We start from the raw sequence: 144,179 nt of genomic DNA, 5'->3' as shown, positions 1-144,179 counted from the left end.
TGGGCTGTATCCAAAGAAGCCTGGCCAGCAGGTCGAGGGAGGTGATTCTGTCCCTCTACTCAGCTCTCGTGAGACTCCACCTGGAATACTGTGTTCAGCTCTGGAGTCCCCAACACAAGAAGGACATGGAGCTACCGAAACGAGTCCAGAGGAGGGCCGCGAAGATGATCCAAGAGCTGGAGAACCTCTGCTATGAAGACAGGCTGAGAGAGTTGGGGCTGTTCAGCCTGGAGAAGAGAAGTCTCTGGGGTGATCTTATAGCAGCTTTCCAGTACCTAAAGGCGGCCTACAGGAAAGCTGGAGAGGGACTTTTTACAAGGGTGTGTAGTGATAGGACAAGGGGCGATGCCTTTAAACTGAAAGAGGGCAGATTTAGATTAGATATAAGGAAGAAATTTTTTACATTGAGGGTGGTGAGGCACTGGAACAGGTTGCCCAGAGAAGTTGTGGATGCCCCATCCCTGGCAGTGTTCAAGGCCAGGTTGGATGAGGCTTTGGGCAACCTGGTGTAGTGGAGGATTTCCCTGCCCATGGCAGGGGGGTTGGAACTAGATGATCTTTGAGGTCCCTTCCAACTCAAACCATTCTATGATTCTATGAATACACACATAACTAAACACCTATACAGCAGTTCATACGGCACCTTATTATTTGCTAAAACCAAGAAATCTTGAAGAATAGGTAGGATATCTATTCAATGTTCCATGGGTTAGGAAAAATATTTAAACTGATCCACATACAAAGCAGATATACAATATTCTAGTTAAGGTACTAATGCACTTTGGCAAATAATTTTAACCTCTCTTTGAAATTTTTCAGAGGTTTGGGTTTGTTCACGTGCAACACATTTAATGAGTCAGCAATCAGTAAAATACACTGTAAGCAGCTTGACATTTTTTTATGGTTAAAGGGGCACTTAGAGATTACTGGGGTTGATTCTTAAATTTTACTACTCTTTAGAAGCTATTCTGATGGTAAATTATTTGAGATAGGAAATCCACAACAGCTGCTTCAGCTGAGACCCTTGCTTTACATAAGTAAAGCCAGTACAAGTAAAAACAAAACTCTCTCAGACATTCACTCTATTTTTTTTATTTATATTTATACAGAAACAGCTTGGAATCTCTAACTACATATAACTGCAGTTATTCTCAATGTGAAATAAAGGTTTCACTTTATATTACAAGATTAGCTTTTTTAATAAGATTACCTGTAATTAATCAGTATGCAAGAACACTTGTGACATGCAGCATCCTAACACTTGATTCTCTTCTGAAAATTTAACTTATTGTAAATTTTTCTGAAGTTTCTGCACTGATTAAAAAAATATAAGGAAAGCAACCATGCGCAGTCTTAAAACACTAAGTGAAGAGATTTCATAATAGTGACTGAGACTTTCTGGACTCAGAACCCAGACTTAGCAAACTTACATGAAAGCAAAATATGAAATTTTGGCTCTATGAAATGCAATGGCAAAATCCTTTAACATGAGTAAGGTCAGAATTTTACCCGCACGGGAGACATGATACCAATATTTACAAAACAAGTAAGCATCTGCCACGTTTTAAATGAAATTTTAAAAGAAATTTAAGTATTTTAGTACGTTTCTTGGAGATCTGCAAACTGCTTGAACTACTGAGTGCTAGTCAGAAGACCTCCTGTTTTAAAGGGAAAGCAAGAGATTGCTAAGTGCTGTTAACCTGCCTTAAAGCAGATCACACAAGTAAGGATTCTCACTCAGTGAGTATGGCTGCGGAAGGGAAAGGAGCTATCACAGAGTTTATACAGCACACGTGAAGTGAGGACCATTTTTCATCATGGATATCACTTGACCTCTACAGTTGATGCGTTTCATAGATTTCATAGATTTTCATCTTAGTACCTAGTCATTATAACAAGACTTTTCTGCAAATCTTTGCTTTCATTTTGTTTTGAACAGCCTAATATTAACAACAATCTAGTCTCAATACTGTTAAATAGAAATGACTTATTGCTGTATCACAAAGCTCTGTGACATTTAACTACCAAGAATACAGTATATCTGGAGATGGACAGATGCATATAATTTTCTGAGATCAGATTAAATACAATTTTGTGGTTTTACTTATACATAAAGAGGTTGCCTCACTTAAAAAATCACAGCCAAAATCTCTGAACATTTGTAATCTGAAGCTTTTCTGTAACAACAGAAGATTCTTAATGAAAGTCACGAATCCAAACTCTTTCGTTTCACACCCAGACCATAGCTGTTTGCTGTTCCCTCTCTCATCTGCTCTAAGGACTTTTGCCATGGGGATTCTCAAGTTTTCCACCTTAAAATAATAGAGTCATTGGAGAAGGGACCTGGAAATAATTATCATGCACCTGTACTCTGACCAAAAGTGGACTACGTATTGTCTCATGAGCACCGAGACAGTTTTTGTTCCAGTAAAGAATAAGTCATATTTACAGTATTTACCAGCTATCCCCAGTGAGTTCCATTGTTTTGGCTAGATTAGATATACATGGTGCAGATGTTGCTGAAAGTGGCACTAGTGCCAGTTTTGGTCTATTTCTCCAGTGCTCAGCTGGGAAATTCAACTATTGGTAGCCTCTGTATCAGGAGAAGTTCAGGATACTTGAAGCCTTTGACATATTCTTCTTCTAAGGACAGATTGATCATGGAGGGACAGTGTAAGACTGAGAAATGGTCTGAAAGCACAGGTGAAAATGAATGAGAAGAACTCCTCCGGCTTTACCAGCTTGGCAATAGAAAAGACATCTTTAAGAACGGTAAGGGAAAAGCTACTGACACTGCACTGTTATAAAGAGGCAGTTTGGGGATACAGCTGCTCTTTGCTTCATGCCCTTGGTTGGAGAAGTGCTAAGTATGTACACTGCAAGCTGTCCTAACAGACCTGCAGCTAAAAGGATTCTGTTACTGGTGGGAGGAGGGAAAGAGGTACAAAAGTATTCTAACTCACAGGTCGGAGAGATAATCTGATAATTTTAATGTGTAGCCTCCAGGGAAAACTGACAATGAAGTGGAAATCATTAATATTTCTAAGTTGTGTGTATAGTGACATGTCCTAAAGGTTTTATGCTGTTTTAGAATAAAGCAAATATAATAGCACTCAAATCAGCATGAATTCACTTAGGAACTCAATAGGTATATAAGTTCTGAAAATTGTATGCTAAGGTTAACCTCAGATAAGAACTCTGAGCTTCTGTCACTGAGGAAGGGGAGACGCAGTCTGTGGTAGTTTCCATAACATTAGAAAAAGACTGTAAAAACCCTCACTCATAAACACATGAACTGCTCTGAAAACTTACACTGAGTGACCTGGACTCTTCTACAGGGCAGAAAAGAAAGCATGCAACTCGTGTGAATCCATCTTACTTCCTCTAACTTACATTATTTTATTAAAAAGCTTTCTACATGAGGATTTCTAGGACCTAGGATGAGTAAACAATAACCTTGCTTCGTATTCAGCTGGGTGAATATAAGCCAACAGTGTGCGCAGGTGGCCAAGAAGGCCAAGAGCATCCTGGCTTGTATCAGAAATAGTGTGGCCAACAGGATTAGGGAAGTGATCGTCCATTGGTACTCAGCACTGGGGTGAGGATGCACCTCAAATACTGTGTTCAGTTTTGGGCCTCTCACGACAAGAAAGACATCGAGGTTCTGGAGTGCATCCAAAGAAGGGCAACAAAGCTGGTGAAGGGTCTAGAGCACAGTCTTATGAAGAGTGACTGTGGGAACTGGAGTTTTTTAGCCTGGAGAAAAGGAGGCTGAGGGGATACCTCATCACTTTCTACAACTACCTGAAAGGAGGTCATAGCAAGGTTGGTGCCTGTCTCTTTTCCCACGCAACAAGCAATAGGGCAAGAGGAAACAGCCTCAAATTGCACCAGTGGAGGTTTAGATTGGCTTGCAGGAAATATTTCTTCACCAAAAGGGTTGTCAAGCATTGGAAAAGGCTGCGCAGGAAAGTGGTTGAGCCACCATTCCTGGAGGTATTTAAAAGACACATAGATGTGGAGCTTAGGGACATGGTTTAGTGATGGACTTGGCAGTGCTAGATTTAAGGTCGGACTCAGAGATCTTAAAGGTCTTTTCCAACCTAAATGATTCTATGATTCTTAAAAATGTAGGTTTTTCACATGGAATTGTGCAAATAACTGAGAAGCATCACCTACGCAAAACTCTTCCTTCAACTTTCAAGCTTATGGAAGTTTTAAGGTAAAGACAGTGAAGAAAATTCATAGAAACATTTTGTGAAATCACCACTGTAGGTGGAATTATGTGAGTGTCTTGGCCTAAAGAGTCATAGTGCTTCATAAAAGGATAGAAAAAGCAACCGCAGGGCAGCTCCTAGGGCTCTACTCAAGAGTTTACTAACCATGACATTTCTTTATTAGCTTGAAAATACTTGCAACTGGAGAGCAAGCTCATTTTAGTTGTCTCACCTGCTAGCCCTTCACACTTTCTGCTTCTTGGCAAATAACCCACATTAAAAAGAAAATATAATCAAGTGAAACCTCTAGTGTGTTCTTCCATAAGTCCAAGAACAGGCAAATGTGTAGAAAACCACTGTGCCTTCCTATTTTATGAAATAAATATACCACACCAGAATAGCCTATTTTCTGTGAAGGCCTGCAAAGCTGCATTCAGGTAACAGGAATGAAAAGATTTCTCTCAGCTGAAGTGTAAGATAAATGGCATCTCTCTACAGGGGGCTGCTTCTTAGCGTGTCTGGGTTAGGTAAGTGCTTTCTGTGGCTGAAGAAAATCTGAAAATCGTTGCAGCTCACTGTACCAACGTGAAAACAACAAATAAAACAAAAATTCTACTGCCTAATTATGCAGTGAGCTGGATAGCATCACAATACCAGGCATGAATGAAGGCTTAGGCTCCTTTCCGCTGTATTCAGAGTGCTGCAAGCTAACCTACCATTTGAAAGAACAACTGAAGTTTTAGCCTCCAGAGAATCTGTCTTCAATAGAGGGTCCTGTGGAAGACAGGCATTCAACCCCAAGCATTCTGCAAGATTAGGCAAGAGCACTGGATTTCTTAGAATCTTGCAGACCTCACATCTTTTGAAGATAGCAAGAAGGAGAGCATTTAATTTGATTCTCCAAAATAGGTCACCGAAGAATCTCAGACTCAAATCAGACATGCTGTTCTGCTTGTTGTCAGGCTAGGTGAACAGGTTGTTTCTTCTGTCCAGTACTGACTGCAGCCATCCTGACAGATGTTGTCACTCAATTTGATCACCTGTGTATAACCCTGTGTAGTGATCCTTGGTGTAGGATTAGGAAGCCTACTATTGCTGTGAATGCAATAGCCAATCTGGATTGTTTTAATAGAACCAGGTGAGGGAGCAAAAGCACACCAGATACTGAAAAGCAACCAAAAACCTACTGTATTCATAATACTCAAAGATCAAACTGCAATGCATTGAAAAGAAAAAATAGATAACGTATCATCTCATTTGAATTATAGCATCTGATCTGCAACTGAAATCCTTTGAATTAATCAAAGAGATGTAAAACAAAACATAAGTTCCGAGCCTTTTAAAATGACAGTAAGGTACTCTTTCTGTTCTGTTAAATGCATTTAATTGCAGCTCAAGATTGCACAGGCTTCTTCATCAATTTATACTTTGTTTTTGAAAGCATTCTGAAGAGAAAGAGCATGAGTCAGAGAAGAGCAAAAGGCATTCTGATTGATCCTCAAATCAGTACTTTTTAAAGTTCACTGAGAAGCAGGGAGCTTGAGAGCAGATACTGCACAGTAAAAGCTTCCTTCCTTGTTTCTTTTTCTAGAGAATTACCTGATCTGACTCAGAGAAACGCCAATAAAAATAAAGAGGTTCCTGCAAACTGAAACAAAAAAGGAGCTATTTAACGTATTTTCTACACTATTTGGAAGCATTTAATTTCAAAAAAGAACAAAATAATCTTTCATCTTCAAGAGGAACAGAAAGACGTGGCAATTCCAGGCTCCAGCCAGAAGGAGACAAATAAAAATAGTAAGAAGGGGTATGAAAAAGTTACCGACAATAATCCCAGTATTATCTTTTCCTTTAATGACATTAATTCAAAGCATAAGCCATTCAAGCTTGTTCTCCCCTTCAAGTATCTCCTTCATTGGAAAATGTGCTGCTTCAACTATTTTATTACAAATGGTTTGTAAAAATATTTACTTATTCTTTCTCACCCTGGTTATGAATCTGGGTCCATGTACATGAGTATGTCTATATTGCAGTTAAAGCAGTGGCTGCCTGTCACGTTAAGACACTATATTGTGCCAATAGAGGACAGAATGGAGGCTACCTTGAGTCCTTCTCAATTTGACCAGTCTGCCCCTTTTCCAAGCAGGGACCCCCACAGGCAGCGGCACCAGCACAAATCCCTTATTAACGGGGGCTACCTCGAGCCTTTATCGATTTGACCGGTCTGCCCCTTTCCCAAGGAAGCACAGGCAGCGGCACAAATGCCTTATATCCTCTATGTCAATTATTGAAGTTTCCGAAAGCTTAATTTATATATGACAAGTTTTATTACATATACTCGTGACAGAATACAGATTCAAAGATGGCCGGTGATAGTGACTGAATACGAAAACAGGTTTGATTAGAATAATATCAAACTATTACTGATCAGTGATAATACTCAATAGCCAGCAAGATGTTAGTAACTAAGTGCACGTAACACAGAGCTCTTACCCAATAGGCATCCCTAGTGGGGCAGGAAGAAGAGAGGTCCAGCCCATCAACTGATCCCAAATGTTTCAATGGGAGGCTTCTCACCAACACCCTCCTTCTCTTTTACAATTTTATACTATTTCTTTACTTTCAGGTGGAGCTTGAGTGACTCTAGTCATACATACCCATGGAAGGATACCTGAGACATGTGAACAATCCAGCCTTTCCTGGGAGCACATGCCTGGATGCAGAAAGGGAATTCGACACCATGATGACGTTGCTTCCGGGATGCAACCAATCATACTCAGGGGTGGGCTATTGTTTGTATTGTAACCAACCATAGATTGCCAAGTCTCGTTTAGAAAGCTATAAAGCACGCTGAGTGTATGCAAATAAAGGTTCACTTGTTTGATCACATTGATCGTGTCAGGTGTCCTCACTCATCTCCCGCAATTGGCGCCCGAACAGGGACCCTCAGAATCCTCACAGCAAAGTTGCGAGACTTGGCGAGGAAGAGGGTGGAAGGCCGACCGAATGATCCGCTGCCCCGGCGGAATGAGAAGTGACCTGCCCAGTCACTAAGTGGAAAAAGGTGCACCTGTTTAGTCGCTGGATCGACGCTGGAATCTCGCCTAGAAGAGGTGAGCGGTCGGGGAGACAGATGGGGTTGGATAAGCAAGAAGAGGCTGTCCTAAATCTGCTCCAACACATGCTCTCTGTGAGAGGACTTAAATATGAATCCTCGGCTCTTAAAGGGCTGTTAATGTGGGCATGGAACAAAGAATTAATCCCCTCAGTAGGAGTCGTTTTTGAACTCGCTACGTGGGAAGCCATAGGCAGAGAGCTATGGGATGATATCAGTTCGGGGGGAGCGAGTGCAAAGGAGGCGAATAAATATGCTACCCTGTGGAAGTCAATTAAAGAAGCGTTACACAGCATGAAAGTCGAACGAACTGTTGCTACTGCTGTAGGTGCTGTGGCTCCTGAAGCTGCTCTCAGCACAATAACTGGCATCGTCTTCATCCTCCTCCTCTTCACTCTCATGATCATCGTCTCTATCTTTTTTACGCGAATTTCTGTGCCTATCAAAGTAGAAACTGCGAATTCAGGGACCACGTGCTTAGAACTGCGCCGAAATGGCAGCAGACAAAATGGCGACAGCATGCGCCAAGATGGCGGCAGCACGTGGGCAGAAAAAGGGGACTCGGAAGAGAAGGCGGAAGAACTACAAAGGGGCCTGGGAACAGGCGGACGGTCCTGCCGGCCTAAGTACCGCCTCTACCCTGACCTCCCACCACCCCGCCGAGAGCTCCACCCAGTGGAGGAACCTTTGTCCGCACCGATTTCTTTGGGAGAACAACAGAAAAAGGAACTATCTGAAGAAGTCTTGCAGCAAGTTATGGACAAATTATCGGAATTAAAAACGACAGATGCCAACGAGAGGAAAAATCTCCGTAATACACCTAATCCTTTTGCTACGTCGTTATCACCGCCAGTGCCGACTGCTCCACCACCCTTTGCGCCACCGGATGAAGAAGAAAGAAGCAGAAGATGGAAGGGAGTTATTCGTGAAGCCTTAATCGAAGGAAATTTTCTACCATCTGCCTTTCTCATTATCACAGACCATGGGGGAATAGAAAATGGGAACCTTTTGACTGGAAAATTTTAGAAAAGGCGCGTTCTGCGGTATCGCAATATGGGCTTCAATCCAGTTATACTCAACAACTGTTGCAATTTATTTTCACAGCAGATGTGCTGATACCACATGATTCTCAACAAGTTGCTAATATCCTTTTGTCCCCTTCTCAGCAGCTTTTGTTTTCCAGGGCCTGGCAACAACTATGTGAACGTGAAGCTGCACGACCTCGGCAGCAGGGAGATCCTCTATATGGCGTTCAAGCACAAATGCTGATGGGTCAAGGTCCTTTTTCAAATACGGCATTACAGCAGGGGTTTCTGGGAGAAGTATTGCAGTTGTCACAACAATTAGCTTATCAAGCAATGATTTCAATTAGAGAACCGGGAAAAGTATATTCTTTTGCAAATACTAAACAAGGCCCCCAGGAAAGTTTTCCTTCCTTTATTGATCGTTTACATCAGGCTGTTCGAAGTCATCCTGATTTGGATGAGACAATGAAGGAACAAGTCTTTAAAATGTTTACCTTTGAGAATGCTAATGATAAAGCAAAAAGGGTCTTGAGCACATTGCCTAGAGATGCCCAAGTGGCAGATATGTTAGAAGTTATGGAACGCACCACCGGTCCTGCATCTTTAGTTGCTGCTGTGGTATATAGTGCTGTTCGTCCTCTATTAGAACAAAAAGGGGGAGGACCTAAGCAAAAGAAATGCTTTAATTGTGGGAAATCAGGCCATTACAGAACTCAATGTAAACAGCCACAAAACCAGCAGCAATATAGTAGCAAGAAATGGTGCAAAAATTGCAAAAGGGATAATCATAATACCAATGAGTGCCGGAAGCAGGGAAACTGGAAACCGAGCACGCCAGCCCCGCGCGCGATGATAGTAAATCAGGGACCAACACCAGTATCAAGTCAGGAATTTGTTCCCTCCGTGCCGCCACCACAGGAAGTGCCGGAGTGGATGTGGAAACCACAGTAGATTCAACGCTCGTATCTGACAAAGTAGTAGTAATAGATACAAACGTAAAAGGACCATTAGGTGAAGGGTTATCAGCCTTATTAATTGGTCGCTCATCTACATCACGTCAAGGTATTTTTGTATTACCAGGAGTTATTGATGCAGACTACACAGGGATTATTAAGGTCATGGTATATACGTTAACTCCACCTGTTTTTATTCCAAAGGGCAGTAAAATTGCTATGTTTCTTGCTGTTTGGTATATTGCAGGTGTGGGGGTTGCTTGTATGCTTAATAATTTGTCTGTTACACTTGCTCACGAAAATGATTGAACGGGTTGTAAAACAAGTCTGGATTGTTCAAAAACAAGAAGGGGGATGTGTGGAAGGATACCTGAGACGTGAACAATCCAGCCTTTCCTGGGAGCACGTGCCTGGATGCAGAAAGGGAATTCGACACCATGATGACGTTGCTTCCGGGATGCAACCAATCATACTCAGGGGTGGGCTATTGTTTGTATTGTAACCAATCATAGATTGCCAAGTCTTGTTTAGAAAGTTATAAAGCACGCTGAGTGTATGCAAATAAAGGTTCACTTGTTTGATCACATTGATCGTGTCAGGTGTCCTCACTCATCTCCCGCACATACCTTTGTTAGGATTGGTGTAAATTTTCCTCACTTTGATTTAAAGGTACAGGCAAGAAGAAATTCAGGGCGCCTGCTCAGTGAGGGGTGGTCGCAGCCCAGAGGCGGGTAGCTTTTGAGGTGGAGGTGTGTTTTGGTACTATAATGACATTATAACGAGCGAAGTTCAACTAAAGGACAAGATTTTACCATTATTGCTGAGGCAACAGTTGTGATCCATCTTCCTTGATGGCAATTAGATGGTTATCTCCACCAGATGTTCTTTGCCCCTGATAATAGGGATAAGCCATGGTACTTCCGTACCACTCTAATCCCCACTTCAAGGACATTGCTCATTCCATCCGACCAGCAGGCCGTGTCCGTCCTGGAAACAGCAACTGTGTCTCACCTCAAAGCTGCTCTAATATTGCAGCCTTTGAACTGAACTTTGCAAAACTGTATTTCTCCATTTTGCCAATTTTGGTTATTTTCCCACACTGTGGAAGAATGGAGAAATTCCTGACCTAACTAAATTGCCTATCCTGGCTACTGGTCTTACCATAAATACATAGAACTTAGAAGGGCTGATTTAGACAAAATTGTCTGCCTCAGATAAGTCCACACTAAACTTCAAGATAATTTCCCATTATCTTAAAGGAAGAAAGAAGTTTTTGCATTTTAAACTTACCATTCAGGAACTGATCCAAACACCTAGTTTGTTTTCCTGTGTATATCAGCAGAAAACAGCTAACGTATCAAAAGACTGTAAGAATCTCAAACTAAGAAAGCAATATAACCTGCATTAATCTCATTCTAATTGCTCAGACTGGTTTAGACTCAAAAATGTGGAGCTTCAGAGATCTGACATTCATCTCCAGTTTTGATTAATCTAGAATCATAGAATGGTTTGGGTTGGAAGGGACCTTAAAGATCATCTAGTTCCAACCCCCCTGCCATGGGCAGGGAAACCCTCCACTACACCAGGTTGCCCAAAGCCTCATCCAACCTAGGTAAATTATTCCTCCTATATATATATTCAAATCTTTGAAGCAAGAGTATACTGGTTAATATATTCATTTATGAATATTAATTTCTTGTGGCAGCATTATATTAACCATTATATTAATTTCTTGTGACAGTAAGATCCATGGTTCTATGGATGTTAACATTCCAAAGTGTTAAAAAAAGAGGTAACAACACATTAATCATAGAGAGAAAAGATAATGACTCAGCAGGGCCTCCTGAAAGTTTGGCAGAGATTCAAAATGTCTGACTGAGAATATTTAGGCAAAATACTTGTTATATAGAATATACAGAATGTCATTTTCATTTAAAGTTGCATTATGTAAAGCATGGTACATCTACACAGAGGTTGCTGAATACTGTGAGCTAGACTTCTAAAGTAACAATAAACGTACTACCTTAAATGTGATCAGTAGTAAACCTCTCACAAAAGAGGCAAAATGAGTATCTGAGTAGAAGATTTATCACAGCTTTGTAAAAGTGCTTGTAAATGTGAAGTGGACATAGAGAGGGTTCTGAAATTCTGAAGCGATGAAATCTTGGTTGATTAAATACATGTATGCTTATTCCCAAAACTGAGACCATGGACTGCATAGGTTTGTCGCGGACTGCCTGTATCTTCTCACAGTGGGTCGCAACCAAACGGCTGTTGCGACCACGATGTATCTCATGATCAGAAGGCTGATCCAAACTCGCTATTATCTCACTCCAGCAGAGAGCTCTGACTCACGCTCTCCAGGGGCTCCTATCACTCCAGTCTCCAGGAGGGAACTGCCCCACTCTCTCGGGAGTGCCCTGCCTTTAACCATCCATGAGTCACGTGGTCTCCGGCTGACCAACGTGACTCACAGCACCTGTCCTGACGAGGCACAGGTGCTTTCTATTGTAGTAGCCCATGTAGCAGCCAGAAAACTTCCGCAACATAGGTTAGTGCATTAAATGTCTATTTTTGTTTCCAACTCTTTACTTCTGGTTACATTTCTACTAACTTCCTCCTATGAAAACAATTAAAGGCAAATTCTTCTCTCTTTACACATGCAGACTGAAAGTAGAGAATAAAATTTTATATAAAATTATGATATTCTCAAGCTTTGTAAAATTGGAATCTCCTTGGCCATCAGCAATGAAACTCAAGATCTTACTGTATTAGGTCTTCTATTGATGTCTTCTTATAATCCATAAATATATAGTTAAAAAAAATAATCTATTTTGTATTTGCTATCTAAACATATTCATCATAGAATATTCATCCTAGAAATACTTTATCTTTGCCTTTTCATCTACTTCTGTCAGTTTTGGGGTTTTTTTTGCTAATCCATTTTGCTAATCCTTTTATTGTTTATCCACTCTTTCGAAACACGACATATCCGCTCAGTGAATTTCACTGAACATTTTTTTATTGTAGTCAAATATTTCCCTCTAGGTTTTCTCTGCTTTTTTTTTTTTTTTTTTTAGTTATAATTTTGAGTTATTTCTGAGGGTGTGCTATGTATACTGAAAGCTAACATTAGCAATTTAGTGTATGTTTCCCAGATATGCCTACAGTCACATGCACACTTAATATTTAAGAATTAAAATAATTTTGACATTAATACTTAGTTTATCAAATAGATCCTGGAAATGAAACTGTCTTTCATTTGCAAGATTTGCATTGAATCAGAAGTTACGTCCAACAGCAGATCTGAGAGCAAAAACTCCTTCTGCTTCTGTTTGTGAAAGACAAATGCGCGAAGACATCAAAGGATTTAGTTCCTGTGTTGTAAATATTTTTTTCAAAAAATACTGAAAAGTAATAAGCACAGCCCTCTCACCACCTCTAATTATAGCAATCTCTATAATTTACTTATATCAATTATGAAGCAATTTACTCATATCAGTGCAACACAGTCCCCATATTTTTCAGTGATTTGTAATTTTGAAAGCGCTAGAAAAAAGCTATTTCATAGAGATAGCCCATTTTGTATGAATTCGCTAAAATGAGCCTGAAATTTTCTAAAGGTATTAGCTAGCTAGCTTGTGCTTTCACCGATAATGAGAGGTGAAGTGTAGGGTGGATGACTTTTAGATTTCAATGCTGAGGGAGAGGTACAAAGAGGGCAGGGTTGTAATCCAGACTGAACATCCATCTGGTGCCAGAACACAAAATAAATACATCCAAAGAGAATGGATTCCTTAGTTTAGAGAGGGAGGGAAAAAAAAACCAAACACAGCTTTCCTATCTGGTGGCAAATGTCACAAGTCCTTTAGTATTTAAAATCTTATTTGTCACAGCTGGGGTTCTGAAGTAATTAATCTCTTGGAGCCACAAATACAGATGAAAAGTATGTCTATGAAGATGTTATTACTTTGATCCCTTTACAACTGCACGAGCTTTTTTTCCCGTAGAAGATAATATTGAATTTTAAAAGTCAAAGTTTCCTAGTAATGCCAGTTAGAGAAGTAGGTTTCTGAGCCAACCCATGAATTATGCTTTCAACATTCTGTTACATTACCAATAAACACAGGCATTGCAATGTTAAAGAAGGTCTTGCCTTTCTTGAAAATATTAGATAACTGAAGAAAAACCTATGAAAATTACACAAGTACCTAAAATGATAAACAGTCACATTGACATATGTACATACCTGTCCAAATAAGACTGTTAAGCACAAAAAGTAAGTGCTTTAGAGATTATATTAGTATATGCAAAAAAAATATTTAAATGAATGGTTTATATCACCATCTACTTCACTTCATAGAATAAAACCCATATTTCTATGTGTAGGAGAATAATTCCATTTGCAGTCACACAAAATACCAAACGAAATACTGTTCCCAGTCTCTATGAAAGAAACACTACCACTGATTTTTCAGTTTTTACAACAATGATTGCACTGGATTACACTGGTAGACACTACAGCTTTCTTTGGTTGAGGAAGCACTTTCCTATGAACTTATTGACAGGTACAGAGATAATTCTAAGCTTATGTAATCCCACAAGGCATCTTATTAGCTCATACAGCAAAGGTCCTAGACCAGTATTTGATCCCCATCACATATTTTAGAGATAGTGCTATGCTAAAGCTAAATGATATGAAGGAACTAGTGAGCTAATAAATTTTATTTGCCAACTCATCTGACAGGACCCCACCCAATCCTGAGAAAGCAACACCACCTACCCAGCCTGCTCCAAACCCAGAATATATTTACTTTTGTCAGAAAGCCGCACACTTGAGCCAAACTACTCCCACCATAGTTGTCAGCTAACTTCTGTTGCCTATTCTCACACGCTTGCGTTGGATGTAAGCTAGAGCTTCATGGGAAGCCCTCTGGCTTTTCGATACCCATACGATCTGACAGGTACTCGAGCAGAGAGCGAGTAGAAGTTGCACTGCTCTTCCCCCTTAAGCCTTCTGTGCTGTAGACCTTCATGGTTGGTTTAAGCCCACGTAAGTGATGTGGCAGAAACACTCAGCTAGGATGGCAGATGCGTATCCTGACACACAGCTCACACTGGGAGAAGACAGAAGTAGAAGGAAACATTGGGTCTGGATGATTTGAGAAGTTTCTGAGATGTATTTCAAAACTTTATAGTGAAAATGTTTTATTGGCCTTCTCCTCTTCCTTCATGTCAGGTAAATGCAGAGCAGCCTTGAGAGCTATCTTGAAAGCAGAATTATGGCTTTAAGCATTGCAGTTAATAAAAGATCTATGACGTGCTCATTTGAAAGTACCTCCACTGAGGGGGTCCATGCTCTTCTGCATTACTACAACAAATTACAAGGGCTCTATAAATTCAGGCTCTGACTGTCCCTTAGTTCACTGAATGGGATTTTGCTGTTCTCCAGTTCATTATCGTCTCCGAGACCAGTGTCACCAAACCAGATGTGGTGCTCCAGAAGTGGCCCCCCAGATGTGGCACAGGAGGGACATGTCAATTCCCTCAGCCTGCAGGCTCCTGTCTTGCACTGCAGCACAGTATACAGGTAGCCTTCTTCACTGCAGAGTCACACTGCTGACAAAGACGAGCCTATACAATCTTTTTTTTTCCAAATTATATCAACTTATTTTAGTTTTGTGTGCAATAAACAGCTCCAGTCTCCACTGCCATAAAGAAAAGAGCAATACCACCAGAGTGTTGCATGCACCTCACTGCTGAGGAGATCAAATGGTGCAGCTGAATCTTTCAATTTTCTTATTACTTGTTGGTACAAAGAGCCGAGATCCACCTCCCTCCCTTTCCATTCCTCTCTCTCTCTTTAAGTACCATCTGAAGGTAAACAGAGCAGAGGGTCAGAAGGAGACAGAACAGATGAAAAACAGATGACTCCTCTGCTTTCCAGCTGCATTGCTTTGATATTCAACAAAGGCAGCTAATACTTCACCTTTCTAAAGGTGCCTGTGCTCTGTCAAACCCTGGAGGGCTCTGTGGCAGCAGCGCTGCCTCACCCGAGGAGAGCCATGTCACCTGTTGTCGCTGCCAAGAGCTGCCTCACAGGCTTCATATGAAAACTCCTGACAAAACACTTGCAGCAGCCAGCTGAGACCTTCGCCACCAAAACACACCACTTTCTGTCTTTGGAGTGTGGCCTCTTCCCTCCACAGCAGAGTCTGCAGCTCAAGAAGCCATAGGTATAGCAAAGCACAGAAAGTGGGCTGTGGTTTTTTCCTTTTTTGAGTGGGGCAGTTACAGGTTTTGTTGTGGGTTTGGGTTTTTTTTAATTATTGTTTTGGGGTTTTGTTTAACTTTAGGTTCAGACAGTAAAGACTGTCTCAACACAATGCTATTTCCTTTGAACCAGTAAACAGGAATCACTGAGCTGCCCACCCGAGTCCCTCTCCTCTCAACAGCCAGCTGCAGCTCCTGTTCCAGGCTGTCTTTCATGGTGTCTCCGGTGCAAGAAGAAGATTTGAGGTCCTCTTCCAGTGAAATGTGCTTTCTTCTCTCATTTACATAGTATAGCATTTCCCCTTTTGGCTAAGGTAGTGGCATAGATGAGGATATGAAATTAAGTTCTGAAGTTTAATTAGTGTGGATAGAAAGGTAATTTAGGATGCTGCTGCCAAGGGAAAAAATCCTTGCTGACAGTAGAAAATTGAACTCATAATGTACTTTTCACTTAACATTAATCTTCCTATCTGTGAACTGACAAAGATGGTTTTTCGGTAATTTGAACACCAGCTGGCATCAGGATTTTGCATATGAACACTTGTAATACAATTCTTACGATGTCTGTTTATATCTCCTTTGCAGCTAAGAACAGTTTCATTATGAGTTGATATCTACCTTCTCTACAGGGAGAGAGATCAATTTGTCATTCATACTTTTACTTGACATACTGTCTCCAGCTCTCCAATGAGTTACACAAATTTCAACTGAAAATTTAAAACTCAATCAATTGTGGATTCAATTCATTGTTTATCTTGCTCAGCTACAGACTTTCTATGCTACCATGAGCAAACTTAGACTGTGCTCAAGTGTCACAGCTGGGACTTTGTAAGAGGTGCAAAACAGACTATCCACTGTCAAGCCTTACCTGATTGTCAAAGTTACCTGAAATTCATCATGTCTAAGTTCTGTCGCAATTTCAGAAATACGTTGCCTACATCTCGTCTTACATGCCATCAGATCATACCTTGTTCAAATTGAAAGCACTTTAAAATGAAAGAAGAGTTTGATGGGACCTCTCCAAAGCAGCTTAGTGGTAAAAGACTTGGAAAGGAAACAGGAGGCTAAGGATCAAGGTCCCTTCAGCTTGGCAGGACAGTGCCTGAGAGTGTGTTTTGTCATCAGACCGAAGGCAGGGCAGCACCGACACACAGACAGAAATGCAAGAACCTTGTGACTGACTTACTCTTTTGTCTGGAAAGGTGAATAAGGAAAGAACATGGTTTCTGATCTCTGGAGAACCAGGTGTGTGTTTTCCGCTTGAGAGATGATGAATAAATGAGCTTTGGGAGCAAGGAACAGAACTCAAGACAGTCTTCCTACTGAGTGGCAAAATCAGAACTTCTCTTGATTTTTCTCTCTTTGGTGCGGTGAAGTTTACATTCCTTTTTGCACTGGCTCTGCCTTGCAGAGTTGCCCTACCTCAGGCTACTTTGTTGCTATAAAGCCCTAGCAGTAGGGTAAAGTCCTTGGAGACTGTTGAGGATCAGCAAACTGCTTTCTCATTTTGGGACACGTGTCATAACTACAAAACTATTGAACCAAAGAAATTGTTCTCTTCTTTGTAATGCTCTCCAATATATAGAAAAGAGATCTCAAATTCTGAGTCCTAAACTCTTGTTCTTCAGTCCCATTTGGCCCTTTCCATTGGAAAATATTTCCATGCCTTCTCAGTGCTGCTGAGTATCACTGCTTTAAGGATCTTTCAAGTGCTGTTTGTGCAACATACGCTGGTAAGGCACTTGAAATACCTTATTTCATGCACGTCCAGATTTTTCATTTGTTTGCAAGACCCACTGTGAAGACTACAGTTTGTTAGAGAAATCCATCTCATTCTGCCAGACTAGCATGGCTAGGTTTTTACTTTTAGCTAGTTTTCAGGCATAGTTTATTTGACAACAATTTTGTCAGTCTTAACTACTGAATTCAGTGAATAGTACTTGTCAAAGGAAAAAAACAAGGAAGAAATGTCCAGGATGGCAAAACAATTAATTTTCAGTTTCCATAACAGTATTTCAAATGTTTGGGCTGTTAGTAAAGAAAAGTAGACAAAGAAGAGGCAGTTGCATCAATCTGAAATGTTATAACTAGAAGGTATTGCAGAGTCATGATCTCACCTAGCTTAAAGCTAAACTACGTGTTTTCCATTTAATCCTTTCCTTTTTCATTCTATTGGCAATGAAGACCTCCAGAAATAGATTGAGGTGATTATTCGGTGAATTTATATTGTTCAGATTATTAAGTTTGTTTGGTGTATTTGTGCTTCAGGAAACCTGTGTGTGAACAGACTTTACAGCATTGTGTGCAGTTAAGTAGCCTATTTACAATGTTGGTATTAAATTACAGGTCATTGTTGTTGCAGTGTTCCTACGTAATGTGCTGAATTTACTGCAGGTGTGATTTAGTTAAGACTTAGGTCTGAAACACTGGATATTCTTGAATGACTAGATACCGCAGTCATCCATCACAGCTCCTTAGTTATTGAGGGACACGGGCTTGTTAGTGACATGTGAAATATATAGATGAATATTTAATGACGCATGTGAAATAACTAACAGCAATTCTTGGTGCATTGATTTTTAATATTCAGATAATGAGTTTCTTTACAGACCCAAAGACATAAAACAAAGAGGGTGCTCTTGAGAGGGCAGAAAGCCACCAGGACTCTTGCATGAATTTTCTCTCTGTTAACAACGCTGCAGGGCACCTCCACACCTAAAAGCTAACAAAATAACAGAATAACAACATCCGAACAAACAAACAAACAGACATCCTGCTGGAGGTAGGATATTACTTTAGTTCTTCCTCCTCCATGAGAAAAATTTACTAACTTATCTTCCCTCTGCTGTCTTCCAGTTCATCTTATTTATATCATCTAAACTGTATTATAACAATCAGACTAACACACTGCCTAACATATCTGCCTGCACAAGAAGAAAAAAAGGAAAAGCCTCTTTCTCTTTGTTTGTTTGGAACTATGCAGTAAGTTTTACTCAAAGTTAATTCTAGGCCCTAATAATACTCATTGGTCTGGTGGAAAGGGTGCAACTTTTGCTTAAACCACCAGTAATCGAAACTAAACAGCAAGCATTCATAAAGTAGTTAAACTTATTTTTATGGTAAATTCTGACACTAGCCACATAAGAGCAGCTGTACTTAGATAAAAAAAAATGCAAAATATTCCCATCATAGCTGCACTCTGCTGTTTTTACACTTAGTAGTAAGCACACCTATTTCAAACTGTTTAAGTTTCTTTTTCAATTCCAGCTAAATGAAATAAAATAGTTGGTATAAGCACTGCAGAACCGGTATGGAATTACCTCTTATCGTGCTGTTAATGATCCCTCTGAAGTACTGGGGCTGTTTTTTGCAGTACACTGTGAAATGCAAACAAAGTTTTCCCTTCTCCGGTGTGTAATGTTCAGCTTATTAGTATGCCCTTCGCAACGTGGCTCTGTGTCACGACAGTGGCAGCTGTTTGGTTTGGTGCTTTCTGCTCTTTTCCCAGGGACAAGCACATCCACTGTCATTTCTTCAGCAGACAGAGGACTAATTAGGCAGCAGTGTTATTCTCCCTCATTGTCATAAAGAGAAATATTGAGGATTTTGTGCAGGATTCTGTTAGAAAGATAGAAGTTCAAGCCTGTGGATGTCTGGCTGTTGATCCTCACTTTGAGATGTGCTGTCTGCTGTCACAGATTGCCCCAATATTTCCATACTCCGTTTTTCATACATAGTTTTGAAGATACATATTCTTTGCATCAAAACGCCTGCAGACAGTGGAGAAATCGTTCCCACATATCTAAAATCCATTTTCCAGGATTTTCTGCACCCTTTTCCTGTGTGGTTAGTTTAGGGGGAAAATGACCAAAACCAAAAACTCTTATTCAGTCTTTTTCTGGATTTAACAAAACAAATGGAAAAAAAATTGAAAGGACAAATTTATGTGTGCTTGCTTATAAGAAGGAATTTGTAACTTTCTTTACTGAGTAGTTTTCATGGGAAGTATCATAGCTACTTTTAACAGTACAAAGTACTTTTCTTGCATTCAAGAAAGAGCTAAAGTTGCATATTTTTATACAAAAACGGCGCATTTGGTACAATCGTTAAAAATAGATCACAGATTTTTCTGGAAATGAAAATTTACTTCCTGACTTCTTACTTGTGGAGCAAACAGAGAGTAAGAGACTGTAGTCTGATATTTTTATGAGAGTTGATTTTGAGCTAAGAGGGAAGAATCTGCTAGGACATGCATTGAAATATCTCTGATTTTGTTTGCCTTTTAAATTCTAAGAATTCAGTGGGTCTGAGAGCAGCACCACAGAAAAACATGTCTAGACCATCCAGTTTCTCCCCCAGCTTCCAGTTCATGTTTCCACTTTAGGTTTCAGCTTCAGTTTTTATTATTTCTTATTAGCCAATGGACTGTTGCATGGCTCAGAAACCCACAAACTGTTTTCAAGGGTAGTACATGAAAAGGTTCTCCTTATGTAGTGTGTAAAACTGATGATCATCAAAAAAGTGGGAATTAGAATTCATAAAAGAGCTATTCAGATAGAACATTTCTAAAGACCTCCTTCAGTTATCAAACATAAGCAAGATACTTCTTTTTAGGTGATAGATTTTCCAGCTTCTTTTCACTCCCTTTGATTAGTGATGTAAACTGGAAAAAGAATCTTTGATTCTTCATAATGAAATGAAAGAAGCTGCAGTAAAATTTACACAATCTGGTTTTGAGGGCAAGAGAAAGAAGCCCGAAACACAGGGAAGATAACTGTTTACCTAAAGCAATATCAGAAAGAAAATAAAGAAAAATGTCTTTAAAACCTTTACTCTGATGCCTGTATTGCTGTGCAGACCCATCCACTCTCATCTTATGCAAATGCTCCAGTTTACTTTATCCACCTGTGTTTCTCATCTTATTAGTAGTTGGTGGGTGCACTGGAGTAAGATCTATCTTCCTGCTTTGTGTTTGAATAGTGCCTTGCACAAGTTGCGCCTGTGTCTCTGGCTGAGAACAGTAGATGCTGCAGAAATAATTTTATTTTTTTTTTAATCTGGATCCAGAGAATTTGATGAAGCAATACCCAGATAAAGAGATTGCAGATGACCTTGGCTTCAAAATATGTAAAAAGAAAGGAGACAGCCACATAAAAAAGGGCAAGTATGAGAAATAGTTGGTGTTAATATATGCAAAGATATCATGACTGCTTCAGAATGTCTGAAAACCAAATTGCCGGGGGCCAGGAAAGTGCGTTTCATGTCCAGTCACTGTAGATGATGTATCTCTCTGCTAGAGATGAACTGACACACTACGGCCACTCTGATGACCTTTTATAACTGACCAAGAGATACAAGAAACAGAGAGATATGGTGAGCTGTCAGAGAAAAAAAAGAAGACTGAAAAGTCTGAGAGCTCAAGCTAAAGTGCAACTGTTAGAACTGGAAAACAATCAGGATATCTGAGGAAGGAGGGAGAGGGACTGGCAGGCCAAGCCCTGCTGGATTTCACTCACCTTGGTATTGAAAAGTCAGCTAGACTCTTCATGGAGACAGAGAAGTATCAGAATGGAGAACCAAACTTCTCCCTGGGATTGGGAGGCCAGGATTACGTCTGGTGGGAGAAAGAAAAGGGCCAGAGGAGTTGTGAGGCCAGGTGTAATATACAGGTGTTGAGTGCTGGAACAGTACCTATTCTGAGGATATGCAGAACATGAGGAGATGCACCTCTGCCCATTCTGATCGAACCCTGTGAAAGTAGGGCTGGAAGGAAGGAAGAGGAGAGTGATGGTTACTAGAAAAGACGTCCATGCGTAGATCAGTAAAAATATATTTGGCTCTTGAATCAAAGTAAATAGTCACTAGTGACTTCAGCAGATATTTTCCCTTGCTGGTATTGATTGGTGTCTATTTTCTTGAGAGAAAATTACACTGCTAATTCACTTTTGTTTAATTATGAAACCAAGTTCTTCTAGCCGCCACCTCCAGTTAGAGAGATTCTTCATTATGCTGAAGACTGTTTGAGTCATGTCAGTAACCAACTGAACCACAGGCCTGTAGCATGTTGCTAAACAAGGGAAAATCACTGCAGCAACCCCGAAGTAAGCGAAGGGTGATTCTTGCTTTATACAGAGGGGAACTGGCAAGCATAGGACTAGTTAAATTGCACTTCTCAGTTCCTGACAATGAAATCAGACAAGAGATCTGTACAATCAAATAAACCTAAAGCTTAAAAATAAGTCTGACTGGAATACTTCAACTAAATAAAAAATAAATTTAATTAATTATTATATCTACGTATATATATTCTTCATAATTTCTAATGGAAAAGCAAGACACTCATTTTGCAAAGACTCACATGCTGAATTCCATGCATGTGAGTACTATTGACTTCATTGACCCTTGCCACAAACGGATCTCAATCTGTAGTCAGATTCTAGAACACATTAAGCATGTTAAAGGAGTAATAGCACTGACCCTATTACATTTATGGCAGAAATGCACTCTGATGTCCTAGACTTTAAAATAAACATAGTCTGTACGGGAAGCTCTTATTATTCTGCAAACAATGGGGTAATTTCCCAGAGGGAACAGCACTGTGACCTCTGTGTGTGATTGACAGCAAGGAGCAAGACACAATATTGCCACTGTCCAGACAAAAGCAAAGTATTAGCTGGGAGAGACTCCAGCACTTTTTTGTCTGGGACTTTCAGGTGTCACAAAGAGATAAAAGATAAAAGAATTAAATATCATAAAACAAATTATTTAGGAGCAGTAATGTTGCAACATGCTAAAGTAACACAAGAACTCCAAAATGCTCTCTGAGAATACATCTCTCTCTCTCTCTCTCTTTGTCTCTGTATAGAGACTTCAGGTCCCTAACTCTAGATACTCCCAAAAACACTCGACTTTAATACACTTGAATAGTTGTATGATGAAAACCTATTTTTAGAAACCTTGGTGATAAATACAGGGAGGGCTATTTAGCGATTCCTTGATCTAGAGCAGAAAGTTAGAGGATCCAAACCCTCTCTGAACTGGACCCAGCAGGAATATGATTTTAGTGGATTCAGGCTACATCTATGCTCCATTTAGGAACTGGTTCCAGCTCACTATTAATAGAACTGGGACTGAGTTTTAGGGTTTGGATGAGGCCCAGTGCACTGTCACATCAGAGGAGATAAGCTCACATTACTCCTTGTTATGACTTGCTGTTACCCTGGTTGGACTGTGTGAGTTGTGCCTTCTAGACCTGGGTCCACGAACATGCAACTCAGAATGCACTTCTTTGGCGACCACACGGTGCTGTCGAGGTGGAAAGAGTGCTGCAGCACATCTCTTTGGGTTGTGCTGCAGCTGACGTACGGTGCAAGCATAGCCTACAGCTTGCTGAGGCCAGGATGTGCTCCTCACGGACCCTCTGTGGTCACGGTGTGTCAAACAACGATCCAGAAAGAAATAAAAAGACTTAATTCAAAGATTTCTCTCACTGCACTTGTATTTTGGAAAAGCAATATTTGTTTATCTCACAGGACATTATAATTTAAGGCTTCCGCTTGGCAAATCACAGGTCAGGCCAGTGAAATTAATTTGGTGCACAGAATAACCGAGCAGGAAAGAGACTGCTGTGCTTAGAGACCAGAGTCACATGGAGCATACCCCTGGGGCAAAGTAAAGCAGGAGCTGATTGGGAGTCCTGTGCTCAGTGTGTGAGACTTGAGGGGGTCACTCTCCCCTTGAGTGGCCATAGGGACACTCATAGACCATGGACACTGTGGAAATATCAATATTGGAGTTTGGATGTTAGCCAGAATTTCCATGATGGGTGATTTTGAGTGCCTACCATGAATCTTGTTGGTTACTGCGGCAGCAGTTTCCAGTGCCTTTTTTTATGTTGGGCCTCTCCAACTATTTCACTCTCAGGCACATTCAGACATACCAAGACACTCCTAAAAATCTTTACACCAATACTTCCTTTAACTTATTTAATTTTCAGTTTACTTCTGAATTATTAGCTGCTTGTGACTGGAACATATGAACACAGAACAGCTAGAGGAAAAACGTTTCATTGTGTGACTGTACACCAGCTGATTTATATCAGCTAACTTCCTGTGGTGAAAAGCAAGTTAAAAAATGTAAATACTTGGTAGAAGTTTTTTGGTTTCAGTGAGTCCAAAAGATGTTCAAGTCTATTGGCTGAAAAGAAGGGTATTGATATTGGCTCAGCAGCAATTCTTTTCAACAAAAGACTGAAAGATGCTTGAATTCAAGTGCACAATTCAACCCCATGTTGATTATACTCAGAGTTGCCCTTCTTAGTTTACATGAATGTAGCAGTAATCAGGTAATTAGGCTCTTTGCTCTCAATAATTTATGTTTTTACAAAATTTGAGTCTTTAATTTTGAAAAAAAACCCCATGATTCTTTTGATATTTTTGTTGGGTAACCTTGAAATTTGCATTCATTGTCTTGCAAATAGCTTGTGTTTTTTAAAAGAAGCATAATGTGCAGCTGTATCAGTGCGTCCTTGTGTTACACTGTGCAAGATTTGGACATGTGATGAATGAAGGTTATATTATAAAAAGAGGATTCCCAGATAATTAGTTTACCTAAATCCTCGTGATTCAGATTCATGATAAAATTTAAAATAATTTATCCCACAGAATTTAATGTAAAGCACATATGCACGTCAAATTTAAACTATTGCTTTCATATGAATTAAAGCTATGGACTTTTCTTTAAATCTCCACAAAATTTAAGAGGAAGCCAGCTGAATTTCAAAGGTAATTAGCTGTGAATACTACCAGTCTTACAGGAGAAAGTTCTAAGCAACTGCTGTTTCTAGATCAATTTGTTTAGGAAACTTGTATAAAAACCTTTCATAAAAGACAAGCTGGATTTGATTCAAAGTTCAGAAAAAGGCTTGGTTTTGTTCTTGGACAGTAGCCCTTACACTTTTACACTTGTGGAACGTCTCCCCTGACATCAGGCTGTGGAATTGCCTTCATAATTCAAGTCTGTGGAGAAGATATGAAAGATGCCACATGAAAATGATATCCCTTTACCAACAGAACACTATTGATTAAGAAATACAGCCCTTAGTCCCTCAGTCCCTCTCTATTTACATCGGTTCCTTGATTGTCACTCCTGCGAACAAACAGAACAGTTTATTTTATTGTTATCACTTTGCAGAGAGTAGTATTAAATACAGTAGGTGTTTCTGGTTTGTCACCAGGATCATTTAACAATGAAATACTTTTCAGAGCTTGGTGAAATATATTTCTGGGACAATATCAGCCTTTAGTACTCACAGCTCTCACCTCCCATCAGTTTGCCAAACTATGGAGGAATTTACTTCAAGGCTGTAAGACTAGTATTGTTGAACTTTTTTGATAGAGTGGATGACTTGGTTGTTTTCAGCATTTAGGAAAAAAATTAATGCTTTTTTTCTCTCCCGTCAGGTGACTGATTCTGTATGCTCTCATGTGCAGGGCCAATGTTCCCAGAGACACTAGGCTCCTTGTGCAAGGACAGCCAAAAATATTACGAGTGTGTATTTGATGGGCTAACACGTGCTTCGGGAACCTCCAGATGTTGAACAAAGACAAACACAAAGTCCTGCATCCAGGAGGGAACACAGTGTGCATCAGCACAGGTCAGGGACTGGCTGGTTTGGGAGCAGCTCTGCAAAAGGGACCTGAGCTCCTGGCAGACCTGCGAACCTGGATTCAGCAGCGTGCCCATGCAATGATAAAGGCTAACCACATACTGAGCTGTGCTAGGGCAAGTGATCATTCCCCTCTGCCCAGGACTTGAGGGTCTGAATCTGGAGCAGGGTATCCAGTTTTAAGCCTACAATACGTGAGATATAAACCAGAGAGAATACAGCAAAGGGCCACCAAGACAGTTAAGAGGGTGGAGCACCTTCCCACAGACCTCAGCCAGTAATAGCCAGACTGGTACCTGTGAGCAGTTGCACAGCACAAACAGACAGGACTTCCTCCCTGACCCTGGGCCAGATGTGACCTCCCTGCTGGGGTTGGTAACATAGTGACGGTAATGCTGGAGGGGGAGCGAGCTAGCATGGGAGATAATCTGATCTCACTGGTTCTTAAACCTACCCCTCTATCCAGATCCACCGTGTTTTGTTGTTTGCTCTGTCTTGCCTGTTGAACATCTCTGCCATACGCCTACCTACATTCTTGATTTGTAGTTTCACCCTCCTGAGGGAGCTGACGGCAGTCTGTGTGCAAACACCCTCCACCTGAGGTTTAAGCACAAGCTCTACCTACAGTAACATCTTCCGTAACTGGCCAAAGAATACTATTTCTTTACTCTTGTACATAAGAAAAATAATTTATCCAGTACCACGAGTGCTAAAATGGCACAAAAGACAAACTAAATCACTGACTAAAGCATCAACCACTTTGCAATGATGTCAGCAATTATTTCCATACGTCCTCCCGACAGTGACTCCAGCTATTCTCTTTAGCTGCAATGCTCATCCTACCAGACAAACCGACACTGATACCCACCAGATTAAACGAGGAGGCAGCATATTCCCTGTCTGTAAGCCTTTAAAAAACACGTTTGCTTTCGCACAGGCTTTTCTATAACTGCATCTGCTCGCTGCCGTACCCGGCACAGGCAGTAAACCCGACGGCTCGGAGCAGTTTTGGGAAGGGGTGGAGCGATGCTGCCCGGACAGCCCCAGCAGCTGGCGCGGGCCAGCAGCGCCCTCCAGCGGGGCGCGCAGCCAGCCGCAGCTCCCGCAGGGAAGCGAAGGGTCCGCGCGCCGCTCCCGACGGAGCCTCCGTGCCCACCCAGGGCCGCCCCGCTAGAAGAAACCGCGGGACACCAGCAAGGAAGCGCGACGCTGTCAGTGTGCTGCCTCCTTGTCCTGCGAGCTTGGCAGGGACTCGCACGCACTGCTTCGCAGCTGGCAGCAGGCATTCTAAATTTCAACAACTGGAAAATTAGCATCCCAGCAGACACTTTCTTTTTGGGAACGCTGCTTAGGAAGCCTCAGTAATTGAGTTTTCTTACAAATCACATGTACTGTCATTTCAACCTTTTATTTTGTGACCACTGTCTACATAAACATCCTGCCTCAGTGGGCACTACACTGACTTTATCGCACTGTCAGAATCCTCTATCCCCAGGAGAGGAAGATTTCTGGGAGCCAAATCCTCATGGTTTTCTCTCTCACAAACTCATCACAGCTGAATTTACTGTGATAAATACAAAACAAAACAGATTTTAAAACATGAGGGTTTTTTACATTAAAAAGTTTTAAAATACATTTTAGTGATGTTGTAATATTCCATATCCAACTAATTTTGAATTTGCAACACTAAGCCTCAAGCTTAATTGACTTACTATGTTTCTAAACTCAGCAGACCCAGGAATTTAAATAGTAAGAAGAGTTTTAGGTGAAATATAAAAGGTAGTGCTAAATGAAATCTGCAGTACATCTCTGCAACCATTTGGCATATGAATTCTCAACAGGCTGGTTGCCTCTTCCACAGCGTATCTCCGAGCACTTCTGTTCCTTTGCACAGCCCACATACTCATCTTCCGTACCTGTACTGATCCACCACAGCACTCAATCATGCAAGGTACCTCAGCACCAGCTCTCCAATTCTTATGATGCTGGACCCCTGTGACTGCACGGACTTCTAATTCCCATTGTTTGTTTCCTAGGCTGCATCCTTAAAACTCATAATTCTGAAGTTATCTTAAATTAATATAACTGGCATTCTTTAAGTTAAGAAAAATTATACTCCCTACTTTATCTTGACCTTTTAAAATGACAGCGAATTAATATCTGTTCACTAAACAGATAACATGCAATCATTTGATGGTTTTTATCTGTTACGACAGCATGATTGCAGATGTGTCTAGGTGCACGCACAGGTGTAGGTGTGCATGCATGAGGGGCGGCTTAACACACAAAGAAAGACTGCAAACATTGTTCTTTAAAAAATAATTTATTCCTTCTGAAGAAAGCAGAAAGATCTTGCATAAAAAAAACATATTCGTAGCAGCTAACATAGCAACAAGTTACTGCATTCAACCCTCTACAGGTAGATCATTATGGAATTATTACAACTAGCAGGAAAGTCACATACACCCCATCACAAGGCGTGGAATTTTCCCCCAAATACTCATCAATATTTTCTCTCTTCTCTATTTCAGAGCACAAAGCACACATACCCTTTTTTAAAAAAGGATAATATCGTAGTATAGCTTCCCATGGATTTCCTTTGAAACTTCCATACGTCCTGATTGGAAGACATAGAAAAACATCTAGAAAGCTGAGTTAATTGTGCACTAAAAAAAAAAAAAAAAAAAAAAAAAAAGACTTCCTATGTCTGTCCTAGTTCATGTAAAAATAAAAAACTCCTCAAATGGAATGTTTCTGACATAGCTGTGTTGAGCATCACACACGTATACCAGATTGAGGGCAGTTACAGCTGAATGTGCTCCATGTAGTCATTTATCTAGGCACCAAGAAAAAAATGGGAGACTACTGCATTTCCATGGAGAGAGAGTGGGAAAAAATGGAAAAAAAAAAACCCAGAACAAATACATGCATAGGCAAGAAATCCAATGCAAGTTTCTGAACATTCATGCAATAACTAACTGGGGAATTTAAGCTTTTAAAAGAGATACTGTCTTTTTATCAACCTACAACTGTAAGCAGAGTTTCTTTGGTCGGGAACCGTCACTGTCAAGGCCTCCACGGAATATACTTAACTAAATGGGTAATGTGTGCCATAGGGCTGTGCTGACAAACTAACCTAGTGTTAGGTATGTTTACAGAAGAGATTAGATTATCAGATATACTGAGAAAAGATTGCACCCTAAAGGCCCCAGCTTGAAAGAAGAAACCAAAACACCCATATTGCCCCAAAATCACTTCTTCATCAGCTACTAGAATCCGGGCAATCCTACTTGTACTTCTGATTCAGAACTACAGTTGGAAGAATGATAATTATTAAAGTATGTGCAGTGAAATATATGCAGGCTTGCCTTTTACATCTCCCTTCTGACAGTGCCCTGTCAGGACAAGATTATCACTTCATCTGAACTGCAAAACACCAAAGACTCTATATGGTAAAACAGAAAATATTTCCATTACTGTGCATTTTTACAATTTGCCTCTTCCAGGAGCCACTCAATTCCATTTAGCAATCCAGCTAAAGTTGCAGCTACAGTGTCCTGCACCTGTAAAAATAAAAAAAAAGCTAATGTATTAGAGATAACAGGATCTAAAAGCATTTTAGCATTGGTCCATGTCTACCGTTAGAGTCAGAAATACCTGCATCAAATCTAAATTTTTATCACTGGTTTAAAGGTCCCTTAGACAAAAAGGGTTTCTTAAGAGTAAGGCACAAAAAGGAAAGACCACTCTTGACAAAATGAATTATAAAACCCATTGGGAAAGCCTTGTATTCTTGGTATCAAGGTGAATTTTATCTCAATTGTTCCACCAGCTATTCTAGAACATTATACTTACTTACGGATAAGAATCTACTTGAAAATTCTTCTCACAACTCTTAAAGTAAAAATGCTGCTGGTTTTAAAATTCAATGCTTATTATTAATCCTCAGATTTAACATATTATAAAGTGGCTGTTATAAATGCTATGCTCTTTAAAATGCCTGTAAACATTTTCCTTACGAAAACAAATTATCTCAGAGTAGGATTTTGTTTTTTTCTGATTAAGTATTATTCTTCAGCTACACAACGTCGCCAAAAATAAATTATGTGTGGCTGAGCTATACTGATACACACTGTGCTTGACAAGCATAAAAGAACAGGTTCAGGACTTCATGTGCTAGGTAAAAAACAATTTGTCAAAAAGTCAGTACATCACATCAAGCAAGTGACAACTAACAGTCTCCTGAAAATGGCAGAAAAATCTACCTTGTGTCCAAGGCCTTGGTCTTGACTCAGGAAAGGTAGATTTTTACTATACTGAAGCTTCCTTACTCCCTTCAGGACCAGTAATTAGTCCTTCCTTACCTTCTGGCTCCATCTGAAGTTTCTTGTGTGTTCCTGGGCAAGCCACTCACCTCCCTATGTTCAGATAGGCTAATGCTTCATTTTAGAGGACCAGAGCAACTAAATTCTTAATTTAAGTGGAGAGCTCAAGTACTAGTGTTGAAAGCTGCACATTTGCTTCGCTAGGTGCAGCTCAGGAACTACCATAAGCCTAAATTAAACTCAAGTCACAGGGAAATAGAAGATAAAGGTTTAAAGGCAAGTACCATCCAGGGCTGACGTAGCAGATTTAGTTGCAACTGATGTGCCATGTAAACACAGGGAATTCTTTTCACGTCAATGTGAGAGACACAAGACAAAACTAGCAGAGGTCTGTTCGGAGGCCCAAGGGCTGGATCAATCATTGCCAACATACGAGCCAGCTCCTCTTGACGATCATGCTCTGAAAAAACAATTTTTAATATATGAGTATTAATTATATGCAAATCCCAAGGATAAGTGGGTATTTTTTTAACTTTTCAAATATTTAAGATTTCGGAGGTGAGGAAACAGAGGGCTGGCTGGGCATGGCCAAATTATCTACTTCTGCTTATCACAAAGCTGGATCATCCGCATTCTCGTCACACAGATGTTCATGTCACACTTAGACTGATTCTACAGGCAGACTATTACAGCCCTTAACATCAGAGTGTTTTCCAAGTACCTCACAAAGATCAAAATTGCAACAAGGCATTGAAAAATACTTACACACTGTACAGTCAGCAGCCCTTCTCTACTGACCATATTTCTCTCCTTAGTATATCCCTTCATACTTTTTTATCCTCTTCTTTTCTGAGCTAGCCCTTTCCCTCCATTTAAAGTTGATGAATGTAAAGACAATTACTATAATAGGTATTTGGATTATCCTCTTACATGAGTATCCTGATTTGGACTAACTCCATCTTTTACTGCAGTTTTCCTGATGAAGGTTCTGTTTCCTGGCTATCACACCACCACTGATGCATTTCAGGCTTCTTCTCCTATGGCTTGTTTTGGTTTTGTTGTGTTTTTTTTTTTTTAATCCAGATGATTTCCCACATGTAGCTTAGATAGCAACCATATCCTTATGTGCCATAAACGAAAGAAGGAGCCACAACCTCTCACAGGGAAATGAGGGAGAGTATCTAGGACAGCGGACCTCTTCCAGTGGATAAGCCATGAAGAAATAGCAGTAATGAATGAGATTTGTAAAGAATCAGAACACGGATTTTGATATATTGCATATTCTTCGCAACCATTTGTGACATTCCAATCTTTCACAAAATATGAATAAATAAAATAAAGATAAATGCCTTACTTCTATGAGCTTCTGCATTAGCAACATAAATGAATCCATCAGCCACTTCGCACACCTTTTTCACTTGAGCTATTACACTGTAGTGCACGGCTTGCTGATTTCCTGCTATGCTGTTCTCTTGGTAGAACATCTTATTCACAGCAGAAGCTCGCTCTACCCTTGCTCTCCTCCTTTCCACGCTGAAAGATATTTCAGTAGTCAGGTTAACTGATAATGCAAAAATTTGACTTTGAGAGTGTAGGCAGCAGAGGAAAGGGACAGGAAAATGGCCTGAGCCAGCAAAACACTTTCATTTCTCCCCTCACCTCCTGCCCCCGCTTCTTTTCTAATGTACATATACAGATGGTTAGCAATCTGCAAGATGCATATGAAAATACACCCCAGGATGAGTTTATATAGTGTTTCAAAAGGCAATCAACCAAAGTATCAAGAGGGATAGAAGCACCTGTTATGTATGTCACACACATTCGCTATGCACAAGGTTTGGAAAAGGTTTGTTACTTCCATGTGAAAATTTAGCGGTTGGAGAAAGAAAGAAGCCATGCAAATGTGCATTGAAGCTTCAGTTTATAAGGGATAGACATGCATGTGAATGTCACAAAAACATGACAAAAAGTATGAAATAACCAAGAAATTGCACTTTTTTTTTCGGCGGAGAACAAGTCTTACCTGGTGGTTGAATACAATGTCAGAATATTGAATTTTTGACTGTTATTAAACTGAAAACTGACTCCTGATCCAATTCCTACAGGGAAACAATGAATATATGAGATTACAGATATTTCATTATTGAATACAACTAAGTGGTAGACTGAAAATTTCAGTGATGCTATAAAATGGATATATCCAAGCCTAAATGCTGCTGTTAGGGGTAGCAAATTCACTATTTTACAATTAAATGTTATACATGCTCTAATTTATCAGACTATTAATTTAACTAAAATAATTTCAATAGTATTAACTGAAAAGGAGGCATTTCCATGTTTCTGATACTCAGACTTGAACCTAGAAACCTAAGTCAGAGAGGAGCTAGATCATTTATTAGCTGAAACTGGCATAGCAGAAGCTCTAGTCTGTTTATGACATAAGGGAGAAAAAAAGGTAACACTAAGAAATTGTATTTTCACACTTTCTATAAATACAATTTAATTATTCCAATTCTGCTGTGCTGAAGTAAACATTAGTTAAAAAGTAATAAAATTTTTGTCTCTGATTTGGACTGAAGTAAAATTACAGATGTTTAAAACTATGTTTTTAAACATTAAAAAAAAAAATCCTTCATCTGCTCCTTTAACTCTTTTAAATGATATTTATACCATTTGACAGCACAAGACTGAATCATGTAAAAGATCATCTTGATTCCCTGTATAAAAAAACAAGCGTGTTTTTAGCCATTCACCGCAAGCAGTATCTAAAGAAAGTTCTGTCTGCATTTAACCATTAAAACAGGAGGCGTGACATGAGTACAAAGAGCAAAATGATCCGACATTGTGCAAATTTAATAATAAATTCACTGTAGCTATAATTTTATCCTGAACATCTGTTGCATTTATGCTTCCAAATAAATACAAAGAGAGAAAAGTTCTGTTTTGTTTTGTTTTACCATTATGCTATTGAGTTTCAAGGGGAGAAAAAAAGCATGCCTTTTCTTAATTTCTATCCCAACTCAACCTATTTTTGTGTTGTATCTGTTTGTAAAACAAAATGAAACCCAAAACCAGCATTACCGTGAATCTGCCTTTGAGGTAGGCCAGCTACTAGTAGAATTTCTGGGGATGTCATCATCTTTTGCACTAAAGAGTTGTCCAGCTCTTCCAAACCCGGCCCAAACATAGCAAAGCGAGGTTCTGGCTGAGTGACCAGTGATTGCAAAAAGGAGGTCACAGCCCCGTATCGGGGATGGCTTGATTTCGAACTTCTTCTACCCTGAGGACAGCTTTTTTTGTATCTGTGTAAAATAGATGCAACTAGAAATTAAACACAAAATACAAAAGGGGTATTAATCAAACAACATGAATTGATTTAGGTCCCACACTTTCCATTCTTTGCACTGGTACAACTTAAGCACAGGTAAAAAATGATGACATTCCACACGGATGGTTTCAAGCACTAGAACCATGCAGGTAAAGGCATCAGTCCTTTCAAAGTCCAAATACTGACTTTTTGTACCTTACTATACTTCTACCTATGGATCTTCTAGTTTACTCTAAAAAAAAAAAAAAAAAATTACAAATTCTCCCACTCTCCCTGAACACACAATGGTACTAAAATAACACAAAAACTGATGAGTCACATACAATAGAAAAAATATTGAGACTTTTAAGGCCATATCAAACCTTCATTAGACAGCTTTTGCGTTTATTAACTATGAAACAGGAAACTCCACTTGAAAAGGACCATTTTTCCTGTAGGCATAGAGGACGTATGTTGTGAAAGTAGACAGGTGTTGCCTGCAAGCTTACGTGCTCATTTGATACAGAAGCTAGAAGGCACAGAAAGACTATTATGGTAATCACGGGAAAGAAGTAAGTCACAGAAGTGACACACATCCTAGAGAAGCCGCTTCAGTCTTTGCCTCTGTGGCCATGGTAGGTTGCTGCTGCTGGAAAAATCACTCCAAGGAAACATTAAAACTGTGCTCCTCTACACCCAGAGACGCTTCAATTGAGATCAGTGAAACCACTGTGTGCTCACAGACACTACGGAAATCAGTGACAGCTGGTTTCAAATAGGTGATGCTCTGAAGCATTCAGACCTAAAGAGAATTAAATCCAATGTTAAAATCAGGAGATACTTTGCATTCCAAACTCTGGGTGCGTCTTTCACATCTGTAAAGTGGGGATGAAAGGCACTGAGGTTGCAGAGGTTAGTGCACTTATTGAATTTCATAAAATCACTTTTGGAAAATTTAACTGTAAATTAAAAAATTACTGCAAATTAATTAAGGTAATTGAATGAAGTCTAAAAAAAAACCCCACAGAATACTCTCCTGAAGAGTTCTTTTTAGTCATTTGAACACATTATGAGTGCTACTATGCTTTTCAAACTGAAAACACAGTCTTTGTCTTAGGGCCTTTGACCATCAAGAGCTAAAGCAATACTACTTGTTATTCTGCACACATTCAAAAACACAGTATTTTTTTTCCCAAGTAGATAAAAAACCCCACAAAGATTCATTCCATTTGCTGTAGTTTAAGACTGCTTAGTACTTTTATTAAAATAAGAAATCATTTGTCATTTTACTGAGAGCCACACATTTTCATCAACAGTGTGCACAGCTTCTGAGATGACTGTATTTCTGTGGCATAGCAGACATGCAGTTTACAAAAAGCTTTAATTTTTTTATAACGTTATCTTTGATTTTTTTTTTTGCAACGTTTTACATTCTTGTTGAATTCCAAACAGAAGGAGCTGACCGAACTGCCAAACAACAGGAAACTGTATTTCCAAAATAAACAATAGATTTGAGACACATGAAAATCTAAGCAGCAGCTTACAGCACAGCTTTACTACTGTAAATAGGCAAGATGCCTGTAGACTGAATATCACTGCTGTAGAGAGACTGTAAGTCATGTAAGAGAATATGAAGATACTTACACTGCCATGTAATCGTACAGCACGTTATCGCTGACCCCTGAAAAGGTTTTATTAAAAACCTCCACACCTGGCAGTGATTTCCAATCAACAGATGTCCAAAAGGGGAGATCCCGCAAGAGAAAATATCTCCACAACAATGGATCTTGCACAGCCACCCTCCAATAACAACTCGTGCTTCCCAAATTACACAAATCTTGGGGCGAGAGGAAGGACATGATGTTCAGCTGCACGTTGATCTGAAAAGCGTTGAGAGCAGCGGTTTAACGACCCAAGAACCAAGCAGGGAAGATGCAAGAGGCGGAATAACAGGCTTTCCCCCAACCCTGACCGGGCCTCACTCACCGGCAGCCTCTGCAAGATGCTCACCTCCTGCGCATCCTCCGGGAGCTCTGGACGCGGGGGACCCGCGAACGCGGCAGCGCCGTGTTTGCGGGTCCCCCGCGTCCAGAGCTCCCGGAGGATGCGCAGGCTACCCCGCACGGTGGTCTCCAAACCCCCCCGCTCCTCCGTTCCACCGGCAGCCATAGCACTGAGCCCTGCCGCCGCCTCTCGGGCATTAGTGCGCCGGCGCCGGTGGGCGAGGCGAGGCAGAGCGGAAACACACGCAGTCATCCCTGCGTCCGAGTTTATCATTACACAGCCGTGGGTTTTTTTTTTCTAGAAATCCTTGATTAGACCTTGGACCTGTATTGCTGGAGTTCCTTGAATGCCTGTTTTTAATTCAAGGGAAGTATACATTTTGATCAGAGCTAAGAACGGTCAGATACTGAAGCAGAGAGCACCCCCCCTAAAGCGCGCTCTTCGGACACAAGGTTTCTTCCAGCGAGACAAAGCAGTGTAGTTTAATTGTGGGATTTCACAAAGTAACACAACATTTGTTTTGCAGTTGTTGTGTTCCACCCTTGGCCTTTTAAAGGTCCCTCACATACAGTCACATACTTCGTTAACATGTTTTTGCCCGTTTCTCGGAAATCCAGCCACGCGCTCTGTGATCTGCAGCCCAGGTCACTGTTAGTGACGGAATCTGTCATCTCAAGGCTTTCCTGCTTTCCTTCTCCACAGTGCCGCAGTCCCCAGTAGCACATTTCTCCACTGTACATCATTGCCAGTAAGTGAGTGTCACTAAATACACCTGCAAAAATAATTTAGATCAAGCACTATTTGTTCTAAGCAAGTACGCAGCTTGTTAACTTCAAGTTATTTTTTTCAGTAACACTGAAAAGAAATTTGAAAAACGCAGTATAAGGGTGTTAAAGAGGTACACCAAAGAAATAAATTTTAACCGTGAGATGACTGACATAGTCCAGAAGAGAACCTGGATCAAGGCCTTGCTCGTTACTCTATTTTACCCCTCCATAATGCTAAAATCTGTAAGATTGCCATATAAATATTATTCCAATAATTGTGTTCGCCTGTTATCTTAGAGAATTTCAGTATTTCTTTACAGTCCATTAAGTGCAGGCATGACTGCGTGTTATTCATTTTAGAATACGTCTGTGCCTCCCACAATTTACGCCTAAAAGAAGACGCTGTTTGAGCATCATCTTAACTCAGGTTAACCAGCAGCAGCTTTAGTATTTGAATAGAAAGCCGTGTACATGTCCATGGTCACAGAAAAAAAATATCCTGCTAAATAAATCTACAGATCAGTTACTGAACTTGGCTTTGCACTGTGCAGCTGAATTGGAGCAATGCCACTTTCAGGTGAAATTAAGCAAGAAGGTGCTCCATCCCCCCACAGCCAGAGCAGAGCTACTTTTGAGTGTGTACAACATGGACGTCGTGTCCCCAGCACCAGCGGTTTTACAAATCCTCTGCTGCTGTATCACCCTACCTGCATCACCCGAAACAGCCTCAGATCCTCATGTAAATGCACTATAGTAGTGCAACTTATATCAAGCTACGTATAGTGGAGGCAGAGAGAATAAAAGTTTGCCAAATCTAAACTAGTTTTGCACGTACTATCTACCTGTGTGAAGTCAGTAACTCTGTGCTCTGATCTGTGCTCTCCTAGATCTAAACAGGAACACCAACACAGGAACACCCAGCACTCTCTGCAGCCGTATCTGTGCTTTCAACATTTGTCAACTGACAATGGGATGATTGTAAAACACGTGTGCTGTGCCTAAACCACCAATTGCCTCAGTTTACTTTCCTCCAGTGCACTCAAAAACATAGAAAAAATGAGCACTGTCACCTCCTAAAGCCCATGAATGAAAAAGAAGGGGCTGGGGAGAGTAGGGGCAGGGAGAGCACTGCTGCCTGCTTATGTGTCTCATCTATTTTTTTTTTCCTAAAAAGTGAGAGTTTTTGCATACAAATGAAGTTAAACAACAAAAACACACAATAAAGCATTTCTAAAGTGGAATAGTTATTGAGAGGAGTAGGTTGTGGGGTTTTTGGAGGTTGCTTTTTTTTTTACCTTCAGTGAGTAATCTAGCTGTGTCTTTATCTTGAAGTGAAACATCTTCATTTAGCTGAAGAGGGCATCTAAAGCTAAGCATCTTCATCAAGTAATGAACTCCATCATTAAGACACTGAGTATAGTTAAAAAACAAAGCAAAAAAAGAAGTCATTTAGATAAGTTCTGATTAATTGCTAGCCAGATATATTTCTAGGTATGAACTTCTCCAAACCCTATTTAAAATAAAAAAGCTGTATTTTAAAAGAGAAGAGTCAAACTTTAAAACTGTATTCACCTGATCATAGAACTTCTTTTAATCTCCTTTACCTTTTTAAACATGGCAATGTTTTCCTGTAGCCATTCAATCCTTTCTTTTGCTGTATGACAATACATGTAAAGCAGGGCTCCTTTTCTCCAGTAAAGACATTCTAACAACTCTGCACCAAGGATGTTGATGGGCTGAAATAAAATCCAACAAACTGGGCTAAACCAATAGTAAACCATCTGAACTACTCATACATACACTTATACATGTCAACAGTATATTAAGTCTCTAACCTTAGGGGCTGTACTTGACAGCAACAGTCACGGACACAAGCATAATACTTTGGATTTAAACTGCTAAAAGCATCTGGAATCACGAAATTCTAGCAAAAAAAATTCTAAGCACACAAGTTCTTTGAAAAAAGTATTTTCAGGAATCACTATTTATATACAAAAGACTTCAACATTTTTCAGAAGATCTTAAATTCTATCCATCGAAACCACAAATACTACCATTCTGTTCCAGATTTTTTATTTTTAAAGAATGAAATAATTAATTCTCTGGCTGAATAACATTAATACTCACTTCTTCATCTATGTTGCATTCCCTCACTAGGACTTCTGGTTCTGAAAGAATACAAATAAGTTCTTTAACTTTTTGCATGGAAGATTCTTCTGGAAAATCTTCATCCACAAGCAGGTTTTCCTCAAAATATGTAACGTCTAAGACAGCCTATGAAAACAAGAAGATATAGAATGTGAAAATGCAACCAGCAAAATAATCAGGTGGTGGTCTACAGCAATATATAAATGTGTTACAGTTTATAAAAATGTTACAATTTTAAGGTAATTTTTAACATTTATCTTCCAAAAGTCGCAAGTTAAATTTATTGTAGGATTGCTGATGGTGAACATAAACTCAAAACCCTTTCTGTCCTTACAGTACTAGCACAATTACTTTCAACTCCAAGTTATTTTCTAATTCAAACAAAAGCAGCCTTGTACTTCATGGATGTTCACCACACACATCAAATAACAGAAATCTGCCACACCCTCTTTCCTAAACCCAACCTTCTCCCATGCCCTTCTACACAGATTTTCTAAAAATGGAGTTCTAAATGCTTTAATTATACTACCTGTGTATAGAGCTGCCAAAGCACAGAAGGATGTTCTTCCCCTTTGTTACAGAGGTCCTTCAATTTCTCCAGAGTAGCAGAGCCCTTTGCTAGGAAGGTATCTAAAGGAAGAATAAAATTTTCCTTCAGCACTGGAAAGCACTCGGCAAGAGCCTCGCTTATTCCTCCTTTCCACTTCATATGGTTTTATCCGTCTTTGAGGTATCTACGGCGCAGCCGAAGAGTGTTTCCACAGGCTCGTTAGCTACCCTGTCTGTCACAACTAAACCAAGTGCATTCCTGGTCACGGTCTGATGGTTCCAAACCAGTTCCACACACTCCGTCTGCAAAGGCATCACATCCCAAAACCACAACTCGCCGACGCGCAGGTACGCATTCAGGCCTCAGCTGCGCCGCTTCGCAGCCTCCGGCCGGAGCCCGGCCCGGCGCCGGCCGCTCGCTCCCGCGGGGAGCCTCCTTTCGCAGGAGGAGGGAGCGGAGCCCTCGGCAGCCGCACGGAGCCGATGGGCCGCGCCCCCCGGCCCGCTCCCCCGGCGCTGCGCGGCGCCGGCAGCAGAGGGCGGAGCGGGCCCGCGGGACGCCCGGGCAGGGCCCAGCCCCGTCCCCTCCCTCCCGCCGCCTCTCACCGTCGCCGCCCGCTCCCCCGAGCGCCGCCAGCCGCCGGCCCAGCGCGGCGAGCCGCGGCCGCAGCGCGGACACCGCACCCCGCGCTTCAGCACCCCCCGCCTCCGCCATCGCCGCCGCCGCCCGGCACGGCGCCCCGCCCCGCGCGGCACGGCGCGGCTCGGCGCAGCACGGCACGGCACGGCTCGGCACAGCGGCAGCTCCGCACGGCCGGGACGGCGCTGCGGCGGCGGCCGCTGGGGCGGGGACCGTCGGGGCGGGGAGAGGCGCGCAGGCGCTGTGGGCGCGGAGGGGCGGCCGGAGCCCGGTGGTGCGCGGTGCGTTCCCTGCTGGGGCGGGATGGGGCGGCGGTGGCCGGTGGCCGGCAGCGGGCGGGGATGGCTGGGACAGGGTCTGCTGGAGCCGGAACTGCTACCTGCCGGCGTCCGTCGCTTCTGCTGCAGGCTGGTCTTGCCACCGCCAGAGCGGAGGTGGAGTGTAATTGTCCTCTGCTGACGCGCGGGCCGAGGCAGCAGGAGCAGCAGGGCGCCTCAGCGCTGCCTCGGGCCGAGGGACAGTGAAACGGCACCGGGGCTGCTGGGCCAGCCTTGAGCGCCCTGACGGCAGCGCTTCAGCTTTATTTTCATGTGGGCTTTAAAGGTCTTCTGTAACAGACGTTTATGGCTTCTGCAGTTCTGTGTCAGGGTCCTCAGGGAGGGTCACTGAATCATAGAAGATTTGTGTTAGAAGGGACCTCAAAGATCAACTAGCTCCAACACCCCTGCCATGGGCAGGGAAACCCTCCACTACACCAGGTTGCCCAAAGCCTCATCCAACCTGGCCTTGAACACTTCTAGGGATGGGCATCTACAGCTTCTCTGGGCAACCTGTTCCAGTGCCTCACCACCCTCAGAGTGAAGAAGTTCTTCCTCAGATCTAATCTAAATCTACCCTCTTTCAGTTTAAAGCCATTGTTCCTTGTCCTATCTCTACATGCCCTTGTAAAAAGTCCCTCTCCAGCTTTCCTGTAGGCCCTCTTTAAGTGCTGGAAGGCTGCTATAAGATCACCCCGGAGCCTTCTCTTCTCCAGGCTGAACAGCCCCAACTCTCTCAGCCTGTCTTCATAGCAGAGGTGCTCCAGCCCTTGGGTCACCTTCGTGGCCCTCCTCTGGACTCGCTCCAGCAGCTCCATGTCCTTCTTGTGTTGGGGACTCCAGAGCTGAATGCAGTATTCCAGGTGAGGTCCCACGAGAGAATCCCCTCCCTTGACCTGCTGCCCATGCTTCTTTTGATGCAGCCCAGGATACGGTTGGCTTTCTGGGCTGCCAGTGCACATTGCCAGCTCATGTTGAGCTTCTCATCAACCAGCACTCCCAAGTCTGGTGGGACAGAATTGTCTCTAAACTGGAAAGACATGGTTTTGATGGATGGACCACTCAGTGGATAAGGAATAGGCTGGATGGTCACACTCAAAGAGTTGTGGTCAATGGTTCAATGTCCAAGTGGAGGCCAGTGATGAGTTGTGTTCCCCAGGGGTCAGTACTGGGACCAGTGCTATTTAACATCTTTGTTGGTGACATGGAAAGTGGGATGGAGTGCGCCCTCAGCAAGTTTGCAGATGACACCAAGTTGTGTGGCGTTGTGGACAGGCTGGAGGGAAGGGATGGCATCCAGAGGGACATGACAGGCTGGAGAGGTGGGCTTGTCAGAACCTCATGAAGTCCAGCAAGGCCAAGTGCAAGGTCCTGCACGTGGGTCAGGGCAATCCCAAGCACAAGTACAGGCTGGGCAGAGAATGGATTGAGAGCAGCCCTGAGGAAAAGGACTTGGGAGTGCTGGTGGATGAGAAGCTCAACATGAGCTGGCAATGTGCGCTGGCAGCCCAGAAAGCCAACCGTATCCTGGGCTGTATCAAAAGAAGCGTGGCCAGCAGGTCAAGGGAGGTGATTCTGCCCCTCTACTCTGCTCTCGTGAGACCCCACCTGGAATACTGCGTTCAGCTCTGGAGTCCCCAACACAAGAAGGACATGGAGCTGCTGGAGCAAGTCCAGAGAAGCACCATGAAGATGATCCGAGGGCTGGAGCACCTCTGCTATGAAGACAGGCTGAGAGAGTTGGGGCTGTTCGGCCTGGAGAAGAGAAGGCTCTGGGGTGATCTTATTGCAGCCTTCCAGTACTTCAAGGGGGTCTACAGGAAAGCTGGAGAGGGACTTTTTACAAGGATGTGTAGTGATAGGACAAGGGGCAATGGATTTAAACTGAAAGAGGGCAGACTTCGATTAGATATAAAGAAGAAATTTTTCACTGAGAGAGTTGTGAGGTACTGGAACGGGTTGCCCAGAGCAGTTGTGGATGCCCCATCCCTGGAAGTGTTCAATGTCAGGTTGGATGAGGCTTTGGGCCACCTGGTGTAGTGGAGGGTTTCCCTGCCCATGGCAGGGAGGTTGGAACTAGATGATCTTTCGTGTCCCTTCCAACCCAAACCATTCTATGATTCTATGAATGGGGGTGGCAGGGCTTCAGGGCAAAGACGTGAGAGACTGCAGAACCACGAGGAGTGGCAGGGCTGCAGCAGGGTGGGGTGCTGCCCCTCACTGTAGTGGGCAAGCCCTCGCACCCCCCAGGCTCTGCCTTCCTCCTGGCTGGTGTGGCCTCTGAGCAGCCTCGTGTCCATCCCTTCTCCAAGCTGTGCTCCCTCCGGCACTAAACCCCCAAGCTGTGTTTTGTAGCTTGTGGAGCTACTGTGCTAGTCTTCTCCCCCACTTTGCAAAGTGCTTTGGTCTGAAGACTGTCGCTGGTCACCAGAGAGAGGGGATCAGCACCTCCCCCTCCGCTGCCCCCATGAGGAAGCTGTAGACTGCCATGAGGGCACCCCTCAGACTTCTGATTATGTGCTGGTTTGATCCCTAGAAAGAAAGCTGGAAGAAAGAGGCTTTCCTTTCAGCATATTAGTCCTCTGACCAGAAGTTACTAAGCCTGGTGATGGCGAGAGCACTGGGTTAGTTACTGCTTGCTTTGGTCATAAACTGACTCTTGATGTCTTAAAAAAAAAAAAAAGAGAGAGAAAAAAAAAGGAAAAACGAGGGGATGTGAAGGTGGAAGTAGTTACTACTGGAAAAATTGAATGAAAAGACAGATATAGAAAAACTAGATTAGATCTGGTCAAACAAGACGCAAAAGATACCAGACATTATCCTTTATCTAGCAGATTCCTAAACAGTTTTAAAGTCTGTGGTCAAAATTTGTCTTCCGAATTAACAGAGAAGACATCATGGATATCAATGCAGATGTATTGGTTAGTTTGAGTTTATAGCACACGCTTCAAGTCCTGTAGAAGCTGGGAAAATTATAATACAGTATTTGGTACAGCATCTTAGAATAACATTAAATTACTACGATTTCAAGAGTAAATTCATGCCCTTATTTTGCAGGCATGAATAATGTGTGATCCTTGTAAACTTTTATAGGCAATTTAAGTGTTGGAGAGCCGTCTCTGAATGTAATACAGTATTTATAGCTGAGGCAGATATGAGTTGACTTAGCAAAGATGAGACAGGCTTATTTAGCTGTGCAATAGATTTCACAGGGGTATTTGATCTGTGGTAAATTACTTAAATGAGGGATATATTTGTACTATGTTAAGTAGTAATGGTATACTTTTGTTATAGAGGAAAGGAAATGAGAAACGACTTATCTCCTTTGGTGTTTTTTTGTTTAACAAAATTGCAAACTGTGACAGTGTACAAAAGCGTAACTACCTAAATTAGGGACAAACTGCTTTTCATTGGGTGCAAGTGTGAATTCAGGATTTCATCAGAATTTGAGTGTGTGGTGGGCATTATGCTGATTTAGCTATCCTAGAAATGAGGCTTTGCTGTTACAGTGTACCTCTGGTAAGGAGCATTCTATAAATTCAATACAAGGTACTTGTGCTTTTTAGTTATTTATATGTATTAGTGACAAGTGTCATATTTAGTCATATTTGTCTCCTGTGGATTTGAGTAATAGAAATGTGCTTAAAATACACCACTTCAGGTCCATCTTGTTTCATTTTGTATCAGCTGTTAAGAGTTTTAGTGAGCAAAGAGGCAAACTGAACAGATGTGCCAGCTTCCGGGTCTGTTTTGTGGCTCAGCTGGTCAGAGCTGCCTCTGTAACGACTAGATTGTTTCACCTACTCATGTGTCAGACTTGCATTATAAATGATGTTAACTGAGGATTATAAGAAATGTTGTTTATATAAATAATATTAAAATATGTTATAGGATTTTTTGTCATTTGCATGTCTTTCATCACTGTATTCTTTGAAGCAAGTGTTTCTGTTCTTGAAAACAAGCAAAAAAATATTGTATTTATGCACAGAAACTATTAAGCAAGGATCTTTATTTACTGTATGTGAGCTTCATGAGTTTGTTGTATCTAATAATATCTGTAAGAAAGATGGTGAATATTATGGTATCACCTTTCAAGTGTTCCTCAGATTCACAAAGGAAGATGCACATTCTCTCTCTCTTATTGTGTGGCTTTGCAGTTGCCAGGGAAGAGGCGTGAAACTGGAATTTATCCAGAATAATGCCAATAATGTGCTAAGAAGTTACCAACAATTTCCTCCACGGCATTAAGTTCTATGAAATGATTTCCAGAATTCAGTGTCAAAGTGAATAATGTCATGGCATTGAATAAGGAAGTAACAAATTCAGTCATTCCTCTTAAAATGAGGCTATATCCTCAGTGTGAAATACATCCAAATCAGAGTATTTGATATTCATACTGTTGATGTGAAATGTGAAATCAGGGCATAAGGGCGATCTGTAATGGAATTTTACCTTTGTGTAAAGAGATGTGAAATATACTGATTCAGGAAAGCTATGTGAGTGTCAACTCTTAGTAGACATTGTAGGTGTGTCATATTTTTGTTTGCCTAACCTTGCATGACTGTTCTTTGTTCTACCTGCCTTCTACTCTGTGTATAGTTCAGGTGTTGCCCTGACAAAATATAATCCAGCTGCTTTCTTATAATGTGGTCACCTGCAACTGGGACAATATAGTACCCGATTCACATTTAAGTAGGTTCTGAACATACGAGATGATTTAGCAGTTTGATTTTTGGTTATGTTGTGGTTTAACCCAGCTGGCAACTAACGGCCACGAAGGTGGTTGCTCACCCTCCCCCGCTCCTGGGGACTGGGGAAGAGAAGAGAGAAAAGGGAAGGAGACTCGTGTGTTGCGATAAGAACAATTTAATAGTAATAACAACAACTTAAAAGTAATAATGTGTCGTGGTTTAGCCCAGCTGGCAGCCAGGCTGCCACGCCACAGCTCGCTCAGTCCTCCCCCTTGGTGGGGTGGGGACGAAAAAATCAGGAGGAAAGGGCAAAACTGGTGAGTTGGGACAAGGGCAATTTAATAGGACGATACAAGAAAAACGAGAAGGGATAATTAAAAGCAATAATGCTATTAGAAGAACAATGCAAAATGAGTGCTACAACTGCTTACCACATGGCACCCTGAACTCAGCGTGCTCCGGACCCTGAAGGGAACTCCCTCCCCCCACCCTACCCCTCCCCGGCTGCTCCCCCAATATATACTCTGAGCACGACGTCACATGGTATCAAATAGCCCCTGGCCAGGCTGGGTCAGCTGCCTGCGCTATGTCCCCTTCAGCTTCCTGCAAAAAAGTTAATTCTTTCCCAGCCAAACCGAAGACATAATGATAACTACAAATGTAATTTTTATATATGTAATTATAATAATATGCACAGTGTCATGGCTCACCACCCAGTGACAAACACCCCTCCCATCCTGGCAAGCAATCCTGAAACAGATGAGTCCTGAATGCAATCCTGGACTAGTGAGAGGCCTGTAAAGAGAGCGAGAGAGACAGAGAACCCAGAGAGACCAAAAGAGTCCTTCCCAGAAGAGAGAGAGAGATTACAACTTCCTGGTCAACCCTCATCTCTATACTGGACATGATGTTACATCATATGGAATACTCCATTGGCCAGTTTGGCCCTCATCCTGTCTAAATTCAAATCATAAGGAGAGTGGTGGACCCTTTGTCCCAGCCTTGCTCCCCCCTAGCCTGTTGTGCTCCTCCACGCTGGCAAGAACATGTAAAGCCGAAAGGTCCCGGCTGTCTGTGTACCAACTATAAACATAAGTGCACTATCAACATTCTTCTCGTAACGAATCTCTTACTAAATCCAAAACACAGTTCTCCTAGCTACTGAAACAAAAAACTAACTCTGTCCCAGCCAAAACCAGGACAGGTTATTAGAAGTGGCATGCACTGTACTTTGATGTTGGAACTGCTCTCCAAAAGTGACCTCCCTAGAAGAAGGGAGCATTAGAGACTGACAAATAGGGACTACTTCTTGCTGCTTAAAGGACAATTGAAGTAGTTGCTTTTTTAAAAATCAAGTATGAAGTGTACAATCATCTATATTGGAATGAAACAGTTTACTTGGAATAGACAAGGAAACATGAGTTTTTCTGTTATGTGGTTACTGATCAAAGAATGGTCTGTACTGTGAATGCCTTCATCCAGAAGAATGCTTGTGCCTGCCATATCTCATTTATAGGCTCCTGTATGTGTTGGTCTGGGAGAACTTGCTAACAGCAATCTTCAGCCCAGTCTCCAACTGTTACAGATTACTGTGTATGCAATTTAGGGTATTACTTCACAGCTGACTTCTAGCTAACACAGAAGTAATGTCATTTAGTCAAACAAGTGACCAGACTCATGTCCCTAACTGCACGATCCATCTTTAATTGTATATTTTGTAGAGTCATGTGACGATTTTGTGTGTTACGTCAGCTCACTTATCTGACTGAACGCTGCTCACTTTTTTGCACAGATCTAGTCTGCAGTTGGATCACGAGGAGGAGCTGGGTGGCTATAAAATGAAACTGTAACTTCCTTCTGAAACTGTAATGTGTAAATTACCCTCAGACAACCTTCATCTGGCTTTTAGTAAAGTTTTGTGCCACCATAAGAGGTTTTATACAGTTAATTCCCTTGTATCATAGCAAAGTTAGATCTACTAATTGGGGTATTGTATTAATCTACGTAGCACTTAGCATTAAAGTTTTTCTGGTTCTTCTGGGGTTTGTCTTGAGGAAATGCACCAAAGCATTCCTGAAAGGATTGTGGGATGGATAAGAAGCAATGTCTCTTTGAGAATGTTTTGTATGAGACACAGATGTCATGCCTTAGTTTGGTGAGCATTTTTTTTGGAAGAGTACCAGTTTAAACAGCAGCTCTACTCTCTTGCCCCTTCTTCCTACTTTTTTGGACACTGCCTTGTAAGTTGTGCTTATGTAATTGCATCTTTCAGATGAACGTGACTGGGAAGCTCATCTGTGTTAGAAGCCCCTCTGCTCGTTTTCCAGTACTACAGTCGAATGTTCAACCATGCAAATGCACATGCTGTCTTCGCTAGGGCAAGAAGTCTGTGTTTCTTGTATGTAGGCGTGGAGTAGAATGTGACGTGTCTGCGATGTTCTGGTTGCCTTGCTGGAAATCTGCTACCTGGGAGCGTGACTGCCAAGGATGCCTTCATGAACCTGTGTTCAATCAAACACCTTATCTTTCAAAGGCATAAGAAAATAAATATAACCATACTGATTCTGAAGACCGATTGTTGTCACAGGTAACTCCTCTCTCACAGTGCACAGCTGCTGGAGTGGCAAGGTTTTACCTTGTGAGGTAAATGGGAAATCCAGGATTGTAGACAAATTTTCTGGTTCCTGTTGTGGATAGCTTGCAAGCTGAGTGAAATTCTGGAATTTCTTTCAGATAATAATTATTCAGATATATTATAATATAATATTTCAGCTAAATAATCACTTGAATTTGTTAACGATTTAAATGCACTACGACCAAAAAGGGTGATGCTTATTGCTTAGATAAAGTGATGTGAATTATACATTCTAAAGGTGCTTTAAAATTATGTGAAAATCTGAGAGCCTTTTTGCCATTCCCATAGTAGTTTCAACCAGCCTTTCAGGTTACCATTGGTACTTAAAAAGATCTCTATGCCAAACTTGCTACAGAAGTAGCACTTCTTTAAGACCGGCTAGTCTCAAATGAGGACAGGCGTTGGTGCTGGATGAAGATAAGGTGTCAAACTGTTTGAGAGTTCCGCAGGATGCCTCAGGGTGTCACCAGCGCGCTCAATGACATCCAGCTTTAACGGGGATGTTTCGTGGCTGTGATGTCAATCTTTAAATGATTGTTTTTCCTGAAACTCTGCAAAACCCCAAAAGCAGAGTATGGAAGTCCTCAGTGAAGTGTTAGGGCATGGCTTCAAACTGGGCCCTGAAACAAACCATCTGGATCTTTGATGAGATGGTCAGAGCTGGTGAAATTGAGAGCAAGGGGCCCGAGAGCTTTGCAACAAGCAGCTGTGTGCTTGTAAATGCAGGGAACCTGCTGCTTAGGCTTAGCAGGCTTCCAAGCTCCTTTTGAGTGTGTATTTGTAGAACCTGGTTTAAAATCAGGCAGATGTACTTTACTAAAACCAGGGGAGAGCTGAATAAAATCAGCATATTGTAAGACTGATTCTAAGAAGTCTTATGAAAAGATGGTAATGGTAAGGGTTCATTTCAAATTACCTTATAAAAAATTTAACAGCAGAAGTTTCAGATTTTTCCATATATCCCGTGTGAAAGTCAAGTTACCTTCCTTACTAAATCTTCTGTTCATTCTGAGAAATTAAATGCCACAGGAAATGACTGCCTGCTTTTTGTATTAAATTTGTGAGTTTTGGACCATTAAGAATGTTAACCAAGCCATTGATGAGCTGCCTGCTGTAGGGGAAAAGCTGATCTCAACTCCAGACAGTTGATCCTCCAGCAGCTGGATGGGCTATAAGAACTGGGCAAAACAACATGGATGAGAATGGATTGGCACTTGGTTTTATCAGCGCACGCAGGGAACTGGCTCCCTAGTGAGTGGACGATAAAGTAATTACAAGGGCTTGGATTGCATGCACAAGTTTGCGTGCTAGACTCTTGTAGTCAAGAGACGGTGCTTGCCAGTTAAGCTCCACGCCCAGTAAAAGGATGGCAAAGTCCAAGTTTCAAAGAGGAAACCAGAGTTACAGGCAAAACTTGCAGACCAGGCAGGTGTTGCTTTTCTTTGTTTCCAACTCGGTCGGCTGTTCTGTAGCCTTTCTGTACAGCGCCAGCCACAGTGAGGCACGGGGTGAGGGAGTGACCAGTTCACTGTGCACAGCGTCTGCAAACACAGTGCTGCATGATCATCTTAAGGGTCTCTGTTTGCTTCTGTAAGTTCTGTGGCAAATACAAGAAAAAAGATTTTTTCACTCGTAGTTTTACAAAGCCCTCCTAGGTTCTGAGTTTCGAGTATGTTCTGTTGCTGATGAGGTTTGTTTGGAAGTCTCCTGTGCAGCTTATTAATGTAACTTTGCATTGCAGAATCCAGAAAAGCCTGTTACGGTAGTGCTACCAAACATGAACTGACACGCAGTGCGACAGCTGCTCAGGATTGCTCTTTATTGTTTCTGTAGCCCCTTTTCGTATGTTTACTTTACTCTTTTACAACACTATCGGTATGGATTGTAAAAGAACTCCATTCTTTCAGTTGGCCAGAGGAGGGAAAAAAGCCTTTCCTGTTCTGTTGCATTCTTGCAGCAAAAAAATTCCTGACAAAAATGAAGAGTAAGAGATTAGTAGGGTTTTCGGAATAAGACTGTAAACCAGCCTCCATACATAAACATATGGAACTTGGGCAGCTGACGTCTGCAAATATCTGCTGAATAGACATTTTGTTTTTTTCCTCCCTGCTGCTGTAAAGGCATGATAAGTCACTTATCCTTTCTCCAGAACTAGTAGACATACTGACTGCCACTGTTGAAGATTATTACACATAACTAATTTAGAGAGTGTTGATGATGGTTACTAAATATGCAATATATGAACATGAATAGGAGTGCCAAGGATCATGCTGAGTAGCAGACTTTGTGGTTCTATTAACAAAAATGACACCTTAATTTTAAGTACTGTATAATTACACCTTGTAAGTACTGTGGTTTTGAATTGAGGCACAGCATTTGCAGTGGTCAGAAAGTTTGAAGTTTTGTATTTCTGAGACTACCATTTTGAAGTAACTATTTGACTGTTGATTTAACTGCTGTATTTCAGTGGCTGTCTGTGCTGTTGAGGTTAATAAGTGAATAACTTGCTGTGGTAACTTTAATTCTCTAATCTTGACCAAATATAAAATGTTCAGTGGCTTCTAAGAAGTTCTGCATAGTTGCTTATCTTAGCTTGTAATAATGATATGATAGCCTGACATTATATAGAAACTTTGTTCTGTATTGTTTATAAGAAAGTAGGGTATCCTGCCTAAAATCTGAGAGTGCTATAATGGAAACTGGACTAGTATGAAACAAATAAAAAGCAATCCCCCCAGATTGTTTTTTACAATATGGACCTGCTCATCCAATTGGAGTTTATTATTTTCTTATTTAGGTGAGCTCCTGTATTCTACTATGATATTCATTGTAACAAAAATATTTGTTGACTTTCTGTTGCTTGCTCAAGAGGTCTTTCAGGGATAAAGAACGGCTCTTGCCAAAAGTTTGTTAATTCTTCCTTATTATGTAGCTTCAGGATCCTTTCATACTTTGGTATCCCCTTTGATCTTAAGCTTAGGATGGTGAAGAGAAAATGTGGGCAGTTAGTCAGCAAAGGGATTCCTAAACAGCTCCACAGTTTGCTTCTGTCAAAAATCCTAGCTTGGTGATTCTCTCATTTGCATTACATTTCCGTAACTGTCTAGAAGGTGGCTTTTTGGTTTTCTTTTGTTTGTTTGCCATTTTAATTTTGCCTTTGGTATTTCTGTTTAATTATGTATGAACTTGCATTTTCCAAATACCTGCTGATTTTTAACACATACAGTTTTCACTAGACCTGTAAATATCCATCTTTCTATGTAATGACCTTCCTTTTACCTGAACCTGCTGTCCTAGGTTAGCCCCAGGTGGCAACTAAGCACCATACAGCCACTGCCTCCCCCCTCAGCCCCTCTCCCCTCGGTGCACTAGAGAGGATAACATGTAATAAAAGGCCTGAGAGTCAAGATAAGAACAGGGAGGGATCAGCCACTAACCATGGCCCTGGGCAAAACAGACCTGGCTTGGGGACAAATCAATTTAATTCATTTAATCCAATTCATTTAATTCATTCAGATAGAATAATGAGAAGCAAATCTAGATGTTAAAAACACCTTCCTCCCTGCCCTCCCTTCTTCCTGGCTCTACTTCCTCTCCCCAGCAGCGCAGGGGGATGGGGAATGGGGGTTGCAGGTCAGTTCATCACACGCTGCTTCCTCCTCAGGGGGAGGACGCCTCATACTCTTCCCCTGCTCCAACGAGGAGTCCCTTCCTATGGGAGACAGTTCTCCACTAACATCTCTGACATCAGTCCTTCCTGCAGAATGCTCTCCTTACCCATCAGACTCTTCCAGCACGGGCTTTTCCCATGGAGTCACAGCTTCTCAAGGCTCAGTCGCTTTCCCCAGCGTGGAGTCCCTTCCCATGGACTGCAGATGCATCTCTGCTCCACTGTTGATCTCCAGCAGTGTGGGGTCCTTCCCCATGGCAGACAGTCCTCTATGAGCATCTTTGGGTGCAGACACCTGCTCCAGTGTGGGATCCTCCACAGGCTGTGGGTGAATCTCTGCTCCACCATTAATCTCCATGTGCTGCAGGGGGGCTGCCTGCCCTCTCACCACGGGCTGCAGGGGAATCTCTGCTCTGGAACACCTCTTCCTGCTCTATCTTCACTGACCTCGGTGTCTATGTAGTTGTTTCTCTCACATCACAGAATCACAGAATCACAGCATGTTAGGGATTGGAAGGGACCTCAAAGGATCATCTAGTCCAATCCCCCTGCCTGAGCAGGACAACCTAGATTAGATCACACAAGAACGCGTCCAGGCCAGTTTTGAACATCTCCAGAGGAGGAGACTCCACAACCTCTCTGGGCAGCCTGTTCCAGTGTTCTGTTACCCTTACTGGGAAGAAGTTCTTCCTCATGTTTAAGCGTAACCTCCTGTGTTCCAGCTTATAAACATTTCCCCTTGTCCTATCATTGGATGCCACTGAGAAGAGTCTGGTTCCATCCTCATGACAGTCACCCTTTACATATTTATAAACATTAACGAGGTCCCCCCTCAGTCTCCTCTTCTCCAAGCTAAAGAGACCCAGCTCCCTCAGCCTTTCCTCATAAGGGAGATGCTCCACATCTTAGTCCTCTGTCTGCTGCAGCAGGGCCCAACCAGCCCAACGAACATTGTCAGTCCCAGTGGGACAAATTCTGCCCAGTGGGTGCCCTGGCAGTGGGGCACTTGGGAGGTCTCCAAGCCACACTGCCACAGCCATCTCCAGTTGAGTGGCAATGGCCCAGCACAGTCAGCATCCCACACAGGAAGCCAGTGGGGGCCAGCCCCCCACTTCCCCCCTCTTTGCCCTCCAGGTCCTGCCTGGTGAACGTTCCTTTGTCCCTTCTTAAATATGTTCATTCCCAGAGGCGCTGATTGTCTCAGCCCTGGCCAGAGGAGAGTCTCACTTGGAGCCGGGGTAGCTTCCAGAAGCTTCTTATAGGGATAGCCCCTCCCCCGCCACTGAAACCCCACCACATAAACCCAGCACACCTTGTTAATAAGTTGAATATTTAAATTCACATGGCTTACTGGTGTAATCATTGGTGATGCACGTGGCAGCCCTTTTGTCTTCCCCTAGTTAAATATATTTCTTGCAAATGCTATGAGTCGATCTTAAAATTGTTGAACGTACGCGCAGGAGCTTGTAATTATTTTTATGGTCTCAGCTGGAACATATTTATAATTATCTAATGCTTTTAGGTCTGTATGGTAAGTTTTATGTCCTTCCTTTAATTGTTCTCGCTATAGTACTCCATTCTTGCAGGAAGATGTAGATGCTATGAAACAATTTTTCAGTTTTTGTTGACTTTTCCATCCCGTATCAAGGGAATCAGTTTCATTCCACTTTATCCAAAGATGAGTTTCAAGTGCTTTTAAATGGTTAATGTAAAAATACTTTAATATTTCAAGTAATACTCGGAAGTACTAAAACACCAACTTCTTGTTTCAGAACTGGGGCCTATTAACATGTTGGAGGGAAGTTTAGGTGTTCTGTGTGTGTTCGAGTTGCTGCATAGTTTAATGAGCTTTCCCTTCTGTGGGGCTCCATATGTGATTTTCATGCCTCAGTAATGGAATTTTCTTGTCAAATTCCAATGGCTCTGAAAGAAAGGTAAATTGCTAAATTTTAATTAGCTAAAATCTGGGTCAAGTATAAACAAATTTTAATAAATTTGTCGAGAAGTAAAGTTGTTCATCTCAGAGTTCACGTTCTTCCCCCTGTACAGGTAAATCAAACATATAAAAATAGCCTGCCTATCTGCTAGCTCTTTAGTGGCTTCTCTGGAAAATATTATTTTACTGTATTGCATTGCTGACTTTGACATCTTACTATGCTTAGTAGCAGTATAAGTAAGCTAGTGTTATATAATGATTAACCTGTGGTAGCTCCAGACTGCCTACCTGCTGACCTGGCACCAAGGGCTCAAAACTCTCCTACTACTCTATTGAACTTGAAAAGTGCTTGATTTGCATGCTACCACTATTATGTGATTTACTTCGATGAACAAAATAAGGTCATATTAAAAGTATTCTGGATTATTTTAGAGACTTGTTTCATGTTGCCTGCTTAGTTGTAGTCTGTGTTGCATGAAGAGCTTTAAGACATCTTAAAAATTAAGACAAAGTAGATGATTTATAAACTATTCCAGAACAAATTCTTTTATCTCCTCATTCAGTTATGTTTGGAACTTGTCTAAGTCAAAATAAGACGCTTGCAGTCCAAAGCATATGGACCTTGCACAATTTTTTTTGAATAATTTTTGTTTTAGATAATCCATAGCACCTGATAAGTTATATCCTCCTAATTTCTTAGTTCAGAAACTGCAATTTATATGAGCAGAATCACCAGCTCTGCATAATAGAGGAGTTCCAAGGAGGTAGTAATACTCATGCACTACACCTACTGCATGCAGTCAGTCCCCTTCCTCCAGTCTGAAAGGAGGAATGCTGTTGAGAGTCCCAGATAGCCCAAACCCCATGCAAAACAAATGCTGGCTGGATATGTAGCAAGTACTCAAGAGTGAACGCTTTGGTAAGTTTGAGAATGCACACTGCTGGTTTAAGGGAAAATATTTACTGAACTGAAGAGAAAAAACTTCTTTTAGACAAGTTCTTCAATCGTTAGGGAAATTTTTTCATGAAATGAAACTTGACTTAAGGAATTTTTACAAGGGTGTGTAGTGATAGGACAAGGGGCAACGGATTTAAACTGAAAGAGGGCAGATTTAGGTTAGATATAAGAAAGAAATTCTTTACATTGAGGGTGGTGAGGTACTGGAACAGGTTGCCCAGAGAAGTTGTGGATGCCCCATCCCTGGAAGTGTTCAAGGCCAGGTTGGATGAGGCTTTGGGCAACCTGGTGTCGTGGAGGATTTCCCTGCCCATGGCAGGGGGGTTGGAACTAGATGATCTTTGAGGTCCCTTCCAACCCTAACCATTCTATGATTCTATGATTCTATGAATTTACATGTCTGGATGAAATTTAGTTAGAACTGAGGTTCAGAAATCCAGTCCTGTAAAACTTTTCTGCTGATGCTTAGCTTTGGAAGAATACAAGCTGTGCTGTTATTTTGTTTTCCAGTTCACTATGACCCTGTAATTTGTAGCTTTTTACACCTGGCACTGCCCCAGACTTAACTGATTAGCTAAACACAGTTAATATCCAGAAAAAAAACCCAAAAAAACACCAAAACCTTCCCAGCAGCAAAGATTTCTCCACCACACTTCACTGGCATCTGCAAGGTTTGCCTGTTATATGAACTGTAACTACTGGTACGACCACCTTTTAAAATGCATAAGAGTGGCATGGTAGGGGCCGTGGACCAGCTCCTGCAAGACTGGACCAGCGCTCTGAATAAAATGGACTGAGTGTGCAGAAACACTTTGGAGATGGGAAGCATGTTCTTAAAACCTTGGCTTCCTTGTTGTAAATTATCCTGCTGCGTGTTCATCCCATGATGGTTAAGTACAGCGAGGCCGGCAGCTGTGTTGGAGACAGCCTGGAAACAAGATGAGGAGCAGCGTGACCTGCAATAAGTGTGACCTCCTGTCATGTGCGTGAGGGGAATTTCTCTTTTCCCGCATCTAATCAGCTTCTCGCATTATTCTGTCAATCATTCTGTTCTGCAGGGCATCGCTAGGGCATGCACTGGTGATTCGGGGTATTTTTGGAAAGCACAAATAATGGCCGAGGCATGCTCTGAATTTTCCTTCTAGCAGCAGCAGAAATGCCAGCAGCGCACATCACGTGGCTGCTTCAACAAGTACACATCTATTCTAGTCATATTTTCCCACCCAAACATGGCATCCAAGCTTCTGGCGGAGACCACATGCCTCCTGGAGCCTGGCTCACCCTGAGTAGGACTACCCATTGTAAACTTAACCATTCCAAGCCTCCGTCCTTACTTTAATTCCCGTGTTGTTAATCCTGGGTCGCAAAGTGACGGGACAGAAACGTAAACCACCTTAACTCCACAGGGAAACACCTGCGGCGGCGCACCTGAGTTGTCCCTCTGTGGAAGTAACGGAGCACCAGAAGGAAAACTCAACCCACCCTCGATTTGTTTCGCTGGTGGGGTTTATCCACGTGTGTTTTCCGCGGGTCTGAGGGATGCGAGAACTAATTCTCCTGCCGGGCTGTAGCAGGGCGAGGAGGGCTGCTTCTGCTCCACAACGCCTCAGCAGCGGAGGCTGCTCCCCCTGCCTGGTCCTGCCGCCGGCTCCCGTGGGACAGCGCCCAGGCCGGGCTCCCTGGGGCTGGACAGCTCTCCCGCGCTCCGGTCAGCGCCGCGGGGCCGCCGACTGAGGGGAGCCGGCAGCCGCCGGGGCCCCGGCGGCTGCCGGCTCCCCTCAGGCGGCGGCCCCGCCTCGGTCGCAGCTGACGTCGTGGGCGTCAGGGCCGAGCCCCCCACCCTCCCTCCGCCCGCGGGATCCGCCGCCGCGCCGCCTGGTACCGCTCCCGTCGCTCGGCGTTGGACAGCAGCAGCCGCCGCCTCCTCGGCCCAACCCGCCGCCCCCGTCCGCTCCACTCCCCGAACGCAGCGCGAAGATGGCGGCGTACAAATTCCTCCTTTCGCCGCTCGGCCGCCGCATCCTCTTTCCCGCCGCGCGGGCGCGGGGCGCCGGCGCTGAGGTAAAGCGAGGCGGCGGGGGGCGGGGGTAGCCAGACTCCCACAGCCGCACTCCCCCCACACCGGCCGGCCCCCGCCGGCGGTCCGCGCCCCCTCCGCGTTACCCTGCCAGCCGGGCCTTCGCCGCCGCCCGCCCCGGCGGCAGTGACCTTGGCGGGGTACCCCGCCGCGGCGGGGCCGCGCTCAGGGCCGCCTCCGCCGGGGGTCGGCGTCTGCCGCGGGCGGGTGAGGCGGGCTGAGCCCCGGGGGTACGCGGCTGCTGTGCGCCCCGAGGGCGGCTTTGCCCGCGGGGAAGTGATGGGCTTTGTGTTGTTTTTTTGTTTTGTTTCTTTTCTGTGAACGTGACGGTTTTGGCCCGAAGGAGGCCCGCGGGCGCTGCGGGAGGCGGGGAGGGGGGCAGAGGGCGGCCTCGGGGCAGGCCTGGTCCCGGGGGCGGCGGGTTGGGATGCGGTGACCTTGGGGAAGCGGGCCCGGAGGTTTGGCTTTGAGGTTTAATTTCTTTTTTCCTTTTTTTTTTTTTTTAATTTCCCCTGCATTTGAAATTGCAGTACTGTTACAAGATATTAGAGTGTATTTCGATCTCGTCCTCACCACGTCGGACTTTCCTAGAGGTGGGCTGCAGGTGTAGGCAGGGAGAGCCCAGGCCAGTGAGCACAGCTCCCTGGCAGCCGCGCTGCCTCTTGCCTGCCATTCATAAACGTGTGGAGTTCAGCCGTGCAGCTAGCTCGCTTGCTTGCTTTGCTCTTCATGGGGGAAGCTTCTGCCAAACCTCACTCATGTAATGGTTTCCAGCCCACGTGTAACCACAGCCGAGTTAATTTTTTGTCTCTTCGGCCAGAATTGTTTCTGTGGCTTTTCTTATTTAATTTTAGTTGAAACAGCTCATCTACCATCCTTCTCATGCCTGTGTTTACTCTTCCTGATGCCTTTATGGACAAGTAATCATAGCTCTTTCAGTCTTTGTTTTGCTAAGTTATATTTTGCTCTTCTGTAAAATTTACTTAGATTGGGTTGATCATTCTATGAGCTCATCTGTCTCCATGTTACTCCTTTCTTAAACCTGAGCTGCTGGAATTGCAGCCACGTCCTGAAGTCTCAGCTTGGTGCCCTAGTGTGCAGGGGAGCGTAGATGATCCCTGGCACCTCGGCTCCCTGAACCGTGTGCTCTCAAACGTCAGAGTGGGTGGGACAGGGACTGAAAAGAAAATACTTAGTATAGAAGGGCAGATACCCTCATTAGAGACATCCAGCCTGGGAAGGCACACGTATGTAACACATGCTGCTCTGTTCCCCTCTGTTACAGGCAATTGGGAAGATCAAATTAAAGGTACCACGTGGTCTCTTTAAAATACTTTCCTGTGTGTGGATGCAGGGACTCAGCACTGGCCTGGCCTGGACCCCCTCCAGCCCTGGCCCTCATGCCTCCTTGTAGCCCTGTTGTACTCAGGCTCCCGAGGCTGCCAGCATTGAGTACTAATTTTGTTGCTTGCCTACCCAGTGCGACCAGAAGAGATGCTTTTTGCAGTCTTACTGTCATGAGAAAAATGTTTCTGAAAGAAATAGTAATTTTATAATTGAGCATGGGGAAGGATCTTTTTCTCAGCTGGCATGGTTCCTTATGACCCACGTACTGATTTTTTTTTTGGAGCCCATCAAAGCTCTATTGAGCAGGAGATAAGTCTCTATTCAGAAAGGTTTTCTTAATATTCAGTATAAGCTCTTGCAGCCTTAAGTTTATGAAGAAGGCAGTTTGTGTAATCTTGAAACTGAGCCAAAAATTATTATGCTGGTTGTAACAGGATCTTAAGGCAACTCTTCAGGGATGAATTAGACTATTGTCTTTAAAACGTGTAGATTATCTAGTTTATTATTTATTTATTCATTCTTCTCTTTCCCAGTTTAAACTCACTTCTGCTATCAGATTAGAAGTGGAGATGCCAGTAGGTAGTATTTTAACTTCCAAATACTCTCAATTTATGGAGACTGTGTCAATGTAGTGACTTAAACGTCAGCTGCTCCTAGTGCCTTGACAGTACTTGATTAGTATTATTACAGGGTAGTATTAGTGGGAAATACTTAAAGAAGAAAGAAAAAAAAAAGGGTAACTGTGACCTGAGAATACAATAGATGAGTTACGATGGTTACTGTGTAATGCTTTGCACTGTGAAGTCTGGATTTCAGGATGGGATTTGTATTGATTTCCTTCTTGCTCTCCCTGTTTCATCAGTTTGTTGGAGTCCCCCTGATTCTGGGTTGTTCTTCAACAACACAAAGAGCAGTAAGACTATGTTAGGAAACTGGGCGAAGGTTCGTTCCGTTGAAGCAAGTCTCTGCTTACTCTACTGGCAGCACGGCAGTGTAGTTCTTATTGTTCCTTGGCCTCCACTTAACTTTTGTGGTGGTGTTGGCTCTCTGCTTCATCAATTTCTGGTTATGTTTAGTGTCTGAATGTCTTTGAAGCTACAAGTAGCAATGGACAGGTTAGAGTAGTCTTGGTGTTACTCTAACTCATGCTGAGGAATTGCATTTGTGAATCTCTTAAGTCACAATTTGTCAGCCATTCGTAAATTCAGAAATTTAAAATCTGTTTGTATATTGTCAAATTGATGCAGCTCACATTAAGCCTAAGCCCTTCATAACATATATGGATGTTATAAAATATGGGTGATGTGGTTGATGGAGTCCTGTTTTGAAGAGCTGAACTTCTCTCCCGCCTCAGTGTTTAGTGTTTACAGTAGCAATATTTTTTTTTATATATTTCCCCCTTTATCTAGCCAGAGGGATGGACATCATTAGAAAGCTACTATATAATGCTTTTTTTCATTCACGTGTTTCTTTTAATATTGTTCCAGATTTGTGGATGCTATTTTTCTACTAGCTGTCATCGCAACACCAAATTTTATACCGATCCTGTTGAAGCTGTAAAAGATATACCCAATGGGGCAACTATACTTGTTGGTGGTAAATATTTAAATTCTTCGTGGATGCAATCACTTGTTCTATTAATGAGATACTTTTAACCATTTTACCATGTTTCTTTTCAATATTAACTAATTTAAGAATCCATATACTTGTATGGGTATTTTAAAGAAGTGATTTCCTACTCTGCTAATGAGAGGCAGACTCTTCTGGTAAGAAAATCCCAGTTTGTTTCTTAGGAGAGACAAAAAGCCTCAGAAGAATCGTTAGGACTTTTTCCCCTACTAGTGAGGTGTTAGGCTTTACCTGTGCCAGTCTTGAATGCAGAAAATCAACTCAAGCTTTTTCAAGTTAGCATTGTAATTTCATATGCTGAAGAAACAAAACTTGTTTTGATTGTTTTTGTGGTAACACTCTTTGTATTCTGTATCTGCCTAGTCGCTGGGTCTCTATGACCTTGAACAAATCACCTAACCTGTTTCTGGCTGGAAGTGAAAATAATACTTCTCTATGTTACACTAAATGGTTATGTGTAGTGTTTCCAGAAGAGTCAAGAAGCTGTGTCATCCTGACATTCACTGTGACTTGAGCTTTTGAATATTCTAGATGATATCCACAATTTCATGCTATTCAATCTACTGAAAGAAAAGTAATCTCTCTATTTAATCGGTTATGAGTGATTTTTAGTACTGAAGAAGGGAGGAATGTAAAGTTGTAAAACATGGGAAGCGTCACTGGAGATGTGTAAAATACCGTATAGAAAGAAGTACTATATTTTTTTATTGTCGTTGGAACAAAAGAAGATCTGACGCTGAATGGTTCGGAAGGAAATGCTGCTAGTCATAGTGTTGGAGCCTGGCGTAAGACTTAGGCCCCTCAGATGTGGCATCTTATTTCATTTTAGGCATATTCGGTTCTTGCATAATAGGTAGGAGTGTGAGGCATCTCAGCCTGGGTGGAGATCTGGGTTACTGTGCTTCCAGTTCCACATCTTCCAGAGAGTGTTAAGATTCCCAGATTTTTATCACCTAATTATAGGCTAAGCTATGTGGAAGAACTCCTCGATGCTCCTGTTTGATGTTACGTGCAGCAAAGGACTGAAGGTTAGTTGGGTAGAAAGAGAAGGAGGAATAACTAGTACAGTGGTTAGGACAAGCATCAGGAGCGCCAAGGTGCTGGAGCCCTTCTCCAAAGGCCATTTGTGTGTGATCAGACCTGTGATGGCTAGATGGCTTTCATCCAAACTGGGAAGTATCTAGTGACTGGGAGATTCCAGTACTAGGGTGCAACTCTTTCCAGAAGTGTCAGTTTATTTAGTCAACTAAGGATCTTATGCTGCTCATAAGAGATTTTTAATTTAACAGTGCATGTTCTCAGACTTATGATAAACTGTGTTCTTTATGACATTTGTTAGATATTCAGTTTTCTTTTATTTTGTGTAGGTTTTGGATTGTGTGGGATTCCTGAAAACCTCATTGGGGGTTTACTGAAGACTGGAGTAAAGGGAATAACAGCAGTCAGTAACAATGCAGGGTAGGTATTCATATGTCTGTAAGTACAGACTAAATATTCCATTCATGTGAAAAGGCTGATACGTATGAAAAAGTCTTACTTTTCATCATAAGAATTTTCATTTTAACCGCACAGCTTGTTTGAAAGTGTTATTTTTGAAATGAGCACAGAAGGTGCAGTACTCTATATATACTCAGCTTTGTCAGGGAGCAGTTGCCACTGCTGCAGAGCATGGCAATTGCGTATGTTTAGGTATATTTAACTGGTTGACTGTAACTGAAAATTCTGTCTTAGATGCTTTAAATGTAGTATCAGTGTTTTGTTTTTTTTCTTCTATGTGTGTGAAGCTCTAAATATGGATTTATTTCTTTTAACAACAGTTCAATGCTTTCTGACATTCTTATTGTAATTCTATTACTTTTAAAAAAAACCCAAACAACACAACAACAGGGGACAATATTTATGATGAAACAATGGAGAGCCTCTTTTAGGGGTCTTGGAATTTTTGACTTTTTTTTTTTTGTAATGTTTGCCCATTAAGAAATTCATGTGGAGTCAACAGAATAATTCTCTTACATATAATTTCTGAGCTTCTCATTAGGGCTAATTTTTACACAAGCTTTTTGTTGCAGTAGACTCCACAATACCTAATGATGTCCATATGGAAAAATAACTACAGCTACTTCTGTTGAAGTGCACTGATAGCATAGAAAAGACAATAAATAAAAATATTGATATGAAGCATATAATGACTTGTATTTGAAATCAGCCTGGTCAATAACACTGATATTCTGTTCCTTGCAGTGTTGTTGGATGACGAGCATCTGCAGGTGGCCCTAGTCTTGGTTCAGTGACTTATCCTACTAAATGTCACCTTCAGCAACATAGTAATTCCAGTGTAATTTAGTTTGTTGTGCATTTAAAGAATATTAGAAGACTGATGTCTCCTAGTGGCATTGTACTTTCTTTAGTACATTTTCTTAGATTAGGGTGCTCATCCTAAACCCTATTACCTTGTGAAACAGAAGTCTTCTCACAGCTAGATGTACTGGGGTTACCTACCCCAGTTAGTAAGGAAGATAGTTTGTGAGCATTCTTCCCTTTTTTTGAAAAATATTTTGTAATGTTGCTTACTTTCAGCAAATGATAACTCTGTTATTACATTTTCTGTGAACTTTTGAGTGCTGCATTTGTGGTGAAGTAATAATGAGAATTTTGTATTATTTTCATGGAGCTTCATTAATGCTTGCAATTATGAGCCTTTTCCTTGGGTTGCAAGTCTCCCATCTGTTCTGTAGAAGCTCTCAGCCTTTACCCAGTTGCAGAACAAGAGCTGCAGGGGAAAAAAAAGTCACTGCGAAACTGTTTTCTTCTGTACCTATGTTAGAATAAAAGCGAGACAAGTTTATTTGAGCCAGAAAGATTGTTTGGGTATAAAGAACTTTGTTCTTTGTAGAAAATGAAAACAGATGCCAAACCCTGCTCCCTCAATTCATCCAGCCTTGCCAAAGGAAGTGAATTAGGTGGGATTCGTCTAATAATGCTTTGTGCTGTTTTCAGCTGCATCATTACTTCTCACATATACTTTGTCCATAGATTTGTGTCCCAATGTTCCGTTTTTAACCTGACAGTATTGAACATAAGTGAAAACCAGAATACCATTCAAAAACCACAGATTTAGTTCCTATATATATACATACATATATATATATATGTACTCATACAGTCCAGGCTTCTGAGGCCGAAGTTCATAGTATGTTGGTCATTTTTTTTCAGTGCTTCATGCTTGCCATTGCACATTCATTGGATAACAGATATGATTTGTATTGGTATTTGGTACATACACAGTCAAACTCAAGCTCCTTAGACTCTTGTGGGAAACAATTTCTGCTGGATGCTAAAAAGGAGAGAGAGACAGGAATAATTCTGAGTTGAAAGATCAATGACTTAGAGTAGACGTCATTCACTTTCCTCATACTGTTACTTCTGAATGGCACATGTATACGTAGCTAGAGAGATTGCACAGATGCTCTTGGGAGGGAGGTGAGGGTTTGAATGTGAGGAGAAGTGAAAAAAAAAGCATTGTGAAAGAGAATAGAGAAGACAGCATTTTGTGTTGTATTGTGCATATAGTTGGTGGTGTTACAGGTTAGAATTAATTTTGCTTGAAATAACGCTAACTTTCCTGGAAATTCATTGGACTTCAAGGCTGGAGAGATTACTGTAAAATGTTTGGTTGGTTGTGGGAAAGTAAAACTTAATTCCTTTTTTCTTGAAACTAGTTTTCCATGAACATTCATGGAAGTCTGGTGAGCTCCTCACAGAACAGTGCAATGATTGGAAGATACCTGAGCGCATCTAGGCTTTTCATAAAATCTAGTTTGTAAAAATCCTGGTTTTGCTCTCATGTTGAACAGTACCATTTATTTTGAAGTTAAATTAATAATAAAATATAGTCTCATTTATTGTTTTTATTTATTGTACTACTATTATATGGAACGTAGCCTGCTTCAGTTCAGTAGGGTTTGGGAACCAGATTAAATCACATGTGTTGTCATTAATAGAGTCAGAATCCTCATGACAGCGATTGATACCATTTAAGCATCTTCTAATACTATGTCAAAAAGTAGAGTGATATTATCAAGTATTGCAGTACTAATAAATGGATTTGAAAACTGAAGTAGCGCAGCAATCAGCTACCTGTCAGCAAAGCATTTGATGGGTCAATTATGCCCGTAATCTCGGGATGCCAGGTACTTCCTGGAATGAGTAATTTGCCACTTTCCAAGAGGCCTCAAGGTTCAGCTTGTTTTGCTTTGGTGCTGTTGGGCTGCAGTTCATGCCCTGCTGTGTTTCATCTTCCTATCTGCAGCTGCTTTCTCTTCTCCAGCTTTTTCAGCAAACAGGAGGTAGTTGGTTGCGGTTAGGTTTTGTCACCCTGCAGTGGGCTTAGCAGGCGCTTGTACGTGCACGGACAACCTCTTCTGCAGAGCAGTGCAACTACATAAGTTAAGTCACTTGTCTTTCAGTAGACGTGAACCACAAAATGTGTCACATGCTGTCTGTTTATAACTAAAATAGCAGCAATGGAGACAGTGCTTCACTTACATCTGGAGGAGAGCAGTAATTAGGAAGTCCTGAAGCATTCTCAGCAACTCTCTTTGTAGCTGGAAAGAAGGTTCAGCAAAGCCTAGAAACGCTTGGCAGTGTCTGGAAACAACTTTGAAGGAGTAGGATGTTCTCAGGTTCAGAGCCTGCTGTTCTGTGCTGCAGTGTAAGAGGGAGGAGACTCTTCCTGCAAGTCCTTGTTCAAATCCCATAGTTGCTGGCAAGTAAAGATGTTGCTTTGGCCTTTGAAAGGCTTGCCGAGGGCAGGTTGTACAGCAGTGTATGGGGTGTTATTAGGCACCCTAGTTAGAAAGATCATGCTGCTGAACTTACCGTGCATTACGCGAGTGCGTTGTACGCTGTGTGCTAGCTAGTGAAATGGCACCTTTAAGAGTAGTTAGTCTTTGGCAAGCCAAACAAGACAGAGTGTTTGAAAGGGAAGCAGGACAAATATCCAGTATCTCTGGTATTTGCACAACTTGCTTCAGGGGAAACAGGAGCTTGTGAAGCAGGAGATAGTGAAAGATACCGTGGTGGTTGGGTGTGCTTCTAAAATACAACCTCTGACACCTTGCCTTATAACTTGATTTGCCTACATTTTTCATATTTTAAATACTTGTTTACATTACATTATTATAAGCCCTTTAAATTTTGAAGATCCTATCTCAGTAAGCTACAAAAATCCATTTTACTAAATTTTTGCTGTCTTATGTTTAAATTCGGTGTGCTCCACATATGTCAGTAGGTCTTTATTTTAAACCTTGTTTCAGTAAATTCCCAGCACAGTGTGATTAGTACACAATACCTTCTTGCACGTGGCTGTTTTTTCATCTGCTTATGACTTCGTGGTATCTTGTTGCATACTGATTTCAAGTTACAGTGGACTGGGACGTTTCAGGTCAGCTTGTGCTGAGACTTCCCTAATGCAGGCTATTAGACCTATTCTTTCAGGATCTGTGTTGGAACAAAAACTGCATTCTTGTCAACATAGCCAAATATTTAAAATAAAAGTCTTAACAAATTGGCACCTAATTATTATTTTGAATTATTTTTTCTTAATGAAATGGATAACTAATTTTGAGTATAGTCCCATTGTGAGATAAAACACTTTTGTTCTGTCTCTGCCACCTCAATAGACTGAGTTGGTATTTGGTAAAAATGAAGTCTACTACTTGTAGCAGCTGCACATGTGGTCTGACTGTTGTAACAAAAGAGCTGCTTCTCTCTGGACTTTGTCTGCTTTTGAGACTTAAATATACATTCTTTTTGAATGCAATAGTGTTGAACAGTAGGGTTTCACTTATAGTAAAAATAGAGAAGTCACAGTTAATTACTGATCACCTGGGTGATCATCTAAAAGGAGATAGACAGCATGCTGTCAGATTATCGCAGATTCAGACTGTCTGCTTAAAAGGCATTACCAGCTTTTTGAACCTTTGATCTGCGTGCACTTTTTGAAGAAGTTCTTATTATGTTACAGTGCTAGGCATTGCTAAGGGGAGATAGCTTTGACGTAAACATTTGAACTGTTTGTCATGGTGCTTGCGTGCACTGTTATTTAGTTCTGTTGAACATAATATTCTTATTCTCCTAATGGGCTATTTGCAGTTGCCAAATCTCTAGATAAGACACAATGGTAAACTTAATGCACCCCATATTGTAAAGCACTAAAGATTCTGACGTTCTTAGCAATTAAATATTTTTAATTCAAGGCAGGATTGATAAATATTATGATTAAGGTTATCTCATTTTACAGTCATTGCTTTGAATTTTATGTTTCTGTTAAAAATAATGTGTCTGCCATCTTTGCCACAGTATCCCTGATTGTTCTTGCTTATGTAACTCCTATGGCTTAATTCCGTCCTTATTTTTACCTTTATATATATATATGTTATATATACTTACATATACTTGGATAAATATTTATATTACTTATATATATTCAATATATCTATGAGTTAGATAAAATCCTGCATAAGACAAGTTGCCAAAATAATGAGGCAAGATGTATAAGATATTTTCAGTGTCAAGTTAATTATTTGAAGCAATTCACTTTTTAAAAAAATCATCTCCATTCTTTGTAAAGAATCTAATCAGATACTTTATTACAGCTATTAATTGGTGACACTGGGTGAACTACAAATCCCTGAAAATCTGACCAGGTCATCTTGCTAATTTTAGTGTGGAGGTTATTTAGGATTTTGACAGGGTGAATTATACTAAACTTTGCACTACATGGAACTATTGAGAAGTCAGCTGCGCAGATGACTTTCTGGTTGTGATTACAAACAAGGAAGACAAAATAGTTATAGAACTCAGTGTGACCAAGTAACTGTGTCAACTTGGTTTTAGGAAAGTGACAAAAAAAGATAAGCCTAGCTTTCAGGCAGGAGACTTCTGAAGTACTATGCATTCATGATAAAATTCAGATATTTATGGGATTAAGTCTATACCGTATAATTTCTCTGTGAAGGAAAAATACGGTAAATTTTCAGAGTTCTGAAGAGAGTTGTTTTATTTGTTGTAATAAAAACACAATATGCCATTTAATAGCAGAAGGGAATGTGGAAAGAGGAGACCTTGCTGCTGACGTCACCATGCAATGTACAGTACTTGTCCTTTTCAAAAATTATCTGCCTTCGCAACCTTTAGTAGGCTTGCCTAAATGCCTGCACTCGTGATTCTTACAGGCGTGGAGCATCATTTTTGGAGGAAGAATACTGCCATTTTGCTGTGAGGCTAGAGCTGAGATGAAGTTATTGGAGCAGAGAGGACAGAGTTCCCCTAAGAAGGCTTTAGTAGCGGGGGGAGAAGAATGCAGTGCAAAGACTGCAGAGAAGGAGCAGGAGGAGTTTAAGACTCAGTCATGCCAACTTGCTGCATGGCTTCATGCCATGTGCAGGGCTTCATGATTCCTGGCAACTGTGGGCTCTCTCATTTTCTTTCTTCTTTTTCTCCTCAAAGTGGAAGAAGTCTCAGGCTTCTGAGCTGAGAGAGATTCAGTGCACTGTTTCTGTTTTCCTTTACCATGGGCTGAAAAGGTGTTGAGACAGTTTCTGTAGTTTCTGGAAGCCGTGACCCACTGCCCTGTTTTCTGTTGTACCTCTACCTTCTCCTGACCAGGACTGCCTTAGCATATGTCAGCACATATACTTCTCTCTTCCTTCTCTTTTCCTGGTCACCTTCTTTCAGAGAGCTGCCATCTCTCCTTTCTACTTTCGATTAAGCAGTTACTGTTAGGACAGATGGGAAAGTGTTCTGGGAAAAAGGGAAGAAAAAAGGTAACTGAAGACAGTGTCTCAAGGATCAGTAGGGCAAATAAACATCATGCCTCTAATTTACCTTCCTATGAGCTGAATCTGTTTTCCTTTCCTTGTTAGTTGTTGACTCCCATTCCTCATCTTACCCTCATTCTGTGTACGCTGCTAGAAGAGGGGGACAGAAAACGGTATCATCTGAGCTGGCTCCTTAGTAATCTTCCAGTGTAACACATGGAGGATTATTCTGGGACATAGTCTCACTGTTAAGAGCCAGCTACATGACTGGGAAAGACCTGTTATGTGAGTGATTGTCCACATTTAGTTTACCCTTGGTGTGCCTGCAATTTTGTTTGGTGTCTTCTGGCAACCACCATCTAGTAGGCATCTGCTCATTTTCTGCACAAAGGCTTTAAAGGATCACTTTCTGGTGCTGCCAGGATTATACTTCATCGTTATTTTTGTGGACCTATGAATGTGCATCACTAAGAACTCGGATGATCTCTTCAGCCGCATACCTTCTTTCATGTTGGTGAATAGTCAGGCATCCCACTAAGTGTGAAAGCTTAAGGCTGTGTTGCTAGGAGGTGCCAAACAGATAGTGATCAATGCATTCCTTTAAGTTGGGGAACATATGTGGACTTCTCTAGGAAGTGTAGACCTGTCGGGAGATAAATTGTGTCTGACTTGGAGCAGTCCTTTTGAAGAATGAAAAGCTGGTTACAAAGTAAAATGGATGAGATGAAGCCTCTTTTAAGTGGAGAAAGATAGACGAAGTTACTTCCCTCTCCTACTCCCAGCCTCTTGACAGGAAAATTTCTAGCTCTGGAATAGGTCCATCGGTTACCAAGTTTCATGCATAGTTGTGCAACACTTGGACCTGCCGAATGCCTAGAGAAACTGCTCTTATACCTCCAGAAGCTGACTAGAGTCTTTACCTAGAGCATTCTCCAGGAGTAGGACCAACCATAAATACGCTTTTTTGCAGCAACAGCAAGTTGCAGAAAGCTCTCTTTTCTGCCTCAGGTGGAGCCTTGCCCCAGGATTCTTACTAGATGCTTTTCTTTCTCAATCCATAGTCTTCAGGGGTGATGTAGTTACCTCCCCATCCTTCCAGTCCCCAAATTATGAGAGGAGAAAGATCAGGTAGGACATCATGTTAGCTTCTCTTTGGCCAACATATTTTAATTCTCCAAAACTCAGATATTCATGTAGTCTTTCATAACCAGTGATTTGTTTTCCTGGTGGAGTCTTCCAGGAATATGCACTGCAGATCCTGGAGAATCTTTGAACAACAAGTATAGAGGAAGAGTTCTCTTTAAGAGATGTAGGGTGAAACCCTCATACTGATTGAAGCTGCTTACTAGCAGTTTCCAGTGTTCCCAGAAAGGGCAGCCAGTCTGTCCTGACCACCCCACTTTTCTTAGACACCTATATATGTCTGTAAAAAGGCAGAGAGGGAGAAGAGTGTAATTACCTCCTTTTACTCAAACAACCCCCAAAAGCCATCTTATGCCTCTTGCCAGAGTAGTGTGACATTCCAGGTCTCCTTTTTTCTGCATAAGAATGCAGATTTCTATTCCTTATTTCATCAGGCTGTGTAGGGCTTGTTGGTGTGTGAAGCTTGTATCAGCTTGGAAGCTTAGCTCGTCTCTTCTTCCCTGTTATGCTGTAGAATGTGGTTTGCATGAGCCACCAAAAAGAAAGATTTGAGAGCTGCAAATTACCCTGTAACCGAAGGGCAACATCGTCATGTTACGTTGGACTGTTTCCAGTATACTTGAGATATGGGGGCTAGATCCGGCTAGGAGTTGTCTGTGGCTATTTTTTTTATTAGAAAAGGCAGACATTAGTTTTTGACAGGAGAGTTTTGTAGGCCTGAGAGGGACAAAACAATGGGAAGGAACGCGTTGCTAAACAACTGGGCTGCCTTAGTTGTGATTACTTTTTTTCATTGGAGTCAGTAGAATGAGGAACTTGCGTCAGCTACATCCTTGATGAGTGCCAGGTCATGTCTCTTTTCCTGTATGTGTTTTCATATATTCTCTTGATTCAGATTTCATCCTAATACAAATGGGGAAACTTCTAGAGACGTTACCAGTTTTGAGGGCGAAAGAATGCATTCTCCGTCTAGCACTAACGTGTACTTTCTCTCTTCTGACACCATATACAACTTCCACCATGCCTTTTACCTTTCTATCTAGGGCAACACATACTTATTGCACTCACCTTTGTTTAAATTTTTAAAGAACGGAACTTAGCTTTTAAAATAGGTATACAGGATGTATTCTTTCCGTGCACTCAGTAAAGGATCATACTTTCTTTTTATGATTACCGTTTGACAGGAAGGACATTATCTGTGTCGTGGTTTAGGCATTTCCGGCAACTAAACTCCTCACAGCCACTCACTCACCCTCCCTTGCCCCCCGGGATGAGGAAGGAAATTTAAGGAGAAAAGGAAAAGAGACCCGTGGGTTGAGATAAGAACAATTTACTACTACTTCTACATATATATATATATACAGATATGTACAATGATAAATATGTACAAGTGATGTACGGTGTCATTGCTCACCACCCCTTGACGGGCCCGTCTCGTCCCGAATTAACGATACCGATACAGACAAGTCGTGACACCGCAGTCCCGGACGAGCGAGAGGTCCAAAAATAGAGAGCAAGACAGAGAGAGCACTCCGAGAGTCCAGGAGTGAGAGTCCCGGAAGAGCGAAGGCCCTTCTTTCCGGCTGTCCCTCGCTTTTATGGGCATGACACTGCATGATATGGAATACTAATTGGCCAATTTGGCCCTCAATCCTAAGTCTAAGCACAAATCATAAGGAGAGTCGTGGACCCTCTGTCCGGCCATGCTCCCCCTTATCCTGTTGTGCTCCTGCACACTGGCAAGAACACGGCAGCTGAAAAGTCCTTGAGGCCTCAGTGCCAACTATAAACATCAGTGCGCTGTCGGCGTTCTTCTCAGACCAAGTCCCAGACTAAAACCAAAACACAGAGCTCTCTAGCTGCTAAAAAGAAGAGCTAACTCTGTCCCAGCTGAAACCAGGACAACCTGCAAGGCATATTTTAAGGGTAACAGTTTCAGCATAAACATAGTTTAAGCTGGAAAGTTCGTAGAAACTTCTGTACCTAAAACAAAACAGCCAAGAAAGCAGCAAAATATGAATGAAGAACAAGTAATTAACATAAAAAATGTTATTTTGAAATGTTATATTAAAAGAAATTTCACAAAACCAGAAATTGTTTTTTATTTTGGAATAGAGATGTCAAGTAAAGAGCAAAGAGTAGGGAGAGTAAGGGTGAGATCAGAATTCTCACTGCTTTGCGAAATGTTGGTTTCTTAAGACATTCAAATGTAAGAAAAAGCCATAGGAAGTGTAAAATGGACCAAAATGCTCAAAATGAGTTTTTGGAGGAAGATGAAAGGAAAACTGATGTACATGGAAGGCAAAAGGTTTATTTTGGCTAGAAACCTGAATGCATATTGCATCCTTAAAAAAATGGATAGCACTCTATTTCTTTTGAGAAATTTGCATCTAAAATAAACGTTAAGATGAGTAACAGCAATTGGATTTTGTGATGCTATTCTGAAGATGAAGAGGGGAATTGAAGTAATTTTGTGTTATCAGGCAGGCAGAGCCTCTTGGTGCATGACTTTCTGAAGGTAAAATTCCTGTTGTCGTCGTGCTAGGGAAATAAGGTTGTGTGACCTGTGTGCTTAATGACTGATCCTCACTGTAGTTTTGTTTTTGAATAAATTGACTGCCTTTGAAGTGAGAGGAAAGAGTGACTTAAGTGAGGACAACTTGGGAATAGTGTGAGAGAATAATTTTGTATGATTTTCTATTTAACATCTATAGGGACCTTTGTAACTACAAAATTTTGTTTGACAGAAAATACCTTCATGTAGTAGATGAGGGAATCAAGTGTATCTGTATGGGATCCTGCATGGAGTCCTGCAGGACGATACGCAAAATCCTGTCAAGGACAACGTGCTCCAGTCCAGCTTCTGAGAGTGTAGGAGGAAGGATTATAGATTTTAGTCAAATGAGACAGAAATTTCTTTAACCATTACGAATCTGCTGTTCACCCTCTGTTGCTGTCCCTTTCTCATGTGAAGGTGCACTCAGAATTTTGTTGTCTGCGTGGAGAGGTCTCGTGTCTGTCTGTTTCTGTTTGATAGCTTGCAAGTTTTGCGGTGCTAAGAGCAGTGCTAATCACTGGAATGATGCACGGGAGTAACAAACTCTGGTTTGTAAGGAGTTCAAGCGGCCCCTGCTGGGTTTTGCACTACAAAGCCCTACACAGTTTTGTTTAACTTCTGTACTTCTGCTACACGGTACTGTTTGTTACACAAACCCATTAAACTGCTGTCAGGTATTGTCTGGTCCGTTACTTATTTGTTTGCTTATTAACTTTATATTGAATTGTTTGCTTAAGTCTGTTTGCTTATTACCTTTATAACCAGAGGTCAGGGTTTGATGGTTTTCTAGTGAGAGGGATTGTCCTGCTTTGAGTCACCCTATATGAGAAATTCTGGCATTTGTATTTTTACGCTTTTTTTTAATCCCTTTCTTTTCCCAGAAGACTCCTGTTTCTACTCCCATCTCTCTTAGTTTCAAACTGCTGGAATTTTATCCTGTGGGGAGTTAGAAATACAGGTTGTTTCCAGGCAGGACGCATATTATTCTCAAGGTTTTGGCACTGCAACACTTTTTACATTGCATCAGAATTAGATTTTTGTTTCTCTTTAATAGGTCAGAGTTGGGGAGTGGAGAAAGCTTTCATAGTAAGTCAGCTTCTTTACATCTAGAGAACATGGAAAAAATTCAGAGAACCAGATCAGAGAAGCTTGTTTCACTTCCTATCATGCAGTTTCCAAAATGCCTGTGTATGCATAGAAGAGGGCTGTCTTCTTAAAATAGTCCTGATATTAATATAGTCCTCATTATGCATGCAGTTGAGAAGTCTTTCTGACTGCACGTCTGTCCATGCAGCTCTTGCGAGTATTGTAGTAGGGGGGTGAAGAGCGGGTGCTGGTACTGCTCTGCGCAGCCGCCCTCCCGTCAGATGCAGCACTGCAGCACATGTTTTGGGACGTTGGCGGTGGCAAGCAAGATGAGAGTGGTGCTGTTGTAAAATTGGGTTCATCAGTACCACTTCCGTATTTGAAAATGAAAACTGTATAATAGTAAACTTTTTAAATCTGACGTTTTGAAGGGATGCCAGGAGGGTCACAGCTGGGATGTCTGATGTGGTTCCTGAAGTGGTGGAGTATTCATGTAGATTAAGTGAGGTTTGTTTGTGGCTCAGTGGGTTCTTTCCTCTGATCTACACTGATTTATTGTGCAAAACAAATGCCTCTCAGCTCACTCAGCATCATATCTTGATTTCTAAGTTGGTTTTATTTTCTGTTTTTTGAGTAAGGTAGTATTTTCTGTGTGAGGAGTATAGATTTGTATTACAGTAGTTATACATGTCTCCTTTACATTCTTTTTTTCCCCATCACCATAGCTTATAAAGGCAGGGTTAAGGTGAGCCAAGCAGGTGAGATGCCAACATCCTGCATAATGTGTTGGAAATGTGAAAGAAACGTGCCTTTGTAATATCATCTCTGTTTACTGCCATTTTTATATTTTAACCTCATGTCTTTTCAAATTGAAATAGCTTTTTTTACAGAGCTCTCTTTGTTACAGTAACTCTTGAAATATGTTCTTGTCCCATCAGTACACAATATGTGGTGACAAACATCACAAAAATGCTGAAGGCTAATAAAGAGTAATGTCTTTAGGATATCAGAATTTAGAAGCACTGGCACAAGAAAAACATATGTTATCTTTGGCATTCAATTTAAGCTGATATTATGACACAGACAAGAAAATCTTGACTGCAGTGTTAATATCTTTTGCAGGAGTAGGCAATTTCTTTGAGAGTGGCAAAAGAAAGTGAATACACAAATAAAAAAATTAAATACAAATATTCTCTTGTGTACAAACCAGCACTATAAATGTGAATGTGCCTTTCTCCTTGAGCTGCTAAACAATCCCTTGCAGTCTTTGTTCACTCAAAGCCAAATTGTACCATATGTTACTTTTTATTAATTAGTAAGGCCTTTTAAAGGAACAGATATGTAAAATAACACCACTTGTTAAGCTGGTATTTGTGTGTGAAATGTCTTTAAAAAAAGTTTTGAAAGTATTCAATGCCTTGGAAGAGATGAGGTCTGAGCACTGGACTCGTAACTTGTAGCTTTGATGTTCTCTCTCCTAAAAACTGGAATTTCATTTTTGTCTCCAATTCCTTATATCTAAAATGAGGAGAGATAACTTTGTCCTATGTTGTTGAGTCATTAAAGTTTATCAAGTGCTTTGAATAAAACAAAACTGTTACAAATGCTGAGTATTGTCTGGCTTTTTCTACACAGCGTTGACAATTTTGGACTTGGTCTTCTGCTTAAGACTAAGCAGATAAAACGGATGGTGTCATCATACGTTGGAGAGAATGCTGAATTTGAACGCCAGTATTTATCTGGTGAGCTTGAAGTTGAGCTGACACCTCAGGTAAGGAGTGAGTGTCTCCAGGAGATGGGTGATTTCTTTTCATCTAAAGTACTCAGTAGGATAATGCTTAAGTGCTTTTATAAAATTATTTTGCAATCCTAGTGTTTTGCCTGTGTGCAGATGTGCAGTAAAGACAGATGGCACTTGCCATTTTAGGATCATGGCTGGTAAGCTGCAAATGGTCAGTTAAGAACTAACTGGTCGTATTGTGTGGTCCTTTTATGGCTTGTTACATTGTATTAATTTCAAGTAAACATATATATATATACACGTGTGTGTATATTTTAGTGTACAATGTCTGATTTTTGGTAGTTCCTTCCAGACTGTAGGAAAACACACAAAGTATGCCCACTACTGTGGCCCATATAAGGGGAAAAGTTTAGAGAGTTGCTGAATTCCTGCACTGGAGGCAGCTGGTGTGTGCTTTTGAGGCAGTTGCGTGTGCAGTGTCTGCCATCTGGTGGGTAGGAATCAAATTAGGAGGTTTCAGTTCATTGTGAGACATAACTCTTTTGGCCTTGTTCATTAAAGCTTAATTAAGTGAATCTCTGCATAGTGTTATGAGCCAATATTTACAATTTTACTTTTTAGCACCATACTTTTAACTATTTTAGCACTGTTGAGCTACCCAAGTAGCCTGAATGCAGAGAGATACAAAAATCATGAGTATCAGTCACGTTCTATTGAGATCTAGTTTTCTGAAATCAGTAATCTAACTTTAAAGCCTACAGCATGTTAGTGTGTGGCATTTCCAAAGGTCATACATAACCTTTGGGCTTTAAACAGTTATTGCTTTAAGTCTCTGGGAAAAAGCAACTGTTGTAAGTTTTTATGGAGAAGAGAATCTTGGCCTCCATCTCATGGGAATGTCTCTTAGAATCTCAGAGATGGTCAGAAAACTCCTTTTACAACCAGTTAGCTGACCTGGAAATAACCAGGCACTTGTCACTTCTCGTGTTTCAGAAGTCACAAATCTCACCTTTCTGTCGCCTCACAATTCTTTTTTTCCTTCTTCCTACTTAATGTTCAGTGCTTTCATCTAGAAGACCTCGAACTCCTTAGACATGTAACTGGCTTTGCGGACTGTACAGACAAACTATGTAGGTCCAGCATGAAAGTGTTTGGTCTACAGTGTGCAATCGTAGGCAGTAAGGTGAATTAATGACTTGCTAGGAGATGCGGGGAATTGGAATATTTGTCAGGATAAAGTAACCTTTTGGAAAATGCTCTTAAAATTTGGTGCGACTGTAGGCAAAATGGGAGACTGTTGTGTCCTTGTTACATAGTAAGGGAGAGGTCGTGGAGAGATCTTGAAATGCTAAGGCTGCTTGGAACACAGGACTTTGTATCATTGCATGGTTTGCGTCTGCTTCTAACCACCATTTTGTAAACCTACCAGAAGTCATTGTGTTTCTTGCAGGATAACTGGGGAAAACACAACCTATGTTTTGGAGGCCGTCAAGCTAGGTAATTGACCATGACGGTCTTGTCTTTCTTTGAATCCAGAAAAATATAAAAAAAAATTGGGAAAGGACACTAATGAAAAGCAGACAGACGTGTCTTTGGCCATAAGTCTGTAATTAAGGCTGATGAGGAATTTGAGCTGTTGATATCTGTGGTACAGCTGGACGTAGAGCAGAGTACAAATAGAGTGCGCAAATAGAGTAGAAATGCTGTTCTGTCAACTTCTTGGTATTCTTAGCATGTGCAACCCAGATCACAGGACTCCCTCTTCCTTTCTGTGGCTGTTTCACCTTGAAAGTTTCTCTTAAGGCATTGGAAAATGAAACATAAATATGTGGTACTGTTAAGAAAAACTTTACAGCGTATGTAGTTGGGTGGGAAAGAGAAAAAGAACTCTGTACCCTTCTCAGGCTAACGGATTCGGAAACAAGCTGAAGGAGAGGAGGCACAGCAAATTGCTGAGGCTTGAGAGTTTACAGGGATATGTGTGATGGTGGGCTCTTGAGCAATTTATGGCCATGTGTGAAGCATTTCTTGCCATATCCAGTACCAGTCCCACAAAGGAGAGGTAAAATGGGAGGAAGAAACAGATGTGATGGTCTGCTGAGTTCAGAAAGAAAAGCTCTATGTGATAGGATATGAAAATAAGCTCATGCAAGCCATTCATCAAAGTTTTATTTGTTATTCCCAAATGACTAGTTCTTAAATGTGTTTTCTCATAGGGTACGCTCGCTGAACGTATTAGAGCAGGAGGAGCAGGAATCCCAGCATTTTACACCAGTACCGGCTATGGGACGCTGGTGCAGGAAGGGGGTGCGCCTATCAAATACAACACAGATGGCACCATTGCCATTGCTAGCCAGCCAAGAGAGGTAAGATGTTAATTTGTTGTGAGGAAGCCTTCTGCTTTGAAAACTGAATGTCTTACATACATCCAAGATAAACAGTAATTTAAACACCTCCTGGCCAAGATTAACCTTGGTATATTGGATTAACAGGATGGCTGTGGTACCAGACACATTAGTTTTCCTCCTGCTGCTCACTTCAGTTGTCTGTGATGTGTTAGAAAAGATTTTACATTTTTAGAGTGACTTAGCATCAAGAACTGGTCCAAGAGAAAACCTGCCTTAGTGAGATACTCTTCACTTGACGGTTCTCTGACCAGGTTCACTCTGTACTCAAAAGAAATCTTGTATCAGGCCACTGCAGTGCACAGTGCGGATGGAGAACAACCTCCTGTTAGTGGGGCAGGGACTCCTTATATACTGTGATCCTGCACTATACATGAAACTTGAGCATTAGAAGAGATGAGACATTTTCCTGTTAAGCAGGGAAGAGCTCAGTTGACACAAACTTTCAGGAAATGCATTTGCCAACAGTTGAAATGCAGTTTAGTCTCGAGTATTTGAAATTGCAAAGAAATAAAAAAAGGCTTCCAAGTGAGAAACAAGGGCTTTGTGTTGAAATTGGATGTAGAATTTGGAGAAGGGAAGAGATTTCACAGTGCCATAACTGTACTTGAAGAAATGGATGGGGCTAATGCTATATGTTCCAATTAGGCTGCAAATGGCATTAAATTCCACCTCAACAATGTCTCTAGGGTAAAAGTAATTTTTCCCCCTCTATGGTTTTTTGTGTATTTTATACATGGCTGTTTTCAGCATCTAATCATTAACTTAGTCATTTATTTCCCTAATTTTCTTACTGAATATGTCATTATGATGATGTACTATTTGAAGGAATGTTTTGTTTATTAAATAGATTATAATTTTGAAAACATTTTTCTTCTACTTTGACGTGTAGAAAAGTCTCTCTTACTCAACTCAGTCTTTTGGGGGGGCTAATAACATGACTAACATGGTTTGATCAAATCCATTCTCCAAATCCATTTTGGATGCAAGAGTCTTTTTATAAAAGCTCAGATCTCCTTTTACAGAACCAAAAAACTTTCTTCTGACACACTTTTGTCATACTTTCTCCTCCTCTCAGAATTGTTAAATGGCTCTCAAGTAGTATTTGTGTATACTCTAACCTACATTGTTAAGAAAAATACTGTTTCATGTTTCTGTATTGGATTAATATACTAGCTATTTGTCAGTTACATATTCTGGCTTCAGGCACAATATCATTACAAATACTGATCATAAATGCACAGAAAACCAAATAAAATTCAGCCCGTCAGATGATGTGATTTGAGTACTCTGTCTCAAATCCACATTTTAGATTTGGGGTTTCTGGTGGTGGGCAGTGATTATGAACTTTTCCATTACAGTTCTGCTTTAGTTTCTGGTTAGCTGGTAGATGTGCAGGAAAAATCATGTCTAATTCTGGTAGATGGAGCTGCAGGAATATGGATCTGGCTCTCGTGCTGTTTCACTAAACAGAGGAACTGTGATAAAACTGAAGTTTACAGCCTTTCTGTGCATCTCTGTTATTATGCAGTTGAGCTACAGTTTTTCAGATAAAAACTTTATGAAGTACAATAGAAATCTAAATAGAATAGTCTGAAAAATTAACCCCATAAAATAAATATTACATGGGAGATGTGCTTGAAGAAACCTGCGTCTCAATAATGTACTTTTCTCTAGGTGCGAGAGTTCGATGGGCGTCACTTTATTCTGGAGGAGTCGATTACAGGAGATTTCGCTCTTGTGAAGGCGTGGAAGGCTGATCGTGCGGGAAACATAATTTTCAGGTGTAACTTGTTTACCAGTTGGGAAAGATTCTTTAATCGTTTGGATAATGAGAGAGAAGGAGAATTCTGTCTCCTATGTGGTAGCAAAATAATGTTTTACTCATTGAACTTCCTCTCATATTGCCTTTCCCTGCTGTCAAATTGTACTGCTATAAAACCCCAAAATATAATTGCTTTTTCTAATGACTTTTGAGAGTTCAAACATAGCTGCGAAATAAAAGATGGGTAGTTAAAAATGAGACATAGCAGACCAAAGTCATTACGGTGACTGTGGAGGAATGTGGTGACATGCTGTTCACTTCAATTTTCATGATAGTTTGCGTCCTTATGTGATTGAAAGCTGACCCAAGAAGTGCAGGTTTGTGTATGTCAAAAGAAAAGGAGCTGAGTCAGTCTCCTGGCCAGTCAGTGGTGGGAAAAACTTCATTCTGTTCCCAGAAAAGTGTGCTTAAAGTCAATTTGATCTCAGTGACGTGGGGAGAGGCGTCATATGAGTTTAAACTTTGTAGTGAAAAGTTTGTATGTTGCAGTAGTGATAACACAATTTGTTTGAGTTGTTATATTTGTGCTCTGGTTTGTCCTGAACTGAAGCAGGAGAGGTTTGCTTATGTTTGATGTCTGGTCTTTATTTGTTTGGTTTATGGCTATCAGATGAAAAGGTGTTGTGGTAATCAGTTACAGTTTACCACAAGAAGATGTTGAATGATGCAGTCTCTAGCTGCTTTAAAAAGAAAAGCTAACTCCCAGCCAAAGCCAGGACACCAAGACAAAAAGTCCAAGGCTCTCAAACGTAGTGAAATAATCTCTGTTGTTTCTGTGTTAGCTAAAGGATGCATATATGGGTATTTTGCTTTGTTAGCCTGATGCAGATGCAGAACAGAGTGTCTCCAGGTCTTAAACTCTCTTAAACTCTCTTGGAGCTTTGCTTGTTAGGCACAACAGCAGGGAGTGTCACTGCTTTTGTGGATGTTCTACCTCCTTTGACTCCCCTCCATTTTCATCTGGTACCATTCTGCTTTGGAGTTCTTCTAGCCCAATATACTTCCACTTTACAAGTGGAAGTGTGGTTTGGTGCCAGTGAAAGTACACTCTTGACAAAGAAACAGAGAAGTGAAGGGATGACCTGAGTCAGGGCCCCTTCTGTCAGACAGTCATGTCAGGTCATCTCCTCATGCTTCAAGTGGTTCTGCAATACTTAAATTCAGCTCCTATCTGAGGTGTCCCTTCATCTCTGCACCATTAGGTACATAGTGCATTTAGTTTGTTGGTTTACTCTACTCTGAAGTAGTTGGCCATTTTTTGCATTTGGAGAAAAGCTGTTGTCATGCCTTTGGGTCAGCTTAGGAATCCATCACTGGAACAATGGACTTTATAGACATTGACAAATCTAGATGTCCAGAAAGCTATCTTAAAATAGAAGTGCAGACTTGGCTAGCTAGTTTCTAGATTTCATACTCCAAAAACCTAAACATTATTCTGTGTTGGAAAATAAGTACAGTGTTTCTGTTTTTTTCTTCTTCTAAATGATGTGTTCTTTAGAAATAAGACATTTCATCTTGTAAAAGACTTCTGCTTCTGAAACAACTTTACTAACCCAAACATTCTAAATTGCATAAGCTTTTATAAATAGGATCCGAATCAAGCCTATTAACTCTTCTTAATTTGACATTGAAATGGTTTCTAGTAACTTTTCCCCCCTCTGTAAAAATAATTGTATATCAGTGTCTTTTACTGGCAGATCAGCCACTATGATTTGGAGAAAGTATTTGGCTCAGCAAAGTAGTCACTTGGGATGAAATACTGAATTCTTTGTTTCCACATCTGCCTTCCCCCATCTGTATCTATTCCCCTGCTATTTTAATTCAGCTTTTGTAACTCTATTTTTCTTCTCATTTTCTGCTTTAACTAGTTTAGATTAGTTTTCCCTGAATCAGTACTATCTAGTATTGTATTCATGAACTAAGACAAGAATATAAATTCAAGTCTTTTTTCTATGGTTTCCTCTTCTTAGATCTTTTTGGGTTTACGTAGCCACAGAGGAGACCCACAGACAAATGATATTGTCCCTTCTGTAGCCTCTGTTAGGGGATTCACAGCTTCTGTGTATTGCCAGTAAAACAGGATTTCCCCAAGATGTGTGTCTTCGGGTATAGTTCTGATTCTGTAGGTCTCTGCACTAGAACTCCTGTTAGAACTGCATGGTAGTCTCAGGATTTGGCCATTTCAGTTCCCTGCCTCCCCCAAAGCCACGAGGTGGCAGCAGCACCCTAGAGTTCAGCACGGTTGTCAGCAGGCATGGTCATCCCAGGAAAGAGCGAAGAAAGGACAAGAAGACGTTAGGAAGTAACGATGGTCAGAAAAACATTGCTTCTGTGGAAATGGGACAAGGGGAAAGGAAGTTTTTACTTGTTTTGAAGCCAAGTTTTATGCATTTTGATGAAAAATTTTCAAGAATTCTACTGTTTAAAAGAGAAAAATGCTGAGAAGCTATCAATGAAACCCCACTAAAATTTACATAATTTTTCTTAAATATTATGCCAAGCAGTTTTTTTTCATTTCAAAAAAAATACAGAGAGGGGCTGACATAGGTTGCTTGTTTTTCCTTGTGCCAACTGGGATCTTGGTGCAGATCCCAGCACAGTTATGTATGTCACGCGTTACTTTTATTCCCTAGAGGTTCTTTTTCCTTGTTACATAAATACTGTGTGGGAATACTTAGGATGAATGCCAGAGTCTTGCAGTGAATGCCAAAACTGGCACAGCTTTTTTAATCAAGAGAATTGGATTAAATTTACTACTCTGAAAGTGCTATCCCAGGTTCTAGTTTGAATTATGAAGGCATGTGTGGGACTTGAGAGGTTGTTAGGCCCTGTGCTGGCACCCCTGTGGAGATTAATTTCATTCTCTGTGCAGTGAAGTAGTGGGAAGGTGCAGAGCACAAAGCCCAGCTTGCTGCCGCTCTTGGATCTAATAAATGAAGATATCGGTAGCATACCAAATTTCAGTTAAGCGACGTGCTGATTAAAAGTCAAAAGAGCTGTAATAAATATTTTCTAATGTAGCAAAATATGATTTAATTTCATGTGCATCTTACACAATTCCATAATGCTTTTTCCTCCTTCCTGTTTTTTTTATTAGTCCTCTAGCTATTTGGCAAAAAGATTTGTCATGTTTATGATTCAGAGATACTTGTAGTAGCTTATCTCTGAAAAGGCTTGCCTTGTACTATTACAGCTTTTAATATTTATTAATTTTCTTTTCTTTTCTAGGAAAACAGCAAGAAACTTCAACCAACCTATGTGCAAAGCTGCCAAGACAACGGTGGTAGAGGTAGGGAACTGAAACATAGAAAGCCCTATACCACTGTAGTTAGCCAACACCTTTACTTTGCATGGTATTCTAGGGACAGAGTTCTTTTCTTGACTTGTTGAGGGATTTCAAACCAGGGACTGTCTTGTCATAGAGTCATAGAATCATAGAATGGTTAGGTTGGAAGGGACCTCAAAGATCATCTAGTTCCAACCCCCCTGCCATGGGCAGGGACACCCTCCACTACACCAGGTTGCCCAAAGCCTCATCCAACCTGGCCTTGAACACTGCCAGGGATGGGGCATTCACATATTCTCTGGGCAACTGTTCCAGTATCTCACCACCCTCAATGTAAAGAATTTCTTTCTTATATCTAACCTAAATCTGCCCTCTTTCAGTTTAAATCCATTGCCCCTTGTCCTATCACTAAAAGTCCTTGTAAAAAGTCCCTCTCCACCTTTCTTGTAGGCCCCCTTTAGGTACTGGAAAGCTGCTATAAGGTCACCCCGGAGCCTTCTCTTCTCCAGGCTGAACAGCCCCAACTCTCTCAGCCTGTCTTCATAGCAGAGGTGCTCCAGCCCTCTGATCATCTTCGTGGCCCTCCTCTGGACTTGTTCCAGTAGTTCCATGTCCTTCTTGTGTTGGGGACTCCAGAGCTGAACACAGTATTCCAGGTGGAGTCTCACGAGAGCAGAGTAGAGGGGCAGAATCACTTCTCTTGACCAGCTGGCCACGCTTCTTTTGATACAGCCCAGGGTACGGTTGGCTTTCTGTGCTGCCAGCGCACATTGCCAGCTCATGTTGAGCTTCTCATCCACCAGCACTCCCAAGTCCTTTTCCTCAGGACTGCTCTCAATCCATTCTCTGCCCAGCCTGTACTTATGCATGGGATTGCCCCGACCCATGTGCAGGACCTTGCACTTGGCCTTGATGAACTTCATGAGGTTCTCACAGGCCCACCTCTCCAGCCTGTCAAGGTCCCTCTGGATGTCATCCCTTCCCTCCAGCATGTCCACAACACCACAGAACTTGGTGTCATCTGCAAACTTGCTGAGGGTGCACTCGATCCCACTTTCCATGTCACCAACAAAGATGTTAAATAGCACTGGTCCCAGTACTGACCCCTGAGGAACACCACTCGTCACTGGCCTCCACGTGGACATTGAACCGTTGACCACAACTCTTTGAGAGCGACCATCCAGCCAATTCCTTATCCACCGAGTGGTTCATCCATCAAAACCATGTCTTTCCAGTTTAGAGACAAGGATGTCATGTGGGACAGTATCAAATGCTTTGGATAAGTCCAGGTACATGATGTCAGTTGCTCTTCTCCTCTCCATTAATGCTGTAATCTCATCATAGAAGGCCACCAAATTAGTCAGGCAGGATTTGCCCTTAGTGAAGCCATGTTGGCTGTCACCAATCACCTCCTTATTTTCTGTGTGCCTTAGCATAGTCGCCAGGAGGATCTGCTCCATGATCTTGCTGGGCATAGAGGTGAGACTGACTGGCCTGTAGTTCCCTGAGTCTTCTTTTTCCCCTTTTTAAAGATGGGGTCTATGTTTCCCTTTTTCCAGTCATTGAGAACTTCACCAGACTGCCACGACTTCTGAAATATGATGGATAGTGGCTTAGCAACTTCATCTGCCAGTTCCCTCAGGACCTGCGGGTGCAGCTCATCAGGTCCCATGGACTTGTCCACCTTCAGGTTCTTTAGATGGTCTTGAACCTGATCTTCTCCTACAGTGGGCGGTTCTTCATTCTCCCAGTCCCTGCCTTTGCCTTCTGTGACTTGGGCCATGCCGCTAGAGCTCTTGCCAGTGAAGACTGAGGCAAAGAAGTCATTGAGAACCTCAGCCTTCTCCATATCCTGGGTGGCCAGATCTCCCGTTTCCTTCCGGAGAGGGCCTACATTTTCCCTAGATCTCTTTTTATCACTGACCTATCTATAGAAGTTTTTCTTGTTGCCCTTGATGTCCCTGGCCAGATTTAACTCTTTCAGGGCTTTAGCTTTCCTAACCTGATCTCTGGTTGCTTGGACAATTTCTCTGTATTCTTCCCAGGCTACCTGTCCTTGCTTCCACCCCCTGTAGGCTTACTTTTTGTGTCTGAGTTGGTCCAGGAGCTCCTTGTTCATCCATGCAGGCCTCCTGGTGTTCCTACCTGACTTTCTCTTTGTTGGGATGCACCGCTCCTGAGCTTGGAGGAGGTGATCCTTGAATATTAACCAGCTTTCTTGTGCCCCTCTTCCCTCCAGGGCTTCATCCCATTGTACTCTAGCGACGAGATCCCTGAAGAGGCCAAAGTCTGCTTTCCTGAAATCCGGGCTAGTGAGCCTGCTATGCACCCACCTTGCTTCTCTAAGTGTCTTGAATTCTACCATTTCATGATCGCTGCAGCCAAGGCTGTCCTTGAGCGTCACGTTCCCCACCAGCCCTTCATTGTTAGTGAGAACAAGGTCCAGCGAAGCACCTCTCCTCGTTGGTTCCTTTACCACTTGGACAAGGAAGTTATCATCCAGGCATTCCAGGAACCTCCTGGATTGCCTGTGTTGTCCTTCCAACAGATATCAGGATGGTTGAAGTCCCCCATGAGGACCAGGGCTCGTGAACATGAGGCAGCTCCTGTCTGTCTGTAGAGGGCCTCATTCACCCAGTCCTCCTGGTCAGGTGGTCTGTAGCAGACCCCTACTACTACATCCCCTGTCCCTGCTCTGCCTTTAATTTTAATCCATAAGCTCTCAGTCGGGACCTCATTCGTTCCCAGGTGCAGCTCCATGCACTCTAGCTGGTCCTTGACATAGAGGGCAACTCCTCCTCCTCTTCTTCCCTGCCTAGCCTTCCTAAAGAGCCTGTACCCTTCTATTCTGACACTCCAGTCATAGGATCCATCCCATCCCCGTGATGCCAATAAGATCATATCCTAACAGGTGCGCATACGCTTCTAACTCCTCTTGCTTATCCCCCATGCTGCGCGCATTGACATAAAGGCATTTAAGTTGAGCCCCAGATGAATCTGACTTCCTGGCTGGAGTGGCTGGAATTCCCTTCTTCTGTTCTACAGGTACTTCCAGCATATCTTTATCATTCTTGATATTACCCTCCTCCCCCTTCAAATCTAGTTTAAAGCCCTGTCAATGAGCCCTGCTAGCTTTTGAGCTAAGACCCTCTTTCCCCTCTGAGAAAGGCAAGTCCCATGTGGTCCCCTTGGATTACCTACTCCTAACACTATGCTCTGTTTTAGTGATGAGTTCACCATGGTTCCTCAGTTTATTATTGTTCATCTGATTCTGGCCGGGACTTCATAGAATCATAGAATCATAGAATCATAGAATGGTTTGGGTTGGAAGGGACCTTAAAGATCATCTAGTTCCAACCCGCCTGCCATGGGCAGGGAAACCCTCCACTACACCATGGTGCCCAAAGCCTCATCCAGCCTGGCCTTGAACACTTCCAGGGATGGGGCATCCACAACTTCTCTGGGCAACCTGTTCCACTGTCTCACCACCCTCAATGTAAAAAATTTCTTCCTTATATCTAATCAAAATCTCCCCTCCTTCAGTTTAAAGCCATTGCCCCTTGTCCTATCACTACACGCCCTTGTAAAAAGTCCCTCTCCAGCTGCATGTTTGCTGCAATCAGCCTTTGGAAGGGAAACACGGCAGCAGCCTTCAAATTTGGTAAATAAAATAATATGTGCATGAAAGAAAAAACAGTAAGCTTAGGCTGTGCTTAAGAAGATTCATGTAAGACTTTATGCAAAACTTCCTGATAATAAGTACGTAAAAGCATAGATGGGGCAAATCATGGAGCTATCACAGTCCTGATCTCTAAAGTTTAATAAATTACATAAGTATCAGTCCAGAATGAGATACAGACGTTTGGTTATGCCTTGAGAAAGAGGATGGACTAGCTGATCTGGAAGTTTCTTCCAATCTTTTTGTCTTTTTTCTTTGTTGTATAAAACGATAATGTTTAAAAACATGGAACAGCCTGGAAATTTATTGGTGACTGGAGATTTGCTAAGGCATAGCAGTATCTAAAAGATAGACTGCTCTATTAGCTTTTTCATCACTTTCTGGTAACTTATTTTATATGCCTAATGAAAGCTAAATATGGTTTGATGGTAAGCTCAAGACAAATTATAGACTATTTCCAGTAAATTCTAAATGGAAGAGGCTTGTGTTTATTCGGAGTTTTTGTCTTGTTTTGTGAGGTTTTTTTTGGGGGGTGTTGGGTTTTGTTAGTGTTGGGTTTTTTTGGTAGAATCTTATCTGGAAAGTACATTTGTTGTATAGACATCTCTGGATAATACATTTGGGTACTTGAGTTATTTCTTTGTGTTTTACCAAACTATGGCAAAAAATACCATAGAATTTGTCGCATGACTTACAGGGACAACTCAGCGACAGTACATGAATTTTCACAGTGGATTTTCAAGAAAGGTTTAAAATATTTTTCCATTTAAAAACGAGATAAAGAATGTTTCATCAGTCCCTTTCCTTCTAATCACTTGCCCTTCCTGCTTTGTTCAGTCTGGCGTTTAGAGAACTTACGTAGATCAAAGCCTTCCACCTACATTCAATCTCATTCTGTCTTTCTGCTCTTCTATCCGTGTGTGATAGGGTAGAATTTTCTTGTCAGTGAGCAGCAATTATGTGACATCTTTCTTGCTATAATTCCACTTAACAGTCTTTAGTAGATCTGCTGTGAACTGTGTCCACCGTGAGTTTTGTTGCATTTTCAATACCAGTTAAAAACTGACAAGCTTTTTGCAAGATGGCACATTAGTATTACTTTACAACTCTAGTTTCTCATGGACAAACTAATGATTGAAGAGGCATAACCAGAGATTTAGGACAAATAGGTATTTTGAGACAAATGCAATGCCTCATTGGCTTAAGTGTCATTCTTCCAAAGTCGAATTCAGAATGTTGCATTTGGATTTAAGAGTTCAAACCCATCGAATTGAAAGGAGATATCTCAATGTGGCATCTAGTACAACCTCAGTACTGAGCATTGTCAGGCTGCAGCTGTCTTGAACTAATCACTGGGGAACTGAGGCATCTGAAAAGATTTTTGCCTGACTCCTTGTTCAAGGCTGAAGGGTGAAATTCTCAATCCCATTTAGAGTGAGAAGAAAGAGTTTGTGTAGGGTAGTAATTCTGATACTCTCTTGGCAGCAGGGATTTCTGAATTCTGGTATCTGTTCCTAGTTCCGTCTCTGTTTTTCACTGACTGACTGTTTAACTTAATTTAAGCAGACAGTCTTAGAAGTAGAGATTGGAAGCCATCCCTGCTCTTTTCCATCGAATTAGCTACAGGTCAGACTTGACTTAAGAGTCACGCAGTGATTAATTGGCATTTGCAGGATTGTAGTTTCTCAGTCTGACGCTCCCATCCTAATTTTGAATACAGAGCTTTGTACCTGTTGTGCAACCAGACTTAACGCTGCCAACATCTTCTTGTCTAGCACGAAGGACCAAGTTGAGGCAGGTAACTAGGTAAAATTAGAGGCATATCCCTCTGTGTTTCTGATTTTTGAGTTGCTGAAATTTTTCTTTTAAAATGAATGCTAGAGATGCACAGAAAAAGAGGAGTTGTTGTTCCTTGTAGCTACTCTGATGGGTATTTATTTCCCTCTTCTGCTCATTGGTAGACATCTAGTTTTATCCAGTCCTTTAGAAGCAATCTCTTTTTTAGGAACAGATCTTCATTTGTTAAACTTCATGTAAGAAGGGTGGATGCTAGGCCATTCACTTATGTCACTATTAAGCTCAGTAAGTACATTCAATCAGAGTATACTTGAATTTTGGAAGATAGGTTTAATCAGAAAGTTATCCTGCCTTGATGAAACAAAACAAGAGGTGGAAACTCCATCCTTCTGTTTGTGCTTGTTCCAGTAATCACCCTCAGTGGTATAAATACATCTTTTTACTATAATTAGTTTGGCTTTAGATTCCATCCAGTGCTTTTACTCTCTTCTGCTAGATTAAAAAGCTTTCTGAAGCTGGCACATCCTTCCCACTGAGTGACTTCTCAGTGCTGTTGATATGATGAACAGATTGAGGTCTTAATGATTCTGTCTGTAGAACATTTTCTTCAGCTCTCTTCTCTTTTTTATGTCCATCTTCTTCTCTGCTCATTTCTCAAACTTTACAAATGTGACCAACTGGAGTGTCTTCAGCATTGTAACACTGCCGCCGCTAATGTTGCCTGAAGAGTAGAGTTACTCTTTGGTCCCACTGCTTCCCTATTTGCATGCCTGTACTCTACGGATCATTACACAGGGGGTCTTGCAGCGTTAGTTGCTTACACCTTGCTGATCCAGTTGCTTGCACACCTTGCTGATCTGTTTCTGGCATACTTCAGGGAAAGTGTAATCAGTGTTTTCCAACATGCTTTCTGTAAGTATGGCAGATACATCTTGATCACAGGTGTCTAGCTTTGTGTTTTGTTATGAAACATGTTATGATTGAACAGACTCAGTTTACCTTTTGTGTCTAGTACTGCCACTTCCTTCCTAGGATTTGTTATTTCACCAATCTTTCTGCAGATTTATTTTAGCTTCTGATCATTGATAAAAATATGGAATGGCACTTGCCATAGTAAGATCTATGCCAAGGGAAATACAAACTACTGGAAATCCAGTCTCAGGGTATCTGTGAATTTGGTGAAAGTGGGAAGTGGACTGTGAATGAGTTGCATTTGTCAACCTGTCCTTCTAAGTTAACGCAAGGAGCTATGAAATCTCCTGACATGCATACACAGTAAAAGACAATTTTTTCTTTAATATATTAAAGCTGTTGTTCTCCAGTTAAAGTCAGTGTCGCGTTTTACACTCTCTTAGCTGAAGTACGGACAGACAATTTTTGTAACAATTCAAGGGTGGGAGAACTTGGCAGCATTTGCGATGTGAAGGATAAGAGCAGAGATAAAAAAACCCCTGACCTCTCAAACCCACAAACTGATAGCTATTGCTTACTTAAAAAGTCTCTTAAAAAGTGTTCTGAGGAGCGAGACTGGCTGTGTGTAGAGAGGCTTCTGAAGGAGTAGGAAGTTGGCTGTACCATTACCAGTTATGTCTGTTGCACACAGCGGAGAGTTACTGATTTTTAAAATTCCTGTAGAACAAATTTCAGATTAAAGTGTCTGACTGTCAGCCTTCTTTGACTAGGCAAATTATCAGAAGTAGCTGTTCAGTACCCTTTTTGGGATTAAAAATACTTTGATTGTAAACTTCTAATGAAATGCAAGAGATATTTACTGACCTGCAAAAATATTTTGAACTGCTACATACATTTCTTTTGTTGATCTAAGTGATAGGAAGTAGAACCTGCTATTGTCCATGATAATAAGGATGTATGCTGAGGCACAGATAACTGTCTGTAAATATCCAACTGTTCTGAGTCTAGTGGAATTTCTACTTTAATTTAAAGATGAACAGTTAATTAAGGATGAGAAAGAAGTTTTCAACTGAATTGCATGATTCCTGTTATTTGGAAGGTTACTTTACAGAGAAAAATGTTAAATAATCCAATATTGGCAGTATTAGTTAGTTTGGCTTTATCTATATGTGAAAGCAAAACAATGCAGGAGTTTATACTAGTTTTTTAGTTCTTCCAGAGTTTTGCATTTAAAAAAAAGTTCTCTGTTCATCTGCTTCTCGCTTCATCTTGCAGAACTTGCAGGAGTTAAGTATACAGTCCGAGCTGTAGCTCTGTTTGGACCTGAGCCCTCACGCAGGCACTCAGCCGGAGGCTTTTTCGGATCTATCAACACTTTCCTGCTCCTATTGCAAAGACGGGAGAGTCAGGAAATCAGCCGATCTAAAAGAAACTCAGAAGTCACAAGTTATGTATGAGCCTGGAACTCTTCTAAAGCTGTATAGGAAGAGCTTGGCAAGTGAAGAAGCTCAGGAGCTTGAGTGGTCTTATATGTGCAGTAACATTTCCCACACTCTCTGTTGAATGAAGGATATGTCTGCCGAATTCAGCAGGCAGCACTGCTGTCAGGCTCCTCAACGGACCTGTTGAATGGTGTGATGGGAAATGAGATGTGTAGCAGCTCAGAGTTACAGGGAGGCCTCCTGGAACTGTGCCTAGACTTCTAGGGCAAGGGCTGTGATATTAGGATGCTTCCTAAAATGAGCACCTTCCTGTAGAGGCTCCTGTGAGCAGAGCCCCACCAGGAGTCACAGCTTTTGGTGATGATACCTCCTTTTTGGAGAGAATCGACGCAACTCAAAGCCACAGGAAAAAAAACATGGTGTGACCTTGCCAGGTGTGAGTGTCATGACAACACCGTAGAGATGAAGGGTGATAAAGACTCGGACTCTTGCGCTTTGCCATGGAGTGGTACATAAACATCCGTAACACTCCCAGGTGTCCCTGAGCTGTTGTCTGTTTCCTTGCTATTGTGATCCTCTGCTGTGAGACCTGCTGAATACTTGTCCCTGGTGAAGTGGTTTGAGATCTCAGCCACTGCCATGATGCAAGTGTTTGATAGTGGTAATAGTCAATACGTTTAGAAATATTTATTGATTGGCTGTTTGAATATCCAGTTTGAATAATTTTCTTGTTCAGATTGCAGAGGACGACTAAATATATCTTCCTGTGTAAACAGCATTTCCACCTCAAATAATATCAGGTGAGGGAAAAAGAGAGTGTACTTTCTCATAAAAATGCATTAAATAAAAATCATTAAACCCTGCATTTTATCTCTGGTTGCCTAGTAACAAGACAGCCACGTCAGCGAGCGCCATTATCTCAGGTACAATGAACTGCACTGCACTAAGGGACAGAAGCAGACTGAAAGAAGCTATTTGTATCCTGTTATCTGTGCTAAATCATGGCATTGTGTTTTATTGAGGAAACTGGAAAATGAACCTTTTTTTTTTTTTTGATGTCTATTCCTCCAAGTACTTCAGCAATGGCAAAACTTTCCTCGGATGCATAACTCTGTTCTGAGGAATTCTTCCAGGTTTTTGCACAGTGACAGTTTACTGTAAAGAGCCTGTAAGTACTTTTTTAAAGTGGAAAAATAAGCTAAAAGAATCTTTTTCCTTGCCTGGATGCCCCAGCCATGGAACTTGAAACTGAACCCTGGTACAGGAAGTGGTTCCGGATTTAGGATGGGCACAGACTTTGCATTAGGATGTGTTTCTGGGAGTCCACAGATCAGGATTTGAAGATACAGAATTGAGGTCCTTCTGTGCAAATGCTATAACCACTGAACCATTGTGTTGCTGTAGCCTTTTTTGATGTCGTTTAATTGCTCAGTGATGACTCTGTGCACTCAGGGGATGGTTGCTGAGGGAATGCCCCAGAGATCTGCAGTGGGGGAATGTTTTGTGAATTAATCCCATTTGGCACAAGATGGACACTGAGCTGCTTAGTCCTGCCACCTTACCAGCATCTTTTGGCACAAGTGACAGTAGAATTCTAGTTGCCATCATATAGTAGTATAACACAGGCAAAATATGTATGTCATATGTATAAATACATATTATTGGTGTAAGTATGCAAGTCTTTGTGTCTTAAACATTTAGGTGGTTATTCAGCGCTTTTGACTGCATGATTAGATTTACGTGCCTAGGTTTTGGCTTGTGGATCTGAATTTAGATAACCAAGTTATAGAGTACAGACATTACAATATCCTGTCCCAAAGGAAACTTAGGTGAAAGATTTGAGTGAACACTTGCGGGAGAGTAACTATGAAACGCAAGCTCATCATTCTTAGAAAGCATGGAAGGGAAAACAGCAAAATATCAGGTATGCCTCTGAGGAAGGCTGATTTTGTGAGCTCAAAGACTTGGTAGATGAAGGCTTCTAGGAGGTATAGCTAAGAAAAAGTGAAGTTAGAGAAAGACTGTTAAAAGAGCTTGACAATAAACTTTTCCAACATGGAGAAAGCTTTGGAAGAGCAGTAGGAGTTTGACCTTGATCAGAATCATTGCAATCTCAAACACAGAAAAGAAAAATGACAGAAAGTGATACCAAGGTCAGATGTCTGTGGCTAATCATTACAAAACCCAAATAAACTAAAAAGCTTAAGCACAGAGGAGCAAACTCAGAAGTCTCCAGTCCAGTACAAAATAAAGAAGACTTGAAAGCAGCAAGAAATCATTCTAAATGAGTACGTATGTAGTGGGCTGGGAGACCAAGGACATTGGTACTTCACCGCCCGATGAAGAGGGTGAAGTTACCAATGCAGAGAAGGCTGAAGTGTTTAAGCCTTTTCTGCTTCAATATTCAGCAATGTTAAAAAACAGTTTGGTGGCTATTAGGGAGCCAGTCATATAAGGTTGAAGAACAAGCCAGAGAAGGGTTGGGATTGAAATCCAGGGACTACTAGTACTGATTGGGAAAAGCAACTCCTAGAAACATTTGCACACCATTGTTACGGTAATATTAGTTTGCCAAGAAGCAGCCCACCCCCAGACTTGAATGCTCTTTTGTTGTTCTTATTTCCCTTCATTGTATTTCATTCCTTGCTTCTGTGTGTGCATGTCTTTATTAAAAGACAGAACAGAAAACCAAAACATTTTTACAGCTGTTGTGCAGACCGTCTTATGATGATTTGAGAAGTACTGGAATACACTGGACTAGAAGGGAGTTCCTAAGGTAGTTCTTTTTACATTTAGATAACATGCCTCTGATTTTCAGGGGAATAAACTTCCTTACTAGTTAATTTAGCTATGTGGTTTTGTTTGGTTGGGGTTTTTTTTGTTGTGTTCCACTCCCCCCCCCCCAACCCCAGTGGTTGCTTTTATTTTATATATAACCTCTAATTATGTGGGTTCCAATTTGGCACTTCATTGCTGGAGTAGTGCATGATAAGTGGTTAAAATTCATAGCAGATCAAATTGTTGCTGACTGCTGTTCACCTACACACAACATTTTGCTGGAAGATTCGAATTTATTTTTCTTTCATCTGTCTCTTTTTTATTTTATTCTTTTCTGTATTGATACTTTCTTGAATGAGTATTGTGAGCTTTATCAGATTTCAGCTTCAGAAGTTCATTGCAGATGTGAATATAATCTTCAATGAAAAAAAAACCTTTTATCCTTGTCACATATGTTAAGAACAAATATGACATTCTAAAAGAACAAGCTAAAGCAAGTCCGTGGTTGATACTGCAGATTTCCAGGAAGTCAGTGTGCTGGGAAAACTGATGGAAAGTCTCTGCTCCTAAAGCTAAATTTAGGGTTTTTTTCATAAAAATTTGTAGAAAGTCTGATACACTGTGCATTTGAAGTCTGTTTCATTAACAGTACTCATGTCCTGTATCATGAGAATTTGAGAATTAATAGGATTTAAAATACTCTAGATTTAACTTTCCATTGTATGTACTAATATGTACAATAAATTAATGATAATTCTTATGTTCTGCTTTGTGTGTAAGATGTGTTAATCAATCAATTGATGATTTATCAGTCTTTGCATTTTAAATCACGCAGGAATTTGTATGCATATATACTTTTATTTATGTGTCTTAAAGCAATAATTTGTTTTCTGTGCTTTAAACATCTCTGATGGAGATTTCTTGTACAAAATGAGAAAGATTTGACATTGAAACTGAAAATCTTACAAAAAGTTGAGAATGTGAGTAATTGCCTACTGACGTGAAACAAATGCATTTTTTCAGGTGGTAAAAATACTGCGATTTGAAAGCTCTAGGCTTGTAACTATTGCTGCAGTGAGAATTTAGGGGTAATCATTTTGAATCAGTGGCTTAGATTTTAGTCTTCTCTCACTGCATCCTTCCCTGCAAATTCCATAGAATAGAATTATTCAGTGAAGAAAGTGAACATTTAAGACAAGTAAAGAATTGAGATACCAAGACTATCTTGACTTCAGATCGTGCTGATTTTTCAGGCTGGTAAAGGAATGGATGAGGACCACAGAGTAGTTTTCCATTTCTGTCTCCCAAAAGTTTCCTGGTGTTTATTTGAAAGTCTCCTAGTCTTCAGTTTTTTTCCAAAACTGTCTTAAATTGCTTTATAGAAAACCTGCACTCATGAAGTCCAGTGTGTGGAAATGCACACCTGTTGATATTCCCATGAATTAGATACTAAATTCTTTATTTTGCCACTTGTGAGGAAGCTGGAGAAAGTGATAGCTAAACATTTTAAAACAACTTCATGTTTAAACAGGCGTTTCTTTTTTGTTGTTTGTTATCAAAAACCAGGCACATTTCTCTTTTTTGTTAACCTTTGGAGTAAGTCAAATGCATTAGTGCTTTTTGTTCTTGTTGAAAGAAGTGGAGAAAAGCAAAGAAGAGAGCTGAGATGTATTCTTGATCGAAACGAGGGTGGTATGTAGCCAATTGGCTGAGTAAGCAATATGCTAAAGGAACACTTGTGCCCGCCAGGCTCTTGAAGTGCTGAATTTCTCAAACACTGAGCATCAAGAGCTGCAAATCAAGGTACAAACACAACTAGCAATTAGTTTTTTAAGTAAACTAGATTTCTCAATAAAAATAGTTTCAGGTACCAATTTTTTCCTGTAATACCTTCAAAATAGACACTTGCATTTTTATGCCAAAATTTTTGCCTGTTTGAATTTGAGGCTAATCAAAGTTACGCTGATGTCTCATGGTTCTCCCTTGTCTTTTAAGTACATTAGGTGAGTTCTTATGCATCTTTCTTTATGTTGCTTTGCGCTGTTGTTTTTTTTTTTGGTGTGTGTTTTTTTTTTTTTTTAATTGTGTATTTTGAAAAGCCTTGTAGCATTTGTAACATCTTGGGATGAGGCCAGCTGAGAAACAGGCTTCCTAACTTGGACAGCAGCACATTCTTGATGCTGTGGTATTTGATAGCCTCCTGTAAGGCATTTAGGAGGGGTTATGTGCTTTGTCTTTGTCTTTGCCACAAGCAATTAGAGAAGACTTTTACCTCCCCATGCACACTGAAGTAGACTATCCCTTGATTTTCCTGAACTACGTATGCACTCAGTTTCTCCTGGTGTTCATGCATTGAGAAAAGCTATTTTTACATTATTTTGGTCTTAAATTTTACAGAAATGTGATGGTAGAGGTGCTTTGTTCATTCAAAATTAGAACAAATTTGGGATTTTAAGAAATCCCAGCTTTAAAGGAGCCTTTTATTGAGCCTTCATACAAGTAGAAATGTGTTGCTGTTTGTGGTAGATTCTGTCAGATTCCATCCGTAGCAAATATGTCCAATTTAGATGTCTGTCAGGAGGCTTATGGGAAAGGGGTGAACCAGAAGAGTTACATGAAGTTGGCCACCCAACCAGCCACTTCAAGACATCGTCTACACTTTCAGACACAAGAAGAACAAAAATTGCTAAATGAATGTGAAGGTTTCTGAGAGTGCTGAATTTTTCTTTCAACAATTCAGAGGAATCAGAGACAGCACAGAAACCTATCATTAATGTATTTCTATTTCGAGGGGGCTGGAGAGGGAAGAGTTAGAAACCCAAATTTGTATAAAAAACAGTTTAAATAAGTTGCATAATAGTTCTGCTGGGAATGTTAAACCAATTGGTATTGGCTTGATGTGCTCCAGTGGTTATTCCGCCTGATTAATAAATACAGAGAAAGAATGGAAAGCTTGGTATGATCAGGAGATTAGAGGTCATACTTGTTATGACTTTGAATATGAGATGTGCTAAAGACAATTTTTTACTGTTGCTAGAGGGAAAGAAGTCAGAATTTTATCATTGGGCTGTGATAAGCAAAAAATTTTATTTTTATGGTGTGAAGGACCGATTTAACATGTTTCTGTCAACTTCAGTGTCAAATAATATTTTTGGTACTGTGAAGCACTGTATTCTTGTTTTTAATTTCCATGCGTGTCTAGTGCTCTCCTTTGTGGGCAGCTTTCGGGAAGACTAATGATTAAATGTAAGAAAAGTTTTTTTTTTCTTAAAATTTATTATTCAATTCCTTGATACTCACATTCCTGTGATTTCTGATTAGTCTGTTGAAAGTGGCTAAGCCACATGGCATACTACCACCAGTTGTTTTCTTTCTTCCAGTCCTTTCCTTGAAAAATATTCTGACTACCTTCTTCCTTAACACTGTGGAAAAGTTTTATTGATCTTGAATATTTTGAGGTTTTGGGATATCTGCTATGATTTTGAAGATGAAGTGGACCACACTGATCCCTCACTGAGAAAGGAAGTGGTAGCATGTAAAGTAGTTTTCAGAAATCTTTGTAAACTCCCACTGTCCATAATGAATGTCTGAAATAAGGAGGATAACTAATACATGTGTGCACATAAAGTGCCGTTTTGAGATGATGTGTCTTTCCATGGCTTTTAGTGAAACACCTGCAGGGTTTCTTTTTGCCCCAGAGAGAACTAGCAACATACTCTGTTACAAAATAGAGCTGCTAATACATTGGTTATCCTTACTGCCTTCCTGTATGTCTCCTGCTTAGCGTGCTCTGGTCTGATCCTTAGATTTCAATGTCCTTGAATTTGAGGGTGATTTAGTTGGTCTTGCATAGCCAGAAAATGCAAAGAATTCCTTCTTGGATATTGCCATTAAGTACCTGATTTTTCTTGTTTGTTTTTGTTTGTTTGTTGTGGTTGTTTTTGGTTTTTGTGTTTTTTTTTTTTTTTTACTTTTCTACCTCTGCCTTCATTACTTAAATTCCTCTTAGTTCATTTTTGAAAGTAAAGCTTAAATTTGTCTTCTGACCTTTAAGTTACATTTCTTTGAATGCGTAGGAGATGAGATCTCTTTCAGTCTCTTTTTGTTCGTCCTTTCTCTGATATGAGTAAGAAAATAAAATCTTTTGTTAAGATTAAAGCTAATTATTTTTTTTTTTAGGTTTTGATTCTTCTTGATAATATGTGAATAATTTTAATAAAAAAGTCATTTACGTATTTTTACCTTTTAATCAGTTCAAAGACTTTGAATCTAATGTATTTTGAAAACAAGCAATAAAGTACAGGAATAATGTATTTAAAGCCATTTACATTTTGTTCACAAGAATGTTAAATGATATCATTCCAGTAGAGTTAATATTGTTAACACCCATTCTATTCTGGCATGGATGGATTTGGGATATGGTCAGTTACCTTATTCAGCAGAGGTACCTAGTACAGGTTAAGCAGGTTCTTTTGCTATTAGCTAGCCCTTAACAAATGTAGACTGTGTTCATTGATTGTGGAGGTTTTGTTTGTTTTCTTCTAGCTCTTCTTCCATTATTTTAATTATCTCGTTGAAAAACAATTACATAATGTGATCTAAAAAACTATTTTCCAAAGTTGCCTTTTCCAGATCTGAGAACGCAATTTTGTGTGTATTCCATGTGGATGGTTACATTTCATTTTGCCTTAAGAACTTAGATACTGAATAGAAATTGGGCACTTAATAATTAAAAGGTAAGAACATAATTATGTTCCTGTTTTTATTGTCACTATTAGCATCCGGTTGCGCATAGTAACAATAATCACTGAGCACTATGAAGTCACCTCATTTCATCAGGAAAGCACAGGTCACAAAATGTGATCACAACCAGCATGAGTTCATTGATGGCTTATATCAAAACAACCAGATTTTAAAAAGGGTTTGGGAAGGAAACTCTACTTAGGTGTGCCTGCTGCAGGAGGCTGAGTTGGTTGGTACTGCTGGAATTGGTAGCTTGTTGGATCTTAAAGTAAGCTCTCATGCTTTTAATTCATGTAATTTTACAGTAGAAAAAAGGAAGCAAGAAAGGAAGCAAGAAAAGAGCTCTCAGTGTCATTACTTGATGCATACAGACCTACTTGTGCAAATCATCGAACAAGCAATTCCATCAATTCAATGGAGTAGCTTCAACCAATAACAGCAGACTTTGCTTTTTTCTTCATTATTTACTTTGTGAACAACTTGAGGAAAAACCTGCAGGTTTCAGTTTATGCTTACAGAATACATTTTTACAGTACATATTTATAGGCACGGCTGATAGCAAGCATTTGTTGTTGGAGTAGCTACTCTTTTATAAAATCACCTATTGTGATTTAAGTGAGTCTGCCTAAGTGAGATTTTATTTTGGGTAAAACTTCCCAGTGATAAGGAAAAAAAAAAAAAGGTGAAAATACGTTATTTTGAGAATGTTATCTCCTTAGGATTATTCCTTTGACAAATTTCAGTCTCTTCTGACTTTGAACATGTTCTTGAATCTTAGGGATATTGTGAATCCTGGCTGTGCTAGAACGTGACTAGTTTAAAAATTTCTGAAGTGTAGTTCTATGTATATGGTAGGACTTTTTCAGAGGCTGTTGGTTACATTTTTCATATTCTTTCATGCGTGCACACAGCTTTACATATAGATAGCTTTTGCAGATAACAAAGTGTGCTTCCCCTTTTCTTTGCGGAACGGCTATGCCTGTGTACGTAGAGCAGGTAATTTAGTGCGGTCTGTTTTCTTCTTTGCTGGCAGCAGTACAGCATGCAGGAAGAGGTTAAATGCGTGAAACGGAAAGGCGTGGCTGGAGGAAACAGGCAGCAGGTGCAGAGAAGTGTGAGAGAAGAGATTAAGCCTAGGGGAACTAGAAGTGGATGTAATTGAGGAGATTTAGAACAGAGAAAACAAAGGTGAAATGAGTACACTCTAACAGGGGCTCCTAACTTCGAGAATCTGTAGCCACATGATGAAAAGCGTAGAGACAAACCTAGGAGATTTATGTCAGCCTTGCTTCCCTAATGATCAGATATGACATGCTGGCAACACACCTCACTGTTTTTCGCTGTGGTGTTCACAGAGGATAACAGTCTGCTAGAAACCAGGAAAAAGTATAAAGGTACACAGGATCTTCATTAGTATGGAACAGGCAAATAAAGAACATCTGCGTGTTATTTCTGTATTGCAAAGAGAAGGAAGCACACAGTGAAATTACAAGAGATAATGAGAAATGTTTTTCATACTAGTTGAATTGTAGAAATGCAATGATAGAGTCTTTTGGGTTCCAGGAAGACTAGTAGTGAAGTTCATGGTCCATCAGAAGCTATGAAGAAAGGTGATCTGTGTCCAGCCTCTGACTGAGGACATCCTTAAACTGCACATTGCTAGCAGCTGAGAGAATATAACCAGAAGCATCACGCTATCTTTTAAGCTCCTATTCTTTGTGAAGAAGAATCATAGAATCATAGAATGATTTGGGTTGGAAGGGACCTCAAAGATCATCTAGTTCCAACCCCCCTGCGATGGGCAGGGAAACCCTCTGCTACACCAGGTTGCTCGAAGCCTCATCCAACCTGGCCTTGAACACTCCCAGGGATGGGACATCCACAACTTCTCTGGGCAACCTGTTCCAGTGCCTCACCACCCTCAATGTAAAAAATTTCTTCTGTATATCCAATCTAAATCTGCCCTCTTTCAGTTTAAAGCCATTGCCCCTTGTCTTATCACTGCATACTGTTGTAAAAAGTCCCTCTCCAGAAAGATTACTGGGCCAAATGGACCTCCATTGTGACCCAGATTAATCTCATTAAGCTAAAAGTTCTCTGCTAAATCTGAACTTTACAGATTTTTACTGTTCCACTGCCCCTCAGTGTGCTTATGAAGACATTTGTTCCAAGTCTGATGTGAGCATAATGTGGTGATTATTGAACAAGATTTGCCTTTAGCAGACTACTTGGTAGTTGCTTGCTTTTTAAAGTTGTTATAAAACTGTGTTCTGCAGGATGGCTGTTGACTGACCGTCATTTCGTTACCGTAGGAGTTTGACAGGAGTAGAAATTTCATGATCTGGCTGATCTTAGAGTTAGTAAAGAACAGAACTGAGCTCAGAAGATCCTTTGTTTCATCTCCCTGCATGCAGCCAGAATTATTAAATATTAACCTGCTTTGCTCTTTCCTGTACCCCAGTAAGTTTGTAGTGAGTTCTTAATTTTCAGTGATGTGCATTCAAACTGTATGCCACTGTTTACAGTATCAAAGCTTTTTCTCAATCTCAATCTAAACAATTAAAATGATGACCGACTGTTTTTTCCTCGTTTGTCATTAGCCGTGGAAAATGGTTGATGACAGTTTCTGTAATCTTGAGTGAACCAGACACTTAAAACTTCTTTTCATAGCCCTTATTGTGATTTTTTTAGGGTTTTTTTTTAGCTTCTTTGATTTTATTAATGTTAAAGTGAATTTTGCAGTGACGTCCTGACTCTTCCAGTAGTGAAATAAAAAAGTGCTCTAATGAGTTTGTCTTGAGCATCTAAGGGGCTAAATATAATTTCATTCTTCCCTTGTTTTGGACATTTGACCAGTTGTAATGTTTTATTCTACTTATGTTCTGCTGGATATTTTTATTAGTTCAGTTTGAAGAACTGAAATGTAGTAGGATAATTAAGAGAGTGATACAGAGATTTAATAAAGCCAGTGTAAAAATAAGATACTTAAAAATGCATAGGTTTTGTTAAGCTTTCTCTCTCCCTCAGTCTCTTTCTCTCTCTCACCCTTACACACAGACACACGTTTCCATTTTTTCCCCATAATAAGAAATTAAATTGTCATTTCTGTTTATCATTTGAAAACTGAGATTTAAAACTAAACCAGCTGAAAATATTTCTCATATCATGAAGGACCTAATTAAGGTGCAGAAATAGGTTAAAACGTCAACGGAAAGACCTTTTTATTTTCTAGTCTTTTGGCACGAATAGTTGTGTCATTGTAATTTCCATGCCAATTTTTGGTCAAGAACCAGAATTCTTTATCTTTCTTACTGAAAGTCTGTAACCTTCGAGATTCCCTTTCTCTCTCTGGAAGCCTTCGGAAATTGAGATAAAACTGTAGAAGAGTAACAATTTCCATAAGCAAAAATAAATCAAAGTACTTTAAAAAGGGAAAAGTAGATGTAAATTACAGAGGAAGTGATATTGTGAAACAAATGACCACTGATTCTGTGAGAGTTGATACCGAAAGGAATGGCAGAAGGCTCTTGTGAATCATAGCGGAGAACAGCTTTTACGTTCAGGGTGTACTTGCAGATAAACCAACATTCAGAAATGATTGGATTTATTCATTCTGCTCCCATTGTCAGCAATCAGACAAGGTTTGCAAGAACATTTATGCCCAAGGAAGAAAACCAATACTGTGAAACTCTTGAAACAATGAAAGGATTTTTGAATTGTGCATCCGAGCACTCCCAGAAGAAGGAACTCAGCCCATGTGGTCTCTTGAAGTTACTCTTTAGCTTTACCTGTGTATCAAAGATGTAAACATTTGTTATCTTCTAACATGTTGATGAAGTTAAGATTTAAAATGAGCACGTGATCAAGGCAATCTAAATGGTACTAGAGTATTTTGATTTGCTAATTAAAAAACTGCAGGAGATGGTCTGCCTTGATTAATTCCCTCTTTATGCTTTGCCAGACTTTGTGTCTCTTGGGTGGGACGCCATATAATGATTTTTGATGTTTACAGGGATTGTTCTGTACATGACAAAATAAAGCCTGAGGCAAGGTAAGTAGAGTGAAGAAAGAACAGAAGGATAGAGAAGATGGAGAGCAGAACAGGAAGAAAACTCACACACATCCTTTTTATTATTAATATGAATGGTATCCTGCATTTCTCATTGAGGCTTAGGCTGTGGATGTGTTGCAGAAAAGACTCATAAAGGAGTATGAAACCTGGAAGGGAAGTGAATATGCCAGCTATGGAACTATTTTTTTTTTATGTTATCGTTCTTATCTAGAAAGATACTTGAGTTATGTCTTGCAGTGGTCACAGAAAATTAACTTGCTGATTCCCATAGCCATCCCAGTTCACTTCCGTTGGCACAGCTTCATCTGTGGTAGCAGTGCTGGCAATGCTGATGGAGGCTGCTGGCAGCCCATCTACAGTGTCTCAGCTGGAGTATCATCTAGTTCCCTGCGAGCAGAATTGGAAGAGAATGCTGGAGCAATCAGATAACATTTGTACTTCCCCCATGCGAGTTCTTTCTTTTTCATATAAACGTGCTGATTAATTTCACTTGCAGAACTGGATGATACGTATTCTTGCAGACATTATGTGGAAACTTTCAGTGCCTTTTCAAAGTTCCATTTTATTGCTATATGGATATTTTAACATACTTAATTTTAATTACATCTGATCCTTATTTCACATAATGGTACAACATGGAAATTGCAAACACCAGTAAGAATAGTGGGGGGCTGTCGCAGATGGAGTGAGGCACTTCACTCATAAGGAAGAAGCAGCAATATATTTTATTCAGTTAAAAAAGTTTAAAAGTAAATGCGACAATGGCTTGACAAGATTTGCTGGCAAGGTACACTAGATTATTTACTACATAATGGACAGGGTCAGGCAAAACTGTCGGGGAGACTCTCCCGTTGAGTCACGAGGTTTAGAAAGGCCCCTCTTGCTTTCTAAACTCCTAAGAGAGGAGTCTAGGTGTGGCTGGATCCACTCCTAGTCCCAGACTTGGTCAACAGTTTATGTCTAAAGGACTCTATGCGCACAGTCAATCGAAGATAAAATCTTAATGAAGCTTCAAAGTTTAGCTAGCTGTTAGTCACTTACTGAGCATCTGTTGCAGCAAGGTATCTCTCAGCCTCAAGGAGTAACCTTGAGAGGTGTCCCTACTGAAGGAGGCATCCTGGCTTACAGCCCACTGCCATACAGGAGAGCTCTGAGGGCTCTTGGGCTGCTTACTGTTTATGGAGCAAGATGATTGACTTATAGTCACATTTGCATATGGACTGCAGATGCCAGTTTCTACCAACTGTGGCTTGAGTCGGACACTGACCAGTGCTGCTGTGGCCAGGTGGGCGCATTACGCTAGATTAGCCCCTGGCTGTTGTGTTGTTGTCAGTTTCCCCAGTCCACTTTGAGCTTGGAGGCAGCCGTGGCAAGCAGACATATCCATCACAATTGCTGCTGGTGGTTAACTCTTGAGCAGGGTTATGGGAAAAGGTTAGAGCGGGGGGGCGGGGGCAGTGGGGAGGCATAATGTCACAGGGGCTGCCAGTAAACATAAAGGTGTTCCGGTCTGCAGGGACCCTTAGGCTCATTTGGAATCCCTAGGACAGAATACAGTTTGTCTGTATTATGTTCATTTAGGAGAATATATGGAAATAATAATTACGTTGATGGTTCTTGTGAGGAAAAGCTATCATGATGACTGCTGTTTCCAAAGAGACAAAATGCAAACCAGTTAAGGGAACGGCGTGACTAATAACAAAATCCAACAATTTCATGTTGGATAAATTATTTATTCTGTGTATTCTGTGGAGGGGAGAGATACAGTGTGTCAAGTTTTCTGACAGCAAAATTCTGTTGACGTTGGTTGAATTGTGCCAGCAAAGATTTTGGGTTTATAATCTCAGATAGCGCAGCAAATAAATGTACTTCTTTTATGAGAAAGTTCAAATCAGTAGCAATTAGCATTCCCCAGGCCTAATTTTCCACCCAATAAGTGAAGACAAATTTAATTAGAAAAGGTGTATTTGGGAATTCTGCCGGTAGCAGATGATCTGCTTGCATGTGGCTCTATTGAAAAGTCTTGTCTCCTGCTTTTTGAGCATGTTCTGGTAGTAGTCACTGCACCAAGAGTACTGTGTGCTTCAGCTATATGCTTCAGGATTTTTTCATTTTACCCTGTATTTGACTTGATCTCCACATTAACTTCAAAATTAATGTATAAAATTACTAACTGCAAGTGAGATAAGACATGGATGCAATTACACTGGTTTTTTTTGTTAATACAGTAGTCTGAATTTTTTAAATATTGATTTGATTGTCTCTACTTATGTTGTGGATAAAGACCTTCTGGATATGTGATTCTACTGTCCGTGAACACTGAGATTGGTGTTGCTGTGGCTGTTACTGCCTCTTCCTTACTACCTTTGCCTTACAGATTTCACAACTTGTCTCCTCCTATGTGTTTATCCCAAGGCTTTTTTTAGGGATTATCTGAAAGCGATCCTGTGGTCTTTAGTTTGTTAATTTTTCCTCTCCCTCTGCTGCTTTTAGAGTGGATTTGTTTGTTTGTTTATTGTCACACTGCAAAGCACAGTAGGAAGGTAATTGTCTATCAGAGGTACTATAGATTTTATTATTGATCACCTTGTGCAGTAACGGTAGGATGTCAAATTGAATTTTAAGCTCTTTGATGTTGTTTTGCTGGTGATGGCTGCTAAGTGATGTACCCCTACTGATATGTCATACCCTGGGTCTTGCTTTGTCGTTCTTAGACTTTCGACATTCCTGAAAGCTTAACTAGTTTCCTGATGATAAAGCAGTTTGGAAACTTATTTAATTTCTTTTTGAGTAGATTGTTTCCAGTGTTACCTTTGACTGGTTGCTTTAACAGTATACGTTTTCTCTGTGGTCGGATACAGGTACACAGCCCTAACAGCAGTGTCTATTTTGTGGCAGAGTAAGATGTGCTCTCTGCACCTGAGACTTGTCAGGGAAAGCACCAGACATGTCTGAGGTCTGTGCTGCAGGCATCTGGCAGTAACAGGGTCTCCAGCTAGACCACCCTGAACTAAGACACAGAACGAAGGAAAGCCCTGTTGTCTGTGGTGCTCCAAATAGGTGACATTTCAAATGTACTATGTGTGGATCCATGACATTGCTGAATCTCTGCTTTGCTAACTGTAGAGACTTCTAGATCTTCACATCTTTCTTGTGATCAGTTATTACAGTTCAAATATTTTCATTTTTGTTTTTGAATATGGTACGGAAGCTTCAAGCCAGCTTCTCTGTTTGTATCCTTAGAATTCATACTTCTGCTTTGTACTCTGACATTTTGTTACCAACATATTGTTTCCTTCCGTTTGGGTGGAAGTTATATGTAGGTACAAACAACTCTGATGTAACTGTACATGTATATTTCTTCAAGGTGGTGGTACAAATTGGGCTGTTAAAACACAAACTGCTTTCATTTGTATGTAGAAATATCCTTTGAAAGGAGAGGAAAGATAAGCGTCTAAAATATCCTGTTTTAAAGAGTGTATCTGTTTTGTCTCATTCTTTAGTTTTCTTGATTTGGTCCAGTGTATATTTAGTATTTGAAACTCAATTGCTGATAAAATCTCTCGTTTAACAGCTTTTCTAAGTATTTTCACTTTCCCTTTTCTCTCTGTAGGTGGAAGAAATTGTTGATATAGGAGCATTTGCCCCAGAAGATATTCATGTTCCCAAAATCTATGTTGATCGTCTAATACAAGGAGAGAAGTTTGAGAAGAGAATTGAAGTAAGTAGCTGAGCTTCTTGGTCGCAACATATTTCAGCTGGGGATATATTTTAGAATTTACAGGGTTTGTATTCTAGCCACCAAGTCTTAGCACTGAGAGAATAGTGTGAGAAAGACCTGTCAAGCTTTGGTAAGTACTAGAACTTAGGTAGTTAGTACTTAGGTGGGGGCCTGAGAATTGGGCCTTGTTTCTTATACCTCAGCCTCTCTGATTCAGTCCCCGAATAATTTAGAGGAACTGCCTGTAGTCCTGGATGACTTTAACACAGTTGAAAATGTGATGGAAGATGCTACTTCATTTTCCTTCCTTTTATCAGTTCACCTTCTGTAGACATATATCTACAGTAAGAGCTGACTTTGACACTTGGATACTGTCTTTTCTACTGGAGAGCTTTTGACATGGGCAGGTGGAGCCACTCTCAGCCCCTTTTGTGCCGTTGTTGAATTACCTTACATTGCAAAGGTCCTTGAACCTTTCTTCCCTTTTCTTTACTCAGGAACTTTTTTAGCCATTGGCATTTCTGGTCTGAATAAAAGATGTCAGTAGCTATTAAAAATTGCAGGGATAATATTCCATCACTAAAACCACCAAAGAAAATTATGATTGTGTAATTGTTCTTCTTTGTTTCTGTGGCTTTGCCTCACTCAAGCTATGTCCTTATATTCGTTTTAGTGATGTGACAATGCTCTTAAAGTGCAATTGAGAATTCTGTATTTCTTCTGTATCTCCATACTCTGGAGGTGGGTATTATTTAAAATGTCATCAGAAGAGCTGGTGGAGGGGGAGATATATGACACAAAGGAAAAAACATCTTGAAAAAAAAAGTGTAGAAAAGAATGGTAATAATTAAACTTTTATTATTAAAATCAAGTCACAAAGTCCTAGAAAGTCATACAAGGCCTTTTCTCTGAGTAAACTCCTTTATGAATATTAAGGTTAAAAAGCTTCTTCTTTTCCTTCAGTCTGTTCATTCTGCAAAAACATATTGCATGTTGTTGAGTATTTGACTGGAAACAGATGTGTCAAACCGTTTTTCTTTTTCCCTCTTACTTTCTCTGGGCATGTTGTGTTAGATGGCAATTAATGGCCTGTTTCCTTCTTCTGAATGGATGCAATATCTCACAGAGAAGCTTTTACCTTTCATGAGAGATACCCATTTTGCATTTATTAATAACAGCTGTTCTTGTCGCAGTTTGGCAGTGGATGAAGAGATGACCCTCAGTACAGGGAAGACCTTTATACAAACACCTGATTTTCTGTGGCTGACTGCATAAGTGGATACACCTACCTAGTCAACTGTCCCCTTCCCTATGTGCTTAAGAAAAAAAAAGAAGTGAAAGAGGGGAAAACAAAAGCTACTACAAACTGCACTGCAAAGTTGTAACAGAGATTAATTTTCTTTGTGTAATTTCGTAATTCCGGCAATGACACCTCTCATTAATAAAAGTATAGGAAGGAAATGGTGGATTTATTTACTCTTCCATAAAAGATTATATATGAAGGAAGTGGCTAAACACATGAAAGCATTGAATATGTTAAGTAGTAAGAGGAGAGATGAGGAATAAAGACAAGCTAGTCTGTCATAATTTTTTACTGGCTTTAAATGGCAGTTCCTGCCTAATTTGGCTCAGACATGGTCCCTCTACTGCCAGTCATACTTTCTATCCAGCCCTCTCTTTGCTGCAGAGAAACCCTCTGTGATTGTTCTCGCTTCTTCCGTAACTCACAAGTGAAGCAATTCTAGGGAAGCTACCTAAGGCATAAAAAGAAAGTAGCTTGGAAATTCAAGAGGATTGATATTGACTGATTTTGGCTGCCTAAGAGGAAAGTGACTCCCAACGCAGGGAAAAAAGACACTGCAAAAATTCTTCTGTGGCGACGAAAAGGAGCAGAGGATAATTTTGCCTGATGCGTTCGTTGTGGCCTGAAGTAGGAGAGGATGTGAAGGCATACCAGGGTGCAGGACATGGTGTTGCTCAGAGCAGTTTTATATGCGTGGGAGAGATGCGCAAAGAACATAATCTATGTAAACAATAACCTCAAAAAAAGGCCTTACAAACTTCTTGAATGTCATGGCATTTTCACCTACATGTGATTTAGAAAGCATCAGCTTAACGCCAGGAAGTCTCAGGAAGCAACTTTAAGAAGATTTACGGAAGATTATACAGATTTATGTTTGAAAACTCAGTTACTTAGCTCTTAGTATCTGTAGATGACTGGCGTTCCTCTGTCTCATGCATACAAATCTGGAATAGCACCACTGAATTGAATGAATGCAGAAAGAGAGCAATATTTGTATTTTAGACTGACATTTTACAAAACGATTTAGATATCTCTGGGGTAATGGAACTCAGACTTGCTAGTATTTGCACTAATGCTTGGTGCCTTCTTAGCCAGTTGTCTATGCGCCACGTACTCTCTCAGCCTTGGCAATACAGACAAAAAAATAACATTTTGTTCTAAGGCTATCATTGGTGATATTTGATGATTCCATTGGCTTAGATAAGCTTGAACTGATAGAATAAAAGGTCATTTTTGGTAGAAGATTGATAAATAGACCAAATATCTCAGTGCAATCACAAATCAGGCTTTCGTATCTTCAAAAGCAAGAATCTGGATTCTAATCTTTACTTATGATTACTTCTTCTTTTGCAGCGCTTATCAATCCGAAAGCCTGAAGACTCAAAAGCCAAACAAAAACAAGGAGACAATGTGAGAGAGAGGATCATCAGAAGGGCTGCTTTAGAGTTTGAGGATGGCATGTATGGTATCCTCCAGCTGTGCTATAGGTTAAAGTGATGACTCACTAGAATAACAACCGCAGCTGTTTTTTTTAGGACAGGTTAATTACCATGCTTATTGTCTTTCAGAGAGCCTGGGATTCTCTCATTTTATTAACACCTTATTGAAATAAATGGGATGTTAAGGCATAGGGTACCCGGAGTTTTAACCAGGCGTATCTGGAGAGTTCATTACCAGTTGAATGTTTCGCAAGAATTTATTGAAAAAATGATGTGTTTTGGAGATGAAGCGTACTTGCACTGTGGGTTTTTTATCATGTAAAGCATTTGGCAGAATGCAGTTAGACAGCCCAAATGACAAAATAATTCATCACAAATATGAGGCATCTGACTAAAACTGAAAGTGTTTGTGAACAGTTCTAATCTAATCATAGTGCAATGATAACTTTTTTGAATTTACTATTTTGCAGTAAGTGTGTTCCTCTTTGTGCCTTAACCAATTCTTTTCAGCTAATCTGGGTATTGGAATCCCCCTGTTGGCCAGTAACTTCATCAGTCCAGACATAACTGTTCACTTACAGAGTGAAAATGGAGTCCTGGGTTTGGTAAGAATGTATCTTGGCCGCTTACTGCAGTGCACTTAACCTTGCAGTGGGTGGGGTTTTATTTCCCACCCACCCACATCTTGATTATAATTTTGCTAAAAATCGTATTCAAATATATGCCATATTGCATGATCATACAATTCTCATTGTAGTGCAGGGAAGTTTTTAAGGAATGGTCATTTCAGGATTGTAGTGCTACTGTACTAAGTTACATTCTCAAGTACGTTTTTTCTGGAAGGAGTCAGAACCTTCAGTAGTTGGTCTTGCCTTGAAAGCTTTATCAAACATAATTTTGAATAAAGCTTGAAGTGAATATTACTTTCACTGTTGTATGGCTTTATGAAGTTGCATCTGCATACCTTTTTCTGAAAAATGTCTGTCACTCAAACCAAACAAAACCCCCACTTTGTGGTTATTTAGTAATTCTACCAGCCTCTAACAGTGTGTCCATCAGTCCTAATATGTTAGTTGATGTAAATTGTGGCCTGTATCATGAGGGATGTTGCTCTGCTAAAGACAAAAAAATACATGTCTGTGATGGTCTCTTTTCAGTAATAAGCAATAGAAATAATAAAACAGTTACAAATTGTATCTCAAAAGTATTTTAATGTAGACATATGTCTGTGTTGTTGTCAGGGTCCTTATCCACTTGAAAATGAAGTAGATCCAGACCTGATTAATGCAGGTAAAATCTTTTAAATAAATTTAATTTATGGAAAATGATTATTCACTGTTCATCTGAAACCTTTTTTTGATTCAGTATTTGAACCCAGACTCCTGTTTTATTTACTTATAAATATGAATGTATTTGTCTTCTTTGAAGTGAAGGTTGGTTTTGATTAATGGAGATGTTCAGTAGTCCAGTTAGAGAGCTTATGCTTTGATGCATTTTAGTAGCTGCTGAAGGAAACTCTGCCAAGCCAGGCAATAAAGGGTCAAATCTTCCTCTTCAGAAGAGAAGTTATTTTGTGAAGCCTATATGCGAATATGGATTTGTTTCCCTGATACTTTTCACCTTGGGTTTTCTAGAAAATTATTTTCAATGGTTTACGTTGTATACCCATAGCTGACATCTTGGGACTTGTATTTTCATATGGAAAACCTGTGCATTTTGTATTTTTTATTTATGTATACATATATGCATATACACATATATGTATGGGTATGTACATATGTGTTTATATAGATAGTACTTTTCTCAGCCACTGTTAGCAAGTACAATTAAACTCTGAAAAGTCAAAGGAGATAAAGCACGAACTTCACACAAGCTTTTAATTTAATATCACAGTGCAGTGTAACAATTGTTCACTGACTTGAAACGTTTGCTACCTGGCTTGCCTATACCATTATCATACTTCTATGTTATTAGGCCTGTTTCAGCATTATGTTTTAAATGAGTATTTAAGGCCATCTTCTGATTCAAAATAAGAAATAGTTAAGGAATTGCATCCAGTATTTCACCAGTAGCTAGAAAACTGTTGTGATAGACTGTATTAAGGAAAATTTCAGAGGCACGTGAGAGCTGTAGTAGTGTTTGAACTGAAATTGAGGTGGTTTTGTTGTTTTTTTTTTAAATATTGGAGGTTTCATTGGAGGGAAAAAAATTATTTAGAATAAAAAACATTTACTATAAAAGGTGAAATTATATGCACACATATTTGAACTTAAATTCTAATATGTATACACTAGAAATGAACATGTTAACAGAGTGATGATGTAAGTAAATACTCTGAAAAATCATGGTGCTTTTATATGGATGTCAACATAATATTGAATTGTTTATGGTTGATAAGTATTTTTGAAGAGATAATCTTGCAGGGATGAAGCTAACGTAAGAGGTTAGAGTGCAACATGGAAATCAGATTATTATACTATTGGTACTTCAGTGTTAAGCACCTTCACATCTTCCTCTGAAGCTGTAGTAGACAGGACACAGGATAGGAGAACTTCAACTCTACAACCAAAATTGTTATTTTTATCATTGTCAAAAGACACAGAGCTGCTAAATCCCTCTGACACTTAGTTGGATTAAAATCACTCGAGGTTCTTTCCAGCTAAATTTAAAAACACGTGAAGAGAATAGATGCTAAGTGGCAAAGGAATAGGATTTAATTCTGTTCACATTCATAGACTGGAATGGTACAATGTCAGCCCTCAAAGTCCACATTTTCAAAATATACTTCCAGTGTGGGCTTTCGCCAGATTTTTACCTGCAAATGTAATTATATTTCTCTGAAATATGTATATTTTTTGGTCCCATTTTCTGAATGTCTCACATGAAGTTAACTGGAACTGAAAGGTAGACTTCTGTCTTACAGCAGACATGTTTACAAGTACTGACTTCCTGAGAGCATTTTCAAGAAGTGGGTAATGGAATGATCTTGCCACATTGTTCTGTGATCCTCAGCCTGTGTCTTTTTCTTCTCAGCATTGCATTAGCTTGTTCCTTTATCTCAGGATTCTCACTCCATGTAGCTGCTTGCAGGTCGTGTTGTCTCTCCCAATCTTTTGGGCGAGTGCTTGGTAGGGAAAGACCATTCAGGCAGTCTCAGCAGTCTGGATGTTAACATGGTAAAGTCTCGTGATCTGACTGCAAGACCACTTGCATGACCCTAATTCTATACTATTTTGTGTGTCAAAATTTGGTTGCCGTGCAATGTCTTGGCATATAATACACATCAAATGAACGCAGTAAATGAAACCAGGTAACTTAGATCTCTATTTTAACTCTCCTACAGTGTTTCCTTCCCTTTTCCCGTCCTCTTAGTTAATCTCATTGTCCCTTTTTCCCTGTTTTCTGGAAAATGTTTAAAGATGTCTCATTCCTCTTCCCCATTGTTGTTACATCAACTTTTTTTCACAATTTCATCTAGTGCTAAAGTCTTGGGTTTTTGCTTTCAAGTTTCACATGCTCGGTATATAATTTCACCTTTGGCTATGTTTCTTATGCCTTTCCACAGGCACTCTGTACACATGGTTGGTGCTTAGACTGATTCAAAGTGCTGGCAGGAGAAGAAAGAGCGAGCTCTGGACAAAGTCAAGACGCTTCCATGTGTACTCTGTTGTTTGACTGTGCAGAGAACAGTACAGGACTCAGAAGCACATTTTCTTGTGCAGTTTAACAAAGCAAGAGTAGATTAGATCTGTCATTTATTTTCTGTATTCTACATCATTATCACTCTAGACTATTCAGTCTGGTCTGCTCGCTCTTCCTTGCAACGTCCCTGTCTCCTGAAGATGCTCTTTCTCTGTTTCAAAAGAGAGTTACCTCTCACTTTTTCTATGGATAGAGTGAAAGCTGAAGTCCACGGAGATTTCTTAGCCCCTGGTCTCAGTGATGTCTTGCCTGGAACTGCTGATGGTCAAAGAGCGAACAATGCTATCACGAAAAACTTTCACAAACTGCTTCACAGTTCATTATAGAATCATAGAATCATAGAATTGTTAGGGTTGGAAGGGACCTTAAAGATCACCTAGTTCCAACCCCCTGCCATGGGCAGAGAAATTCTCCACTACACCAGGTTGCCCAAAGCCTCATCCAACCTGGCCTTGAACACTTCCAGGGATGGGGCATCCACAACTTCTCTGAGCAACCTGTTCCAGTGTCTCACCACCCTCAATGTAAAAAATTTCTTCCTTATATCTAATCAAAATCTCCCCTCTTTCAGTTTAAATCCGTTGCCCCATGTCCTGTCACTACATGCCCTTGTAAAAAGTCCCTCTCCAGCTTTCCTGTAGGCCCCCTTTAGGTACTGGAAGGCTGCCATAAGATCAGCCCAGAGCCTTCTCTTCTCCAGGCTGAACAGCCCCAACTCTCTCCTCTAATCGTTATAATTGATTAGATTTACATGTGACATAGTAAGTATAATCAGGTCCATAGTTTTACAGAATCCAAAGGAATTTGATAAAACCCTTCTTTTTCCTTGGTTAATAGATGTGACTTCACTTGTCAAAGAAACAAAATATATACATATTATAGCTTATTTCTTTTACAGGAAAGGAGACAGTCACTGTTCTTCCAGGTTCTTCCTATTTCTCTAGTGATGAATCATTTGCAATGATAAGAGGGTACGTAACAACACAAACCGCAATCTTTTGAAGCATGAAAAGAATAAACTGAGTCAGTGACTGGCCTCGTTAGTAATTCCTTGAAATGTGGTTAAATTTTAACAACCTGTAAAATGATCATGGACTTAATCAGTGATGGTTTACAGAGGATTAGATCTAGCCCTTGGAAATAGGAAAACACTGTAACTAATAGATACCATACTGATGTTCGTGTCTACCACCACTTGGCCATATATAAACACATTTATAACTATGTTTTAACAACTACTTTTTGGTCATTTCCAAGTATCTAATCTGAACTTGCACTCTGTATATTCTCTGCTCAGCTTGCAACTGTGATCCTCATTCCACCTCCCTAATGGAAATTCACCATCTGCACCTGTTTTTTGTTTGTTTTTTGGGAAGGAAGTTGGATGCAAACAAACATTAAATCCTAATGGCTCTGAAAAGATAATGAGTGCATGTAAATATGTGAAGGAGTGCACTTAAAAGTATGAGTTCATAGCTGATTGACTGTGCATGCAATTAACCAAAACCAGACAAAAGTAATAACATTTTTGAGGCTCAGTAGGCAGACAGAAAAATTTGCATCGGCAATACATCTAGAGGGGAAAAAACCTCAACTACATGTGTAACAAAATGGTTGCTACCTCTGTGGTATGCCACCGTTTTTAAATTGATGTAATGAGAATGTGAACAAAAGCTTTTTAAGATTTGTGGGCTGTTATTTGAACGTGATATGCTAATTACATACTTTCTGTTGCCAGAGGCCATGTTGATTTGACAATGCTTGGAGCTATGCAGGTGTCTAAGTATGGTGATCTGGCCAACTGGATGATTCCTGTAAGTAGCTGTTTGTACTACTGTTAATGCACTGTATTTAGGATAATATTAATGTGGCTGAGGGTCAGGCAAAGGAGAAAAGGACTAAAGCAGAATGGGGATTGTGAAGTTCAAAGCATTAAAATAGAGAATATGTGCAGCCTTCAGGTTAACAGGTTTTCTTGCATACTACTGGCACCAAGCAATCAATTATCAGGAGTCAGGTCTCTAAAATTATGCTTTTGCTAAGCATTCTGAACAGCTAAACATGATTTATGTAGGCCTTTTTACTTCCTCTTAGGTCTGTGCCTTGCAAATGTCATGTTTTTTCGCTGAGGGCTGATGCTTATTCTTGAGAGTGACAACTCTTGTATAGTTGTACCTGGAGCAAGAACTTGAAGGAAGGTATAAAACAACATGTAGTTCATCATAAAATGATAAAAAAAGTCTGCGTTATTTTTCTTGGTGTTCCTGTCAAGGAATCACAGCTTTATCATTTCAAATACGTCTAGAAGGAAGCAATAATAATGTATTTACCCAAATAATCCCATGGGTTTCAACCCTGTAAATATAAAATAATCCCAGTATTTTTTAAGCAGCTGATGACATTAGGCCATACTTTGAACACAGTTTATGTTTTAACAGTAAACAACATACCTGTCTTTCACATGGTTTACAAGTTGATATTTTCAACAGCTTTCAATATGGTACTTTCTGTTATGGTTTGTATCAGAGATGTCTGGAAGCAAATTTTCTTTTTAGCCTGGTTTACAGTAATGAGGCGGATTTCTATCTGTCTGAGCAGTGCTAAAGTTATCAGGAAAGTCTTTGAAAACTGAAAGCTGGGTAGGAGAGGAAAAAACACCAAATGAAAGTCCTGTCTCTTGGAGAAGCATTAGTTGAGCCCAGCAGTCTGTGTGACCTCTCCAGCAGGCGTGTGAGCACACGAGTCGTGAAGCAGTGGCTGGAGCGTAAGCTGCTTGTAGTGAGAGGGGACGAAGACAGGGTCTTGTCAGGCAGGCATGGGAGAAATGGTTATCTGAAGGACTGTTCCAGTGTCTGTGTGAGCGATTGTAGGGCACGTGAAAGGGTTACAACTGGGTTGGAACGTGGCACATAGGAGATAAATCTGTGAGGAAACAGTCCTCCTCAGATGTTCTCACAGCACAACCCGGTTTTATGGTCACGCAACTGAGAACAGATGGACTAGTGCTGGCTAGATCTTTTCATACCCCTCTGATACAAGTGCTAGCTTTTTCAAGACTCTTTTCTACTTGCAGTGCCATCCAGTTAATCTTGTGAAAAGCAGGGTCCGAAAATTAATGCTGCTGTTAGTGCATCACTCTAGGATCCGTGTGTGCTCTTTTATTGCTATTTTATGTCTTTTGGTAGAAGTCTGTGTTTTAAACAGTCTGATGGTCAGATATACTTCAGGAGTCCAAGTATGATGTGCGTTAAGGTAATACCAGTAAACTTTGCATTGTCCAATATAATTTTTTTTTTTGTCTTGAGTTACAAGAACTTGTCACTAGAATCCAAAATAATGAAACCAGCCTCTACAGAGGAACCCACACACACTTCAAAATAAAAGGGATAAAGCAAATCACATTTTTAACCCTAGATTTGCTATTTCAACCAAGGCAATGATCAAGCAGTTGAAAGCTCGGGTAACTAAAACTGGAGTTTACCTGATTTATCTGTGGCTCTATATCTCAAAAGTATGGTAAGTCACCCAAACTCTATTTATATATTTTAAACAGCTAACTTAAAAAAAACTTACATTTTCAAATGATTGCCGTAAATAAATGTAAGTAATCTACCCTGTCAGTCCAGTACCGCAGGTATATGTCACTGCGAATCTGAGTGGGATATCTTTTCCTTCATGTCCGTCTAGGAACTACTCTTTTCTTTTACTGGATGAAGTAGCTCTGGTTTTGTGAAAGCACTTCCTTCATGTTAACTTGTGGTGGCTGTGATGTTTTATACAAGTAGAAATTACTTGTTTACATAGTGACTTTTAAAAATGATTCTGAATTATTACATTCTTTGTCAAAATTTTGAAGATAGACTACAAAAAATATTTTAAAGAAGTTGTTATAGTATAAACTCATTAGTTTTTTGTAAATAGGATTTAGAGATTTTCTTAGAGGCATAGTTCAGGATTGTTTTAATCTATACATCTTTTTATTTCAGTTGTCAGAAAGATTCAAAATTTTGTTTAGCTGGGTTGCCTTAGACTGACATTCTTTTTATACTTTTGCAAAATGAATGCTATTGTACAAACTTGTTGCTAGGCTGTTCTTTATATTCGAGATTAAATTAATTCCTGAGATTCTCTTCTTTAACAATCCTGTGGTCCTGCAAAAACAATGTTAAATGTTCCTGCACCTGGTAAAGCCTTGTGTTTACTCAAGCTGTTTCAAGAGATGCTATTAGAAAGCAGAATGGGGTGAGTTGAATGTTAGGTAGGAAGAATTGTTTTGTTTGCTTTTTCGTTCCTTTTGTAAATTGAAAAGGAAAGAGAAGCATTCTTCAACATACCCAAGTGAATAAAGACTCCTGCTCTAAAGAATTCTTAGTAAACCAACAAAAATGCACCTCTAGCAATAGCTCATAAAGCTGAAATATTTGAGAAAAGGCACTCCTGATTCATCAGTGGATAGACTTTAATGCCACAAAATCGCATTAATTTCAGCTGACCAAGACTTTTTCTTTTTAAATTAAAACTTGCAGTTAAAATCATATATTCCCATTTTCTCATACCAACTTTTGTTGTTTTTCATAGTTCTGTCTTTTCTGTATTTGACAAAATTAGTCATGCTTAACAAGCATTTTCTAAACATGGTAAAATGCATCTATTTATATTTCATACAACAAAGTATGTTTTGACATTGAATAAAAAATTTAAATTTTTGCTCAGGGTACATATACAGTTATCTTCAGAGAAAGAAGTGAAAATTAAACTTTTGCTGCATTTAGATAAACTTCAAGATATTTTCTGCAGATATTTTTCCAATATATTTATTTTTTTTGTCCAGTTGATTGTTTGATTCCTGTTAGCATCAGTTTTCAAAAACATGTCACAACTGGAGACTACCAGAATTATTTTTGTGGTATTTTCAACTTCCTAGTAACATCTGTGTTGAAGCAAAACAACTACTTAACAGTCTAAACTGCTTCTAAAAACTCAACTGTAGCTTTTGTCCTAGACTTAGACTGGATAAAAGCATGGTGTTCGCAGACACTGCAGACACGAGAAATACAATACCACACAATGCTTTCAGAGACTAAGCTGTATTTCACTTTTCCAGTAGCTTCTTGCCATATAGAAGTTAAACTCATTTTTCTAATCATGATGTTGAAATTCTTTCACTGACTATCTGAATTATCAAAAGAAGAAGCCAGCATTTTGCATTAATGAAACTCATTCATTTATGAGCATATTTCTTGAAACATTGAAGCTTAGATTGTATTCTATTTTTTTCTCAAAATTATACACACTTACGTATTCCTTCCTTCAGTGCTTAATGTTCTCTAGGAGATGCTGATTTTAATTTTGCCATATCAAGGGCATTATTTTTCCTTATCTGGAATTGCTTATTTTGCTTATGAAGATGCCTCTCCATTCTGTTCGGCCCCAAATTTATAAATCACAGGTTATGTTTTCAAAACAGGAAAGTATAAAATAAAACCTTGGATAGTTTTTATTTGTCTTTTTATTACCTTTGGGGTGTACCTTTTTACTAGCATACGCTAGGTCCTTGTGACTTCTTGCAGTCCTCATTTGCCACTCTTACTAACCATTGGCTGTCTGCAAATTTCTTTTGCAGTGAGTTTGTATTTACTTGTGAGTAAATATGCCTGATGACACTCCATAAATCCACCCAGGAGCATTTCCAATCAGCGATCATTTCGCTTTGGTTACTTTATTTTGAGATCTGTTGGTGAGATGATCGTTAATCTGCTTTACTGATGTGTTACTACTATTCTACAGTACAGATTTTTAAAATGTGATTAACCAGCACGTAGGCATTCAGATCTTCCTGCGTTTCCTGTAAATAAGATGATACGTTATCCTCAGTTAAGTTGAATTGTGAGTGAGATGCATCTTTTTTTAGTCACAAGATTTGTCTGGGGGATACAAAGATCGACTTTGCTGAAAGCTCGTAGTGTAAGGAAATCTTAGGCTGTATTTTATTGACACATTTTTCACTTAGCTGTGTGTTTAGGTTTGGTTTAAGTATTTCTTAAACGCTGTAGATTTTGGGTTCTTGGATTGATGATGTTTGCCATTATTTCAGAGGCAAGTATTAACTCTAAATTTCATGTTTTGAATAAGTACCATCATGAAGCTATCCTTTCTGTCCCATAGGGGCCTGATAATACTCGAGCCCTAGTGCATGCATGTGTGTATTTACTTGCACCTGTTATTAGGAATTGAGCTCAGGAAGGCTCATGGCAATGATTACAGCCTTTTCTTCGCTCTTATCTGCTAATTTCTAATGGAGAGGAAAATCCCATGAGTAAAGAAAGAAGGTGGCGAGAATATTTTAAGCACATACGGTAAACAGCGCTGTTTGCTTAGGCGGAAGTTACTTCCTAAACACTAGCATTTATTGATATTTTTATTCCATTAAGCACTGCTACTTAACAGTTTTTGTCTTCCTCCATTTGGTGTTTCTCCAACTAGCAAGAGGGTTTCTGGGGAGGGAAAAGAGAAGGAGGTGGCAAATTTCTGTGGACCTCTTGGGAACAGAGTGCAGCTCGAAGAAGGTGGCCAAGAGAGGTGGAACAGGAACTCTGAGGACATGGCTGTGGAGTAGGGCAGACAGGCCAGAGCAGATGGGAGCCCATGGCTGCTGGGAGCTACTGGATGGAGGCATGTTTTACTTTGTGAGTGAAGGACACAGTATCTGACCTATCTGTGTCTCTCAAGCTACTGTCAGAAATTCCTGCTAGCGGAGCAGCTATGCTGCATCTACAGAGCAGCAGCACGTGCGTGCAGTGTTGCAGCAGCCCTGCCTCCTGTAGCAGTTTAAATGGTTTCACTTCGGTTTTTAAAAGCTGTGGGATTGACTGCACATCTCTATGCCTGTGCTTGCTTTGTTTGTAGTTCCATTCTACCAGTGATTTTTTAAGACCTTCAGAATAGAAGCATTTTATGAAACAGTTTCTGCTGCCCTTCTGTTGGCTACACCTTACTACAAAGTACTGCTTTATTTTCTACAGCCTTCCTAATGGAAGGTATCTGACTCTAGTTGCCATTGTGACATGTATCAGAGGCTGAGCGTAGGTCAAAACAAAACACTCTGAAATGTTCCTTTGTAACACCAGGAGCTCTGTCTTCTTAATACGCATTTCTGAACATCTCTTAGCCATTAAACAATACTAATAATAGAACTACTGATACTGCTGACATGATGTACCAGTAGAAAAACCATTAAACCAATGGTGGAGGAGGCCTGCAGCTGGAAGTTCATGAATCTGAAAAACCAAAATGGATGAAATATCCATGACATCACATTTCGTAGGCAGAAACTTATTTTATCTTATTACAAGTGAAAAATAAGCTATGAAGTGTATCATTAATGAGAAGATGACATGCTTCTGGATGAGGGATGTCCTTGTTTCAGTTGGACAGAGTTAGTTTTGTTTTAATGATCACAACAAGACTGAGGTATTCAACATCTTGGCCTTAGACTTTAGTGGCATGGTCTCTATGGCTAATGGTAGAATTGGGGGTGAGGGTGAGTAGTACCTAACGTAGAAGAGAACTGAGGACTGATTAAGTAAACTGGACATCTGTCAGTTCACGAGGGCAGATAGGATACATCCAAAGATACCAAGGAGGCTGGCAATTTCCCAAACTAGCAAGCTCAAAGCCTGGTGGCCAGCAGTTCAGTTAACAAGAGATGATACTGGGGCTGGTACTATTTAATAGCTCTGTTCTCTACAAACAATATAAACTAAATACAATTTTGAGCAAGGCAATTAACTCTAGCTTTGTATATTCTTCTGCTGGAGTATAAAATTCATGTTATGATAGCTAAGGCAATGCAGTTAGGGAGCTGAGGAAGAGGGTGATGTAGTTTATGCCAAGTGATGCAGTTTGAATACATAGATCTGGATCGTTCTTGGGCAAAATTAAATAAATAATCCTTGAGTTTTAGAAGCGAGACTTAATTTTTAATACTCTGACTTAGGGCAGCCAAACCTGAAGGACTGAAGCATTAATAATGACATAAATTGAAAGAAAATGATATAGGTATTGTAAGCTTTATCAAATAAATTTTTCTGAAAAGAAGACATTAGGATACCCAGTTCAAATTTAGTAATAAATCTTTTAATTTACCATCTGTAGAGGTCAGTATAGCCTAAGGTGTTAGGAGTATAATTTTCTACATTATTGGTAGTTTTTATACAGAGCTTCAAAGTACATCTTTTGCACAGTTTTGGACACTTTGACAGTGAGGTAAACTGCATGTTCATTGGTAGAGACATTTTTTAAATGAAAATAAACTGTCAGCAGCCAGCTGAGTATGTGACTGTGGGAGGATTTTTTGGTTTTGGTTTTAATTATTATTTGTAGTGCCAAACCCGAGAGCAGAGGGCTCCATAGAAAGAGCTTTTCTGACTTGAAATTATAATTTTTAATGATGAGAGAAAGGACATGTATCCCTGAATGTCTGAGACCGCTGTAGGTCATCTCCAAGAGCCCTGTTGTAGGCTATTTGCCACTATTTGCCACTGCTTCAATAGGAGTGTCTTTGCACAAGGCTTATTTTCGTAACTCTCTTCTAATATTTCTGTTGCACTGAGTGCATCTAACTATCAGTGTTTTGTTTCAAGTTGTGCAGAATTGCAAGAGATTTTGAGAAATAGATTTTAACTATTAACCGTAAAATTAATTAAGCACTACATATTAGCTAAATTCTGTATGAATAAAAAATATGCAGGTTTATTATGTTCAATGACTGGGTTTCTCTTACTGGTAATGTGAAGTTGTCTGATATCTAGGACACAATTGAGTATGGCTTTTACAATGATATATGAACTAAGGAGAAAGGCAAGACCTCCAGTTAGCTAGAGCCTCCTTGGAAATGAAAATTTCAATGGGATATTATTTTAATATGAAGAGATGTTGGGTTTTTGTGGACATATGTCTTGGAATGAAGCCTACAGTAGTATAGCAGCTTACTGCTTCTCTCCCAGCAAACCGTGCTGGAAGCCCTGCAGAGCCCTTGCAGCACATAATTACCACCATTGGAAGAGTCCTGGACCCTCAAAGGGGAAAGGGAACGCATTGTGTTAGCTCTACTTTTTCCACCTTTTTGAGGGCTTTTTCTGTAAATTTTGTTTGTGTTTGTTTCTTTTCAGACTGCATGGAAGGCATGTAGCAGCTCACTGTTGGTATTTTATTCATACTGTCTTAAATTTTCAATGTGGGAAGTGGCTGCTATGCATGAGGCATCTGTATAGTGAGAGCAGCTGAAAAATTCTGCCTGTCTCAAAAATACAGGCATATGTCAAAAGACTCCTGATCAGTGGGTTAGTGATAACAATTGTGACTGTAATATGGAACCATCACTTTCAAATGAGATTAGTATTATGTTGGCAGTAATATTTAATTATTACATGCTAGGCTGTGTGTTGTGGAACAGGTATGCAACTGTCCCGTTGTACTGAAATAACATTCATCATTGTAAAGCAAATCTATTTTAAGGAAGCATGTCACAGACTTTTTTGAGTTGCTTCTGAGATGCAGTTTCTCAGCGTATTCATTTGAATTTCACTCAGTCATTTGAATCTGTTGCCAATGGTTATTTCAAATTAGTTTTATGGGAGAATAGAGGAATAAAATTTGACCGACTTTCTTTGCACGTGTTTTATGCTGCCTTAATTTTCTGGTGATGGAAAGTAAAAATATAAATATAGTTAGTGCACATATTTGTGTAAGCTACATTTTAGGGAATAGTTATTAATATATTTTTCCAAGAAATATCAGTCACTTAGGAGCTTATGTTCCAGTCTTTCAAGGATTAGACTTACTTTTAAATTTTGCTTTTCATTATGTGTGTGTGTGAGGAGATACCTGGCTAGCATTCTTGAAAATCAGGGCATTTTCTGTATGGCTAAACCATACATCTAAATCTTTATTTTGGACATCCTTTAAAAAATAACTTCAACCTGTTGTGCATGTAGAGTGTGCTCAGCTTTGTGGCATTCAGTCAATATTAACTCTTTGTTGTGTTGTTGCATTATCAACTACTAATTCAAAAATCCTGTTAATGATTTCCCAGTGCTTCTTGGTAATGTTTATTCAGTTGTACTCTCAGAGTAAAATCTTTTCTAGCTGTTGTGATTGACAGTATAATTACAATAATTCTGTAATTGTGCCATATAAGGACAAAAAATCGGTGGAAAATAGGACAAGAAATTATATTTCAGAACACTTAATCTTCAGATTTATCCAGTATGCCACTGACATTCTTATAATTTTTACTCTCTATCATAGGTAGCTTTTTCAAGATCTTCCAGGGGGATGCCCAAAAATTCAAGTTGAATAGGAAGCTTGCATGAGGAGTGTAGTTTAAACTAGAAGCATTCGTTATCTTCTAAGAGTTTTTGAAAGAATAGTTTTACTAACTTTGAGCATAGTGTGAGGCATATGTATTCTTTCTTTTATTTAATGGAAGGAAAGACATTCAACCAAAAGCTGTTTATTTAATACAATATTAGAGGAGGTGGCAACGTGAGAGGGAACAGAGAAATAGCTCAGTTCCTTTTCAAACCAGTATACATTTGCACCATGTCTGTCCTTTGATACTCAGTTTTGAATGAAATTATTCAAGCTTTTCTTTCCATCTGCATTCTAATCCTTCAAACTCTGCCTTTACTTACCACTGATAAGTTTTCGCTATTTCTTAAACACATCATTAGCATCTGCTTTGCTGTACTGTTGATGTGTGTTTGTCTCAAAAGATTATGTTCTTTTAACATAACCAGATCAGTTCAGATGCATGTTGGGAGTAGCTATAAAATTCAGTTACGGAACAAAAGTCCTTCCCCCTGGGAATATAGAGGAAAAATGTAAGACACCAGCACGGATTTAAGACCTTAATAGTGTTTGAAGGCTCCTGAGTTTTCCTCTTTTCTCTCAGCCACCTCTTTCTAGTATGTTTGAATTTTCTTATAAATTGTTTCCTTCTTGCTGTAGCATCTTTCTAGCTTGCAATACCATTGTGGAAAAAACTTCACATTCAATTTCACTTTGAAAAATATTTTGACTTTTTCACCGACTTTTGAGTACTCACAAGCTTCTGCTGGAACACCAGAGATCATCTTGGATGCCACAAGTGATCAAACCAACAGGAAGGTTTCAGTTAGGAATTCCTATTAGGCTAAATAACTTTCTCAGGCTCTTTAATGTTGTATTTTGACCACTCGAATGACAATTCAGATATGAAGACATCAGGTGAGAAAATATATACCCTTCTCTAACATTTTCTTAAAGATGCTACATCACCACAGTAACAAAATAATTTATTTTGCAATAAGTAGGCATTATAAGAAATTCAGCTATTTTTGAGTGGTTTTATGGCTGTGAAGAAGCAGAGGAGCTGAGTATTGTAATTGAAACAAAAATAAAAATCCATCAGGTCCGTGAATTTTCACCCAAGATTATTTGGACTGAGACTTAGCAAGAACTGCTGATGAAGCATAATGAGCAAAGCAGAATTCCTCCCTGCATATGGAATTTTCATGGTAGATGAGAAGATACAAGGAAACTGTCAGCTTGTTTCTGTTTTCTACCTAACCATCTGTATAAATATTACCAGCATTGGACCTCCCAGGAAGTGCATGGCTAATTCAAAAACCTTCTGACTTCAAGCCCTTGCTGATGAAATGGGCTTTATAATACTGCTTCAAATTACTGGTGCTCTACTACTGAAATTAAGTCTTTCCTTGTGGTTTCTTGATCTAGCGGCACCAAGGTAATTGGGAACTAAAAAAAATAATCTTAAATAAATAAATGTGGTGGGGAGCATACGAACCCTGGACCTTACCAGTATGGTAAGAAGGGTCAGGAAACCTGCAAATGTACTTCAACAGTTATTTGAAATACTTTTTTTTTTTTTTAGTGAATTGTTTAAAACAATTTAGCTTTTTACAGTTTATTACATTACACTTAAATGCTTTATCAAGTAACAAAGAGTGAACAGTTTTACTGTCTGCAGTTGGCCTGTTCAATCAAAAATAAATAAAAATCAACATTTTGTTGAAGTGAAATGTGGAAATCCCACTTCAGCTGGAATGCAGCACTACAAATCCTATTCAGTTTTTTTCAGAGATTTCACAGCAGAGGTGGCTGTTGCAAGCGGTCTTCAGGAGGAAAAAATGTTTATTTTTATGACAGACTGCATATTACATGCAAAGAATTCAAATAAAAAAGTCTGACTTATGTCAGATGCAATTAAGTATGCTATTAAAATTTAAAAGAAACAGGAATTGCTTGTTGTTTGTAAATGTGCAGTGTTTACAAATTTCAGAACTGTTTTGGTCTGCATGCTTATCCTAGGCAAAAAGGAACAAAATGTCTTTTGGGAATCACCTTTTAGTCTCAAGCGTTTTAATTCAAATTTAGGATGCAGCTGTTCCCTGTGCTATTATGGTGTGGGGGTAAGCGCAAGTTGTGAGAGTTTGGTAGGTGCACTGAGAGCAATGTGAGGCTCTTATGTTTGGATATTCCTCAAAATAAAAGCGTGTAATTACTTGGCTAGTTGAAGTTAATTGTTAATTGATTTGTTTTACTAGGCACCCTACAGTGATGAGTATGTTTGCCTCAAGAGGAGGAGCAGATGTAGCAATTTAAAGGTCCCCAAGTCCTTCTCCTCAACATTTTCCTGCTTCTGCGTACACAAAGGGATGTAGTCTCTTCTCTCAGTCATGTAGCTTCTACAGCTTCTCCACAGATTTGTCATTGTCCTTCATCGGCACGCACTTCTTCAGATTTTTTTCTTGTTGCTGTAGGCCTTTACCAGTTAATAGAACTAAAAGACCTGGAAAATGAACCAATGGCATGGTCAGGACAGGTGTATTGATAGCATAATCCTCAATATTCTGAGTTACTGGAGAGATAATCCTTAGTGTTCGGATACTCTGCATTATCGTCACAGAGAGCCTCTGGCAGGCAGGTGGGAGGTCACTGCAGTCTCTGTAAGAGCCCTGCATTTCCAGGTAGGGTGGAGAATGATCCAAGCAGTGCCAGGAATTTAAGGACAGAGATAAATACTCTTATCCTTTTGAGGTTTGTATTTGCAAAGAATTATTTAGTAGTAATGTTAATTAATGTGATTAATATTAAATACTGATCTGACCTGAGAAATTCCAAAGGGGTTGTTTCTAGATACAGGAAGATGTGATTTATTCATCACCATGCAAACAGTAATAAAATATGATTTTGGGGAGGAGGGAGAGAGGTGTATATTCCATTCATTATGATGAAGAGACCATAATGATCGAGAGACCAGTAAGTTGCTGGCGTGGCAGCTTAATGAGACAAGTCTCTTCTGTATGTTTTATATCATGGACCATAGTTACTGATACTAGTAAGGTACTGAATCACATAGCTAACAAAAGGAAGCATAAGAGAAAAGCTTTATACTAGGAAGTTTTCCAGTCATTTAACCGTGTTCTTTTAGGTTTTATATGTAAAACAGTGTACATTGTATTACTGTCCATAATTTATTTCAATTGTAGATAATAACCAGTCAAAAGAGGGCAAATACAAAACAATTGAGACAGAAATTAATTAATTTTAATCTGTAAAATTCCTCACCTCGTATTTCCTACTAACCTCCCGTATCATGCAGATGCTTTCATGTTCCATGCTGCTTTCTGCCCTCCTCAGCAAGTCTGGAGTGGCATACAAGGTTGTTGCCTTCTTTGGTTTTTGAAGTCTAGTCCTTGTTGTCCAAAAATGACTGCTCTGCTCATATTGATAGAACTTTGTACTTGCAGTCGTTTCCCATCAGGAGTGTGCCAAGTCTGGTCCTCTTACCTTCCAAGATCAGATGCTTTCAGTTTAAGGTGGTGGAAGCAGGCAGGGGTTGAATGCTGTAGCATTAAGGAAAGTAAAAATAGAGATAGCTGAACACCAAGCTGTAATACAGCTGCTGTGATAACAGGTGCAATTCTAACTCTCTTTGAGAGAAGAATGAGTCACAGAGGCAGAAAGGATTGCTGGGTTTGAGGGACAAACAGAAGTGAATACTGATCAACATTTGTTTACTTGCCCGTGTTCTGAAATGAAAGCATCAAACACCTGCAATACAACAAAAAGATGTTTGTGCTGATACAGGGATACAAGCCACGGCAGGTGGGGAGTGCTAATGTGTTCTTGTTGCTACATTTCATAAGCAAAGAAACATTTCTTTTGAGGAAGTAATGATATTTTTATCAACAGGAGAATGAACACTTTACTTTTCTAATGTCAGAACCACTGGAACTAAATTCATTGCTCCTCAGTGTCAGGACTTCCATTAAGCCAATGGTACTACTCAGATTTAAGTTACATCCCAGGGCACCAGCCATGGCAGTGGATCCTTATTTCACTCTTCAGTCCTCTCCTATTTGCGTCATATAGCACCTAGAATGAGACAGCTGATTCTGCTCTGGTGAGGCTCTATGTGTTTGAAAACAGTGGTGATGAAGTAGGTGGACTTTCTGTGCAGAAAGATGTGAATATCTCGTGCTGTCACTGCAGCTAATATGTTCTTTTATTTTTTTTTAAGTGAAAAAATATTACATTTCCATTAAAAAATTTGATTTTAGGGTAAGATGGTGAAAGGAATGGGGGGTGCCATGGACCTGGTATCCAGTGCGCAGACCAAAGTGGTTGTCACCATGGAGCACTCAGCCAAGGTAAGGCTCTACCACTGCTTTCTAAATAAGTGTTTTGTGTTGTACCAAAAAAAGAAGACATCTTACATTCGTTCTGCTGCTTTGTGAGGATTTGACAGTTTTGCTGTGAGTTATTACGGAGGTGCAACAGGGGACTGGGTTAGTATGGTTCCTTTCCTCTTGTAAGTGAGTCATTCACCATGGAAAAAAATGAAATATTAACTTGATGTTTAAAAGCCGCACACATTTTTTAGTTTCTTCATGCAAATTTAATGAGAGCGGCAATTGCCAGAGCTACAGTGGATGGTACCGCGGAGGTTTTACTCTTCACCTCAGAATAATTTGAAACATGACGTTCCCCATGGTTAAATACTTGTTATGATGGAAAGATATTTACCTTTGAAGTTGCCAGTCAAATTGGTACTGACAGCTTAATAGAATAGATCTTTTTGGCATGATGAGATGCAGGCTGCTTTACATCATTATGTGACAGAGGTTAATCTAGAGACTTCTTTGTTGAGGGGAGTTTTATAGATAAAACTACGACAAACAGTCTCGCACAGAAGGTTGTAGGAAACTTGTCATTTGTAGCTTCTGAAATGGGACTGTCAAAACTATGAGAAAAATGTACTGAAGGACAAAAATCTCTGTTTTCAAGGAACTAAAGCGAGTGTTTAAAAATGAACTTTTTGTTTAATTTCTGTGTTTCTGTTATTCCAAATTTGTTTTATGTCTGGAATAAAAATTAGTTGTACATTGTTCAAGATAATATCCCTGTCAGAATGCATAAGAGCAAGCATGGAATTTGCATGGTAAACTATAGTAAATATGTAAATATGAAAGCTAAATATATTGACAGTTTTGTGGTTTTTAAATGTGATTTGAAAAATGAATTTTCACTTTAAAAAAAAAAGTTGAAAAATATAGAAGTTTCACAATTTATACTAAACTGTGATCTCAAAGGGCACATTTTCAGTAACAAGGCTGAGTCTGACCCAATACTTTTCACATGCATATGTGTAAATAAGTAAACACAAGTACAAAGTAAATTCATCTTTATGACTCACATCCCTTTCACAGCCTCACAAAAACTGGATATGTTATTATGCATTCACTCAGACACATACTTCAGTTATTAATGTGATCAGAATAAATATTTATGCTGTATTTCTAGTTACTGTGGAATTTGGTTAAGGCTCAGAGTCCACACACAGTGTAATTACTCATGCCAGTTTTTCTCTTAAAAGTACTGTTACCAAAATCTGTTTTCAGTAGAGTGTTTGGAAGTTGTTTGCATGTTGTGTTTTTGTCCGTAGGAGTACTGAAACCTGAAAGAGATGGAAACACAGATAGGTTCACTGTTACAAACAGTCCAGGCATAGACATTTATTTTGGTGTATGAATACATAGCTTAGGCTCTTATGTACATGGGATGCCTAGTATGCACTTATAGAGAGCAAATTATAGGCTTTCATAAATTATTTCTTCTGCTTTTGCAAGAAGGTACTGCAAAAATCAACTATGTGCATGATTTTTCATTTTATTCTTGTTTTAAAATGGAAGGTGTTCTTGGTGCTCTTTCCTCTTACCTGGCCTCTTTTTGGGATCTTCATACTGCTGCTTCCTGTTTGTTTAAAAGTGAAGATGATGAAATATGGAAATCTAATGTTCAGAAGTCAAAAATTTCTGTAACAGTTTTCAGGTGCCCCTCTTTTTCTTTTCTTCTTTCCTTTTTTTTTTAAAAACAAAAACAAAAACAAAAACAAAAAACCACACATTTCATCTATATCTGTGCATCAGAAGAGCAGTCGTCGACCCTGCTCAGAGCTCAGTGTGTTACTGAGTGAAAGAAGTGTCTACATGTACGGTGGCAAGCTGCTGTGTCTGCTGACTTTTTAGTATGTAAACATTTTTGTCATCTGATTCTCCAAGTAAATAATAAGACATCTATTATTAGGTCTCCTGTAAATCAACAGCAGTCAAGATTTGATGAATGGAAATACAGTGGAAGGTATGGGATATACAGAGTACCTTCAGTACTCAAATAAATACTAAAAGAATTTTCCTCTTTTTAAACTCTGATATGCAGTATATTACAATTAAAACTAAATACCTTCTGTCCCAAATTATTTACATTTTTAAATTATTAAAATTTTTACATGTAATGAAAACCAAAATGTATAGAAGGAAGATGACAGAACATGAAATGAATCTTGTAGAACACTCTTCAGCTTAAAAAGCACTGTTAAGGAAGGATAACATAGAAATACGTAAAATAATAAGGCTTGGAGAAGATGGATGCAGAATGGCTAGTCACTGCCTTATAAAAGAAGCAGGGATAATGAATTGAAATTAGCAACCAGCATGTTTAAAACAACAAGAAACATTTTCCACAGCCAGCTAATGTAGTTGTGGATGATCAGCAGGATGATACAGGAGCTCAGAGAGTTAAGTCTATATGAAAGGAACTAAACCATTTCATGAGGTTGAGTTCATCAGTGACAAGTACATAGCATTGCCCAGAAGCAGTCTCTAGCTCTGGAAATCTGTACCTCACAACATGTGGAGAACCAGGAGAGCATATCTGTGGAAGTGTGGCTCAATTTTTGCTCCATATGCTTACGCCAGTGTGAGACACTTGGCAAATTGACCTTACGTCTAATTCATCATGGTGTTTCTTAATGTATTTTTTGCTAAATTACTTTTTTGTTTATAACCATGTAGAAAAATAATAGAGCGAAAGGTCATTATTTAATCTCTAAACAATCAGTGTGCATCTGTGCCTAATCTGCTAAACATTGCCAAAGAGAAATAAAAGTCAAGTTCTTACCCCCATACCATCACTGACATGCTTTGCAAAACATAGTAAAGTAATGACTGGTAATTGTTCCATGTTGTGAAATGAGTTGTCTATGCCATTCAGAAAAACAGAATGGAAGCTACTTTTAAGACCTTGATTTGGATGTCACTGAAACATGGAGCACTGAATTGAAAACTCCTTTCTATCATTGAGAATAGTTTTGATTTTGATGTGTTGTGAAAGATTAAAGACATTTTTGTTCATCATCAACAGATTTTTTAACTTAAAGCAGGCTGAAACACCTTAAGGTTTTCTGTATCTACACAACAGTCTTTTCCTTTTTCTGAACAAATCCCATATAAACTCAGATGGTAAAAATTTATGCAGTTCTGTTTGGATTCCTATTCTGATAGTGCCCTGATGGCTGTCTTTCAAAGGTCACCTTTTATGCTACGATAATCTTCAGCGTAAGTCTTGAGAAGCTGGAATGTATCAGTTCTCGGGGTCACAGGAGCCATTCAAGCTGTCATCTCTGCAAGTCCATGCATTTCAATCTCAATTGGGTACCAAGAAGAGATACTTCATTTCATATGTCTGAGAAGTATACCTGATATCTTACTGAAAATATTACGTATAGCACAGATTAATCTTGGCTCTTAGGCAGAGTGCACAGGAAGGTCCTCGAGATGAATAAGGTGGATCAGTTGCAAGTAGCGCTGTCTCAAGTAATTTTTTTCATTACGAGTGACTGAGTTTCATCAGAGTAGAATGGTTAGGGTTGGAAAGGACCTTAAAGATCATCTAGTAGTTGCCTTGATACCAAATGCGGATCTTGCCAGTATAATTAGAATTAGAATGAAGAAATAGTTCTTCGCAGAAAAAGATAAATTCAAAAGCACATGGATTGCTCATTTTGTTACCGCTTAGGAGTCAAAATGGCTGAGGGATGGTTCCTGAGTTAAGTAAACCTTAAGGCAAACTGATGATTGTAAATTTAAAAGGTATTGCATTCAGGCTGTTAAATGAGATGTGTTACTCTGAGAGTTTTGAAATACATAACGAAAATTGATAATTAGTGAAAAAATAAAAGCATGTGATAATAAGAGAAATGTGCACTTAATGCTACCTTTGTAAAACGCCTACAAATACTGACTAAAAATGTAGTGATCCATCTCTTCTGTATCCATTCAGAGCTCTTGCAGCCTACATGCATTTAGCAGGATCTAAAGCCGTTCAGAGCTCTTGCAGCCTACATGCATTTAGCAGGATCTAAAGCCATTCGGGAATTTCTATTAAAAAAAAATGAAGAAAAAAAAAGAAAGGAAAAAAAAAGAAAGGAAAAAAAAAGAAGGAAAAAAAAAAAAGAGAAAGGAAAAACCCAAAAACCTCACCATACAAACCATATCTGCCCAGCTTCATGTCAGGAGCTATGTCTTCTCATTAGATAATACTTTTAGCAGGATTTAGAGTAGCTGACATTTCAGGCCGCAGAAGAGGAAGTGCCTTAAAGTAAATCTTATTTTCTATATATAGATTCTCTTCTACTACATTTGCGTGCTAATTTGTTCTGTTGAAAACAGAGATAATGTAACTTCGGTGTAGCACTCGAAGACGAGTGTATTGCACTCATCTCTTAGTCTGCTTTTGGGCTTTTCTGCAGAGATGGAGGGAATGGGAATTCAGTGTGGGTAAAGAAACTGGATTTACTATTTTCAGAGGATGACTATGCATTTGAGCCCTGGGGATTCGAAATGCTTATGTGTATGGCTGATCCTGCATATACTGTTTGTAATAAAGTAAAAGACAGAGAAATGTCATGCCCACAATGTCTTTCCCTGATTTTTGTCCTTTTTGTGTCATTGGTGAGGTCCCATGTGTCTCTTATCCGCATATTGCAGCAGGAAAGACAAATTATTAAGCAGAAGTGTGCAGAACTTCTAAACTCAGGAGCCCACTCAGTGGTACAGTGAGTGATTCTTATTAGTCATCTCCCTACATGTGGGATTTCAGTAACAACTGTCCCAAATTGCCAGAGATTTAGTCTGCCATAGAAGTGAATTCAAAATGTTCTGAGTACAGTGAATGTTTAAATAACACTAAATGGCTACTTTCCTTTTTTGTCTACGTATTTGAATTCTGAGTAATTTCTGTTGTTTTGAGAATTAGTATTTGTCTGTATGTCTTTAAACACAGGGCAATGTCCATAAAATCTTGGAGAAGTGCAATTTACCACTTACTGGGAAACAATGTGTAAACCGCATCATTACGGAGAAGGTAAAGTACTTTTCTTGAATCCTTGTCAATACTTTCCTCCTCTATCTCTAAAAAGGGACACTCAGTAAAAGTAGTAAATCATAGAATCATAGAATGGTTTGGGTTGGAAGGAACCTTAAAAATCATCTCATTCCAACCCCCCTGCCATGGGCAGGGACACCTTCCACTAGATCACATTGCTCAAAGCCTCATCCAACCTGGCCTTGAACACTTCCAGGGATGGGGCATCGACAACTTCTCTGGGCAACCTGGTCAAGTGTTTCACCACCCTTGTTGTAAAAAATTTCTTCCTTATATCTAATCAAAATCTGCCCTCTTTCAGTGAAAAGTTGTTGCCCCGTGTCCTGTCACTACATGGCTTCTGCAGCTTTCTTGTAGGCCTCCTTTAGGTACTGGAAGACAGCTAGAAGGTGACCCCAGAGACTTCTCTTCTGCAGGCTAAACAACCCCAACTCTCTCAGCTTGTCTGCATAGGAGAGGTACTCCATCCCTCAGATCATTTTCGTGGCCCTCCTCTGGACCTGCTCCAAAAGCTCCATGTCCTCCTTCTGTTGGGAACTCCAGAGCTGAACACAGTATTCCAGGTGGGGTCTCACGAGAGCAGAGTAGAGGGGCAGAATCACCTCCCTCGACCTGCTGGCCACGCTTCTTTTGATACAGCCCAGGATACGGTTGGCTTTCTGGGCTGCCAGCGCACATTGCCGGCTCATGTTGAGCTTCTCATCCACCAGCACTCCCAAGTCCTTTTCCTCAGGGCTGCTCTCAATCCATTCTCTGCCCAGCCTGTACTTGTGCGTGGGATTGCCCCGACCCACGTGCAGGACCTTGTACTTGACCTTATTGAACTTCATGAGGTTCTCACAGGCCCACCTCTGCAGCCTGTCCAGGTTCCTCTGGGTGGCATCCCTTCCCTCCAGCGTGTCCACAACACCACACAACTTGGTGTCATCTGCAAACTTGCTGAGGGTGCACTCGATCCCTCTGTCCATATCGCTGACAAAGACGTTGAACAGCACTGACCCCGAGGAACACCACTCGTCACTAGTCTCCACTTGGACATCAAGCCATTGAACTGCAACTATCTCAGTGCAACCATCTAGCCTATTCCTTATCCACTGAGTGGTCCATCAGTCAAATCCATATCTCTCCAATTTAGAGACAGGGATGTGTGGTTCAGTGTCAGATGCCTTGGACAAGTCCAGATAGATGATGTCAGTTGCTCTTTCCTTATTCGCCAATGCTGTAACCCCATCATAGAAGGCCACCAAATTTGTCAGGCAGGATTTGCCCTTAGTGAAACCATTTTGGCTGCCACCAATCACCTCCTTTTTTACCATGTGCCATTTTTCCTTTTAAAGCTTTCACCATTTTCACCTAGCACACTGAACTGTACTCTTAAACATCTTCAGAACAAAGATGCCATGCATTAGAAGTACAAAAAGTGTATATCTCCTTATTTTTCCCAGAGCATTCCTTAAAATTTGCCGTGTGAGATGCAAATCCTCAAATACATCTGCAATCACAGCTTTTCTTTTTCCAGCAAAGGAACAACTATGTAGCACGAATATATCAGACAACTGGCATCTTCCTTGGTGCATTTTACAGTCTCATCCAGAGAAACACAACCTGTAGCTGTAGCAGGGTATTAATTATTTTGTCCTTACTTGATTCCATTTGTGAAGCAGTTTACTCTGCAGTGCAAGTACATGCAAGCGTCTGATATTGCTGCTGCTCGAAGTACATTAGTGGATCTTTTCAGCAAAGGATAAGTGACTTAAGGTTTTTGCTGTAATCATACTCCTTTTGTTATCAGTGTTTACATTTTTAAGAGCTTAGAGTAGTCCCTCTGTGAGCTATCTATCATGCTAAGTAGAATGCATCAAAGGTGCTGATGTAGAAGTTGCTTTCTCCTGCTGGTCTATTGCTACCGTAATTTAAAGGGTTTTTTCTCCACAAAGTAAGGGAAAATAAATGAAAATGTGGAAGTTTTTGCAGTCCCTTACAAACTGGCCACATACAAAGGTAAGGTATGAAAAAATGAGACTGAACAAGGACTGTTAGAAAATAAAGAAGCAGAAGTTTCTCCGTCAAGAGACAAGTCACCACTTGTCAGGCCTGGTTGCTCTATTAGGAGATGGCACAAATGTACAACAGTACTTGGATAGCATTGCAAATTCAGTTTCCACTCTAGCTTCCTAGTGTGTATGTTCCGTATGCTCAGCTTCTCTTTTAGGGCTTAGAGAAGGTATTGTGTTTCAGTTCCATAAATCAGTCTCATGTGCCCAGAGGACAGCTGAACTTTACTGCACTTTTCTGATGAGCTGAAGAGTTCACTTTCATTGCAAGTTCAATCTTCACTGGTCTTTTGGTACTGACTTTTTTTTTTTTTTCAGCAAAATGGTTATAGACTTTATGGTTACCCTGGCAACTAGCTTGCAACCTGTGTATCTCCCTCTGTTAGGCACCATTAAAGTGCACATCGTTTTACAGCTGGTTTTATTTGATGTGCTTCTGAGCTTGAAAATGGAAATCATATCTTATGAAGATATCAGAAAGAGCAGCCTTTGCTCCTTCAGTCACTTCTTCCCAGGCTTTCTACTAAAAATACAACAAGAAATCTTGTCTTTCATTGCTAGCTTCTGAAAATACTAAAATTTGCACTGACTGTACAATAGCTGTTAGAGAAGCTTGTAATCTGATGAAGGTGGTCAACCAATCCGTACCTCTCTGCTGGCCTAGAAATAGAAGAATAAGGGAGATGTTATCTTTTCCTGTTTTTTTCATAATCTCTTGGTGAGCATTGTCTTGCAGCAAAGAACTTCTCAGCACTTTCCTTTGGACCTCCTTGTTTTCACCAGGTTGGAGCAGAAGGCATGATCTTCATTTCATGCAATGAAGAATAGTTGCATGTTCCCACAAAACTAACACATCTCGTATTTTAGATTCTTTCAGGTAGAAATAAATGTAGCAGAAATCTTTATTGGTCAGTCAGAAAAGTGAAAAGTGAAACCAATTGGTAGTGGCATCTTTTTTTTACGGAGGGAACGCTACCTCCTTCAGCACACCATTTTGTACAATATTCCTACTTACATTCTCATTTTCTGCTTTGATAATAAAAAATGAATTGTGTGCTATTTGAACCTGACAGGCTGTGTTTGATGTGGACAAGAAGAAGGGGTTGACTCTTGTGGAAATCTGGGAAGGACTGACAGTGGATGATATCAAGAAAAGCACTGGCTGTGACTTCACAGTAAGTAATTTTACAAACAAATATAGTTAGTCTAATGTCAGAACAAATATTGTGCACAAATACTCATCACATGAAGACTCGTAGACGCAGTAAATTTCCTCCTTATAGACGAGGGCTGGGTAGACTACCTGTGGGATTTACATTGAAAATAAGAAGATAATTTAGGGCTAATCTAGTATCATTGTATTGGAAGCATTAGAAGCTAGGAAAAACAGAAGAGATGGAGAAATGACTAAGAGTGAAGGGTCAATGTAGAAAGGGAACTTTTATGATGCTTTGAAGAGGGAAGCTGGTTCATAACTGAGAGGTGGATGAGTATGTATTTTTCCATTGTTTAAGTTAGTTTACCTAACTTTCTGTTGCTAAGTTTTCATGCTATCTTTAGGTGGGATTTTGAGCCTTCTCAACGCAGGTGACTACACATGTCCACTCTGTGTTCTAGTGTAAATCAATTAAATGTTCTACTGTTTATATCTTTTGCTTTTTCCTCTCCCATTGCCTTGTATGAATGAAACTTAGGCTCTGTGTTAATCCAGTTAGGGCCACTACCTTTAACCTTCACATTCATTCTTAGGTCTCAGTGCAAACACAAAGTTGGCTTATTAATTTAATACAAACACAAAACTGGCTTATTAATGGAAAGCTGTAGCGCACTAGATTGTAACTGATTGCAGATGTGTGGTTGATAACGTATAGGTTCTTCATGGCCTTCTCCTACATGCATAATACGAAATTTTTTCTTGTGTGTTGTGAAGTCTTTTGGGGCTGGTCAGCCCTCCTTTGGCGAGGACAGCAAGTATGGCAATGTACAAATTGTGCCGTAAAAATAGTTGAGGAATATTTGGTAATGATGTGTAATGCTCTTCCTCTTTGCAGAGTTCCATGGCAGGGCTAGGACACACAATGGAAAGATTGCAGAGCAGGTAGTGTGTGAGAGAGCTTGTTATTAAGGCTTTGAGCATACTGTTGACAGTAAGGGAAACTTTCTGACCAGTGAGCTTCTGACATTAATTCGTTTCCTGTGTCCGTAAGAGAGCCTTTCTGATAACTAAATATGATCACGTATGCAGTTTTGTGGAGTTTTAAATATTTTAAATAAGGAGCTCTTCACCTCTGAAAAAAACATTAGTTTATCTGAGAAATTGTTCAGTTAAAGACAAGTGACTTGCAACTGCAGAGTGCCGGCAACTGCTACAAAATCAGTTTGCTCCATTATTTATTTTCCACGTAAGGTTTTATGGAAGTCATTATTATTTTTTAATTGACAGTGGAAGAAACCTTCCATATTCAGCAATTCTGTGTGCAAAATAAATTGTTCATTCAGCTTCTGACTGTGATTTAGGAAAAAATGATCAAATTTTTAAAACTTTGATAATATCAGGACTTCTTTTTGTTTGGCTGATCAGCCTGTCAATCAGCTAGCATCAAAACTAAAACATAAAAATGACCTTGTAGGTTTGTATCCATTGCAGTCAGTCACTTTGTTTTGTTCTTGCATATTTAACTTGGGGATTAACTTCATGATGAATTTGAAGGTGCCATGTTTAGTAAGCATTTCAATAGACTGAAACTACAGGAAAGGACTTCTGTTGTCAGAAGACGCCAGTCCTTGCTTGTTCCAAACCTGCTTGTTTGGAAGGAGTTGGTTTCTTTTTTGTTCAGGTGACCAACATATAAGTATTGATTTGAGTGTGTGTTATCCAAAGTAAAGTCCAGCAACCTGTGCTCCAGGCAATGAAAGCAGAAGCAACCAAAGAATTCAAAGAGAGAAGTGATACGCTTAAATTGATAGGCTATGAGATTAAGCTTCGCATCAGCACAGTGGGTATGATACAGCAAGAAGATTAGGACCAAATAAAAGATTAGAACCACCCACTGTCCCTTAGTGTTTTCGTGTAAACGTTACAAAGAAGTGGTATACATTCTGAATCTTTAGGATAGCCTGAAGTTAGCGATCGATCAGAGGTATTGCAACAATACCCACCGTCTGGGTCCCTAGGATCAGGAAGGGACACTTCACAGGCACCATTTCCTAGTTCTCCTGAAGGCAGACTCCAGCACAATCTGCTTTGTATGACTGCTGTGGTCATGCATGAAATCATGAGCTGCACTAAAGGAGCTGTGGGTGTGAAAAATGTAGATGCTGCTTCGTTTATGCACTTTCATATACTTGTCTTGCAAGCGTGCGGCTGGTGTAAACGCTTGCAAAGCAGTGCTTGCTTGCAGAGTACACACCTCTGCCAAGGTGTGCACGTGGGTCAGCGTTACCTACTGATCAGTAGTTCCAAAAGTGCCTGAAATCTCTACAACGCTGCAGATGGAAAGCGTGGCCGCAGTGATTTGTTTATTAGTGTGAGAATAAATGGCAAACAATTGACATTAGTTTCCTTTTCAGGTATCACTGTGGCATGGAAGAATACTAGCTCTGCCTTTCTCTCTCTCTTTTCCCCCCACCTCCTCTAAGGAATGTTTCCAGGCCACAGTGATCCAGTCCCCTTTTGCTGAAATCCTTACCAAAACTTCTATTAACATCTGTGACAGCAAGACTGGGTCACTGTTGCATAATATTGGACCCCAGATGGCCTGATTTTCCTATACAGCAAACACCTACAGCTCATTCACTTGGTTTTCGAGTTCAGAAAGTAGAGATTTCAGCACTGCGATAGGCATTTGTTCAGAAAGCAGCATCCTTGGTCCTTCTTCCACATTTCAAGGTTCTGCCTCCAGCTTCTTTGCAAGAGTAACAGTTGTGCTTGTGATTATTTATGTTCACTGAATGAGACATCTTGTTCTTGTTTATATTGGTGACAGGAACTTTAGTGATATTGTATTGCTACAGTCAGAGCAGTTTTTTTGGATTATATGTTTTGCTACTTTGAAACAGAACTTATGGGTGGAAAATGAGGAGTTGACCCTTTTCTAGCAGCTTTTTTCAGTGGATGCAGTGAATGATCTGAACTAAACCAAATGTCTCTCTAGGTTCTTTACAAGTGAGATTTTAAGGAATGGCACTGCCTCTGTGTATCTGTCTCTGCCTGTGCAGACTACTCCCTTCTGGAAAGGAGAACTTTATAACCTCTGTGACTTTCTTTGAGACGCGTTTGGCTATACAATCCTATTTTCAGAGTTTGCTTACTTATTTGGAAAAACATCTAAAGGACATTTGCAACAACAAAATGTCAAAGCAAACATGATTTAGAGTCAACAATCTTCATTATAGACCGACATCATATAAAAAATAAACATTTCGCCCTCAATTTGACTGTGCTGTGAAGACAAAGTGTTGGCTTATCTTGCACACTTAAATTAGATTTGCTGCTGCCTAGCGTATAGATCACCTTGGCAGGTAATCTGTTTGGGCTTGTTCTGGCTTACACTGTTGATGAGACCATAAGAGAACAGACTGAGAACCATACTTTTGCAGATGTATTTCATTATAAAATAATCAGGATAAGTCTGTCTGGGTAAAAATTCCCCCCTCCCCCTTTTTTTTGTTCTTAATCTGACAGCTCACTTTTACAAAATGATCTTAAAAGTTAACATGGAGTTTAGGAAAAGCATCTGCCAAGGACACATTGAGCAGTTGAATAGCAATTGACTAGTGTATGTTTAAAAAGAAATGGACTGTCCAAATCGGAGCCAGTGAGTACGGAATAATAGAGGATATGGGTTTTTGGTAGATTTTCCTTTGAGGAAAAAGGCTGTTGCAGGATTGAGTCCATTTTAAATGGATGTTGTGTTTTTTTCTGATCGATCACCCCACTGCAAAAGTCACATTAGGAACAGATTTTTGTACAAAAGCTGATGTTGGAATTATGGTTTGCTTTTATTTGCAGTTTCAAATAATTAACAGTTAATAAGGGATAAACAACTTTTATTATTTTAACAAATATGCTAACATTGGTTGTTGTCCTTTTTTTTTTTTTGGGTGGCTATTTTTACATTCTTGGACAATAACTTGCTTTTGCACACCTGATAAGGTCATTAGAAGTTGTTAGGAATCAGCACCATTCAGATCCAGGCTTTGAAAGAACTGCTTACTATAAAGAAACATAATGAAATAAGGATGGGGCTGTTTGTGTAGCTGAAAAAGGTAGTTTGGTGTTGGAAATAAGAGGGAGTCAACAGGCTTGAATTACAGAGAGTCCCTGAGGCCATGTGTCTTTTTGCCAGTTCAGAGGCTGCATACAGGACTGCCCAGGCAAACTGCTCCCAGTGCACCTACATATTCAATGTTAGCAAGTATTTTGAAGCTTCCAAGATAAGCTGTTCTTCCTGTAAGTGAAAGCATAATTAAGAATGTGTTGCTTAGGAGGTACTGTTAGAAAGTAGTAACTCCGTGGCTGTGTGCTGTGAAATAGTCTTCATTAAGCACACTCAGCTCTTATCGAGTGCTGTGCTCTCAGCACAGGGTGGTACTGAATTGTCTGGCTCTGCTGGGATTTGAAGCAGTGGACTCAGGGGGCTTTCTGCATTTCACACTTGATTACTCCTTGTTTTCCACACACAAACATCCATTTTGTTCTATTAGCGTTTTTCTGCTTATTTAATCACATTTCATTTAGAGCAAACAGTTGAATTCTGGGCCAGTTCTGAGCGGTGCTGGGCTCTCACAACCTCTGTTATCTTCAGCAGGCATTGTGACACTTCAGCACTCATGGGGATCGGACCCTTTCTGAGGGGATAGTGATACATACAAGTGACAGCTGTTAGCATCAGATGTGCAGGCATTACATTTAACATAATATGCTCATTCAGATGTAAAACACTCAAGGTTTTGATGGCACCAAAATCTGTGACAGCAGAAAAACAGTAATCTCCTCCAGTAATTGCCTTTGTCATCATTTGCAGAATACAGATTTTAATGGTGCTGTCTTCATCCTGCAGTTTTTGCCTTTGTTTCAGTGGAACCATCTCTGGGTGAGGCAGAAGTAGCCCCAAACTAGGTGAGGCACATACGTCACTTGGAGTCAGAAATGCTGAAACATTTCTGGGACTAGTCCAGGAATGCTGGTGCACTCTTGGAGTTTCTCCAGCTCCTTTACACTTGCACCTATTACATTTATACATTATCCTAGTTCACGCACAACTTTGAAAGATCAATGAACAGTTTCCATCCACTGAAAACATTTCGTTAACATTTGCCCAGAGAAGTTGTGGATGCCCTATCCCTGGAGGTGTTCAAGGCCAGGTTGGATGAGGCTTTGGGCAACCTGGTGTAGTGGAGGATTTCTCTGCCTATGGCAGGGGGGTTGGAACTAGATGATCTTTGAGGTCCCTTCCAACCCTAACCATTCTATGATTCTATGATTCTATGATACAGTAAACACATTCTTCATGAGCTAAGCTTTCCTTGGTGGCTATTCTCGTAAGGTTATAAATGATGATACATAGTGACTGGAGGAAGGATAACGTAGAAATCTAACTGGTGCAGGAAATACAGCCTTGCACCTCTAAAAGAAAGAGGCTTTAATGCTTGGAAAGACCCTCATTTGTCATTCCTTCATGAATTAGCTTGTTCAGTACTGTTAAATGAAACAGATGGGATAAGGAGGCAAAAGGAATGCAGTATGTGATGTTTCAGTGGGACACATTAATCGACTGGGAAGAGCCAGATTATCTGTGGAACCGTTTTTCACCTTGAACAAGTAAGATCACATGGGGCATTTTTGATCTTAATCCTGGGGTACCTATTTAAATAGGGCTGGGAGCAGGATGTACTTAAAAGAGGCTTGGATCTTCTGTGGAGAGCTTTTCTTCAGGGTATTTGTGTAGACCTGCAGTCAGGGTTCAATTAACCATTGCTACTCTTCGATGTCTTCTCTGTATTATTCTCGTTTACACCTTTTCTCCTCATCTAGTTTCCTGTTTAGGCTTACTGTGTTTTATTTTTGGTCTGCTGGGTATCTTTACTGTTTGATCTTTACGAGTATATGGAATTAAAACGATACAATATGTAAGTGTGTCCTCACGTGAAAATTAATGTGCATGAAACAAGGCAAGTTTAAAAAAAGGTAAAATCAGAAGTATTGAACTATATAATCATCAAACAAATCAAATGTGAATGGAAGAAGGCAGATTTTTTAAAAATAGATGAAATTAGAAGTATTGAATTATATCATCATCAAACAAATCATCAAATCAAATGCATACGTATACTATAGGTACAGTATGTGTATAATATACATATACATTTGTTTGTATATCCCCTGCTAATGTGCATGTTCCAAAACTCAGTTGACTACTTCTGCACAGACCCAACATTGACAGGCAGCATCCTGTCTCCTGGTGAATGAGGAGGAAGAGCAGAATAAACTTGGCTATTGAACAAAAAAGGGAAACCATCAGTTTAAGATTCCTTGGCATGGGTGTTTTAATGCTGCAGTGGCGACTCAGTCGTACATTGAATATCACCTGTTTTGTCGCCTCTGTGTCATTCAGAGTATTGGTGCGTGAACGCAAGTGGATGAGAAGGCTGAAGCCCTTGGCCACCAGCGGCTATCTCTGCTGTGCGGTTCATGGCAGATGCAGCCCCACTGTTCACAAACTATGACCATTTATGGGCCAGTGTGTTAACTAAGCCACAGCCTATTTTTGAGTTACACTCATGCACCATCCTGTACACTGTATAATTGAGGAGCTGCTTCAGCTGACTTCAGCTAGCCCCTCTGTTGGCATTGGGAGCCATCTGAGAAGACCCTGCAGTTAGCAGGGACAAGTACAAGTTTAGCTGTCCGACTTTAATCTGCTTGCATTCTTAAATCAATAACCCAACTCAAAATAAATGAAGTGTAGAGGCCAGATACTAGAACCACACATATCTTGTGTTCCTGCATCAGAACATCTAGTTGTGGGAGTGTTTATCTCTGAAATCCAGTTTTGGGCCAGTTTTGAATCCAGTTTTGGGCCCCTCGCTTTAAGAGAGATATTGAGCTCCTGGAGTGAGTCCAAAGAAGTGTGACTAAACTGGTCAAGGGGCTGGAAAATAAAACTTATGGGGAGTGGCTGAGGGAGTTGGGGCTGTTTAGCCTGGAGAAGAGGAGGCTGAGGGGAGACCTGATTACAGCCTACAAATACTTGAGAAGGGATGGTGGGGAGGTGGGGGAAGGGCTCTTTACATTAGTGATGGGTGATAGGACAAGAGGAAATGGGTATAAGCTTAGTCAGAGCAGATTCAGGTTGGATGTTAGAAAGTATTTCTTCTCTGAAAGGGTTGTCAGCAACTGGAATAGGCTGCCCAGGGAGGAGGTTGAGTCCCCATCCCTGGATGTGTTTAAGAAAAGGGTGGATGAACTGCTTAGGGACATGGTTTAATGGGGGATTAGGGACAGTTGGACTGGATGATCTCTAAGGTCTTTTCCAACCTAGTAATTCTATGATTCTATGAAATACTGTGGATATGGACAGTGGGATTCTATGAAATACTGTGGATGAGGACATGGACCAGTTGGAGAGGGTCCAGAGGAGGGCCACGAAGATGATAAGAGGGCTGGAGCACCTTTCCTATGAGGACAGGCTGAAAGAGTTGGGGCTGTTCAGCCTGGAGAAGAGGAGGCTCCGGGGTGACCTTATAGCGGTCTTCCAGTACCTCAAGGGGGCCTACAAGAAAGATGGGGAGAGGCTGTTCAGGAGGGCCTGTTGTGATAGGACAAGGGGTAATGGTTTTAAAATAGAGGGAGGTAGATTCAGGCTGGATATTAGGAAAAAATTTTTTACCCTGAGAGTTGTAGAACACTGGAACAGGTTGCCCAGAGAGGTGGTGGATGCTCCATCCCTGGAGACGTTCAAGGCCCGGTTGGATGAGGCCCTGAGCAACCTGATCTAGTTGGAGATATCCCTGTTCCTTGCAGGGGGGTTGGACTAGATGACCTTTGAAGGTCCCTTCCAGCCCTAACGATTCTATGATTCTATGATTCTATACATTACTTTAAATTAATACAGCGTCTCTAGTCTTCAGTGGCACACAGTTAACCGAGGCGGAAGGGAACGGTGGGTTGTGCTGCTATATCTCGATACTAACTGTTGTGTTTTTTCCTTCCTTTTTGCTAGGTTTCGCCGAAACTGATACCAATGAGGCAGATTTAAACGTGAAATGCAGACTGGGCTTAACTTGCCAGAAGGCTTGTTTCCAAATGGGAGCTCAGTGAAGAGAAATCGATGACTGTTTTGCAATTCTACTTCTTTTTTTCTTTTTTTTTTAAGGGCTTTTGAAGTAGTTTCCAGATAGTAACTCATGCTGTGACTGTCAGCCTAAATTGTATTTTACTTTCATAACATTACCAGTTTTAATGGAAGGGTAAATTTATTCCCTAACTTTTGAATAATGTTATACTAATATGTTAATGAACATTGTCAAAAAAAATGCCTTGTAGTCTCTCTGCCAAATACTACATTTTTGACACAAATTCACAAAATGACCATGCAAAACTTATGATTGCCTCTGCTTTTCCTGATGTTGTTAAACTTACAAATCACTCCATTGCTCTGGAACTATGCACTTAACCATGTCCTTTCTCCTGTAAAAGTGTGGGTTTTTTTTCTGGAGTGGTCTATAACAAATGTATGCAGCTGTAGGGAGACATCAGGAATACAAGCTGCCCTGTTCCTGAGCCTTTTAATGAGTCTGTGACAAAACTGTTTGTACCAGTGGAAACAATTGGTTCCTTAGCCCTGAATGTATCTGCTGTTTCCACAATGTGTGTCTGTTGGAGTCCAACTCTGACCCCTTCATGCAAACTAGAATGGGGCTAGTATAAAGGAGGAAGATTAAAAAATCTCCATCCCCATGCAGGCAACTGGTAACTGCACAGTTGTTCCACGTGAACAGCTCCTACTCTCCAGATATAATCCTTCTCCCCAGCCCCTGTTCAAAGATAAATGAAGATTGTTTCTGGAGTTAGGTCTGTCCTTCCAGTGTTACATAGAGAAACAGGGGAGGAGAATGTTGTGGACTCTTGGAAGGTTCTTCTGAAGGGAATACAGTTGGTTAAGGGTAAAAGCAATAAGTTAGCACCACTTGCCGATCAGTGCGTCGACAAAAACTGAAGAGTTTGGAACCCAAACTCAGGATAACTAGAATGAACGCCATGAGACAATCAAAATGAAAAGTAATTCTCTCATACATCTTCTGCTATTTGACAAAGATGTTCCTTTCCCTGTTATTAATTACAAAATAACTGTTATTTTTGCAAGTAAGTAATATGACAGCATTGGATCTCACATCCCAAATCAGCACCATGTATCTTTATTAAACAGAACATGAATTGACTGGAAATCCACATTTACTAAAATACAATGTTATCAAAGTATAATGGTTTCTGTCATTCATATAAATAGGAACACATAAAGCACTTCAGTTAAAATAATTCCTGAAATAATGTTTAGCATCAGAATTGGAGCAGATTAAGTGACTGAAAATGTAAAATGTGGATGCACAAATAAATTTGTATGTATATATACCCATCATACATGTGATAAGCACTATTGGTATAGAAGGGCATTCTAATACTAGATGGATGAGGTATTCGCCATAGTCAGTGTGTGTTACAGAAGGAATTTAACACATTTTTAGGGAACCAGATGGGAAAATCCTGCAATATTTAGCTCGTGTACTAGCCTTTGTACTGCATTTTTTCATTCTAAAGTAAGAAATGTTTCTCTTTCATGGGACAGTTATAAAATCTGTCTTGATCCACACATGGGTTTTATAGCAGTAAAACTGTTTTGATTAGAGAGATTATTTTGTTTAGTTGCACTTACTCTAAACAATTCTTTGATATTGTCAATACCTGAATAGATTATCCTTGTAACCAGAAAGGAATAAATGAAATGCCTTTGTAAGCACCTTTATGCCAGTGCAAAAGTACTCCTGTAATACTGAATTGTATGACTTGAACTTGTGTGTGCCAATGGGTGGTAGGCTGCTGTATAGCCTGAGTGTGTAAGCAAGACCTGATGCTAAGCCTGTGGGAAGAAACTGTGTTGTACAAAGACTAGTGCTGATTTCATGATTCAACATACACAAGTGATCTGGTTGACAGGTAATTTGCATGCAAGACTTGAAACTACATTGATCAGAGTGCTCCGGAATATCTTAACCCAGGATTAATAGAAGTTAGTTTTTACCTAGCTTTAGTTTAACTCGTTTCTCTGTTTAGGTATATTCCCTATGTTATTAACTCATTCTAAACAAGTTGCTTCCTTAAAATTTGGCCGTTTCTGTTGCAGTGGAGGTGGACTGAAGTTCTGCTCACAGAGGTTTTGTAAATTAAAAGTCTCAGTGTAACAAAAGGTGACTCTGATTTAGTTCAGTATTAAACAGTTTTGGTTTTGGATAGAGGCCTCTTCCCTAATCCATAATGACACTTCAGTGATAGTTCTGGCCCTTGTGGTGCAGTACACAGCAAAAGGTGCCTATGTTTGCCTTCAGGGCCAAGGATGGGTGAAGAGCTACTCTGAGGAGATGGATGTGATCCCTGAAGGTGTCTTGTTCATCATCACTCATAGCTCTTCTAGAGAGCACCCAGAATGGATGCTGGTTTTAGGATGGGGGTATAAAAACAATTATACAGGAGAAGGGAGTCACTATTAACTTCCTCAGAGAAAAGATCTATGTTTAAATTGCTGGGGAAGTCTTAAAGAACTCTATAAATTAAGTGTTGATCTATTGCAATTACCTATGCTACATTAGTTGTAGGACTGATCAGTTAATTACAGCAAACAGCTATTGACATATATGAAGTACAGGAGACGTGTCTGAGGGCAGCATCAGGGCTATGCTGCTTCAGCCATGGAACTATGCTTTGCTGGCATACGCACAGAAGCCATTGTTGTCACTAATATATGGCCATAAAAAGACGAATGACCTGATAATGTCTCGGAGTTTGGTACCTTTGTTTCTGAAGAAAAGAATTAGGAGCCAAGAAGTTTCAGCTTTTCCAGTTCTTCAGTTACTGCCTTGAGAAATTTCGTCTGTGCTCTTTGCCTTGTCTCCTGTTACTGGAAAAGGAGATATTATTCTTCCTACCTCATAAGGGTGTTGAGAAAAATAACCAGATAAAGTCTGTGCAACAGGTTATATATTCCTCTTCAGCTTGGGGATCACACTTGGTCAAGAGTGTGGAAGAGTACTTAAAGACTGTCATATGTACTCAAGTTCTGTGTCTTCTCTTATTTGTATCAGTGTTAATGCAAGAGAGCGAAAGTCCATATGGTGCTGAAAACTGGGGATGAAAGGACAACAGGCTCTCTCTGTATACAACAGTGGTGCAAATATCTCTATGTCTGATTTTTTTTATCTTGAGGACAATATATTGTGGTAGAATATTGGTATTGTTATGAAAATGTCATGTGTCTGCACAAGCTAATTTCTACAAGCTGTGACTCCGCTTTTTTAATTGATTTGTAAAGTAGGATTAGAAGTTAAAGCACTCCTAAGTATTTCCCTCTCTGTGGATGG

At 40.3% G+C, this 144,179-nt stretch overlaps 3 protein-coding genes across 3 annotated transcripts; 1 reads left to right on the top strand and 2 right to left on the bottom strand.

Moving 5' to 3' along the window:
- Positions 1 to 28,614: 28,614 nt before the first annotated feature.
- Positions 28,615 to 35,051, bottom strand: FBXO4 (F-box protein 4). Its single transcript, XM_009987116.2, has 7 exons — positions 34,869 to 35,051; positions 34,527 to 34,762; positions 32,657 to 32,877; positions 31,599 to 31,674; positions 30,930 to 31,108; positions 29,860 to 30,035; positions 28,615 to 28,813 (listed from the first exon to the last, which is right to left on the bottom strand). Exons 1-7 carry the CDS (start codon positions 35,049 to 35,051, stop codon positions 28,724 to 28,726), a joined length of 1,161 nt encoding a protein of 386 aa, XP_009985418.2. The 3' UTR covers positions 28,615 to 28,723.
- Positions 35,052 to 35,368: 317 nt separating this feature from the next.
- On the bottom strand, positions 35,369 to 39,071 carry RIMOC1 (RAB7A interacting MON1-CCZ1 complex subunit 1). Its single transcript, XM_086629726.1, has 6 exons — positions 38,957 to 39,071; positions 38,331 to 38,431; positions 37,781 to 37,927; positions 37,258 to 37,389; positions 36,949 to 37,063; positions 35,369 to 35,658 (listed from the first exon to the last, which is right to left on the bottom strand). The coding sequence occupies exons 1-6, from the start codon at positions 39,063 to 39,065 to the stop codon at positions 35,369 to 35,371; spliced, it is 894 nt and encodes a 297-aa protein (XP_086485852.1). The 5' UTR covers positions 39,066 to 39,071.
- Positions 39,072 to 55,174: 16,103 nt separating this feature from the next.
- Positions 55,175 to 141,003, top strand: OXCT1 (3-oxoacid CoA-transferase 1). Its single transcript, XM_086629021.1, has 17 exons — positions 55,175 to 55,258; positions 58,109 to 58,217; positions 59,618 to 59,708; positions 72,492 to 72,627; positions 74,814 to 74,963; positions 76,680 to 76,786; positions 80,056 to 80,116; positions 103,150 to 103,257; positions 105,914 to 106,025; positions 106,510 to 106,604; positions 107,241 to 107,289; positions 110,600 to 110,672; positions 111,440 to 111,515; positions 124,329 to 124,418; positions 129,391 to 129,471; positions 132,620 to 132,721; positions 140,771 to 141,003. Exons 1-17 carry the CDS (start codon positions 55,175 to 55,177, stop codon positions 140,804 to 140,806), a joined length of 1,560 nt encoding a protein of 519 aa, XP_086485147.1. The 3' UTR covers positions 140,807 to 141,003.
- The last annotated feature ends 3,176 nt before the right edge of the window (positions 141,004 to 144,179 follow it).

The sequence above is a fragment of the Tauraco erythrolophus genome, chromosome Z (assembly GCF_009769465.1).
Source record: "Tauraco erythrolophus isolate bTauEry1 chromosome Z, bTauEry1.pri, whole genome shotgun sequence".
NCBI lineage: Eukaryota > Metazoa > Chordata > Aves > Musophagiformes > Musophagidae > Tauraco > Tauraco erythrolophus.
The sequence above is the reverse complement of the archived record's forward strand: the minus strand, read 5'-3'. Positions and strand labels throughout refer to the sequence as shown.

Coding starts and splice junctions, on each gene's coding strand:
- RIMOC1 (XM_086629726.1), bottom strand. CDS start 39,065: ATGGCGGAGGCGGGGGGTGCTGAAGCGCGGGGTGCGGTGTCCGCGCTG. Junction 37,064..37,257: donor ACATTGCCATGTTTAAAAAG/GTAAAGGAGATT, acceptor AACTATACTCAG/TGTCTTAATGATGGAGTTCA. Junction 35,659..36,948: donor AGCTAGATTACTCACTGAAG/GTAAAAAAAAAA, acceptor TTATTTTTGCAG/GTGTATTTAGTGACACTCAC.
- OXCT1 (XM_086629021.1), top strand. CDS start 55,175: ATGGCGGCGTACAAATTCCTCCTTTCGCCGCTCGGCCGCCGCATCCTC. Junction 72,628..74,813: donor AAGTTGAGCTGACACCTCAG/GTAAGGAGTGAG, acceptor GTTTTCTCATAG/GGTACGCTCGCTGAACGTAT. Junction 107,290..110,599: donor TCCAGACCTGATTAATGCAG/GTAAAATCTTTT, acceptor TTTCTTTTACAG/GAAAGGAGACAGTCACTGTT.
- FBXO4 (XM_009987116.2), bottom strand. CDS start 35,051: ATGGCTGCCGGTGGAACGGAGGAGCGGGGGGGTTTGGAGACCACCGTG. Junction 34,763..34,868: donor GCATCTTGCAGAGGCTGCCG/GTGAGTGAGGCC, acceptor AACGCTTTTCAG/ATCAACGTGCAGCTGAACAT. Junction 30,036..30,929: donor TAATGCAGAAGCTCATAGAA/GTAAGGCATTTA, acceptor TTGTTTTTTCAG/AGCATGATCGTCAAGAGGAG.